At 46.0% G+C, this 144,179-nt stretch overlaps 1 protein-coding gene across 1 annotated transcript; it reads left to right on the top strand.

The window, feature by feature from the left end:
* The first annotated feature begins 1,426 nt into the window (after positions 1-1,426).
* MRPL39 (mitochondrial ribosomal protein L39) lies at positions 1,427-91,617 on the top strand. The gene is made up of 10 exons (XM_066599099.1): positions 1,427-1,560; positions 5,537-5,743; positions 26,584-26,723; positions 30,830-30,929; positions 45,433-45,500; positions 55,118-55,230; positions 78,896-78,961; positions 79,408-79,561; positions 83,808-83,855; positions 91,464-91,617. Exons 1-10 carry the CDS (start codon positions 1,521-1,523, stop codon positions 91,509-91,511), a joined length of 984 nt encoding a protein of 327 aa, XP_066455196.1. The 5' UTR covers positions 1,427-1,520; the 3' UTR covers positions 91,512-91,617.
* The last annotated feature ends 52,562 nt before the right edge of the window (positions 91,618-144,179 follow it).

Raw genomic sequence — 144,179 nt, forward strand, 5'->3', positions numbered from 1 at the left:
TGAGGCTGGTGCTGGTCGTGGTGACATTTTGTGAGGCTGGTGCGGGTTGTGGTGACATTTTGTGAGGCTGGCGCGGGTTGTGGTGACATTTTCGTGAGGCTAGCGCAGGTTGTGGTGACATGTGAGGCTGGTGCTGGTTGTGGTGACATTTTATAAGGCTGGCGCAGGTTGTGGTGACATTGTGTGAGGCTGGTGCTGGTCGTGGTGACATTTTGTGAGGATGGCGCAGGTCGTGGTGACATTTGTGAGGCTGGCACGGGTTGTGGTGACATTTGTGAGGCTGGCGCAGGTTGTGGTGACATTTTGTGAGGCTGGAGCAGGTTGTGGTGATATTTTGTGAGGCTGGAGCGGGTTGTGGTGACATTTGTGAGGCCCTATAGAGATGTCTGTGGTTGACGCCATGTGGTGGGGACATCTGCGGTCGCTCTATTGTTATGGGGATGGTTTGACTGTAGTGTTGTGAAGACATTTTGTGAGGGTGTCGTAGGTTGTGGAGACATTCGTGAGGCTGGCGCTGGTTGTTGTGACATTTGTGAGGCTGGCGCAGGTTGTGGTGACATTTTGTCAGGCTGGCGCGGATTGTGGTGACATTATGTGAGGCTGGCGCAGGTTGTGGTGACATTTTGTGAGGCTGGTGCTGGTTGTGGTGATATTTTGTGAGGGTGGCGCAGGTTGCGGTGACATCTTGTGAGGCTGGCGCAGGTTGCGGTGACATTATGTGAGGCTGGTGCTGGTTGTGGTGACATTATGTGAGGCTGGCGCAGGTTGTGGTGACATTTGTGAGGCTGGTGCTGGCTGTGGTGACATTATGTGAGGCTGACGCAGGTTGTGGTGACATTTGTGAGGCTGGCGCGAGTTGTGGTGACATTTGTGAGGCTGGCGTGGGTTGTGGTGACATTTGTGAGGCTGGTGCTGGCTGTGGTGACATTATGTGAGGCTGACGCAGGTTGTGGTGACATTTGTGAGGCTGACGCAGGTTGTGGTGACATTTGTGAGGCTGGCGCGAGTTGTGGTGACATTTGTGAGGCTGGCGTGGGTTGTGGTGACATTATGTGAGGATGGCGCAGGTCGTGGTGACATTGGTCAGGCTGGTGCGGGTTGGGATGACATTATGTAAGGCTGGTGCTGGTCATGGTGACATTTTGCCAGGCTGGCGCGGGTTGTGGTGACATTTGTGAGGCTGGCAATTATTCTGTGACTAGAATATCCTCAGCTGGCACTGCTTGGGTGACATATTTCGCAGATTACTCTGTCTGGAGGGTTTAGAGCCGCACAGGACGATATATCTGCCAGTGGGGGACAAACTGTTTAACTACAGGATAGCGGACTGTGAGCTGGAGCGCCGGACACACTTCCCGTAATGCGGGTGAGGTGCGCCACCTGGTGGCAGCACGACGAGCCCCAGAACCTTACACACCCTGTCGCCGTTTCCGGGAGGGCAGGATTCAGGTGCGGACCCGGGTACATGTGCTTCCTGTTACCGTCAGTGAATGTCACAGTGGCGGGGCTGAGCGGCGGAGATGGCGGGACGCTGCGGACTGCGGGCTCTACGGGGCAGGAGTAAGTGCGGGGTGTACTGGGGGACCCTGCTGTGGAACTACAGCTTCCAGCATCCTTGCTATGGGCTGCAGCCTAATTATATTAACCCCTTAATGACGTGAACCCCCCTTTTTTTCATTTTCATGTTTTTTTCTCCACGCTTAAAATAAAACAAATAAATAAATAAATAACTCCTCCCTCTTATCTTTCCGTTGACGCCGCGGTCTGCGGGTTGTGTTTTTTTTGCGAGGTGAGATGTGAACTGACCGGGTACGTTTATTATGAGGTCGGTGCGATTCCTGTGATACCGGATCTATGGAGTCTCCACTTCGCCGGGCCGGATAAAAACACGTGAATTTACCTTTTAAAGGGCCACTCAGGTGAAAACACGTTTTTCCGGTGCCTGCCCCCTCAGCTGGTTGACCGTCGGCTGCCATCCTGCGGCCCGGCTCACGCCATCCTGCTGCCCGCTCACGCCAGCGCAATTTATTAGCGGTTTACAATTATATGATATGCAGTGAATGGAGCCAACGGACGGGCAGTGATTGTCGTGGGTCCGCTCACATTTGCGTTGTGTATAATTCGCGCGTCGTGTTCTATGTTACTGCGTATTACGCACAGTGCGGCCCTGTTGTTATTGTTGGGTGCGTCTGAGAGCGCCGTCGATGCGTATTTACACTGCGTATGTGCGGCGGTATTACACTGCGTATGTGCGGCGGTATTACACTGCGTATGTGCGGCGGTATTACACTGCGTATGTGCGGCGGTATTACACTGCGTATGTGCGGCGGTATTACACTGCGTATGTGCGGCGGTATTACACTGCGTATGTGCGGCGGTATTACACTGCGTATGTGCGGCGGTATTACACTGCGTATGTGCGGCGGTATTACACTGCGTATGTGCGGCGGTATTACACTGCGTATGTGCGGCGGTATTACACTGCGTATGTGCGGCGGTATTACACTGCGTATGTGCGGCGGTATTACACTGCGTATGGGTGGCGGTATTACACTGCGTATGGGTGGCGGTATTACACTGCGAATGTGCGGCGGTATTACACTGCGAATGTGCGGCGGTATTACACAACGTTATAAAACCACAATAGTAGAGAAATGTAAAAAAAGCAAACAAAAGAAACCCCAGGAAGTCGTCGGCGGACGTGTGCGAGGGTCTGTCCTACACGGGCGATCACAGAAGCGGGGATACGGGGGTTCAGACGCCAGGAGGACGCTGCATTTTTTTAGGCCACGTATTTCTGTACGGTCGCCTGCGCTCGGCCTGACGGCTTTTTTTCTTTTACTTTTGTTTCACATCTATCCCATTTTAGTTTCATTATCATTAACTGCTATAATAATAAACGTTATTTGTATAGCGCCAACATATTCCGCAGCGCTTACATAGACAGATGGATACAGAGAGACAAAATACAAACATTACAGAACCACAGTTACATAGTAATCAGCTGATGGAAACAATAGGGGTGCGGGTCCTGCTCCAACGAGCTTACATACTACAGGTAATAGGGGGTACAGGAGGTAAAGGGCTGGAGATGTGCACGGTATGGCGGGGTGGAGATGTGCATGGTATGGCGAGGTGGAGAGTGAGAGGTGATATACACATAGACAATGGTCAGACATTTAGTCGTGTGACGGCAGAAACAGTATGACTGCAGGAGCGGTTTATGATGGCTAGCAGGGATTGCAGTCAGTAGGTCAGGGAGCATGTTATCAGGCGGAGTACAGAGGGGTTTGTTTAGGGAATGCGGTATGCCTCCCTGAAGAGGTGCGTTTTTAGAGCACGCCTGAAGTTCTGCGAGTCCTGGATTGCCCGGGTAGCCTTTGGTAGTGCGTTCCAGAGGACCGGTGCTGCTCTGGAGAAGTCTTGGAGGCTGGAATGAGAAGTTCGAATTAAAGGGGCGCTCAGTCTGGTTTCGTTAGCAGAGCGGAGAGCCCGGGCTGGGTGATGGATTGAGATGAGGGAGGCGATATAGGGGGGCGCTGCGCTGTGGAGGGCTTTGTGGATGAAGGTAGCGAGTTTAAATTGAATTCTGTATTTAACGGGCAGCCAGTGCAGTGACTGGCATAGGGCAGAGGCATCCGAGTAGCGGCTGGACAGGAAGATGAGCCTGGCTGCCGCATTCAGGATGGATTGGAGAGGGTAGAGTCTGGTGCAGGGGAGGCCGATCAGCAACGAGTTGCAATAATCGAGCCGGGAGTGGATGAGGGCAACAGTAAGCGTTTTTAACGTGTCCACAGTGAGAAAAGAGCGGATTCTTGTGATGTTCTTGAGGTGCAGCTGACATGTTCGGGCCAGAGATTGGATGTAGAGGGTAAATGAGAGATCAGAGTCAAATATGACCCCAAGGCAGCGGGCGTGTTGTCTAGGAGTTATGGTGGCGCCACACACTGAGATGGAGATGGCAGGAGGAGGGCGGTTAGTGGAGGGTGGAAATACCAGCAGGTCAGTTTTAGAGAGGTTTAGTTTTAGGTAGAGAGAGGACATGGTGTTAGAGACAGCGGACAGACAGTCGGTGATGTTTTGGAGTAAAGGTGCAGAGATGTCACGGGAAGAGGTGTATAGCTGGGTGTCATCAGCGTACAGGTGGTATTGGAGGCCAAATCTCCTGATGGTTTGTCCAATAGGGGCTGTGTAGATGGAGAAAAGGAGGGGGCCGAGGACAGAGCCCTGGGGGACCCCAACAGCAAGGGGAAGAGGAGGGGAGGTAGAGCCAGCAAAGGAGACGCTGAAAGAGCGGTCAGATAGGTAGGAAGAGAACCAGGAGAGGGCAGTGTCCTTTAGGCCAATGGAGTGAAGCATAGTGGGGAGGAATTTGTGGTCAACAGTGTCAAATGCTGTGGAGAGGTCGAGGAGGATCAGTAGGGAGTAATCGCCCCTCGATTTGGCTGTCAGTAGGTCATTGGATACCCTAGTAAGGGCAGTTTCTGTCGAGTGTTGAGGTCGGAAGCCAAACTGTAGGGGGTCTAGGAGAGAATGCTCTGATAAATAGCTTACAAGGTGGGAGTAAACCAGGCGTTCAAGTAGTTTGGAGATGAAGGGGAGGTTTGAGATGGGTCGGTAGTTGGCAGCATCAGTCGGGTCCAGAGTCGGCTTCTTTAGCAGTGGGGATATGATGGCGTGTTTGAAAGAAAAGGGAAAGATGCCAGAGGTCAGAGAGAGGTTGAATATAGTGGTGAGATGGGAGATGACCACTGGGGAGAAGGAACGGAGGAGGTGTGAGGGGAGGGGGTCGCTAGCGCAGGTGGTGGGGCGAGCAGAGAAGAGCAATTTGGAGACTTCTTCCTCTGTCGTTGGTCTGAGTACAGACAGTGAGCAGGAGCTAGATGCAGTGCTGACAAGACTAGGGTTAGGGCTAGTCTGGGGTTGGGAAGTTATTTCCTGACGAATGCTATAGTCTTCTGCATACACTAAAGCCCATAAGTATACAGTCAGGAGGGTGAGCTGTGATCTTCTCTACTATATCTGTGTGACTGTGACAGAAGTGTCTGCCTCCTCTTCTAAGCAATTTCTGTGGTAAGGCCCATGTAGTATCATCATACAAACCAAGAATCTGACTAGAAATTGACTACACAACCCCAAGTAGATCTGAGCCGGCGAGAATGGCGATCACATGACCATCTGGTGAGAATGAGGCCGCAAGTTTGACAGAAATTAAAAACTAAAAAACTAACCAAGATGACACGAGCTGACATATGTATACTGAGGGATAGCTACATAATGGGTGTATGGCCCTTTAAGGATCCCTCCCTTGTTATTGATGGGTTATCACAGTGTGTGTTTGGTGGACTGCTGGTGGCCCCTATGTGTCTCCAGCCCTCCGGTTATGGCTGCCGGGAGGGGAAGTGTGGGAACGTCCAGTTCTGGATTTCTAGATGGAGATTATTTTTGTGGACCTGTAATCGTGTGTTCCAGGCATGTGACATGATTGGGTGCGAGTTACATACGTGTTACATGCGCTCCGCTCTCTTTCCTCTAGGATTTTACTCTGTGGCCGCAGCAAATAAACTGTCCGTAGCTGAAGCCTCCCAGCGGCGATGTGAGCTGTACGACAAGGAGAAGGCCAGGCAGCTGGCCCTGCATCCGCGCACTGAGAAGATCGACGTGACGCATGTGGGGAAGAATGATGCGGGCGCCGTGTTTGTGATGAACAAAGGGCTGTCCACGCCATACAACTGCGCCATGCGTGAGTAACGCCCTGTCCTTCTATGTTAGATGTCAAGAGCGCCTGTACCCTTTTGTTACAGTCCTGGGTATAGATAGATGATGGGAGAGATCTCTGTACTGACTCCTGATATATTTATACATAGTTATTAGAGTGCCCCCTTGTTACAGTCCTGGGTATAATAAATGATGGGAGGGATCTCTGTACTGACCCCTGATATATCTATACATAGTTATTAGAGCGCCCCATTGTTACAGTCCTGGGTATAATAGATGATGGAAGAGATCTCTGTACTGACGTCTGATATATTATACATAGTTATTAGAGCGCCCCCTTGTTACAGTCCTGGGTATAATAGATGATGGGAGAGATCTCTGTACTGACCTCTGATATATCTATACATAGTTATTAGAGCGCCCTCTAGTTACAGTCCTGGGTATAATAGATGATGGGAGAGATCTCTGTACTGACCCCTGATATATTTATACATAGTTATTAGAGCACCCCCTTGTTACAGTCCTGGGTATAATAGATGATGGGAGAGATCTCTGTACTGACGTCTGATATATTATACATAGTTATTAGAGCGCCCCCTTGTTACAGTCCTGGGTATAATAGATGATGGGAGAGATCTCTGTACTGACCTCTGATATATCTATACATAGTTATTAGAGCGCCCTCTAGTTACAGTCCTGGGTATAATAGATGATGGGAGAGATCTCTGTACTGACGTCTGATATATTATACATAGTTATTAGTGCGCCCCCTTGTTACAGTCCTGGGTATAATAGATGATGGGAGAGATCTCTGTACTGACCTCTGATATATCTATACATAGTTATTAGAGCGCCCTCTAGTTACAGTCCTGGGTATAATAGATGATGGGAGAGATCTCTGTACTGACCCCTGATATATCTATACATAGTTATTAGAGCGCCCCCTTGTTACAGTTCTAGGTATAATAGATGATGGCATAGATCTCTGTACTGACCCCTGATATATTTATACATAGTTATTAGAGCGCCCTCTAGTTACAGTCCTGGGTATAATACATGATGGCAGAGATCTCTGTATTGTCCACTGATTTATCTATACATAGTTATTAGAGCGCCCCCTTGTTACAGTCCTGGGTATAATAGAGGATGGGAGAGATCTCTGTACTGACCCCTGATATATCTATACATAGTTATTAGAGCGCCCCCTTGTTACAGTCCTGGGTATAAATGATAATGGGAGAGATCTCTATACTGACCCCTGATATATCTATACATAGTTATTAGGTCGCCCCCTTGTTACAGTCCTGGGTATAATAGATGATGGGAGAGATCTCTGTACTGACCCCTGATATATCTATACATAGTTATTAGAGCGCCCCCTTGTTACAGTCCTGGGTATAATACATGATGGCAGAGATCTCTGTATTGTCCACTGATTTATCTATACATAGTTATTAGAGCGCCCCCTTGTTACAGTCCTGGGTATAATAGATGATGGGAGAGATCTCTGTACTGACCTCTGATATATCTATACATAGTTATTAGAGCGCCCTCTAGTTACAGTCCTGGGTATAATAGATAATGGGAGAGATCTCTATACTGACCCCTGATATATCTATACATAGTTATTAGAGCGCCCCCTTGTTACAGTTCTAGGTATAATAGATGATGGCATAGATCTCTGTACTGACCCCTGATATATTTATACATAGTTATTAGAGCGCCCTCTAGTTACAGTCCTGGGTATAATACATGATGGCAGAGATCTCTGTATTGTCCACTGATTTATCTATACATAGTTATTAGAGCGCCCCCTTGTTACAGTCCTGGGTATAATAGATGATGGCAGAGATCTCTGTACTGACCCCTGATATATCTATACATAGTTATTAGAGCGCCCCCTTGTTACAGTCCTAGGTATAATAGCTGATGGGAGAGATCTCTGTACTGACCCCTGATATATCTATACATAGTTATTAGAGCGCCCCCTTGTTACAGTCCTGGGTATAAATGATAATGGAAGAGATCTCTATACTGACCCCTGATATATCTATACATAGTTATTAGGTCGCCCCCTTGTTACAGCCCTGGGTATAATAGATGATGGGAGAGATCTCTGTACTGACCCCTGATATATCTATACATAGTTATTAGAGCGCCCCCTTGTTACAGTCCTGGGTATAATAGAGGATGGGAGAGATCTCTGTACTGACCCCTGATATATCTATACATAGTTATTAGAGCGACCCCTTGTTACAGTCCTGGGTATAATAGCTGATGGGAGAGATCTCTGTACTGATCCCTGATATGTATATACATAGTTATTAGAGCGCCCCCTTGTTACAGTCCTGGGTATAAATGATAATGGGAGAGATCTCTATACTGACCCCTGATATGTCTATACATAGTTATTAGAGCGCCCCCTTGTTACAGTCCTGGGTATAAGAGATGATTGGAGAGATCTCTGTACTGTACAGCCACCACACCTTGTAACTCTGGGGTTCTCGGTTCACATCTAAATATGGACAAAATCCGCATGGAGATTGTGTTTTCTCATTGTGTTTATTCTTCTCCAGTCCGGTGGCTCAGTTGTTGGCGCTGCTGCCTTGCGGTGCTGGAGTTGTAGGGTCAGATCTGACAAAGGGTGACGGCTCTATAGAGTTTTTAAAAGTTGATGAGATTTGAACCCAGGACCCCCACCCTGCAAGGCAACAGCGCTGACCACTGAGCCGCATTCATTAGAGAGCCGCCACCAAATGAAAACCGGATCCTCTTCACGTTCCGTCCGCCTCCGCCGAGTACAATGCAACACAATAGAATCTATCCGTATTCCGTTTCACAAACTGGAAACAGTTGAAAATAGTGAAAACGGGAATCGCTGCGTATTTACGCTTGGAAAGAAACGCCAGCTGGACCCATGGATTTTATACGCAAATACGCAGTGAATCCCCGTGTGTCGGCCGTATTCGTTGTGCGGTTGTACATTGCTAATACATAATACGCACAAATGTAGGACCGGCTGCGCAATGGAGCGTCGGGGGAGAACCTCGTCGGAATCCAATGCAAATCAATGGGGATTCAGGGCGGCATCTTATGAGGCATATTAGTGCAAATGTGTAATGTAGTTAAGACTGGTCAGCACGGCTCATGGGGGCGGCAGTGCTTAACCCCTTAAGGATGCGGCCCTTCGGAGGGATTGTTTTCGGAGAGGCGAGTTGTATTTTTTAATGCTATTATTATAATAAATGCAGATGAAGTAACGGCCATCTCTTGAGGCTGTGGTGAGTGCGTGGCGAGCATTCCAGGCTGAAAGGTGGGCGATCCGCAGACAAGTGGACCCCAATTTGTTACATATTTATAACATTTTTTAATTTCATTTATCTTCCGCCATTCACAGTTCAGGATTAATCCATTATTTTAATTGGCCTCCTGCACACGGGAGGATTTCATGCAGAATTTCCGCCCATGCCTGCTGCCATAGGATTGCTTCCATGCAATCCTATGCACACAGAAATGTCAGTAGAGACCCGCCGACTCCACTCTGCGCATGCGCTGGCACATCACAGAGCAGAGGAGACGCCGGGAGCGGGTGAGCAGCAGGTCTCTGCAGGCGTACGGCTCCGCAACCCGCTGCAAGAATTCTTGCAACGGGATCCGACCCGGCCGTCTGCAGGCGGCCTTAGATTGGACATTTACAGACTTGGCGCTGCCAAATATGTTTTTGTTTTAATTTTTTATTTTTTTTTTATTTTTTATGAATGCGGGAAAATAGTTTGTTTATTTTTTTTTAACTTTTTAACATCCTTTTATTTTTTTATGTTATTTCTAAGTACTTCTAGGGGGCTTGAAGTTGAACATTGTTTGATTATACCATACACTGCAATACTTTAGTATTTCTGCCAGCATTCTATTATAATGGGCCACAGGCCTGTCCTAATAGGCAGAAATACTCAGCAGCCCTGAGTGCCTTCAGAAGTTCATGGACAGCCATGACAGCCGGGCTGCACCTCGCAATCCGGGCACTTCAATGCCACTGCCCGAATCAAAGGGTCAGCAGGCTCGAACAACATTGGCGCTGATTGCAACTGTTGGCGGTGGGTGCCGTTACAGTCGTTTCTCAGGAAGGGTCTGCGTCCCTGAAACGCGTTGAATATTGCATGTTTTTATAAAACCTTTTCATAAAGAAGAATCGGGTAAGATGACCAACCTGATGACCAACCTGATGACCAACCTGATGACCAACCTGATGACCAACCTGATGACCAACCTGATGACCAACCTGATGACCAACCTGATGACCAGCTCATGAGTCGCACCTTCACATCCACAAATCGTCACGATTCCTTTCAATCTAATTGCTCGGCTCCATTACAAGCGGTTTGGCATTAGCGGACCGGCAGCACCTTTGTTTTGTTTCATTTATGTATTTGGGGAGCCCCGCCCGTCTCTTTAGATTTACTCCATAAGGGGTTAATAAACAGGTATGAGGCACATTAGGTTTTGCATTGTGAGCATGCTCGGAGTGCAGAAAACGGTCTCTAGCTGTTCATCATTGCTGGAGCACACCCCACAGAGCGTACCCGGATTGTGCCGGCTGCACTCCATCCAATAGCAGGGATGAAAGCAGAGCGGCAAGATGGCGGCGCCCAGCGTAAAAACTTTTATTCAGTGTATCCTGGAGGGGAAGTTGTGCAGCACAGAAATGGTTGGAGAAACCGAAGGATGAACCAGGGAGGTAAGCACCCAGCCAGTTCTCTGTGGGAATATTACTTCTGTACGGTGTTGACTTGGACGGAAATCCTCCCCCCTACTGGCCGTTGAGGATTACACCAGCGCTCCGCACTCTGGCAGATCACATGACTCTCTCTGTGATTAAAAAAAAAAAGATAAAATTGGTCCGCACTTCCCAACAGTGTGAAAATTAATACGCTTAATGAGCCTGAAGCCGGTTTCACACAGGTGTCAGCGCTACAAGTGGCACGTAGGAAGTCCTACTGTTTGTCCCTAAAATAAGCCCTAGCTGCATTAAAAGAAAATGTTACGTAACACCTGCCGTCCGCTTAAACCTTTAACCGCGCTGCTGTTGAGATTTCCTTATCGCTAATTAGTTTTGTACTCCGCGCCCCGCGACCGTTACAATCTGCTTATGAAGTTTTCCCAAACTGTATTAAAAGTCGAAGAGTCGAAGAGAGTCCGATTTTGTAGAAAATAGTCCCATCCCCTTCAAGTGGTTCAAACAAAATCTCGTGCGATCTTAACACTCGTGTGAAGCTGGCCTTGTTACTCCCACAGTCATCTAACCTCGGACGCAGTGGGAGTAACGATCCTCCTGGCGCATGCGCTGTATGCCGCTGAAGTTACAGCTAGTAATGGAGAGCGGGGGTGCGCAGGCACCAGCAGGGTTTACCATCTTCACGCTCGTATGAAGCCGGTCGTACTTGTTACTGTCACAGTCATCTAACCTCGGACGCAGTGGGAGTAACGATCCTCGTGGCGCATGCGCAGTACGCCGCTGAAGTTACAGCTAGCAATGGAGAGCTGGGATGCGCAGGCGCGGGCAGGGTTTACTATGGCGCCTGCGCAGGATTACAGCAGCGAGCAAAAACCACCAGCCATGCTAATCAAGGACAGAATGAGCCCAGCGTGGCGAGGAGGGGGAAATCTAACTCTTTTAAGAAAAAAAAAAAAATAAATAAATAAACAGATTTTTTTTTTCAGTTTGTTAGAATGCAGCGCGGGAAATCTTCAAAAGCCGATTGTAAAGGTAAAGCGGCGCGAATTACAGAACCAATAGTGATAAGGAACTCTCATTAGTACTATTAAAGGTTCATCATGGATTACTGTGTAAACACTTGATGATGGGTCCCTTTAATGGCCGTTTTACACAGGATGATTATTGATCACGCTGGAATGTGAACGATAATCATCCCACATAAACGCATGCATGCAGAATCTGCTTACTGGGAATGGAGGCGGCGGGGAGGAGAACGCTCCACCTCCATGCTGGCAGCACTGTGACTGATCCAGCAATACTCGCTCCCGTGTGACCTTACAGGAGTGAGTATACATTAGGACGAGTGCTGGCATCACTTATCTGACAGCTCGTCCATGTGACAGTACAGGAGTGAGTATACACTGGGACGAGTGCCGGCATCACTTACCTGACAGCTCGTCCATGTGACAGTACAGGAGTGAGTATACACTGGGACGAGTGCTGGCATCACTTATCTGACAGCTCGTCCATGTGACAGTACAGGAGTGAGTGTACACTGGGACGAGTGCCGGCATCACTTACCTGACAGCTTGTCCATGTGACAGTACAGAAGCGAGTATACACTGGGATGAGTGCCGGCATCACTTACCTGACAGTTTGTCCATGTGACAGTACAGGAGTGAGTGTACACTGGGACGAGTGCTGGCATCACTTACCTGACAGCTCGTCCATGTGACAGTACAGGAGTGAGTGTACACTGGGACGAGTGCCGGCATCACTTACCTGACAGCTCATCCATGTGACAGTACAGGAGTGAGTATACACTGGGATGAGTGCCGGCATTACTTACCTGACAGCTCGTCCATGTGACAGTACAGAAGCGAGTATACACTGGGACGAGTGCCGGCATCACTTACCTGACAGCTTGTCCATGTGACAGTACAGGAGTGAGTATACACTGGGACGAGTGCCAGCATCACTTACCTGACAGCTCGTCCATGTAAAAGGACCATAAGGCATTGAAACTATATCTACAAATAGCTAGTAAAGCAGTAGTACTCGAGGCTGCCACTAGAGGGAGCTCGCCCACCACAGTTGGGTAGAAGTGTACACTGGAGTCCGAGCGCTCCTATAGAGGATGTTGTCTAGAACATGAACCTCTCTGCACACCCAGTGTTTCATTCATCGCAAGCGCAACACAAACCGACATCCTCCGTGTGATTCTCGTTACCGCCTACAACTTACTCTTTGTGTATAAACATCAGTCGGCTTGCATGTGCCGAGCGTGGCGACCGATCACTGTATGGTAAGTGGTTTACTCCCCGCTCCGCAGGCGGAGTGCAGCGCTGATGTGGAGGATACATCTGACCAACTTATTGCACAATCTGCTGGAGGATCTTACTGTTTTTTTGCCATTAAAGGGGTTGTCCCGCGAAACAAAGTGGGGTATACACTTCTGTATGGCCATATTAATGCACTTTGTAATGTACATTGTGCATTAATTATGAGCCATACAGAAGTTATTCACTTACCTGTTCCGTTGCTGGCGTCCTCGTCTCCATGGTGCCGTCTAATCTTCAGCGTCTAATTGCCCGATTAGACGCGCTTGCGCAGTCCGGTCTTCTCCGTGTTGAATGGGGCTGCTCGTGCTGGAGAGCTGCTCCTCGTAGCTCCGCCCCGTCACGTGTGCCGATTCCAGCCAATCAGGAGGCTGGAATCGGCAATGGACCGCACAGAAGACCTGCGGTCCACCGAGGGTGAAGATCCCGGCGGCCATCTTCGCAAGGTAGGTAAGAAGTCACCGGAGCGCGGGGATTCGGGTAAGTACTATCGTTTTTTTTTTTTTTTTCAACACATGCATCGGGTTTGTCTCGCGCCGAACGGGGGGGCTATTGAAAAAAAAAAACCCCGTTTCGGCGCGGGACAACCCCTTTAAGAGCTAAGGCTCATCCACACAGGCATGTGCACCGGAGTTCGCTGTGTGTCATCTACTTGTCGTCCAGTTTTCAAATGTGCAAAGAAAAAAAACGGCTAGACGGCCCGTTGATGCACCTTGTTTTATTTTCACTGTCTCCAGGCAACATCCAGAAAAAATGCGCACGCACACGTAACATTCATGTTTGCAGGTTTTTTACACTCCCACAGACTTCTATGGCCAATTTTGGACCAAAAATGAAGCCCTACTTGCCTCTCTGGCTTCCCTGCTTGTCTTCTGACCCTGTCTTCCCCTGCTGCTCCTGTTCAGACTGTGTAGCAGGGAAGCAGGCTGCCCCTGCTACAATTAGTGCAAAGCATGCCTCATTAAAGTCATTGGCCACTAGAGGGAGCCCCCATACAGGCAGTGATTTATGATCAGTAGAACTAGAATCAATAGAAACTTCCAGAAGATGGCTCTGAGTAACTGCATAGGCAGGCTGAGCGGAGCCATGTTGGTTGCTGCCGGTGAAGAGTCCAGTAAGACGGTTCTGCTGTATTGATTCAAGTATTGCTGGAGCGGAGCACTGCTGTGCCAAGAACTTCTGGTTCAACAAACTATTCGATCACTCAGCTTCAGGATGAAGCCATTTGCTGCTGCAGACAGGGCCGCCCGGCGACTCTCCAGGAGGGTAGTCATCAGGTTGAGACTTTTTAGGATTTTCAAGCTCTCAAGGAAGACTCACTTGAGCTATCTGTCAACCCAGACACAGCTGAAAAGTATGTAAGAGCCCGTTCTCCAACTAGGTAGTGTGTGATTACTTGATGGACTCTACGGCTCACAAGGGCCTGACTACTCTGGACTGAGACCAGTTAGGGGAGTATCTCTTCATAAGGACTGTGGCTAACATACCGCTTGGATGGTGTCGTTTGGGACCACTAAGTTGTGGACTTCCTCGGCACTTTAAGAGTTATCACCGTAATATCTTTGATTTCTGTGATCACCTTTTCATGTGACGTTTGCGAATACAGCAGAACTCGGTATTAATGGGAAGGTATTGCTGAGTTCAGAGTTAGATGGAAATACCAGGAATCGGTAGGCAGTTATAATTACTCATACTATGTGGTTGTTCTGCTGGTGTGAACTGTTCCATCCTTTCTTGTTAGCCTTTTAGTCATTCACGACCCTACGTGCAAGACCCCTCCATGTTTTTCGGCTTTGCACTGCTACATTCAGTTGTGTGATATCCCATGTCAGTATCGGCTCTGACAGTATCAGCCATTGTGTCCTTTGGCTCCAGGTCTTCTTTTGCTGCTGATATGTCCAAGCATTATAGATTTTTCTAGCGATTCTGCTTGCATTACATAGCCAAAATATCTGCGCCCGAGGCGGGGCCGTCTGGTCCGCCGCGGGCCCGAGGCGGGGCCGTCTGGTCCGCCGCGGGCCCGAGGCGGGGCCGTCTGGTCCTCCGCTGATATATCGGGTCTTATACGATTCAGGACTTCTCTGTTTTGTTCCTCTCGCCGTCCAGGGTACACGCAGCAGCTTTCGCCAGCACCACAGCTGCAACACCTCAATCCTCCATCTATCAGCTTCCCTCGCAGTCCAGCTTTCACATCCATCCTATCTATCCTCAAGCAAATGCATTTGTGTTTCCACACCTCCTTATTCCACGTTGTATCCTAAACGCACCCCATTGCCTTCCCCTTGTGCTGTTGCATATGAACATGACAATGGGAGATGGGAGGGGGTGTTAGGTGAGTATGAGAAGGACATCCCTGAACTTGGTGCCTCAGCTCCCATAAGCCCATGACTTTAGCTGGCTACCTGCACTTTCATCTTGAGATCGTTTTTGCCCCTTTGGCCGTATATGGGGCCGTCTTGTGCTGCCGGAAGGAGCTGAAAATGGCCAATGGAGCAGAAGTGCTCCGAAGATGAAAGTGCAGCTACTCGTTAAGGGCTTCTTCAGATGGGTGTAGTTCTCGTTTTTCACACTCCTGTGATGTTGGAACCATTTCCACGCACTTGGCTGAAGGACATTTGGTTTCACGGCCCCCATTACATCTATGGCCTTTGACACCCACCATCGCCTCCGTTTGCAGTGATGTCATGAAAGATGAAGCTTGACGCTACGGAGGGGAACCGGGTTGTCTTCAGTGACAAATTCAGTATGGGTGCTGACTATGTCTGTGTTCGTGTTTGGAGACAGGGTGAGCGCCTCAATCCAGCCTTTGCCGTGGGGCGGCACACTGCCCCCTGCTGGTGTGATGGTCTGGGGGGCCATCACACACAAGAGTCTGTCAGGATTCCCAAGAAAGGAGAAGACGAAAACGCTTCGGTTTTTCTCTGCTCTCGATGGCAGTGAAATGGCTTGAAATAGAATATCTCTTGTCATGAAAGTGCCAGAAGTCGGACGCCATGCTGAATCGTCAGGAATCAGTTTGTGTGTAAAGGGACACTGTCGTCATGTTTGATCCCCCCCTTAAACTACATCATAGGGCTCAAAGGTGATGAAACAAGGGAGTCTGGGGGTGTTTCATACCCACCGGATGCCCCCTGCCAGCACGGTCTACTTGCTCCGGAAGCTTGACTCTTTCTGCGTGGGCATCTGCCATAGAGATGGATAGGAGATGCGCCCGCAGAAAGGGTCAAGCTGCTCACTCTTTGCTGCAACAGGATATCCGTAAGTAAGACACGGCGTTCCCCGGACTCCCACTTCCATCACCTTTTGATCCCCATAATCTAGTCTGTTGGACTCAAATATAATGACCATGTCCCTTCAAGTTTGGAGGGTTGAGGAGATGGATGGGAATCTGCTTGCGGCACTTTGTTCCCGGTCTGCTGCTCAGAAGATGATTTTTATTTTTGTCATCAGGTCTTATTGAAGGGGTCGTCCCATGAAAACTACTTATCACTCATTCAAAGGATAGATACGTGTCTGATCGTTGGGGTCTGACTGCTGGGACCTCTACTGGTCATGGGATCAAGGGGCTTGCGTGTCCCGTATGTATGGAGTGGTGGTCACGAGTGCGCCCTTCCACTTCATTCATCTCTGAGAATGCTGAGTGCTATTTCCAGCAGTCTCGTACAGATGATTGGGATTACTGCTAGGTGACTTCAACCCCTTTTTTCTCCTGATCGGTGGGGGTCCCAGCAGTTGGATCTCTACCAGTGACACGTTCATCATCTATACTGTGAATGGGTGAGAAGTTCTTTTAATGGGACAACCCCTTTTAAAGGGGCTGTACCAAAAACAACTTTTATCACCTATCCACCGCTGAAACATCCACCAATCCCAAGACTGGAGGTCCTGCTTACCGCCGGTTCACTGCACCCCCTTCCCCCGCATTGAGAAGAAGATTGGAGGGACAGTCAGTCATACTCAACCGCTGCTCCTTTCAATCCTCTGCTCACTGCAGGGGGTGCAGTGAACCTGCAGAGAAAGAGAGCGGGATACAGGACCTCTGTTTCTTGGAATCGGCAAGGTCTCAGCGGTGAGACCCCCTCCCCCCACTAATAAGATTTTTATCCCCTAAGCTATGGATAGATGAAAAGTTGTTTTTGGTACAACCCCTGCAATCTACTTACCCCAACAGCAACAGCTTTAATTTTGCATTTAAATGGACCTTCTAGTCCCTGGACAAACCAAGATGACTGCGATACTGTTGTATCTTCACGCCACCAGAAGCTAGCGGTTTGACAGTCGTGACGTGGAGCGATGCCCCTGTCACATCCCTAGCTGCCTATTTGCTTCCAAGATACTTTTGGCGGGGAACATAGGGGACTGTGAGGAAAGCGTAGGGAAGATCCTTCTGCGGGGGAACATAGAGGACCTGAGGAGTCTGCTCCTGCTGCTGCCGGCAGCGGCGAACCGTAGCTCCCCATTGGAAAGCCTGGCACCGCCGGAGACACTGTAGTCCCCCGTGATGTAGCGCCGGGATGCGGCCGCTTACGGCTACTCCACTCCCTTTCTGCCTCTGAGCAGTGGCGGCTGTGCCAGCTGCTGAAGGGAGAGCAGGCAGGGGAGCGGAGTAGCCGTCAGCGGCCACATTACTGCGCTGTCGGCTGCCAACCCTGTCACTCTGCTCCCCGCTCTCTTGTCGCACTAGCGGCTCTCCTCACCAGCCTGGCGGCCCTGAAGGCAATCAGCAGCCCGTGGCGCTCAACTGCGGTGAGTGTATCGGCGCCGATAGCAGCAAGTGCTGCGGCCTTCCTTCTCGGCGGCGATCAGTGAACTCCTCCATTGCCCAAGTCCACTGCTCCTCTGCTGAGCACAGTCAGCATCCCCGGCTGTCGCCTTCCCTGCCATAGACTGAGACAAAACCTGAGCGCAGACAGCCAATCACACACGGGGGGTGTCACCTACATGTCAAGGCAGCTGTATTATGTCTCCACCCCTAACTTCCGGGGGCGACACAATACAACAGTATCGATGACTGCAGCATTTCTTTGACTACCTGAAGCAGATAGCATTGCTAGTGCATCATTAGTCTAATCACGCTGCTCTGATTGGCCAGCACTGCCTACGTGATGCCGGTGATGGCCAATCAGAGTGTATAGAAACAAGCCCACGAGGAGGCCGGTGCAGGAAGAGCTGATGTCTATTATAGTAAGAGCAGAATGATTATAAAGTACAGATGGCTAAAAGATGATTATCAGGTAATTGCCCTAATTGTATTAACGCGAATGAGCCATACTAAAAAGGAAGCCTGGAGGGTGGCTTTAACGACTTGATACATTAATAATGGGATGCAGGTAGTTCAGGACCTGTTCTGTGCCGTACGCATTCAATACATGATTTGTAGGTAGTAATTCCAGCATTGGCAGATACGGAGCTCGGTAATGTGAACAGGAATGAGTTCCTGGCGCGGGTTCAGAGGGAGGCCGATCCACTAAAAGGCTTCGAATTCTGGTATCTCATTAGGCATCAATATGAGAATTCTGCTGGCTGCTTTGGAAATAGAAGATTGTCCGCTGGCAGACTTAAAGGGGTATTCTGGGCTTTAACTGTCGACCTATCCTATGAATAGTCCATCAGTAGGTGGTATACAGGGGTCCACCTCTCGGGAACCCCCGTCCATCAGTAGGTGGTATACAGCAGTCTACCTCTCGGGAACCCCCGTCCATCAGTAGGTGGTATACAGGGGTCTACCTCTCGGGAACCCCCGTCCATCAGAAGGTGGTATACAGAGGTCTATCTCTCGGGAACCCCCGTCCATCAGAAGGTGGTATACAGGGGTCTACCTCTCGGGAACCCCCGTCCATCAGAAGGTGGTATACAGGGGTCTATCTCTCGGGAACCCCCGTCCATCAGAAGGTGGTATACAGGGGTCTACCTCTCGGGAACCCCCGTCCATCAGAAGGTGGTATACAGGGGTCTACCTCTCGGGAACCCCCGTCCATCAGTAGGTGGTATACAGGGGTCTACCTCTCGGGAACCCCCGTCCATCAGAAGGTGGTATACAGGGGTCCACCTCTCGGGAACCCCCGTCCATCAGAAGGTGGTATACAGGGGTCCACCTCTCGGAACCCCTGTCCATCAGTAGGTGGTATACAGGGGTCCACCTCTCGGAACCCCCGTCCATCAGTAGGTGGTATACAGGGGTCCACCTCTCGGGACCCCCGTCCATCAGTAGGTGGTATACAGGGGTCCACCTCTCGGGACCCCCGTCCATCAGTAGGTGGTATACAGGGGTCCACCTCTCGGGAACCCCCGTCCATCAGTAGGTGGTATACAGGGGTCCACCTCTCGGGAACCCCCGTCCATCAGTAGGTGGTATACAGGGGTCCACATCTCGGGAACCCCCGTCCATCAGTAGGTGGTATTCAGGGGTCCACCTCTCGGGAACCCCCGTCCATCAGAAGGTGGTATACAGGGGTCCACCTCTCGGAACCCCCGTCCATCAGGTGGTATACAGGGGTCCACCTCTCGGGACCCCCGTCCATCAGCTGACCACCCGGCCTGTTGTCTAGTGTGGTGGACCGGATGCCTTTGTCATCACAGGAAGTTGGAGCAGCGGCCTGACTCCCATGGAAATGAATAAGAATGCCGAGCTGCTCTTATAACTCCTACCCAGGACAGGATGTGACGTCACGAGTAGGAAATCTGATGACGATATCCGGCCCGCTGCACTGGACAGCAAACCAGACAATCAGCTGACGGATGGGGGCCTTAAGTAGTGGACCCCTGTCTATCAACTACTGATGACTTATCCAGTGGATTGGTCATAAGTTGAGCCTGGAATACTCCTTTAAAGGGGATGTTTGGGGAGAAAAACATTCAGATATACTCCGTGCTGTATACAAACATGAAAAATTCATAATCTCACCCGAGATGTTATCGGTGGAGCTGTTCTAACCACTTAGGCTATGCTTGCATCAAGTTTAGCCACACGTTTGGCATATATATTGGGAATAGCGCATACATATACACTGGGTCCTAAGGTATGCATAAGCCTGTATTAAACCATTGAAGCCAAATATGTATGCCTGTAGCCTCTATTGGCCGGTATAGGTCTATATACTCATTTTGCTTTCCTGGCAATGAGGTGGATCATAGTAGATCAAAGTAGTCTCCAGAAAGAGGTGGAGAACAGCCCCTCCTCGAGAGACCAGTGACCGGAGAGCTGCATACAGAATTTCATCTGTGCATATCCTGTACATTGTTGCTATTCTGCCTTATCTCGGCCTCCAGCATTACGATGAAGCTGTAATTATCACTAGGGTATGCCAATGCTTGATGATCATTGGGGGTTAATGTGGCTTTGCTGCAGCTCCTTGGCATATTGTTGAGGGAAAAACAATGAAGAGCCTGCAGTGGTACATCAGTGCTGCAGCCTCTTCATCCCAGGATCGGTTGGGATCTCTGAGGTTACTGACCCTACTGATCGTAAAGTGATGACCTATTGTAGCGACATTCCATCACTTTATAAGATGGGAATGTATTTTTTAAAAATCAGCCATCGACTGATTATCAGATGACTCCGAATGACCTGTCCCAGTCTACACAGCAAAGCTGAAAAATGGCCTGAAAACGGGATAAAAGCCCCACGTATATTAATGTGTAGTTTCCATTATATGTATTATCTATCGGCACAAGTGGAACCCGCGTTAGACCATATCACTGTTAACAAGGCCAGGGATTCCCAACCATGAAACTTCCAGCTAGGAAATGACAACAGTAGGGATTTATGAGCAGCAGGCGAAGCAGTTAAAGGGGTTGTCCCGCGGCAGCAAGTGGGGTTCAGCACTTCTGTATGGCCATATTAATGCACTTTGTAATATACATCGTACATTAAATATGAGCCATACAGAAGTTATTCACTTACCTTCCCTGCGCTGGCATCTCCGTCTCCATGGTGCCGTCTAATTTCAGCGTCTAATCGCCCGATTAGACACGCTTGCGCAGAAGGGTCTTCTCCCTTCTGGTCGGTCCGGGCATGAGCGGCGTTCTAGCTCCGCCCCCTTCTATGCTTCATCACGTAGCTCCGCCCCGTCACGTGTGCCGATTCCAGCCATCCAGGAGGCTGGAATCGGCAATGGACCGCACAGAGCCCACGGTGCACCATGGGAGAAGACCCGCAGTGCATCGTGGGTGAAGATCCCAGCGGCCATCTTGGAGGAAAAGAAGGAAGAAGTTGCAGAGAGGGAATTCGGGTAAGTAAAATGCCAAAAAAAAAAAAAGTTTCGGCGTGGGACAACCCCTTTAAGTGTCCCCTGATGTTTTAAAAAAAAAAAAAAATTGCAGGGTTCCCTTGAGGGTAAAATGTTTTGCCTCTTTAGGCAAATTTGGAGAACTGACTTTATTTATTTTTTCCCTTTCTGTTTCTCACCCTGTTTATGTTGCGGACCCTATACCGTGGCTTCCTTGGAATTACCCTCCGCTATAATAACCACTCGGAGATTCTAGACTTTTCATCCGTTGTCTTTGACTGACTTTGGAGCGCTTAATAAAAAAAAAAAAAATAGAAGAATAAAAAAAAAGCTTTAAAACCCCTTTTTATTGCGCTCCAATTGAATAATGCTTTGGCTCAGTCTGGATCCGTAATATTGTTAGCATGTTAATACCGCCATCAGTGACCTCGCCGTCCACGGGAGCAGCCAAATATATCAGGAATGGCCATCACCTCCTGTTAAATTTTCATAGTTCAGTTAACTGGCCTTTTGTTAATAATTCCAAATTAATTAGGTAGCAACAGTTAATTAAATGAACATTACCAGAAAAATGCAATTAAATTTCTAATTTAATTTTTGTTAGCGGGTCGACCAAACCTGCTTTACCGGTTTTGAGTTTGCTTTCCTGCTAATTTTTATTATTTCGTATTTTACTTTTATTCTTTTTTTTCTGTTTTTTATATTTTTTGTGTTTCGATTGCAGTCACTTCAATCAATTGTGTTGGCTCAAATCTTCTGGCCCTTCGGGGAATTCTGTGGAGAGGATTTTATGGAAAGGCGTTAATAAATGCTTTTGCTCGGCAGGAAAGACTGTTACACACCGGCATTTACGACTCCTCTGCACAACTGTGATAGAAAAGCATTAAATCTCGGTAAATCGGAATATTAAACGTCCTGAGCGGAGAATCCGGGATTATATATACGGCCTGCAAATAGCTGAGGTCTTATTTTTGAGAACTACCCGATGTTTATGGGAGGGCACCCTGCCCATTTACTAGGAAGCGATGATATTGCGGTGCCTTAGAGCATTAGAAGTTAAAGGGGTTGTGTGCTTTCAAATTATAGAGTACCTGTACTTTCACCCTGCAGCACTCGTGCTCCATCGTCTGTTTTCGACTCCTTCCGGCATCTGAAGATGGCCCTGTATAGTGCTTAAATAGGGCCATATGGGGCCGGGTTCAGTTGCCAGGAAGAGACGAAAACAACCGACGAAATACTAGCGCTCCAACATGGAAGTGCTGCAGCGATCACCTGACTTACGGTGACAGGGAATGTGGCAGAGGAGCTGGTTAGAATTGCCATGGGGTCCAAAGACAGGCAAGTATGTGCGTTTTTTTTTTTTCCTTTTTTTTCTTTTAACCAATGCCCTGCCAGTAACAATAATATTAAATTTGAATCCACACAATCCCTTTTAAAGTTTTTTTTGCTTTTGAAAAACTTTTCCGCAAGGTTGGGAATGGCGGAAATGAAATGGCTATTACTCGCCCATCTACTGGGGTCGGGAGGGGTATTGTCTCTCCTTGAGGAGAACACATATAAGGTGAGTAAGAAGGCCATCCATGCTCCTCTGTGTAATATGCAAATAAAGGAAATGGAACTTTACCTCTTTAGCGCCACCTATTGGATGGCAGCATTACTGCAAATCATTGTCTGACCCTTTATACAGGTCTTATTCACCCATCTGTTATGCCTCGGGTCCAATGCCACCAACCTGGTCGCTGCTGATTGAGTGTCTGCTGCTAAAGGAAGTGATGACATCATATTCTTTGCTCACATGATCGCTTCAGCCAATTGCTGGTCTCCTGTGCCGTTCTTGCACACATGACTGCGGAGGCCAATCATTGAGTGCAGTTGTCATGTGACTGAAGAACATGACGTCATCGCTGCTTGTTTCAGCGGGGGCAGAGTTGGCAGTGCTGGATCGGAGGCGCAGTAGAAGGGTAAGTAGCGGCATATTTTGTCTTTATGCCATTGCCTACCTTGAGGCACATCAGGAAGTGTGAATGAAAGACAGACCTTTGTTAGAGCGCTCATTAACACCTTGGATGATCTGTGGTAAGCGCATGCGAGTCACCGCCAATAGACACAGTGACAGGCGCAACCTGGTAATTATCTGTAAACGCGTATAGTTACCGCCGCAGCTCATCCGCATCGCGTACCGGCGGTGGGATTAACAATTACAGCTCATTCTGTAGAAACCAAGAAAATCTGGACTTATCAAAAAACGTAAATTAAAAGCAAAAACCCCCCTGGGCCGGGTCTGTAAGTACCAAACGAGGTCCTTAAGGAAGTCCTGTCCTCCTGTCATGGCGGCTGGCTGCAGGGCTTTGCACAGGCGGGCCATTGACGTCTATAGTGGGGCTAATGCTGCATAGCTTCCGTCATAGGATGGATCCGGCATTCTATTTTCCCGCTCCCATTATGCAACAGGAAAACGAAGCCGAACCCTAGTATGAACAAAGTCCAATGTATGGGAAAATTGCTAATTTAAAACAAACCTCCAGTTTTGGGAAGCCCTTCTGTGGCGGGCGGAGAGGATCTATTACCGCTAGATGATTTTCCTGGTTTTCTCTCCGTCTCGCGGTTTCTGGTTTTTTTTTTCCGGCCATCATTAGACTAACCAATCTCACACAGTCCATTGGCAAGGTTGATGAATTGTACTTGTTTTTTGATTGGCTGCCTCTGCTCACATGATCAGCACTGGCCAATCACAGAACAGTGCATAGTGTAGTCAGGAAATGGCAATGGCCGTCTTAACCGCCTGAAAACGGGACCCAGGATGGGCGGAATAGAAGGGTTGACGCAATATTTTTTACAGGTAATCTACGCCCTCCTCTTTCCGGTCCCGGGATAGAAATAATCCCGTAACTGGGGCGCCGCTTTAAGGGCTCATTCCCACGGACGTGTATGCAGTTTGGGTCAATGAAAAACGCACCGTGTTTACTGCGAGCGTGTGCACATTTTTTTTTCAATCTGTATTGCATCCAAGTGTCGTTGGGTTTTCACTCATGCGCAAAAATGGAAGCAAGAATGTCCAAGGGATGTCCGTTTTGTTACAACCCACAGAAAACGGGATGTGCAAAAAAAAAAAAAGATGAATGTGGATGCAAACTCGTGTTCGCTGCGTTTTTTTTTTTACGCATCCATAGACGTTAACGGCTGATCTTGGTCTGTGAATACGGACCATAACAGGACAGGCTCCGTGTTTTGTTTTTTATACATGTAACTTCGTTCCATATTAACATCTGAATGCGCCAATTTAATTCAATGAATCCGCGTGCTAAAGAATACGGACAGACAATGTCTGTGCATGGGCTCTGCAGTCCAACAGCATGCACTATGTATCTCCCCGCCATCATTACTAGTCCATGGGGGCCGTTATCTATTTTGTGACTGAAGCAGTAATGATTTATGATGGTCTTTGGCTCGTTTAGACCACAGACTCCTCGCTCTCTCCACATCTAAACGCTGGGTTAATGATCCCTAAGGAGGTCGGCGCGCAGTTACTTAACTTCCACACGGGTGTCCGGTGGGGCCTATTGATGAGACCAATTAATCTTGTTTAGCCAGGTTTCCCTCCATAATTAAAATGGATTGTTTTGCTGTTAGCGCACAGATTTCCCAATATTCGATGGCTGTGAATTCTTTGTTCGGAGGTGCCGGCTCGCCGCCGCGGCTTATATTCACTTCAAACAGGCTGCAAAAATACCGAACGCACATAAAGAATATAATCTGAATTAAAAGCATAAATTAGCCGGAGAGCAAAGTATAGAGCATTCATAATGCATGTCTGCAGCGTACTAAGTGCCGGGCTGGAGGAAGAAGAAAGGCGCAAGACAAAGAGACTTCTAAGTGGAAAGGCTTCAGTCAAAGGAGGAATCACAAGTCCTTCATTCTCTTTCACCGGTGTCTTTAGGGTCTTTTTGGGTTGATATTCATGTTTATTTGGGAAGCATTAATTATACACATTTAGAGGAGTTTTCCAGGCATTTACTGTAGATGGCCTATTTTCAGGATAGGTCATCGATAGTTCATGTGCGGGGGTCCACCGCTCCGGATCCCCACCGATCAGGCGATCCTTGGGTCCGCTCTCACAGTAGTTGAGCCAATCCGCATTGGGTTTGGAGTCAGAAGTGAAATGGAAGGCTTCACTCCCATTGAAATCAATGAAGTCTTCTGTTACACTTTTGGCTCTGATCCTAATGCGAATGTCTGGCCTGGCTGTACGGACAGTGGGCCCAAGAATCGCCTGATCGGGGGAGATCCCGAGTGACGTACTCCCACCAATTGATGGCCTGTCCTGAGAATAGGTCATTAATAGTAAATTCCTGGAAAACCGCTAAGGATCCTTTTTACGTTTGCTCCGTTAGATGAGCGCGGGTCCGTGAGATGAACGCTCGTCTGCTGGGTCTGGATCCGTGAGATGAACGCTCGTCTGCTGGGTCTGGATCCGTGAGATGAGCGCTCGTCTGCTGGGTCTGGATCCGTGAGATGAACGCTTGTCTGCTGGGTCTGGATCCGTGAGATGAGCGCTCGTCTGCTGGGTCTGGATCCGTGAGATAAACGCTCATCTGCTGGGTCTGGATCCGTGAGATGAGCGCTCGTCTGCTGGGTCTTAAGACACGCGGATTCAGACTCATTCGAGGACAGAGTATTGGTAATACAGTCGCTTCTGCCCATAGAGCGGTCATTGGGGTTGGCTGTACATCTTCCTGGTTACACGGTGCGTACCGCTGACCAGCGAGCATTTTTATGTTCCCATAAGCCGGCTGATCAGATGAAAGCGAGTCTTTGCTCTTTCGTCCGCTGATAGTTTACACTTTTACACGGCTGGATGATCAGACAACAGAAAGTTGGAGCAAATATTCTTGTAATTAGTGTAATTGGTCCCTTTACTGTGAAGACTTAGGCATCTCCTTGTGCTTTAGGCTTCTCAAAAGATGGCGGGCCACTGACCTGGGATGGCGGAGGTGGGCTATTGCTGTGGGAGCCCTGGGGTGGTGGGTTCCTGCCCTGGGATGACAGTGGTGGACTGCTACCCTGCGGTGGTGGAGGCAGGTGGGCCAAGGCCCTGGGAGCCCTGTGCTGGTGGGTCGCTGCCCTGGGGTGGCGGAGGCGGTTTGTTGGCCTGGGAGCCCTGGGGTGGCGGAGGTGGGCAATTGCTGTGGGAGCCCTGGGGTGGTGAGTTGCTGCCCTGGGGTGGAGGAGGCGGGTTCCTGCCCTGGGATGACATTGGTGGACCACTACCCTGCAGTGGTGGAGGCGGGTGGGCCATTGCTGTGGGAGCTCTGTGCTGGTGGGTCGCTGCCCTGGGGTGGTGGAGGCGGTTCGTTGGCCTGGGAGCCCTGGGGTGGCAGCAGTTGTCCGGCGCTCGGGCATCCTCAAGTGATTATTCATTTCCAGTAGTAGCCCCGGAGTGCCAGCGGAGAGTCCCAGAGTGCTTGGTGTACCATCTAAATGACTTTATAGCTTACATGTGCTTTATTTCCCATGAAGCTTTTGGTGTGTGATATAGGCCGTATCTCACTGGTGTGTAATATGTCGTCATTCCTTGCGGTTACAGATCTCAGCGAGTGGTACTGTAGACGATCCGTGCTGGCCGTGGTGGATGGAGAGCTCTGGGATATGTACAAGCCTCTGACTAAGTCGTGTGCTATACAGTTTCTTACCTTCACGGATGAAGACCCAGAGGAGGCTAATAAGGTTGGTGCACTATATATATAATCCCCAGCTGGGTTTAAATGGGGCGTGGAGGATTAGTAAAACATGGCTGCTTTCTTTAAACAACCGTACCACACCTGTCTATAGGATGTGTGCGGTAGTACAGTCCGCCCCATTGAAGTGAATGGACAAAACCTGTGGATAGTCATAGCGTTAATTTTGGAAGACGGCAGCCATGTTTTTGTTATTTTTTTTTCTCATTCTGTGCTACAATTAAAGGGTTTTTTTTGGGTTGGGGGGACAGGAACTATTGCTTACCTATTCTCTGGATAAGTCGTGAATAGTTAATCGCCAGGGACCCGCCGCTCAGGATCCCTGGCGATGCTCCGACAACCTGGCATCATAGGGGCTGGGGGAGGAAGGGGCATGGCTGGCTTTACTTCCATTGAGAAGCCGCCCGGACTCTTCTGTGGCCATCCCAGTGCCGGAAGGGTCGTAGCTGCTTCAGCTCACCGTGATTTGAGTGAAACCGGCAGGTCAAGAATTATTGGAGAATCATTCAACACAGCGTGTCTATGGACGGACATCGCTGTGGTTTACGGCGGGTGTCTGACTGCGATTTGCGCAGTGATAGTTCGTCTGTGGGCTTTAGCCCTTTTATGCAGTAATCTTATCACTTAAACAAGAGTCATTAAAAGAGTCGTAGTCTGGGGAAATTGAGGCGTTGGAGTCGGAGGTTGGGCTTACGGATTCTGTTTCCCCGAAAATAAGACAGTGTCTTATATTAATTTTTGCTCAAAAAGATTTGACTTTTTTCCATGTATAGCCGCCTGGACACTATTTAAATTGACTTTTTTAATTCACTGCAAGCAGTGCTTAATTTTGGAGTAGGGCTTATATTTCAAGCATCCTCAAAAATCCTGAAAAATCATTTTGCATCCGCAAAAATCCTGAAAAATCATGCTAGGTCTTATTTTCAGTGTGTCTTACTTTTAGGGAAACAGGGTAGATCACTTCCTCCCCATCTCCTATGATACACATCCCGCCTGCAAATAACGCCCTTCGATATTCTTCAGTTGAGTGAGACGGGCAGTGAAGGTGTCATGGATGTGAAAAATGTGCATTCATGGGTGCGACAGTTCTAAAAAGGCCGAACATCGTGAGAGCAAACCGAAGGAGCCTCGGCCACGCACCTGCCAGTCTGACAACATGATTGTGTGAGTCGAGCAGGTGGTTATGAAGACCGCCGATTGCCTGCGAAGTTGGCATTTCCTTAGGATCTGTGCCCACCATCCTGCGTGAAGACCTGAAGATGCAGAAAGTTTCCTTCAGGCGGGGGCCATGAGTGTTGATTGGCGATCGCCATCCTGCTGCGCACGTAGCAATGTGCCAGGCACCCTCGACACGTGATGACGGCAGGAACGGTGCCTTCGTTCCATCAGTTGTCACAATGGATGAGACGTGGATGACGTCTTTCAGAAGGACGGTCTCCTTGGTTGCACATATTCCAGTTGTGCCGCTGTTGCTTCAGCGATTCTCCATACATAACGGGCCGCTAAGAAGCGTTCCAGCGACTATACAATCATGGCATCGGTGTGGCGAGACCCATGTACGTCACGGGGGAGATTATGTTGAGAAGTCACAATACTTTCCAGCTTTTTGCGGTAAGTAGTTTTTTAGAAAAAAAAAAATAGGAGACCTTAGAATTGTAGCTCGTACAATTAGTTTAACCCCTTAGTGACAGCCCTATAGTGTGTGACGCGCGCGGGTGGCAGAGCGGTGTGTGACGCGCGCAGGTGGCAGAGCGGTGTGTGACGCGCGCAGGTGGCAAAGCGGTGTGTGACGCGCGCAGGTGGCAGAGCGGTGTGTGTGACGCGCGCAGGTGGCAGAGCGGTGTGTGTGACGCGCGCAGGTGGCTGAGCGGTGTGTGTGACGCGCGCAGGTGGCTGAGCGGTGTGTGTGACGCGCGCAGGTGGCTGAGCGGTGTGTGTGACGCGCGCAGGTGGCTGAGCGGTGTGTGACGCGCGCAGGTGGCTGAGCGGTGTGTGACGCGCGCAGGTGGCTGAGCGGTGTGTGACGCGCGCAGGTGGCTGAGCGGTCTGGAAAGTGGAAACTAGAAACATTGCTGCTATAATTTCCTAATAATTACTAGTATATATAAATGACTTAGTATTACCTTGTGTCTGAAGCTCCCGATCTCTTTAGATTCAGATGGTCATGTCATCTCCGTTCTGACCCGCTCAGATCTACTTGGGGTTATATAGTCATTTTCTAGTAAGTTTTACAGTCTGCGTGATGCTGTTACATGTATCTACCACAGAAACTGCCTAGAGGGGGACACAGACACTCCTACTGATGATGATCTCACAGCTCCTGTCACACAGGAATAATAGTGGAGATCATAGCTCATCCTCCTGACTGTATAGCTCATTTAGGTGAAGAAAGAAGGTAATGACAATTAAACCTCCTCCTCCCCCTCCCCACCCTCCACAAGAAGCAGGTGGTATAGCCTCAGCTTATTCTGTGCTGATGCATCATGGGATAGATGTAAAAACGGAAAGTAAAGAATCTTTGCCTCAATATGATGCCTGATAAGCATCAGACAGGGGGCTGCAGTGCATGGAAGTGACTGCAGTACACAGAGGAGACCTCCAGAGTGTGACAGGTAATCCAGTAAGTAGGGCAGGGATGGAAACATGTGTTTTCTCCAGAGTGGCCCTTTAAGCCACCCAAAAAGAGTGGGAGAAGATGTTGCCAGTCATTTCTGCCTCTTGTCTCTTGTGTTCGGTTCACTCCGAGAACTCCGGGTCCGCTACTTGGTGATATTCTAAGCCTCGTGTACAAGGGGATTTAAGGAGTCAGGAGCCCTAAAGAGTTACATTCCGGCTCGAGGAACACATAATGTCTCGTCTGGAACACACAAAGGCTTCCGACAACGTCCGTAGGGCTGACCGGCCTCTGATCCGCGCCGGATGCGCGACCTTCTCACTATGATCAATGCGACAGGAAGATTGACAGCGATCCGTCTTTAAGCCTTCTGTGTAAATCTCCCCTCGTGCCGCCTGTCCCGCAGGAGCCCCCTGTCGTCTTTGTATCGGCGCTCCTGCGGTTGCAGGGATTGGATGCTCTTCTCTTTACCAATGGGGACAAGCCGCGTCTGCGGAAATAAACAATTATCAATGACCTCGCTGCGTCTGACTGCGAGCGCGGGGTTAATTATCGAGGTACGAAGCAGGCGAAATACTGCGTGCGGCCAGAAGCTTCTAGAGGTACGTAGGGATGAGGAGTGCGCTAATTACATCCTGTGCAGCGAGGGCCCCCAAACACGCACAGATTATACCGTAGCAGGTTGTTAACCCCTTAGTGACGCCGCCTGTTTTGGACCTGCGGATGCAATGATTTTTTTTTTTTTTTATTTTCATCTCCAGGTGTTCACTTTATTGTACCGGTTATTACAAATGCTGCAATACCAAACATGGGTTTATGTGTGTTTATTTTAACCTTTAAGGGGTTAACAGCGGGTATCTGTTCCTCACTGATCCCTGCTGTTGCAGTGGGATGCCAGGGTCGGTCACATAGGATGTAAGTGTACGCCCATTCACAGATACTGCTTCCAACCCAGGATGCATATACACCCCGGGGCTGGAAGGGGTTAAAGTTAGATAGCCCAGGAAAGCCAATGTAAAATGAAAATATTGTGATCTGAGGGATTATCCTGTGGATAGGGGATGAATGCCTGATCGCTGGGGCTCCAACCTCTGGGACTCTTAGCAGTTCCTAGAACAGCACCACCTTGTGGATGGAGCAGCAGCGCGGACGCTTGACCACCCCACCATTTATTTGTATGACCCATTGTTCCATAGAATTGAATGGAGTGTTGGTCACCGACACGCCATTCACATGGGATATTCTTGGGGCGTCGATTATTGGGGGTCCCAGCTGTTGGACCACCAATAGTCAGACATTTTTCCCCTGTCCTATAAATAGGAAATGTCTGTGTTGGAAGTCCTCCAGCTATCGCACCATGCGGCCATGTTTTATAGTATCATTGTCTCCTTTTTATCGGTGGGTCGCCTATTTATATGAAATCCCCAATGTCTCCTCCGTTAGTCCGAGCACTCGCACTAATAATGTGTTCTGGGTTTCAGGCTTACTGGCGTTCCTGTGCCGCCATGCTTGGACATGTGCTGGAGCAAGCCTTTAAAGACGACTACAGTGTGACCCTCGTCAGGGCTCCCGAAATACCAGGTCAGGCTCAGCTTAACCTTTACATCTCTTGTCTTGTAGCTATTTTACTCCAAGTCTTCCACACTGCACTGAAACATCACCTGCCAGTCATTTATACTGTGGATGCAAAGACTAGATCTGTAGGGTGGATTCAGACATAAGTCTGTGACAAGGGGATGAACCGCGGGGAGTAAAGAATTCCCTGTGACAGCTGTGGCAGAGGATTGCGATGTTTTCCCATTGCTTTCAATGGGACCGGCGTTTCTACAATCCCATTGAAAGCAATGGGCTGCCGGCAGGCCCTCAGGGAATGGCTTTTAAATATAAGCCCTTACCTGAAAATCATCCCTAGAATGTGTTAAAAATAAAAATATATATACTCACCTCTCCTCAGCTGCCGGGGCTCAGGCGCGTCCAGCCTGTCTTCTCCCTGCACTGCTCTGAAGCTCTTTCAGCAAGCGGGGATTTAAAATGATCTTTAATTCAAGTGAGCCCCTGGCCGGGCCGCCAGTACCCAGATTGTTTCACAGAGCAGTCCATTTCCAAAATTGTTAAGACTTAAGAGAGGAATTTGCTATAACTTGCTCTTCTGCTATGTCCTTTTCTCTCTCTTTCCCCCTAATCTGTATGACTGCGGGAAGCATTTGTTATGTACTAATGTAACTGAAATTTATTACAAAAGCTGCTTTCTCTGTTATTGTAATCTCATAAATCTTTAATAAAAAATTTAAAGTTTAAAAAAAAAATCCCCGCCTGCTGGAAGGGCTGTATCTGATTGGCTGAGCACTCAGCCAATCACAGGCAGCACTTGGCCATTCATTGAATTCCCAGCTGTGACAGGGGAATTCTTCAGCCTCACGGAGAGTCCCTTTGTCACTGAACACTCTGACAGTGTTCAGTGACAAGAGGACTTCCCGCGGAGACGAAGAAATCCTCTGCTACAGCTGTGGCAGGGGATTCTTTACTCCCCGCGGGGAAAAATATATACTGTATAATATAAAATATTGTTTTTTCACAAACGGGGATGATTTTCAGGGAAGGATTTCTATTTCAAGCCCTTTCCTGAAAATCACTGCAGGGGTTGCTGGCAGCAGCCGCGGCCCCATGGAAGGTATTGGCACGGACCTGCATTCACGCGTGTTTGTGCACGTACGTGGGTGCGTGGTCTTGTGCGCACCAATATGGGCACACGCTCGTGAGAATGCGCCCATGCACTCTTGTACAATATTTTGCATCAATTTGACGCTCTTATTCTATTCACACTAAACTTCCTCTCGCCTTTTTGTTTAATTTTGTGACATTTTTATCTGCACTTGTGAATAAACAGATATAGCATGAAAATCAGGATGCCAGAATGGTGGGTTTTGGTCAAATCGTCCCTTTTAAAAAATACAAATTGTAATAAAATTTGATCAGAAAGTTACATGTATCCTAAAATGGTATCGATAAAAACTCCAACTGGTCCTCCAACAAACAAGCCCCCCCAGAGCCCCGCTGAGGGGAGAGTAAAGTTATGGGGCTCCGAATGTGGCAAAACAAGGTAATTTTTTAAAAGTAGTAAAACATAACAAAAACTGTGTAAATTTACTATTAATCTACTGTGATTCCCCAAACTCCAAAAACATATTATGGCCCCCTGTCCACGGATGTAAATCGCCAACGAATCACACCGTCTGAAGCTTTCGCCGACCCCCATGTCCACGAGCAGAGAATCATTGCGATCCTCCGCTCACAGCCGGCAATTCGCAATATGCTGCGCATTGCCGCGATTCTCCGTGGTCAGATAGGCTGACCAGCAGAGATTCGTCTGCCAGCTCCTGCTCCAAGGCGGCAGCTCCCACGGCGGAGATCCACCGCGGGATACCGCAACGCCCGTGGACAGGGGGCCATAGGCTATATACATCCCAGATAAATATCTCATCGTACCCCCAAAATAAATAATATTTTAGCAACTCCTATATAACTAATTGCCCACAAAAACTACTTCAAAAAGCTATATTAATCTTTATTATGCAAACAATTCTAGAAGCCTTTTGTATATTGTCAATTCAGAGGTGAAAAAGATTGTCCAAAAACAGAACAAAAAGTAACACAGCGAGGAATGACATCAGTAGGAGAGGGTCTGACTGGTAACCATTCAAATGCAAAACCGACCTCTTCCACCTCCGCGTTGACAATAATACAAAGTCTTTTAACATTTGCATAGTTAAGATGAATATATATATTTTGCAGTAGTATGTGGGGCCACTTTTTTTCTTTAGTGGGTGAATAAATTTGATATTGGGCCTAGCACATTGTTCATTAAAATGGCCCCTCCCCTCTCCTTGTGCCCCACCCCCTCCAACCCTAAACTACACACAAACTCATACTTGCCTAACCCGGTCCCAACAGGCTGCAGAGTTTTCTGTGGTGTCTGCTCACCTCTGGTTCCAGCTCTCACCGGCTCATCTAAGCGTGTGACCGGTGTGGCCAGTCATCAGCGGGTACTGAGACCGGGGATTGGCGGTCACATGCTTCAACAGGCAGGTGACTGGACACCTGAGCGGAGGAGACACAATAGTTGAGAAAAGCTTTTTAGTAACTTCATCAGTATTTTTTAACTGTATTCGTGTCCAGAGGACGGCGATACCATTGAAATTAGTGCAACTGCTCCATTTGTCCTACGGTTAAAGCCGCACTGGCGTTCTCGACAGAAAAAAGAATGGAGTCTGGAGGGAATGATATTTCACATAGTAACATAGTATGTAAGGCTGAATGAAGACAATGTCCATCTAGTCCAGCCTGTCTATCCTCCTGTGTTGATCCAGAGGAAGGCAAAAAACCCCAAGAGCAGAAACCAATTAGCCCTTTTGGAGAAAAAATTCCTTCCCGACTCCCTAATGGCAATCGGACTGTTCCCTGGATCAACCCCTAATAGTTCCTACCTGCCTGTATACCCGGATTAACAATTAACCTAAGATTTAGGCCGCCTGCAGACGAGCGGGTCGGATCCGGCAGCGAGAATTCTCGCCGCGGGACCCGACCCGAGCGCCTGCAGGGACGAGCGCGTACTCACCCGCGCCTGGCGGCCCCGCCTCTTTCATGTTCCGGCTGCGGCGCAGCCGGCGCATGTGCAGACCGGAGCCGGCGGCCGGGTGAGTGCGTGCCCCACACAAAAATAGGACATGCCGCGGTTTGTTTGCCGCGCGAGATTTCGCACTGCCAAACCGCGGCCGTCTGCATAGGAGTGCGTATTGTAATGCACTCCTATGCAAACTTTCAGTGGCGGAAATCCCGCGGGAAATACCGCCGCGGGATTTCCGCCCGTGTGCAGGCGGCCTTATAATCTATAATATCCCTCCTCTTCAGAAAGACGTCTAGTCCCTCTTAAACTCCTCTATGGATTTTGCCATCACCACATCCTCAGGCAGGGAGTTCCACAGTTTCACTGCTCTTACAGTAAAGAACCTCCTTCTATGTTGGTGATGAAACCTGCTTTCTTCTAATCGTAGCGGATGTCCTCTTGTTACCGTCATGGTCCTGGGTATAAACAGATCACGGGAGAGATCCTTGTATTGTCCCCTCATGTACTTATACATGGTTATTTGATCACCTCTTAGCCATCTTTTTCCCGGGGTGAATAATCCCAGTTTTGGGGCCTCTCTGGGTATTCCAGTCCCTTCATTCCATGTATTAGTTTAGTCGCTCTTCTTTGTACCCCTCCAGCACTGTAACATCTTTCCTGAGCACCGGTGACCAGAACTGTGCGCAGTATTCCATGTGAGGCCTGACAAGTGCCTTGTATAGTGGGAGGATAATGTTCTCATCCTTCGCCCCTATACCTCTTTTAATGTATGTCAAGACTTTATTTGCCTTTGCAGCAGCTGACTGGCATTGGTTACTCCAGTTTAATCTACAATCCACTAATACCCCCAGGTCTTTTTCCATATCGCTTTTCTCTAGCAGTACCCCATTAAGTGTATATTGGTGACATCCGTTTCTCCTGCCCATGTGCATAACCTTACATTTATCAACATTGAACTTCATTTGCCATTCCCCCCCCCCCCCCCCCCCAGCTTATCTCGGTCCGTTTGTAGCCACACATTGTCCTCCGTTGTATTAATTATATTGTATAATTTTGTGTAATCTGTAAATATTGATATTTTGCTGTGCAGCCCCTCTATCAGGTCATTGATAAATATGTTGAACAGAATGGGGCCTAATACTGAGCCTTGTGGGACCCCGCTAGTGACTGTGGCCCAATCAGAGTACGAATCATTTATTACCACCCTTCTACAGTGGAGAGCACCGTAGAAGATGTAGGAAGTCTTAAAGCTCATGCACTGATCCCTGGAAAAAAACTATGCAAATGTGTGATGGAATGATGCCTCCACAGCGCCACCTATTGGAATGTAGCTACTCCATGAGTCAATATCTTGTCAACCTTGTATCAGGCCTTGCCGCATGATTAGGGATGTAGCCAAACTAACATTCACGTATATGCAGCTCTGTTGTTTTATGTATTTTGGAATTTATTAACTCTTTAGATGCCACGTTTAAACAGTCAGCCAGAGGGGGGACGCCCTATCCACACCTCATCTGCACCCCCTGCATTATGTTAAAGAAGTGCCGATGGGCTACTGAAGGCTCCCAGGGTTGCTATGCTTAGATGCCTATCAAGCCCTGACTATGGTAGGGCTTCAAAGGCAAAATCAAAAATCTCTATGTACTGCAATACCGGAGTATTACAGTATATAGTAAAAGTGATCAAATGATTGCAAGTTCAAGTCCCCTGTGGGGAATAAATAAAAGTGTACAAAAAGGAAAAAAAAAGAAAAAAGATTTAGTTCAGTTAAAAGAAACTTTAACCCCCATCCCCCGAATAATTGTTATAGCCAGGTACGTAAAAGTACTACTAAAATACCACAATATTTATTCTACACAGTGAAGGTTAGAAAAAAAAAGAATGCCAGGATTGCAATTTTGTTTTTCATATTGTGGCTCCCAAAAAATTTTAATACAAAGTGATCAAAAGGCTGTATGTTTCCAAAAGGAAGTAATATAAAAAACAAAACGCAGCTCACCCTGCCATAAACCACGCTGCTAACATGCAGGTATTCTGTGGTGAATGAGCTGCTCCGTGCTTATGTCCGTGCTGCAGGCAGAGTGCTGCCGTGGCTCCCATAGGAGCGTGTGGTCAGCACCATGGACAGCGCCTCAGCACGGAGCTGACAGGCGAGTCGGCACTCTGTCCTATCTGTTTGAGTGCTTTCATAGAAGTGTGGTTTACACATTGCTGTAGCAGCGTGTACGCCGCGCTCGTCTGAATGCACCACTTATAGAACAAAGTTCATGTTATTTTTACTGTACTGTGAATGCTGGATAAACTAAACTCACCAAAAATGGCTCAATTGACTTTTTTTTTTCATTTCTCCCCACTTAAAATTTTTTTAAAGTTTTTTTTTTTTCCCCATTACATTATATGATACCATTAAAAAAAAAAAATACAATGCGACCTGCAAAAATAAGCCCACATGTTAATGGAAAAATGTAAAAAGTTCTGGCTCTCGGAATGCGGGGATGGAAAAAAACGAAAATAAAGTAAAATCTGAAGTGGTTAACCAAACCGATTCCACAAGAACTTGCCGCGTTTTTACTTTTCTCGCTTTCAGCTCCGGGGACAAATGGGAGTGAATAAAATCTAGAGAAGCAGACAATGATGTGAAATAATATGCGAGGAGCCGGCGCTGTGTTAATTAGTACGGTTATTATGCACGTAAATGAAAACATGGAGTCTAATGAGGTGGTAATTAGAGGGGGTACTACAAGGTACTGTAAGGTGGGCAGTGCCAGGGAAGGGAAATTGCATATTGTGATTTCTCATTCGGCAGCATCTGTCATAATGAGACCTTCGGCTGGCGCACTTTATAATTAAACTTGCAGGATGTTTGTGGATTTGCCATGTTGTGATATTTCCCTCAGTAATTGTCACTTTTCATATTGTTGACATGATTGGGGTCACCGGCTCGTTGCTTTGTGGGTTTTTTTTTCTCTGGTTGGCGTAACGAGATTGTTCTCCCACATATTATTAAAGTCTCCTGACTCCGGCGCCCGCGCGGCATCGACTAGGCACAGCCGGAATATTTAATGTTTTACTTACTATGTTAATTACCAGATGACTGCGAGACGCGCTCCTTTATGCTGCTTATGGATGATATTGGGAGAACAAGACCGCTCCTGTTTGTATGGTGCGCTCCCTAATTATTTTGGACTCCGTTTTTATTTTGCTTATATTTTTTAACTACTTTTTTTTTTTTTTTTTTGCTGCCAACTCCAACAGTCATAATTAAAGTCTACGGAAACCTTTTGGGGAACACGTTTTTTTCTCACTTTAATGCATGTATTTTGGAGGCTGACGATCCTTCTTGGTTTAAATGAACAACTTTGTACAATCTGTTTTCTGCAGCTTCTATATATCACTGTATATGGATGCTGCAGACTAAAGGGACCTTTTACACGGGGTCAATTTGACCCAAATTCTTGCTGGAAATGGCAAATTCTGGTGATACGGTGTACACACGGCCACCGACAGGGCAATGGGCGAGAAATTCTTTTGGGTTTGCACAGATTAAATATTAGAAAAAAACTTTCTGACAGTGAGGGGGATCAATGAGTGGAACAGGTTACCACGGGAGGTGGTGAGTTCTCCTTCAATGGAAGTCTTCAGAGGCTGGACCGACATCTGTCTGGGATGATTTAGTGAATCCTGCACTGAGCAGGGGGTTGGACCCGATGACCCTGGAGGTCCCTTCCAACTCTAACATTCTATGATTCCCCACGATCCCCCCCCAATCAGATACTGATGACCTATCCTAGGGAAAAGTCAGCAATTTAGGAGTCCAGGTAAACCTCTTCAACCCATTATTTATGGGGCTATGTCCTGGTCTTCAATCCTAGCCGATAGTAAAAAATACAGTGGGGGGTTGGGGGGTTAAAGCCTCTGCTTCTGCACTTAGTCAGAAGCAGGTTGGGTTGTAACGGCTGAAAACCCGGAGGAGGAGGGAGAAGTGTTTTTTTTTTTAACCGTTTCTGCCTTCCTTCTTTAGTACACAGCGCTCAACGAGTGCTACGTACCAAAGAGTGAAAGTGGAAGTGTTTCTTTCACTACACAAGCTGGCAGTCATGTGACCGCCGGGATTCCCTGGCACAGCAGAGCTACAGGGTCATAGCAGACCCAGATCAGCTCTGCCTGTGACTGTCACTACTGGGGGATGCTTCCCCCTGTAACTGGGGCTCCTATGAACGCCTCAACTACAGTGAAAAAATGTCAAAAAAGAAACGACCATGTGAATGTCCCCCAGAGGTCTTATATGACGTCATGAGTGACCTGGATAGTAAGAAAAATAATTACATAAATCAGTAAAACAAAATTACAGAATAAAATATATACATAAGAGAAAAAATGACCCAAAGCCGACGCCAACCACAACCGTCCTGTAATCCCAAACCATACATGTTTATATATCAAAATGAGGAACCCGACCCTGGACTTTATTTTAGGATAGATATACGAAGTAAGAAAAAAATAACTATAAATGTTAATCCTTTTTACCGTTCTCATTTTTCCCCAATAAAACGGGGAAAAAGTCAGTGAAAAAGATTTTAAAAATTGCCGAATTGGTCACAGGAAAAAAGGCAGCAAAAATAATTTTGGTAGCTGAAGGAAAAAAAATCGGGCAGTTAAACCGCCACTTGGGTAAAATCCCTAAAAAGTGCCTGGTCCTTAAAGGGGTTGTCTCGCGGCAGCAAGTGGGTCTATACACTTCTGTATGGCCATATTAATGCACTTTGTAATATACATCGTGCATTAAATATGAGCCATACAGAAGTTATTCACTTACCTGCTCCGGTGCTGGCGTCCCCGTCTCCATGGCTCCGACTAAAGCTGCCTTCTGCCAGGATTAGACGCGCTCGCGCTGTCTGCCCTCTTCTGTCCGACTCCGGCGTGCTCGCGCTGCAGAGGTCTTCTGCGCATGCGCGCCGGAGTTATACACCGGAGGGGTAAGTGTATAACGTCTGTATGGCCAATATTTAATGCACGATGTATATTACAAAGTGCATTAATATGGCCATACAGAAGTGCTTAAAGGGGTTGTCTCGCAGCAAACATCAAAATTTTACTTTACCCCATTCCCCCTGTCACCCCCCCTGGCATAAAATAGCAATTTAAAGCGGTTTTTAAGCCGCTTGCTACTCACCGATGTGCTGAAATGTGGAGTTTTAAAATTCTTCTGCCTAAGATGGCCGCCGGTCCTTTCCCAGGGATGCACTGCGGTTTTCTCCCATGGTGCACCGCTGGTCTTCTCCCATGGTGCACCATGGGCTCTGTGCGTTCCATTGCCGATTCCAGCCTCCTGATTGGCTGGAATCGGCACACGTGACGGGGCGGAGCTACGATGACGACGCGGTGACCAGCTCTCCGGCACGAGCGGCCCCATTCACCAGGCAGAAGACAGCACAGCGCAAGCGCGTCTAAAAAAGCAAGAAGACATCGAAATTAGACGGCACCATGGAGACGGGGACGCCAGCAACAGAGCAGGTAAGTGAATAACTTCTGTATGGCTCATATTTAATGCACGATGTATATTACAAAGTGCATTAATATGGCCATACAGAAGTGTATAACCCCACTTGGTTTCACGAGACAACCCCTTTAAGGGGTTAAAGGGGTTGTGCCAAGATATACCGTTGATTGGGGTCTGACCACTAGGGGTACCAAGAGCATCCTCTTGAATGGAATGAATGCACTCCACTCTCTTAATATCACTGCGGGTACCAGACAATTGCTGAGTAGGATTGTTTGTTCATTCCAATGGGAGCGCCAGAGATAGCCAAAGCAGCCTCCACTCCATGTAGGGACCCCCAATCACTGGATCGGTGGGGGTCCCAGCAGTTAGACTCCCACCAATCCTAAAGTTATACCTATCAACTATATATCTCAGAACAACCCATTTGAAGAGGTTGCACAGTTGTAAACTATTGATGGCCTATCTGCAGGATAAGTCATCACTAGTAGATTAGCGGGGGTTCCTCTGCTCTGTACCTCCACCAATCAGCCGTTTACTGGTCTGGTGCCCTGAGCTGATTTCCACAGTAAGCAGACAGCTCTGTTTTCGCTGCAGTGGCCAGGCTTGGTATTGCAGGCATTGAAGTGAATGGGAACTGCGAAAACAGCGCTGTCTGCTTCCTGTGGGCACCTGCTAAATGCATGAGCACGGCGACCTACAGGCCGGGCAGCTACTCAGCATGAGTCCCAGGTGGTGAGCCCCTGCTAATCTACTATCAATAACGCTGTGCAACAAATTTGTAAAAAATATTCATAACAGAAAATAATGTGTTTCTGTAAAATTAAAACCTGCTGAGTACATTAATAAAACTGGAAAATGAGAAGTGCCGCTGCTAGTCAGTTATTTAACCCCTTATTGGACAAGCACTTTTTTAGCTTTAAAAAAACCGTAACTCCTTTATTTATCCATCGCCGCCGCTGTATGAGGGCTTGTTTTTGCGGGACGAGATGTATTTTTTCATGGTACTATTTAATGTACAGAAAAACCTTTAAAAAGTTCTAAGTGGAGTGAAATGGGAAAAAAAATGAAATTTCACCATCTTTCGGTGCGTCTTGCTTCTACGGCGCACAAACTGCAACAGAAATGACCTGATAACTTTATTCTATGTGTGAGTCAGGACGATTATTACTATTTTTTTTATTTGCTGTACTACTTTACTTTGATTTATTTTTTACAAAGACATTTAATTTTTTTAAATTATTTTCTGCCGCCGCCTTCTGCGCGCAAAAACTTTTTTAGTTGTTTAAAGGCTCATTTCTCGCACTGCGTCCTGTAGTTTACGTTGGTACCATTTTGGAATACTTAGGACTTTTTGATCGCTGTTTATTGCATTTTTACTTGGAGACAGAATGACCAAAAAAAGTGCGTTTCTGGTGGTGTTAATTTTTACCCGTGTGGGGTAAATAATGCGCTACTTTGATAGATCGAGACTTTTACAGACGCAGCAATACTAAACATGTTTTTTTTCTTTTATGATTCTGATTCTTTTATTTAGTCTATCCAATGAGCTGTAAAAACACAGTTCATTATTTACAGCTTACTGGTGGATGATCTGCTGTGTTTACGCCACGTGGAAACATACCCTATATGTTACATAAACCTACCCTTAGGGCTCATTCAGATGAGCGTGTTTATGTGCAGATGTATGTACCACATAACCACGCCTCTATTAGAACCAGTTTCCTATGGTGTGTTTACATGTCCGTGTCTTACAGGCGTGCAAACACATGTACCTGCAAAACATAGGACATGCGTGCACCGAAGGTCCGTGGTGCGCATCAATATTCCCCAGCGGGGAGTCCCCTTGTCACTGAACACTGTGACAGCTGTGGCAGAGGATCACAATGTTCTGCCATTGCTTTCAATGGGGCCGCCGCTGCTGAAAGTTATTCCCTAAAAGTTATTTCTAGCTTGTGTAAAAAATAAAGAAATATACCCACCTCTCCGCCGGGGCTCAGGTGCGTCTAGCTACTTGGGTCCCGGAACTGTAATGAAGTTCTTTCAGCAGGCGGGGATTTAAAATCCCCGGCTGCTGAAAGGGCTGCGTCTGATTGGCTGAATGCTCAGCCAATCACAGCAGCGCTCAGCCATTCATTGAATGACAGCTGAGCGCTGCCTGTGATTGGTCACCGTACTCAGCCAATCACAGGCAGTGCTCAGCAATTCATTAAATTCAGCGCTCTAAAGTTACTATAAGCCGCTTATCTGTTACAAAAATGGCGTTGCACAGTGTAATCTCTCCTAAGGATACACCATTGATAGTTTACACCTGGACAGCCCCAAGACCAATTGTGTACAATGCACATCGGAAACTTGCATTCGGGGGACCAGAGTGAAAAAATTATTGGCCTGGTATGTCACATGACCCTACTAGTTCCATGTTTACAATTTGTTAAAATTTGCCCGGAATTTCCCTTTAAATGCGTCATTCAGGTCCGCATATACATTACAGCGACGCCGGCTTCCTGGAAGGATAGTTTTGTCTAAACAAGAAAACTTTTAATCCTTGAAGTCTCATGCAGCGAGGCCGGTTTTGTTTCTGTGTAATGAAAACAATAAACAGCGTGCGATTAAGAATTGATGAAATCTCCGACGCCAATGCAGAATTATGGAGCGAAGCGCCATGCATTATTAATTAATGGCAGATTTACAGGCATGAAAAGAAAGTTGCGACAGCGCCAGCTCCTCCCGCCGTCTCCACGCTCGCACTTTGAAAAGGAGAATATTTTAATTTTTTTTTTCTTATTTTTTGTTGGGGGCGCCGTAGAAGTCGTCACTTCGCGTGCGAGAAATGATCAAGGTGTTTCAAATCATTTAACGCGTGCCGCCGTATTCCCTCTATACAAAAAGGGCCCCTTCTGTAAATACACTTCAAACTTCACAGGAGACGTGGAGATTAAAGCAGAAGTCCTCGGTAATTTAGGTTTGTGTGTTCGGATATTATGTTTGATATCTGCGGTGTTATTACACAAGAAAGGAGAAAGCCTTTCTCTTACGGATCTTACTCTTCCTGGTGGGAGGGGGGGGAGGGGTGTCACGCGATCGCACTACTTCTTCATCCTTTTCCTTTTTTCTGCTGTCGGAATGACTAAGTTTGCCGGAAGATTGTCAGAGAGAACGAAAAAAATGTATTATTGGACACTTTTTTTTGGGTTAGATGATCATTGAAGTCTATCGGTCTATTCTGAAAAACCTTCCCTTCCGCGATCTCATTAACCCCTTGAGTGGTGGGTTTCCTACCACCCTGTCAGACCCACCAGGGCACGTTTTTTAAAATGGTCTAATCATTGAATTTCAACTAATTTTGCAGTTGCGTCTCAAGAGCCATAACTTTTTCATTTTTCCATTGACATGACCATATAAGGGCTTGTTTTTTGCGGGACAAGTTGTAATTTTTTAAACAGGAGGGAGGAAAAAAAGAAATGGGGAAAAAAGAAAAAAAGGGGCCATGTCATTAAGGGGTTAAATAATGTATTAACTTCCTTCTCTGGGTCATTACGATGCATGGATACCACATGTGTGATTGTATTTTTGATTTTTGACAAAGTAAAGGGAGACAAGTGTTTTTATAATTTTTTTAAAATAATTTTTAAACTTTTTTTTTTAAACTTTTTTTTTCTTTTTTGTCCCTTTAGGGGACTTCCACAGGGACCCATCAGGACCCCCTGATCACATTCTGGGGGTCCGATGGTGACAGCCCTTTACATGCTGCAGTGACAGCCCTTTACATGCTGCAGTGACAGCCCTTTACATGCTGCAGTGACAGCCCTTTACATGCTGCAGTCAACACAGCAGAGATCGGAGGTTTTCTCTGATCTCTGCTGTAAGAGCTGGTACCTAGCTGTCCTCTGACAGCCAAGCACCAAGCTCTCCCTGTCACAGAGACCATCGGCTTGCTTCTGACAAGCCGATGGTCTCTATGGCAACCTGCAAACAAAGCAGGAGATTGCCGATATGCCGGCAATATCTTCTGCTGGTTTTTCAAAGCCCTTGCACTGCTCTGTGTGGGTCTGTGCAGGCAGAGCACACTGTCACAGCTTGTGGCATTGTGGTCTGCAGCTCCCATAGTGATACATAGCCCGGAAATCTTCCGGGCTATGTCACTATGAGCAGTTTAGCTCGTCCCGGAAAATATCCGGGCGTGCCACTCAAGGGGTTAAAGGGGATGTCCAGCAGCAGGAAATCCTTCATAATGGTATGAAAGAACGAAAGGAGTAACGCTCCCTTTATCTCTTAGTACCACCGTTTGTCAACTATCTAAAGTAGCCATAAGGTGACAGCAGTTCCGAGAGTTGGATTTACCAATCTCCGTCCACAGCGTATGCTGAGTATAGAGCGGGCGCGGGAGTTGAACCTACGTTTTACACGGCCGGTACTCTCTTGCCTCTGACAGCTGCCACCTGCTTGCCACAGCCGCGATCAGAGATGATTCATCTTCAGGGATAGTTCTGACAGCGGCATTTAAATGGTCCGATCGATGAGGCTATAAATGTCCCGAACAGATCCTATCATGGGGTGGGGGCATCTGGGTATCATGCAGACTGGCTACTTCTGAGGCCCCCCAGAGCTGTCATGCATTTCTGCCAATTAGGGCTCATTCAAAGGAGCGTATGTGTAAACGCTGCATGTATTACGCAGTGTTTTACCTCTACATAAGCCGGTGTATCGTTGCGTATGGCACCAAAAAAATTTTTTTTTTGGACTGCGCATGACCGCGTATTTTGTGCACGCTGTCCGGTGCAGTCTTTCTGTTTTTTGGGTTTCTTTTAAATTTCCTGCCCTGTTGCTTAGCGAAGGTGCGTATAAACGCCGCACATACGCAATGTAATTGCTTAATCGAAAAGATTTTTCAAAAATTAAATTATAAAAATATTAATACCTTTTTTTACAAGAATTCTCATTAAAAAAACTAAATATAAGAATTGGTTTCGCTACATTCATAAAGGTCCAATTTATTCAAACCGCTCCTTATTAATCCCACTTGGTTAACTGTCAGAAAAAAAAGCTACGGTGGAATTCTTTGGTAACTTTGTCCCCCAAGAAAAAAAATAAATAAAAAGCGGTCTTAAAAAAAAAAAGCCCTCACACAGTCCCATCGTCAAAAAAAAAACACAAAGCGTTATGCGCGTCAAAAGATGGCGAGAAAAGGCAATTTTTTTAAGGTTTTTTTTTTTTTTAAATCATTACTATATTAAAAAAGAAACTATATATAGCTGTAATCGTAAAATATCCCCTGCCCCCCTCCAAATGGTGCGATTACTTTTTTTTTTCACTCCACTTAGAAATATTTAAGTCTTCTAATACATCATTTGGTCCATTAACCCTTTCCAATCCACTGTCTGATGTCTTCCTACATTCTGATTGATGCTTGTACAGCTCCAATATCAGAGGACGTCCGAAAGGGTATTCTTACCATCTATTGCCAGCCACTCCGCTGTCGGAGCCTCTCCGGCGCACACACACCGGCTTTAGCCAGCAGATGGCACTGTTGTATAACAGCTGAAAGAGAAAGCCTTTTAAGAAACCCTGAATCCAAAATTGGATTGGAAAGGGTTAAATAGAAACACAACTTGTCCTGCAAAAAACAAAAAAAAGTTATGATCTTAAGTGGGAACACCAGAATTGTATCAGGCGTATCAATGAAAGGGTTAATGTATCAATGAAGCCTCTTCATTCCCATTGCCTTCCTTGCATTGGAGCCGTCGGTGTCTGATGGCAAATATTGTTACACACAAGACAAATATCTCCCAATCTGCCTAGAGCCCGGCGTCCAGCGAAGTCTGATGTTGGCAGGCTGTCGGCTGTCGACACGTATTTAGTAGATTGCGCACTCCTGCCAGCGCCTGCCTGCATGCCAGCACTTGGGTTAATCCGGATTTCCTGGTATCTAACGGCTGTATCTGCTGTGTTCTGTGCAGTGACCTCCGGGGCGTTCTGCTATGATGTGGTGCTGGACAGCCGCTTGGACGAATGGACCCCCACCAAGGTGAGCTTTCATTTCCTTTGCTTTCATGCCACGTACATTGTAGGGTTGTTCACGACCCGCGAGACGGCCGGTCTGTGATCACAGCTGCAGGACTGCGCGCCGGGGCCATCAGCACAACTCAATCTCCATCATCGTACATTGCTGGGACTCGGCTGCCGAGCTTGGCCTGATGTAGAAATGGTTAATTACTAAGGGAAGAGCTGCTTGTAAACCGGGATGGTGGTCAGTGATGGTCCTCTGAGGATGATCGGTCACTGGACTTACATAAACACAAGTTATCTCAAAGTGATAACTAGTAAAAGTGCAAACTGCGTTACTTACCTAAAATGATGTTTTTGCATAAAAATCCTCAAGTGCGGGCAAACTAAGTAACTCCTTTCCTTCCAGCTCGTGGCCCACTGTCTGTTGTCAAGTGTCTTTAGTAAAGACTGGTTTAGTCGCAACGATTATCGTTCAAAAGATGCCTTTTGAGCGACTTTTAAGCGATAATCGTTGTGTGCCTTTACAGTGCAAGGCGATCGCTCAAACGTTGAGCGATCACTTTGTGCTCCGAGCGGGGTATACAGAAGACAAACGGGGCTACTTGTCTTCTGCATCCAGCTGTTCTCTGCTCGGAGCACTAAGCTGTTATACACGGTGTGCTCCATGCAAGGTATGCAGAACACAGCTGGACCGCTGTGTTCTTCATACCCCGGCTGTTCATAGAGCGTTCAGCTGATGTACAGCTGTGCGCTCCGTGTGGAGTATGAAGAACACAGCTGGACCGCTCTATTCTTCATACCCCGCCTGTCTTCAGGGAGCGGGATACAGCTGAAACAATAGTATCAGCTGTATCCCGCTGTGAATTCCTGATGAGCCTGGTTAACGAAAACTGCACAATGTCAGTGCAGTTAGACACAACGATTATCGCTAAAAAGACGGCTTTTGAGCGATAATCGTTGTGTCTAAATGGGCCTTAACATAAATGCCAAGATGGGATACAGGAACTGGGAGGGTGCTGCCCATTGAAGTCTATGGAAAGGACAGGAGTGAGACTCGCACAGACATGGTGCTGCTAATAGGGATTTGCTGTGTGACAACTGAAATCACATATACACTGCTCAGTGCTGCAGTATAATGTCCTACCTGATGCTGGGATTTCTCTTTGTGCGCTATGGTTATGTTTACACTGGTCAGTAATTTGCTTGCCCTCACATTTAAGTGGTTGTGTTTACACTAGTCAAGTAACTGGGTCTATTGAACTCTAGAAGAAAATAAAATAATCCTATTCTGTTCCGCTATTCCACTCGCCTGTACACTGCTCTGTCTGTTTACACGGGGAGAATACAAGGCAAGCTCACAGTAGAGGGGAGCGTTTATGCAGTCTGCTCTCCCACTTAACTCTCCCCAGTGCTCTCCTGTTAGCTCCCCTAAGGACAAAGCCATCCCACCCCCACCACACCATTTTTGTTTTTTTTTATTCTATGGATCAGTCTGATTTACTATGATACCAAATCTATATAGTGTTGTTTTTTGCTGTACTACTTTTTTTCCCTAAGGATATATTTTGCTTCTCAAATTTATTTTCTGCTGCCATCATCGTGTTGGGCCATTCGGGACCCCCGAACATCGATTGGAGCATTTCAATGCGGCTGTCAGAATTGACAGTGGCATTTAAAGGGTTAACAGCTCTGGCTAGCAGCACAGCTGATTGGAGCTGTTGTTGGTGGGTATCAATTGTAAGAAACAGCCGGCATCTGCCTTGTATGGAGGGGAATCGAACCCCCAATCCTCCTCCTTACAAACCGCGAACCTCCAGGACGTAACTGTACCTCCGGTAGTGTTAAGGGGTTAAATAAAAATTCATCCTGTTTCAATCACAATGCAAAGGAAAAAAACTGTTTGTGTTTCTCTGGAGGTGTCTGTGTGTCTACTTAGACTCCTCCTCACTCCTTCAGTGCTGGTGCATGAGCAGCAGTTACAAGAAGCGGGCTGCTGTGTCTGGCAAGGAGACAAGCAAACGGGAAGATGAAATTATACATCTGCAGCGCCACCTATTGGAAGGCAGCATACCTGCAAAACAACTTTAGACTCTTTAAACAAGTCTTGTAACAATGATTGGGAATTGTAAGCCAAAGCCAGGAACCATACACAGACAGCTGTTTCGGGGTATTTGCCCATCATCAGTGTGCAGCAGGTTTCTGGCTTGGCTAGTGAGAGGCCTGGGATGGGGGTCAGGAGGGGGGTGTCTGTCATTGTTACAAGACTTGTTTAAAGAGCCTAACATTGCAGGAATGCTGCCATCCATTAGGTGGCGCTGCAGAGGTATTGCGCCATCTTCCCTATTTGCATATTTCCAAGAGGAGCATGAATGGCCTTATAAGGCCCCCTGTCCACGGGCGTTGCAGGAGCGCCGACTGTTCTCCGCAGGTCAGACTTATCTGATAGATAGGCTGACCGCGGAAAATCGGGGCTTGCGGAAAGTCGGGGCAATCGGGGCTTGCGGAAAGTCATCCGCAAGTGGAGAATCGCAATGATTCTCTGCTCGTGGACAGGGGGCCAGCGCTTTCCATAGCAATGCTTACCGCCGGTGAAATCACGCCTGTGGACAGCCACCCTAAGTCTCCTCACTCACCTTCTACACTGTGGTCGGTAGCACATGACAGCCCAACTGATTATGTATCTTCCGTAGTGAATGGCGGTTTTGGAAACTGCGTAGAGCAGCTAATTCATCAACAACCCCCCACCCACCCTACAGAATTGCGCCTTTTGACTGCCCCGTCTTCAGGATAAAACTTAATAAAAAGTGATCAGAAAGTCCTATATACCCTAAAAGTGTGGCAATAGAAACTACAGGTTGTCTTGCAAAAATAGAGCTCTGGCACAACTGCATTGAAGGAAAAGGTTATTATGGTGGTCAGAAGATGGCAATAAAGTTTTTTTTTTTTGTTTTGTTTTTTTTTAGAGCTTTTCCTTTTTATCGGTGGTAAGACTATATAACCCTGGTATTGTTGTAATCACATAATGCAGAGATGTCCTTTTTGCCAAATTATAGTCACCATAAAAAACAAGCCCCCGCCCCTCCAAAATGTCACGATGGCATTTATTTTCTATTTCTTCACACTTAAAAACTTCAAAAATATCTAGGTACGCTCTATGGAACATTTAATGGTACCGTTGAAAAATACAGCTTGTGCTGCAAATAACAAGACCTCAGACAGCTACAATGATAGGAAAATGAAAAGTTAGGATTTTTTTGAAAGTGGGGAAACAAGAGAAAACAAGAATGAAAGATGTCCGTGTCTTCAAGGGGTTAAGTTGTGTAATATTACAAATCTTCATTAAACTTATTTTTTAATCTCTTTTTGTTCCACCGAGAGGTTTGGACTTGAGTGGCTGAGCTTTTGTATAACTTTCTGCTATACTTCAGAATGTACATTTAATGTCCGCCTATTAAGCCCTGCCGTCACATTCGGTGTCTCCAGCGGGTGGCCCTGTTGCTCTTCCTATCTGAAAAGCCATAAAATATACTCCAGAAATAGAAGATACAAGTGCAGCTTCTCTACGTGATAACAAGCCTCGTTCTCTCCAAATACTGAATCGTAACTTCAAAAAAAAAATCCCTTTTTTTTTAACCCATTTAGGACCAGGCACTGGAAATATACGACGCCTGGTCCCTGGCTTTAACTCCAGCTGTAGGTAAAATTACGGTGGGGATTAAAGCCTCCTGCTTCTGCAATCAATCAGAGACAGGACAGGTTGTCAGCTGGTAGTCACAGCTCATAACCCGGAGGAGGCAGAAGGGGTTTTTAACTCTTTCTGCCTTTTCCTTCCCTGAGTACACAGCGCTCATTGAGAGCTGTGTGCTAAAAATTGAAAGTGGAAGTGTAACTTCCACTAGGGGAGACTGGGTGTCACGTGATCGCCGGGAATTCCTGCTATAGCAGAGCTGCAGGGTCCCAGCAGACCCTGCTCTGCCAGTGACTAATGTCACTACAGTGGATGTTTTCCCTGTAACTGGGGCTCCTATTGATATGGCTCCTACGGATGCCCCAGCTACAGTGGGAAAGTGTCAAATAAAAAAAAAGAAATGTGAATGTCCCCCAGAGGTCTTGCATGACGTCACGGGAGACATATAGATAGTAAAACGCATAATTATATAAGTAAAACAAAATTACAGAATAAAACAACAATATATACATAAGAAAGAAAATAAGCCAAAGCCAATGCCAACCTAAACCGTCGCCATATGCACCCCGTCAACCAAAACCATACATACTATATATCAAAACGTCTGAAGCAAAATGAGGAACCCGATCCCATAGTTTATTTTAGCGTAAATATACTAATTTAAAAAGAAAACTAGAAATGTTGAAAAAATGTTCTTTTCTTTTTAGCTTTTTACCCCCAATAAAACTAAAAAATGGAAAAAATGTCACTGAAAAAATATTTAAAAAACAACCCTACATGTTACAGAAAAAAAACACTGAAAAAATAATTTTGGTAGCTAAAGGAAAAAAAAAATACGGCAGTAAAACCACCACATGGGTAAAATCCCTAAATAGTCTGGTCCTTAAGGTACAAATCAGCCTGGTCCTTAAGGGGTTAAAATGAAATCTTCAGTTTAATTCATTTAATTTTAGACGACAATTCCGCGGCTTCAATAGCAAATCCCTATATTATAATTGCTAATTACTCTGAGTGGGTTAATGCCCCCCCTCACAGCGGAGGATTATTTTTGGCGGTCACGGTGGTATATTCAGCATTTTATATTGGCAGGGTGGATCCTGTGTATCCAAATTAACGAGTTTAAATAAAATATATTTTGATCATTTTGCTGCATTTTCAGATTGATGTAGAACAGCGGCTCGTAGAATCTAAGCGCCATTGTCAGCCGGACAAATTCAGGATCTCCGTGCAAATGCAAAGTAAAAGTCATGTCCCCTAAAGTGAGATCAAATGCAGAAATGTTAAAGGGCCACTCCCATGATTTTATTTTAATTCATTCCTTATGTAGCGATTTCCCTAATACATATTAGTAAGGTAGTGTCACCTTGGTTAATTATGCCTCTTTTTCCTCAGCTGGTCATGTGATCTCAATTCTGACCAGCTCAGATCTACTTGGGGTTATGTTGTCTGAAACTAGTCGATTTCTCAGTCTGCCTACAGAGAGATACAAACACTCCTATTACAGTTACTGATGATAATTACTCAGCTTCTGTTACACAGCTATAACAGAGGAGATCACAGCTCATCCTCCTGACTGTATACTCGTGGGCTGTAACTTATTTAGGTGAATATAGAAGGTAATGATAATTACACCATGGCCGCAGGACTGGAAAAGATCTGTCTTCCGTCTACTAAAGAAAGGCGACTCCCAGAATTGCTCCAACTACCGAACAATAGCCCTCATTCTGCATGCAAGCAAGATCCTTCTCAAAATTATACAGGAAAGACTGAGATCAGTATATGAAGCGGCGCTCCCTGATGCACAGGCAGGATTCTGGCGAAGACGCGCACCCGCAACCAAATTACAAACCTGCGATGGACTATGGAAAAACTAGAGAATGCCAAAAGAATATCTACATGTTCTTCATCGACTACATCAAGGCCTTTGACTACGTCGACCACCACAAGCTATGGTGGCCCCTACAAGAGCTGGGCTTATCGGCACATCTAATCAGACTGATAAAATCAAACTACTAACGACCACTTGTCTTTATGTATGTGTGTGAGTGGTTCTCATGCTCCGCCCCTGCTGATGTCATTGCTCCACCCCTGGTGACGCCATTGAAGGTCCTACAGCATATATAAAACAGAGTCTGACCGACAGAAGAACAACAGTTAGGGCTCCTGAAAGGGGAGGGTAAAAATAACACACTGAGAATACAACTAAGCCATTATTATCTCAGAAGACACAACTCAGCGGTCCTGACAGAAGACAACAACCTTCCACCACCACAGAGATCTGATGGGCTTAAGGACCCGTGGTGATGTCACTACTGTGGGAGGAGCCAAGCTGTGTGTGAAATGTGTGAGGTGTAGTAGAGCTGTGTGTGTGCATGTACCATGTAGCAGAGGTGTGTGGCGCATTGCACCACCAGAAGCACTGGGACTATAATGTCCTACACAACTCAGCAGTCCTGACAGAACACATTGACCTACCACAGAGATCCAGTGGGCTGAAGGGCCAGTGGTGATGTCACTGCTGTGGGTGGAGCCGAACTGTGTTTGTCTTTTGAGGTAATCAAGCTACTGTGTGTGTGATGTGCCACGAGAAACACTGGGACTATAGTGTCCTTATAATTACTAGTCACTCTATAGCAATCCGGAAGCCGGACCTAGATAAATTGGAAATCGGGGTGAAAATAGGTGGAAGAAGCATCAACAATCTCTGTTATGCGGATGACACAACTCTGCTTGCAGAAACAGAAGCTGGTCTGAAACAGCTGATATGGAAGACTAAAACTGAAAGTGAAACAATGGGCCTCTACCTGAATGTAAAGAAAACTAAAATTATGACCACTGCAAAAAATGGCCGAATTCAAATCAAAATCGACAACGAGGTCCTAGAATGTGTGCGAGACGTCAGCTTCCTTGCTTGGTCTTCATCTGACCAAGCTGGAGAATCTATGCCAGAGATAAAACGTAGGATAGCACTGGGGTCAAGGATGATGCTAAACATGGCCAAAATCTGGAAAAGTAGGGATATCGGTATAACAACTAAACTCAGGATAGTGCCAACCACTGTTTTCCCCAGAGCCATGTATGGATGTGAGGAGCGGGACTGCGAAAAACGCTGATATGAGGATTGATGCGTGGGAGCTGTGGTGCTGGCAAAAGCTGCTGCGTGTACCCTGGATGGCGAGAGGAACAAACAGAGAAGATGGCCCGACTCAGACTCACGAAGGGCAAGATCGCTGGGCTCAGACTCGGGTATTTGGCCATGTAATGTGAGCAGCGTCGCTAGAAAAATCTAAAATGCTTGGACAGATCAGCGGCAAAAGGAGATCCGGCCGCCAAAGGACACGATGGCTGATACTGTCAGAGCTGATACTGGCATGGAGATCACACAAATAAAAGAAGCAGTGCAAAACCGAAAAACATGGCGGGAGTTTGCCTTTAGGGTCACTGATGGTCACGAACGACTAAACGGTAAACAACAACAATGATAATTAAACTGTCCCCCCTCCACAGCAGGCTGAAATGGTAGAGCCTCTAGTGAATTCTGTGTTGATGCATTATGTGTTTGATTTCTATCTGAAAGTAAAAAATGTTGCCATCAAAATGGGGCCTGATAAGCATCAGACAGGAGGCTGCACTGCAGGGAAGTGGTTGCAATGCACCAAGGAGACAAGCAGTCAGGTGAGGGGAATATAAATGGAAAATGTGTTTTGTTTTTTTCCCCAGAGTGGCCCTTTTTAACCCTTTGCAATCCAATTTGGGATTCAGGGTTTCCTGCGGGGACTTTCTCTTTCTGCCATTTTACAATGGTGCCACCTGCTGGCTAGAGCCTGTACTGCAGTATGCGATATGCCAGAGAGGCCCCTGACAACAGAACAGCCAGTAGTATACAGTAAGAATACCCTGCTGGACGTCTGGCTTCAATCAGAATGTTGGAAGACATCAGACAGTGGATTGGAAAGGGTTAAAGGGGTTGTAAAGGTTTAAAAAGAAAACATTCTTGCTGTCTTCCAAAGCTCCTTTTTAAGATTATTGGAGTGCAGCAGCAATACCACACACAACCTGTGGACACATGGGGTGCTGTTTTCTGTAGATATTGACTTTTTCCTATTTAAAACTTTCTGCAACTCCTTTAGAAAGGAGTTTCCAAATATGTTGGAGTCCGTGGTGGAATCGGAAGAATGCCTCCTTTTCCAGTACGGCTCGCTTGGCTCTTAACATAAAGGTGTATTTCTGGGCCGTGTGTGTAAATGACAGACACGGACCCATTAAAGTCAATGGGGGCTATTCACATGCTTTTTTTTTATTTTACATGGAGCAGTGAGTGGTCCGTGTAAAAAAAAAAAAACAAAAAACAAAAAAAATGGCGTGTATGACACACACTATGCATGCGTGTTTCACACTGACCTACGCATGCATTAGGATCGGTCAGGTTTTCATGCTTTGATATTAGACATGCTCTTGTAAGTAAAGTGTAACTCCCATAGACTTCATTGGAGAGGACCGTAGAGTGCTTCTCCGTTCTGTCAAGTGGGGGCCCCCCTATATTGCATTGATTATGCTTTCATTAAACGACCCCTTGACGTGTTTAACCCCTTAAGGACGCGGCCTATTTTGGGCTTAAGGATGCAACGCTTTTTGGCGGATTTTCATCTCCATTTTTCAAAAGCCATAACTTTTTAACTTTTTCGTCGCCGCGGCCGTATAAGGGCTTGTTTTTTGCGTGGTGAACTGTAGTTTTTGATGGTGCTATTTTTGGGTACATAGACTATATTGTAAAACTTTTATTATTTTTTTTCTATGATGACGGAGAGAAAATGCATCAATTCTGCCATAGATTTATTTATTTTTATTTTTTTTACAGCGTTAATCATGCAGCATGAATGACACAACATATTGTCTGTGGGCCGGTATGGTTACAACGATACCAACATTTTTTTTTTTTTTTAGGTTTTTCCACTTTTCTGCAATAAAAACCCTTTTTTGGAAATATTATTTTTTCTAAATTGCTGCATTCAAAATCCTGTAACTTTTTAATTTTTTGATGTACAGAGCTCTATGAGGGACTATTTTTTTGCAAGACGAGCTGTAGTTTTTGTTGGTGCCATTTTGGGAAATATACGGCTTTTTTGATCACTTTTATTGCATTTTTTGGGAGGCAAAATGCTAAAAATTTGCATTTTGCCGCTGTTTTTTTGCGGGTTTTTTTTAACGCTTTTTGTCGTGCAGAATTAAAAGCGTATTCAACTTATTGTACACATCGTTACGGACGCGTCAATACCAAATATGTGCCATCTAAATTTTTTTAAACTTTTTTTTATGCTAATATTAGAAAAAGCACAAAGGTGTTTTTTTTACTTTTTTTTTAAATATTTTTTTACACTGTCTGTGTCCCTCTGAGGGACTTAAAGCACAGCACTGATGATCGCTGTGATAAGGCATAGCAGGACTTCTGTCCTGCCATGCAATATCGCTTATACAGCGATCCCAGGCACTGGCAACACAGGACGCCAGTATCTAGAGTCCTGTTGCCATGGCAACAGGCTGGGCTCTCTGCGATTATATCACGAGAGCCCGGCAACTTCACAGAGGGAGCGTGCTGTAATCTCACTGACCAGTAGAACAAAGTTAATTTTTACTGTGATTGCTGTGAAAACGAAGCCAACCTTCAAATGGCGCAATTGCTTTTTTTTTTTTTTTTTTTTAATTTCTCACCACTTAAAAAATTTTGATCCGTTCTTACGGACATTCTACTGCCCTTTATTTGATACCATTAGAAGAATACAACTCGTCTCACAAAAAGAACAAGCCCTCATATGGCTATGGAAAAAAAATAATAATACAAAGTTATGGATGTTGGAAAGTGGGGACGAAAAAAGGAAAAAAATCTCTGATCCTGAAGCGGTTAAGATGAATATGACCCAAATATATGTATTTTCTTTCCCATCTTGTAGGAGAATCTCCAGTCATTCACCAAGGATGCGATTAAACTCATAAGCAAAGCTTTGCCATTTGAGTGTTTGGAAGTGGAGGAAAAAGTTGCCCGAGAGATCTTCCAGTACAATCCGTGAGTTACTTAAACAAATTACTGCCATTTATAGAGACATAAGTGTTTTATAAATGTGGAACATGATGTGTGGAATAATGGCGCTTTCTTCTGAGTACTTAGCCTTTGTGCACGTGGAGAAATTTTATAATAGCCTTCCAGTTGGGAGATGTATTGTACTCTCCGGACAGTTTGTACCGAGAGCAAAGAAAGTTTCTGTCAGGATGTGAATGTTCTGCGCGGATTTTATTGTAAAATGTTCTAAGTGAAACCTTTCTTGGTTTTGAACATCAGACCAATTGTACGGACACAAATCACCGTTCACATGACAAGTTCAGCCTAACCTTCAGGGAACTTTTTCTAGAACTGCACATACAACAATATAATGTGCCTTTTTCTTGTCTGTATCATTGGGGGTCACAGCTGAAGACCATCGGGTATAGCTAATGCCAGTAGGAGATGGACCCTAAGCAGCAAAAAATGTTAGCTCCTCCTACCAGCTATACCTCTCCAGCAGGCATCAAGCTAATCCGTTTTAGCTTGGTGTTCATGGGAGGCAGACCTGTTTGACGCTGGTCTTCAAGAACCAAACCTGGACTCTGAGAATACAGTGCAGATCAGACTCTCCATGTTATCCCACCGAGGAGGAGAAACAGAATTAACTGTTCTGATGCCTGCCCTGAACTCCGAGGAAAAGACAGCACATCCAAGCTTTAATTTAGACTTGACCTGCTACGCATATTGTCCACCTTTACTGGAGCATTGCTTTACTCCTTAAAGGCAGGTGAGTACAGGGGCGTACCCCTTCTTAGCGAAAGGGTTAGTATCTCCAGCAACAAGGTGAGTTTTTTTTTTTTGCTCCCACTCATTCACCATAGGAAGACGCACCCTATACATAGTATCTCCCTCGCACATCGTGGCTTTGAGAACCACCTTCTCCCTTATCTCTCCCCTTCTCCCTACCACCACTGGCAAAACAAAAGTATCTCTTTGAAGGGGTGCAGGTTTAACCCATCAGCGGTGCTCCTTCTGGGCTGCTGCGGGTGGCAGAGCTAGTCAGCCCAGGAGGGAGGAGAGGGCGGGGGTATCTTTATCTGCTGGGGCTCCTTGCGCCGCCCAGCCGGTCCCTGGAGACTGCCCCTTCCCTCTCAGTTCATCATGCAGCTGTTTCTTAGGACCGGGGGTCCGCACAGCGTGTGGTGGTGGCCCGGTGTCGCGGAGCAGCTCCCTACTGCTGGTTGTTGTGTGCACGGTCCAGGGTCTGCCTGCGCTGAGGGTGTGCTTCTGCCCAGCATAGGTCTCTTTTCTCCTTGATAGGTTGGACTGTACAACCAGCCAACCTCTTCATAACGTATCTGATGTGGACGACTCCTTCATGGAGGGCTACTCACGTGGTAGACCACAAAAGAGAGCTAGGCCTTCTCCCTCAAGGCAAACATTCAGATCCCCTGCATAGTCTTCTCGTCCAGCCCTTTCTCCAGAGACAATAGTCGCTCAGATGGCGAACTGTCTGAGTTCCCCTCTGATTATGAGATGAAGAACAGGCTTCCAAACCCTCCATTATTGTGGATAGTCTCATAGTCGCCTTGAAGGGTACCCTCCAGGTATAAGATCAGACACCTACTATGTCAGTGGTGACTTTATCCTTCAGACATCCAAAATGTTCTCCTAAGGCTTTCCCTTCTCATGCAGAGTTTCACTAAACCTAAGCGTTTGGACCTCATGTATCGTTTTCCGGAGGAGTTAGTAAAGAAGTGGCCATCTTCACTAGCAGTGAACCCACCAGTGTCCCATTTGGCGAAATGTACCATCCTTCCTATGTCAGATGCTTCATTTTTGTTTTTGGTTTTTAATTGATGCATGACAGGAAAATGGTATCTCTAGCCAAAACCTCCTTTTGAGGCCACGAATTTGGCATTTAGGCCGGTTTTCACTTCTACCTGGGTCAGCAAGCTATTACTAAATGGGCCATGCAACTATGCTGATGTATTCTCTTCAACTCTCAACCAGAAGAATTGGCAGACATTGCGCATCAGATAACCTGGTGGGAAATTCATCTACGAAGCTTCCCTGGATGCAGCCAGACTGCTAGCTCATGCCTCGGTGGCTTCGATAGCCATACACTGCAACTTGTGGCTAAAATCCTGGGACGCAGATGACTCCCCTTAATTAGCCTTGTTTTTTGGCTCAAGACTTCTTGGTGCCAGACTGAATGAGATCTCTGAAGCCACTGGTGGGAAAAGCTCCTACCTAACACAGAACAGATACAGATAAGCAAGAGCTCCTGTGAGGAAAAGACCTTAATTTCGCTCCTTGCACTGCTCCAGCCACGGAGCTCAAATAGTTAGAAAACCTCACAGGAGCAAAAAGTGAAGGCCCTCATTTAAACAGAGACCCTCCTAGTACCTCTGACTACAGCCCTCAGGAAGGCCTCTTCTACCAATCCTTCTATAGAGGGTGGGAGACGAATTTCCCTATTTAGAAAGATTTGGCTCGCCCATGTCTCGGACATCTGGGTTTAAGAGGTTGTTTCTTTGGGTTATGCTATAGAACTTCCTACTTACCCTTCAGATCACTTCTTCAAGACGTCATTGTTCCTCTTCTTCCTCAACACTTTGCGGTTTTCTATTCCAAGCTCTTCGTGGTACCCAAGAAGGATGGAACGGTCAAGACTGTTTTAGACCTGAAGAAGTTATTCAGTATGTCAAAGTCTGTAATTTCCACATGAAATCTCTGAGATTTACCATTGCATCCATTTAGCCAGAGGAGTTTCTGACATCCATAGGCATCCTTGAGGCCTATCTTCATGTCCCCATCCGTCAAACACGTCAGCATTTGTTTTTCTTTTCAATTCAGTCTTTCCATTTGGGTTGGCCATGGGCCCCTGTATTTTCACAAAAGTTCTTGCTTCAGTGATGGCCCTTTTTCACTCCAAAAGAAATAGTGGCAATCCTCTATCTTGAGGACATCATGGTAAAAGCCAAGACCCGTCCGCCAACTTAAAGAGTCTCCACATTCTGGACACCCTATTCAGGTTCGGATGGATCGTCAACCACCCCAAGTCTTCCCCATTACCATCGCAACATCTGGACTTTTTAGGTCTTTTTCAACACAGCCCAGGCCTGTGTACTACTTCCGCTGCCAAAACTACTTCTCCTCAGCAGCAGGTACTCTCTTTGCGAACTCAGAATCCCCCACCCCTGCGACATTGAGCACGTGCGAGTGAAATAATGTGTACTGTCCCCAGCTTCATATGTGCAATAAGGAGCTGTAATTGTAATAGAAGGCCTAGCTCCTATTGACCGCAAATGTGGATGTTTGACCCTGCGGCACTAACAGTGGACCAGTGAATCTGCTGATCGGCAGGGATTCCAAGCGGCTGACCCCTGTCAATCCAGTTGATGACCTATCCTGCATTTTGACCATTTTTTTCAATCTGTAGACTCCATTTCGATTTCTCAGTCTTCCCTGAGCTGATAGATGTAGACTGTTGCTATGATGTCTCCATACACTGTGCACATAGCAAAGAAGGGATCCTGTTCTCCCATCTCTGTGTAGCACACCCTTAGGCTACATTCACAAGGGTAAGAATATTGCGCTGCAAGATGCAGAAAAGTTGAACAAATATGAACTCCATTCTTTTGAATAGTTATTCACATGAGCTTTTGTTTTTTTTCTCCTCTATGCGATGCTGCAAGGAAAAATATCACAGCATGTTCTTGCCCATTGTTTCAAGGGGACCTTTAACCCCTTAGTGACGAAGCCTGTTTGCGCCTTAGTGACGGAGCCAAATTTTGGAAATCTGACATGCGTCGTTCAACGTGGCATAACTCCGTAAAGGCTTTACATATCCCAGTGATTCTGACATTGTTTTTTTGCCACATGTTGTACTTCATTTAGATTGTAAAAAGAGACCGATATAATTTGTGTATATTTATTAAAAGTACCAATATTGGAAAAATTTTGAAAAAATTGTCATTTTTTCACATTTTCAACCGTAATATCTCAAATATGTCCAAACATACTGTACAAATTTTTGATAAGATATGTATTTCCATCTGTTTACTTTATTCTGAATGCACACTTGAAAAACTTTTGTGTTTTTTTTAACCATTTAGAGGACGTACAAATTTAACATTACTTTTCAGCATTTTGAGGAGCACTTTGTTTTCCTGCACCAAGCCAAGTTTGCAGAGGCTCATAAGTGTCAGAATAATAGATACACCCACAAATGACCCCATTTTAAAAACTACACCCCTTAGTGTATTCACTGAGGGGTGTCATGAGTATTTTGACCCCACCAGTTCTTTTCAGGAATTAGTTCAATTTAGGGGCCAAAAAATAAAATTTCATATTTTTGCAAATATGTCATTTTAAAGACATATTTTTTTCCTATAGAGCCCATGAAAATGAGGATTTACGCACCAAAATGGATACCCCCGTTTCTCCCGTGTTCAGAAACATACCGATTATGGCCCTAATCTTATGTCTGGATGCATAACGGGAGTCAAAATGAAAGGAGTAGTCGGTGTCTTTCAGAACATAAATTTTGCTTGAAGGCGTTTTAGGCCCCATAGCACTTTTGTAGAGCTCTTGAGTGGCCAAAACCAAAGAGAACCCCCACAAGTGACCCCATTTTGAAAACTAGACCCCTTAACGAATTTATCTAGGGGTGTACTGACCATTTTGACCCCACAGTTTTTGAATGAATTCAAGCCAAGCAAAAGGAAAAAATTGTGATTTTCATTTTTTTGTCAATTCTGTCATTTTAAAAACAGCTTTTTTTGTACAGCACACGCATGAATGAAGCCTTTCATCCCAAAATGGATACCCCTGTTTCTCCCGTGTTCAGAGACATACCCATTGTGGCCCTAATCTTATGTCTGGATGCACAATGGGGCCCAAAACGAAAGGAGTAGTCGGTGGCTTTAAGAACATAGATTTTCCTTGAAGGAGTTTTAGGCCCATAGCACTTTTGTAGAGCTCTTGAGCGGCCAAAATCAAAGAGAACCCTCACAAATGACCCCATTTTGAAAACTAGACCCCTTAATGAATTTATCTAGGGGTGTACTGCCCATTTTGAGCCCACAGTTTTTGAATGAATTGAAGCAAAGCAAAAGGAAAAAATTGTGATTTTCGTTTTTTTGGCAATTCTGTCGTTTTAAAAACTGCTTTTTTGGTACAGCACACACATGAATGAAGACTTGCACCCCAAAGTGGATACCCCTGTTTGTCCCGTGTTCAGAGACATACCCATTGTGGCCCTAATCTTTTGTCTGGATGCACAACGGGGCCCAAAATGAAAGGAGTAGTCGGTGGCTTTCAGAACAGAAATTTAGCATGAAGGTGATTTAGACCCCATTGCACACTTGTAGAGCCCTTGAGCGGCCAAAACGACAGAGAACCCCCACAAATGATCCCATTTTGAAAACTAGACCCCCTAACGAATTTACCTAGGGGTGTACTGTGTATTTTTACCCTACAATTTTTGAATAAATCTAAGCAAAGCAGTAGGAAAAAAATTACAATTTTCATTTTTTTGGCAGTTGTATCAATTTAAAAACTGTTTTTTTTGTACAGCACACATAGGGATGAAGACTTTCACCCCAAAATGGATACCCCTGTTTGTCCCGTGTTCAGAACCATACCCCTTGTGGCCCTAATCTACTTAAAGGACGCATGGCTAGGCCTATAATGGAAGGAGCACCCGTTGGATTTTAGGGTACAACGGAATAAATTCCAGGCCCTATTGCCCACTTATAGAGTCATTGAGCGTCCAAAACTATAAAGACCCCCACAAATATCCCCATTTTAAAAACTAGACCCCTTAACGAATTCATTTAGGGGTGTACTGCGTATTTTGACCACACAGTATTTGAATAAATTTCAGCAAAGCAGAAGAAAAAAATTACAATTTTCATTTTTTTGGCAATTTTGTCAATTTAAAAACTTTTTTTTTTGTACAGTTTACATAGGAATGAAGACGTTCACCCCAAAATGGATACCCCCGTTTGTCCCGTGTTCAAAAACATACCCATTGTGGCCCTAATCTACTTACAGGAAACATGGCAAGGCCTGTAATGGAGGGAACACCGGTTGGATTGCAGGGCATAACTGAATAAATTCCAGGCCCCATTGCTCATTTGTACGGAATAAAAATTGACTCCCTAAAATCCCCCCCCCCCCCTCCACGCCCTTTTCGGCGTTCCCCAAATCTTAGATAAAAGTAATAATGTGAACTGTGTAGTATTTCCAAAGACGGGTAATTATGGAGGCTGGTTGGGATGGGCACATGGGGCAATAAAACCGGGTATCCCCCCTCCTCTCATGCTTTTTGGGAGTCATTTTTTGACCTCAGTGGCGGGGATGGGGTGTAAAAAGTGGCGCTCTGTGAGCCTTTGTAAGCTTGATGAGGTGCGGCGGTCTCACACAGAAGACGCTCAACAAGCTGCTCCTGGAACTGCAGGAAGGCGAGCGTTCCCGGGGCTTCTTGTAAAATACGTATTACTGGTAGCGGTCTGAATAACGCCGGGCTCACACAGCCGTAGGTGGATCCCGGCTGTGAGCCCGGCTGTGACCCTGCGTACGGCCGCGTAATGTACTGCGCATAACTGCGTACTTACACGGGCGGTCATGTGCAGTACACTTTTTTTTTGTTGTTTGTATTTCCCGCACCGTCGCTTAGCGATGACGCGGGTACCCGCAGCCCGTATACAACGTAGTTGCGTATGGGCTGCGGGTATATCCGCGACCATGGAGCACAATGGGCTCTATGTTGCGGATATCCGCGGTAAAATAGAACCTGCTGCGTTCTCTTTTCTGCGAGTGGATTACGCAATTCCAACCCACTAATGTGAGCGGAATTGTGTAATCCAATGCGATTGATCTGCGTATTACCGCGGATCAGACGCATGCGGAATCCGTAATTCCTATCCGGTCATGTGAGACCGGCCAAAGGTAGATCGCTACCATTTTTTCACGTGACCGGGGACCGCTCAACGAGGCCACCCGTCACTGCTCCAGTCTCTCGGTGACCGTTGGTCGCCGAGAGCAAGGAGATATTAAGTTTCCTGGGCTCCCCGACTCCTGCACATGTGTCCGGTGTTTTGCCAGCGGTCGCATGCGCAGAATACGGGAAAGTTCACGGAAGAAGATTGCGTCGGGGTGCAAATATGGAGGCCTCCGGTAAAAAATTTTATCTCCTCTCACCGATCGCATCGGTGAGGGGAGATGAACCTTCCCCTTTTTTTAACTTTTACGTGATCGCCATTATTCTTTGGATAACGGCGAACACGTGATCAGGAACCGCTCACCGCGGCCCTCCGTGAAATCTCCAGGCTCTCGGCTAAGTTTTGTAGCCAGGAGCAGGGAGATTTTAAAAAACCACGGCTTTTGCGCATGCGCCTGCCACATTGGCGACGGGCGCGTGCGCAGAAGCTGGGGTGAGGTCCGCGGATAAATCCGCAGGCCTTAGGTACGTCATTTCATCCTCCCTCACGGATATGATCCGTGGGGGGAGATGAAACGCAAGCTTTTTTTAACTTTTTAAAACTTTTTTTTTACTTTTTGCACTTTTTTTTTTTTACCTTTTACCCCTTTTTTTATTTATTTTTTTTTTACTTTTTGCACTTTTTTTTTACTTTACATGATCACTGTCATCCATTGGATGACAGTGATCATGTCCCTGGTGACATCCCTCTGCTCTTGGCTACACATGGCAGCCAGGAGCAGAGCAATTTTGAATTTCCCGGGGCTCGAGCCCCTCTGTGCACGCGCCCGATGTCAATCATCGGGCGCGCATGCGCAGACGGGGATTTCGGGTCCCGGAACATCGGGACATCGCAGAGGACCGGGGGTGAGTATCTTCACCTCCCCTCATGGATCCGATCCATGAGGGGAGGTGAAACTTTACTTTTGTTTTACTTTTTAAACTTTTTCGCGATCACCGCTATCGCAATGGATAGCGGTGATCGCGGGCCCGGGGACCGCTCGCAGTGGTCCCCGGTAACACCTCCTGGTTCCCGGCTACCTTCAGGAGCCGGGAGCCAGGAGATTTTAAATTTGCCGGGGACACCCGGGCTTCTGCGCGTGCGCGTGACGTCATCGTCAGGCGCGCATGCGCAGAAGGCCGCCGGCGGGTCCGGGAGGACCAGATCTCCGGGGGACACCGCCGACAAGCCGTGTGAGTATTTTCAGCTGCCGTGATGGATCCGATCCATCATAGCAGCTGAATTACTACTTTTTTACACCGTTTTATTTACTTTTTTGCGATCGGCGCTATTCATTTTATAGCGCCGATCGCAATGCCGGGGGGGACTGCCCGCATCCTGGGATGACAGCTCCATGCTGTCGGCTACCTGCGGGCACCGAGAGCATGGAGCTGTCACGTCCTCAGGCCAGTGGGCATCAATCCAAAGAGGATGCATAAAACTACGTCCTCTAGGATTTAGGCCCACTTTCTGAGGACGTAGTTTCCCGATGGGGCGGTCGTTAAGGGGTTAAAGACATCGCATGGCACTCACAAGCCGTGTGATGTGCATGCAAGTGCAATGTGATGCTTCCTATTGAAATCAATAGGAAACTCTTGTGATGCTCTGACGCACGTGAAGCATGCGCCTGAGGTTCGCAATTTCACCTAAGCGATGCCAAGTATTTTTGAATGAAAAACACCTCGCATCGTCGTGAAAACTGCACGTTGGCAAGCGCGATATCAGTCCAAGAAACTCGGCCCAGTATTTCCCTCTCCTGTGTGAATCTGGCCTTATAAGTAACAGCATCACGGAGAACATTGTACAGCAGTGCTGAGAATTGACTGATGTGATTTCTGTAGCTGTTAGACAGTAAATCACTTACTATTAGTAGCAGCGTCTGTGAGTCTCCCTCCACTTCTGTGGACCGTTTGAGTTATCACCCTTCTCCACTGCTTATTTTCTCTGTTGCTAGAGATAGACTTTGCTTGACAACCGACCTGGACATCAAATTAGGATAAAAGGAGACCCCTAAGGGTGAGCATTTCAGCGAAATAGTTCACCAACATAATGTCATTTTAGTTAAATGGTGATTTGCACTTTTGCTGGTTATGCCATTGGCATCATGTAAGCATGGGTTGTCTCAAAGTGCAGTAACCATATCATAACTCATTAAAGGGGTTGTATCAATATTACAAGTTATTCCTTGCCCACAAGATAGGGAATTGCTGATCGGCGTGAGTCTTACTGCTGAGACCCCCACTGTTCCCAACCAAGTGTCAAGGGCTTGGAATTTTTCGCCAGCCCTATTGAAATGAATGGAGTGCTGACATTGCAATCTTGGCCAGAGCTCCATTCACTCCGGCTTCACTGCGGGGGGAAAAAGTGAAAGGCAGATGCTCACACTGGCCCCCCGTTCTCGAGAGTGGCAAGGGTCTCAATGGTGAGACCCCCATCTACCAGCATGTTGGTCCCTATCTTGTGGATAGACGATAACTTGTAATGTCGGTACAAGCACTTTTAATGTCGAGTTAATATTTGCTACGTCTCTATCTCACAAGCTCGGTACCCGTCCTGGAATACTCTAGCCCGTGGCCACAATTCTGATGTAGTTTAGTAGCCCTTTTAATGTGAGGTTTGTAGAGGGAAGAACGATTCCATTTCAGTCATAGAGAATGTAAGAATAATGAGGAATCTGTGTAAAGACTTCGGGCATTTAACTGAATGATCAAGACAAAGCTTGACCCAGCCGAAGCGATCGGGGTATATCTTACTTTTTCCATAAAATATTCATTTGCCTTTCCTTCTACGCTCGGCGCCGCTGTCCTGCTGCGTGCCACTCTTTGTTAGGATAAAACTCCAGCGATGCCAGTGCATGCCAACTCTCAGCTACGTGAATCCTGAACATATTGTATCTCCGATGCCTCAGAAAATAAACTGCTTGAGGGCGAACAACCTTGTGTCTTGTGTGGGATGTCAGCAGTCGTGAGTCATTGTGTAATCCTGCCTGAAATCTTGCTCTTATTTTTCTATATTGTTTTTTTTTCTTATGACAAAAAATGTCACATAGGAGAGCAGGATCTCTTCTCTATCTCTGAGCTGGTGGGTGTAGACTGCTGCTATGATGTCTCCATACACTGGACACATAGGAGAGCAACATCTCTTCTCTTTCTCTGAGCTGGTGGGTGTAGACTGCTGCTGTGATGTCTCCATACACTGCACACATAGGAGAGCAGGATCTCTTCTCTATCTATTAGCTGGTGGGTGTAGACTGCTGCTGTGATGTCTCCATACACTACACACACAGGAGAGCAGGATCTCTTCTCTATCTATTAGCTGGTGGGTGTAGACTGCTGCTGTGATGTCACCATACACTGCACACATAGGAGAGCAGGATCTCTTCTTCTCTATCTAGCTGGTGGGTGTAGACTGCTGCTGTGATGTCTCCATACACTGCACACATAGGAGAGCAGGATCTCTTCTCTATCTCTGAGCTGGTGGGTGCAGACTGCTGCTATGATGTCTCCATACACTGCACACATAGGAGAGCAGGATCTCTTTTCTTTCTGTGAGCTGGTAGTTGTAGACTGCTGCTATGATGTCTCCATACACTGTACACATAGGAGAGCAGGATCTTTTCTCTATCTCTGAGCTGGTGGGTGTAGACTACTGCTGTGATGTCTCCATACATTGCACACATAGGAGAGCAGAATCTCTTCTCTTTCTTTGAGCTGGTGGATGTAGACTACTACGGTGATGTCTCCATAGACTGCACACATACGACAGCAGGATCTCTTCTCTATCTATTAGCTGGTAGGTGTAGACTACTGCTGTGATGTCTCCATACATTGCACACGTAGGAGAGCAGGATCTCTTCTCTATCTCTGAGCTGGACGGGGTAGACTACTTTGGTGATGTCTCCATACACTGCACACACAGGAGAGCAGGATCTCTTATCTATCTGTTAGCTGGTTGGTGTAGACTACTGCTGTGATGTCTTCATACACTGCACACACAGGAGAGCAGGATCTCTTCTCTATCTCTGAGCTGGTGGGTGTAGACTACTGCTGTGATGTCTCCATACACTGCTCACATAGGAGAGCAGGATCTCTTATCTATCTGTTAGCTGGTTGGTGTAGACTGCTGCTGTGATGTCTCCATACACTGCACACATAGGAGAGCAGGATCTCTTCTTCTCTTTCTCTGAGCTAGTGGTTGTAGACTGCTGCTGTGATGTCTCCATACACTGCTCACATAGGAGGGCTGGATCTCTTCTCTTTCTCTGAGCTAGTGGTTGTAGACTGCTGCTGTGATGTCACCATACACTGTACACATAGGAGAGCAGGATCTCTTCTCTTTCCCTGAGCTAGTTAGTGGTTGTAGACTGCTGCTATGATGTCACCATACACTGCACACATAGAGAAGAGATCCTGCTCTCCTATCTATTAGCTGGTGGGTGTAGACTACTGCTGTGATGTCTCCATACACTGCACACACAGGAGAGATCCTGCTCTCCTATCTATTAGCTGGTGGGTGTAGACTACTGCTGTGATGTCTCCATAAATCAGGATAAAGGGAGACCCCTAGTGGCAAGCATTTTAGCAGGATGTTTCACCAAAAGAAATGTTATTTGGGGTAAATAAGTGATTTGCACTTTTACTGGTTATGCCATTGCCATTACATAAGTACAGGTTGTCTCAAAGTGCAGTAACCCTATCATAACTTATTAAAGGGTTGTACCAAAGCTACAAGTTATCCCTTCCCCACAGGAGAGGGGTTTACTTGCTCATCGGGGTAGTCTCGCTGTTGAGACCTCCACCAATCCCAAGAACTGGGTGCCGTGTCATGCGTCCCTCTCACTTTGTGCTTACTGCACCCCCCATGGTGAGGAGGAGACTAAATGAAGCGCTGGTTGTGAATGGGCACTGACGTTCCATTCATTTTCAGCGGGAGTGCTTGGGTATTTCTGTCAGCCCCATTGATATGGAGTGCTGACGGTGCAAGCTCGGCTAGAGCTTCATTCATTCTGACATCACTGGTCAGACAATCAGCTGATGGACGGGGATCCGAAGTGGTAGAGCCTCGTCCAACTACTGATGATCTAGGTCATCAGTTGACAAAAAAAGCATAAACCCCTTTATGTTAAATTACCACGAGGCAGAAATGAAAATTCTGTGGCACATTTCGCTGCATTTCCGCATCCAAAATGAAGTCAAGATCTGCAATATTGGTGGGGATTTTGACTTGAAATGGGCTGCATGTCCACAGCTGAGTGCTCCGCTCAGCCACCAATTCAGTCCAGCCTTTCACTCTGTACTTGGCGCCTCTAGTGAGCGCACTGCCGTTGGTCAGCTGAACCACTGACGTGACCATAGGGGATGCAGTTGCACCCGGGCACAGGAGCCTTAGTGGGCTCATAGGGCTTCACTTCTCCATATAGGAGGCCCAGTGCTATGAATAAGGCATTATAGTTGAAGGCCCTGTTACAGGTTTTGCATTGGGGTCCAGGAGCTTCAAGTTACGACTCTGCATTAAGGGGTTAAGAGAAGTTGGGAGGGCCCCAGGAAAAAGTTTTGCACTCGGGCCCATGAGCCTGTAGCTACACCCCTGAGCTGAACATCTGAGGTCTGCAGGAAGCCACCTGAGTGTCTCAGGAAAGGAATGGCTCATGTTTAATTTCAATCCCCGATCCTTTTTGTTTTGGCAGGAGATAAGCTGCCCCTAGAGATGTCTGACAGCAGTATCTATACAGAAGCTATAATTGTTCAGTGTAAACATGGCCACTAAAAGGGGGGCGAGCGGTAAGTTGTGAGCCGTTTTGTTTCAGCTTACCAAAAAAATAGTTGACATTTGATCAAAGGTCATCTGGCATAAATTCACATGGTGACTACCCGCCTCCAATAAAGTGACCCCAGATTTCGGGACAAAATTCCTCCCTCAGATAGGTGGGGTTGGGGTGTGTATTACTTGCAGTTGTTGTTTGCCACCGCCCCTCCAATTCGCTGTTTTTTAAGCTCTAGTTTGAACTGTACAAGATGGTTGCAGTAACTTTCTGACTCGCATATACACATTAATTGGTTGAAATCTCTAAGTTTGGTCAACTTTCCTTGTTGTACGGCTACCGCTTTATTTAATTGGTCACTAACACGAGCAAATGTGCAAATCACTTTTTTTTTAAATGTATGCGTTTGTCCTGAAAGCACTCTGCAGTGCTGGCCACTAGTGGTCTCCCTTCCATCTATGTGCTGTCTGTCGTCAAGTAAAAATCCATCTGTAGTAACAGATAAGAGGAAGTGGAGGTGGTGTTGTCTCATGCTACCCATAGAAGTCTATGAAGAGAGGCGTGGGGAGGAAGAAGCAGCTGCTGCAGGATGGAGAGAGATTTGCACAAAAGTTGCAGCAGCTAATGCTAATTATGGTTTAACAGCTGCTGGAATCACATCTACACTGCTCAGTACTGCTGTGTAATTTCCTCCATGTTAGTTACTTTTTAGAGTGTGCTACAGAGTGGCATACATTTCCTGCTCTGTGTACAGTGTTCTAAGACAACATAGCAGCTAGTCTACACCCACCAGATCACAGAGATGAAGAAGAAGAGATCCTGCCCTCCTATGTGTGCAGTGTATAGAGACATCATAACAGCAGTTTACACCCAACATCTCAATATAGAGAACGCATTCTGTTCTCCTATATATATGGAGACATCATATCAGCAGTCTACACCCACCAGCTCAGAGACAGGAGAGCAGGATCTCTTACCCTCTGTGTGTGAAGTGTATGGAAACACCAAAGCAGCGGTCTACACCCACCAGCTCAGAGACAGGAGAGCAGGATCTCTTACCCTCTGTGTGTGAAGTGTATGGAGACGAAATATCGGCAGTCTACACATACTAGTTAAGGGAAGACTAAAAATTAGAGATGGAGCCTGTAGAGGGGAAAACTGTTGATAAATGCCGGCTAGAGCTCATATAATGGGCTGATCTAGTCTGACTCCTCATATACACACAGCAGCTTGTACTGAAAAGTCACCTGAAAGTGTGGGTTCGCTTTAACTGATATAATGAAAATGGCGCATTCTAAATATCCCATACTTCTTTATGTTTGCGCATTATTACTTTAACTTAAAGGGGTTGTCCCGCGCCGAAACGGGGTTTTTTTTTTTTCAATAGCCCCCCCCGTTCGGCGCGAGACCAACCCGATGCATGTGTTGAAAAAAAAAACCGATAGTACTTACCCGAATCCCCGCGCTCCGGTGACTTCTTTCTTACCTTGCAAAGATGGCCGCCGGGATCTTCACCCTCGGTGGACAGCAGGTCTTCTGTGCGGTCCATTGCCGATTCCAGCCTCCTGATTGGCTGGAATCGGCACACGTGACGGGGCGGAGCTACGAGGAGCAGCTCTCCAGCACGAGCGGCCCCATTCAACACGGAGAAGACCGGACTGCGCAAGCGCGTCTAATCGGGCGATTAGACGCTGAAAATTAGACGGCACCATGGAGACGAGGACGCCAGCAACGGAACAGGTAAGTGAATAACTTCTGTATGGCTCATAATTAATGCACAATGTACATTACAAAGTGCATTAATATGGCCATACAGAAGTGTATACCCCCACTTGCTTTCGCGGGACAACCCCTTTAAATACCCCCTTTTAGCCCAGAATATCTGCGTGGCGCTCCGCTGTACTTGTGATTTTTCTACGGACACGCAGGCACACAAGTAAATATTCGGCTTCTGCGACCACCAGCATAGTGTTAATAATGACAGGGCCGTACGTGACGTTGGCAGCGCCGCATGGCGTGCAGAATAGAGGGAATTATAGGCGTCCTGCGGTGCGGCTAAACCTGTGATGCTCCTGCGAGACTAATGCAGGGAAATTGTTTTGTCATTCCTCTCCAGACCGGCAAATCTTCTAATACAGTAGATTTCTGTGCCGCATTCTGGACCTTTTGAGCTCGGAGAAGCTTTCCTGCGACGAATATATTCTCACACAGACTGATGTTCGCACTGCATCTGTAATCGTCTTCTGAATTAGTTTTCTGGTATTTCCAGTAGTTTTCCTACTTTTGCAGAATAAAATAATTTTTAACCCCTTTGTCACTGCCAACGTGCCTTTTTACTGACTTCACGATTGCGCTATAAACCTGGACATGCATCTTTTTAAGGCAATTACTTGGCTGGCTAATGACAGCCAGGCTCCTGCTGTAACTGCCTGGAACAGAGAAACCTCAGATCCTGGCAGTTTAACCCCTTACATACCACAATAGCAACTGCAGCTTGTAAGCAGATGGCATGGGGACGGGGGCACATCCTGTCGTCCTGTCGCCCATTGGCACTCCACAATGGGATTGCAAGGTACCGATGAATTCCCATAGCTGCCAGAAACTTGACATCGGCCTCCATGTCTCACCCTATTAGACCCCGCCTCCATCAGTCTAATATGTAGTGCATTCTTCCATGTCTGACAGCAGCCTAAGTAATGCAGTGTACTATTCTGGCGATCAAAGAATTCCATCTTCACATCCCCTTTGACCCATTGAGGGACTAAAAAATAGTGTCAAAAAAGTTTAATAAAATGTAATTTTCTAAAAATGCAGTTTAAAAAAAAAAAAAAAAGCGCATTATTCCTCACAAAAGCCCTTCTTAAATGAATAAAATTCCCCAAAATTTTGTAAATGCCGCACATAAAAAAAATATTACCACATTCATAGTGACCCGGACGGTGAAAATATTTTATTTATCTTGCATACCGCAAAAATAATCTAAACCAATAACCCCCCCCCCCCCCCCCCCCAAAAAAAAAGAAAAAAAAATAATCCAAAAAGTCACATGAACACCAAAATAGTACCAATAAAAACTGTAACTTTTCATGCAAAAAACCCCCCACAGGGCTCCGTTGATGGAAAAATAAAACTGTTGCGTGTCTTAGAATGCGATGATGCAGGTTTAATTGAATTTCAATGGCCGATCCGGATCTGCCTGTAGATAAGCTGCCGCTTGAGCTGGCTGGCTGTAACTTTCTCCGCTCTCCCCTTGGAAGACGCATCAACACTTGACCAAACTGAACATTCATTTGTATAGGGGAGCCCCTAAACCGTTAACCCCTTAACACTAAAGGCCGCACATGTAAGTCCTCTGGGCACGTGGTTTTTATGGAGTGAGTTCGGGAGCCGATCTGTCACCGTACACGGTGGGTGCCGGCATTTTTTGACAGCTGACCTGCAACTTCTGCTATCAGAGTGAATGCTGATCGTGACTATTAAGCCTTTAAATGCCGCTGTTATAGCAGCCTGGTACCGGCCTTGGGCTAGGGAAGATGGTGGGGGTAGAAGAATTACTCTATTACGGGTGCCTCTACCATCCTTTCCTGCGAAACCCAAAGTTTAGTTGGCCCAGCCGCACAGAGGACCCGTAAATGACTGCTGCGCAGAGAACCTTTTTGGTACCTAATTGTCTTCGTGACGCCAGTGCCCTTTTCAAGTGGTCAAAATAAATAACAGAGTCCACAGTCAAAGAAATAGATTTCAAACCGGAGTCACACGGTTTTCTCTTTACTTGAAAATTCAATTGTAAGGTTCCATTACACAGCATTTCACAGTCTTAGGCATTAGCATGCCAACACTCGTACTACTTCTTCTCCCCTCTATCCATTTTTGTAAGTTTGTATCCAAAAGACACTCTTCCCTTTTTGTGCATCCACAGTCTAAGTTATTTGTCGGATGTTTTCTGGGGTATTTCCGTTACTTACTAAGCTCATTCCACATATTCTTTTCTCTTCTCGCTCAATTCACACTCCATGAATCTAGTTACTCAGTCTCTTTCATGTGTACTTGTTACTGGGATAGATGAATGGAGGAACCATGTACTCACCCCCGCCTGCTCCAGGAAAACAGGATCTGCTCCCCACACTCTCCAGAGGAAAGGCACTCCATTACTGCAGGAGTGAGCCTGGGACGCAGAATGGGTAAGCTCCAGATCTCATTTCTCCTCACATGGTTTCCTTCCTCCATCAGATCTCCCCTCACATACTGGAGCAACTCACTGCTCTGTTCCTCTCCAACGGCTCACACGCACCTCTTCTCTCTCCCTCTTCCCAACTACCACTCACTCTTAAGTCCTCCCCCTAGCACCTGATTCATTCCACACACGTCACACCCACAGCGGGTTAGGAAGGACAAGACACACAACCAGACTAGACTAAAATAACACCAGACATTAACCCTTCTGTGACCTGTCTGAGCCAATATACATAACATCTCATAGTCTCCAACACTTAACAGTACAAAAAGACAAACCCATCTACACCACAGAAGGGAGCTATTAAAGTGCTGTGGGGGCCCCTAACTCTGGGCCACTACATTGTCAGTTTTCAGAGGTCCTGAGCGGCCCCCTTGTGATGAGATTGTAGGGAGCTGTTCAGTTGTCAAGGCAGACAAGGGCGTTTTGAAGGCAGCTGCTTCAGGAGGAGAGGGAGAAGAAGCCTTGCAGGGCTATGGGATTTCCCCATAGCAGGGAGAGAAAGCGGAGCAATGGGGGATTAACCCATAGCAGGGGGAGACAGAGCAAGGCTGTGGGCTAATCCCCCATAGCTCCACTTTTTCTCCCTGCTATGGGGGAATAATCCATAGTCTCATTCTCTCTCTCCCTGCTCTGGAGATCCCCAAGGAATATCCCCATAGCACAGAGCAAGGGTGCAGGTAATAGGGCTTCTAACAGAGATTCCCCATAAAAAATATAGAGGGACATTGCTAGAGGGCGGATCCCCCCACGCTCTCAGGGAAGTCTTGTAACCCCGCCCCCCTTCTCGCTACTAAAGGGAAATCCCTTGGGGAGAAAGGTGGAGGGAGTCCCCTAATGCCCCCTGGTGCTGGGGAATTGCCCAGCAGCGGGGCTGGAGAAATACCCTGCTGCTTACATCAGGGCATTTAAAACCTCGTGCTTAGAAGCACATTTTAAATGTCTCGCTGTAAATTCCTGTTAGTCCCTCCGGGGATTAAGGGAACTCTCGGGGAGTTCCTCATCCCCGCGGGGACTATCGAGAGTTTACAGCGGGATGTTTAAAATTTGCAGCAGGTTTTAAATGTCTTGCTGTAAGCAGCGGGGTATTTCCTGGGCTGGCAGAAATCTTCTGTTCCTGCACAGGGGTTTCCATAGACTCCAGCTCTCATAGGAGTCAATGGGAATTCCTGCGCAGCTGGTCAGGTCCTATCTTTGGTGCGCACCGCAGAGCTACATGAGACCTGCACTCGCATGTCTTATCTTTGTTAGGTACTTGCCGCTTCACGTGCCTAACATTTTCTCATGTAAACACTTCTATAGGGACCTATTGGTTCTTATTAGACGCGTGTTCTGTGCGCTGCTAGCAGTACAAAAAAACACTTGTCTGAACAAGGCTTAAAAAAAATACAAAAAAATTAAAGAAATACATTTAAAAAATCTTCCAAAAAATAAAAATGTCGCCATTTACTGACCACCGTAGCTTTTTTTTTTTTTAATCTGTCGATACTGCTGTGTGACGGCTCAGCCGTGGTTGCACTGCAAATGGATACCAGTAGAAGACTGCTTTTTAAAAAAAAATTTGTTGGAAAAAGTGACCAAAATTGCGCAATTCTAGCGTGAATTACACTTTTTTCCCCCTTTTTACTCCACTTAGAACTTTTTAAAAAGTTTTTCACAGTATTATACAGTGCATTTAATATTACTACTGAAAAATACAAGGTGTCGTGCAAAAAACAAGCCCGCAGCCCGCTAATGTCAAAGGCTTATGTCCACGGGTGATTCTTCACCGCGTATTATGTGGTGAATGGAGGCAATGGGCCTTTATTGTTCCATGCACACTGTGGACGCTGTATCCATACACTAGAGAAATAAATCGCAGCATGCTCCTACTTATCTGCTCCTGATATACAAGCTTTTCTATGGGCTGTGTATGATACGCTGTACACAATACATTGTATACAAGCAGCGGTTCCATACGTTGAATTAAAAAAAATATATAAAATTTCCCTTTGCCTGTCCATGACGTGTGATGCCGAGGCATCTGTAGTGGCGCACACAGCCCATACGCAGTCTCTGTCGGCAGAACGAAAACCGCCACAGGAGACCTGCTGCGTTTTACGCATACGGCCGTGGGCATGAGCCATTATGATTTTTTTTGAAAGTGGAGAGAAAAAAAAGACAAAAAGCAAAGAAAAAAACAACAAAAAAAGGGCTGCATCCTTAAGGGGTTAAAGGTGTATGGGCACCTTTATACAGTCCCCATGAAGGTATAGAGTACAGAGACCGGGGCCGGCAGCAGAGCTGCATGCAGAGTCTTATCTCTGCCTACAGTGTTCCCTACTATCTAATAGGACAGTGGAGCGCTCATCAGTCAGATCACTGCACACCAAGTACCGAAAAAGGGCACACACACAAAGGGTTAAAGATGAGAAAGTATTTTTGTAGTGTAAGGGAAAGTGAATTCAACCTAAATAAAGAAAGCTGTCAAGATGCTTCCCCGATCCATCCTTCACCCGTATGCGCATCCGCCTGTACGCGAGGCTCGTTTCGTCATGATTTAGTCTTGCATGTCAGTTCTTTGATCAACGTCTGTCAGGTGCAGAACAGCATGAATGGAAGCCTCGGAGCTTATGTGCCGAACATCCATATAAGCGAGAACAAAAAGTATTAAAATACAGAAAAAAATGGTATCATTGTAAAAGATGTGCACTGGATGGCCAATTAATTAGAAACAACCATCATATTGGACCTCCTTTGGCCTTTAGAACAGCAACACTTCATGGTGACATCCATCTACGTGTATCAGAGGACCCAGGATGTGCCAAGAAGACATGCGTGTAGCAAGCTTAACATTCTGCCAGTAGTTCACTGTCCTGACTCTCTTGGCCTTACTTCCTATGCTGCATTGCAAAGTCTCTGGTCCAAACAACAGAGAGGCAGTATCTGAATGCCTACCCCTCTGATTTTGCAGGATGAGCCGGCATTTAGAGACATTCTGGCCAAATGGTTCGTAACTCCACGTGTGTGTGTGTGTGTGTGTGTGTGTGTGTGTGTGTGTGTGTGTGTAATTTGTGCAATTTGTGCATACACTATAACAGCAGGAGAGGCAGAGACTGTGGAGACTGTTATCACAGTGTCTGTAGATCTGTCAGCCTGCAGCCTGTAAGTACAGGGGAGTTGCCAGTGAAGATAGTCCCTCCCGCTGTTGCTATAGAAAGTTAGTGAAAGTTAGACTGAGTGGATTGCAGAGAAGCTAGAAGGGAGACCCCTAGTGGCAGCCACTTAAAATGTGATTTATAGTGCTAAAGCAAGTACATTTTTAATGCTAGTATATTACAGAATTGGTGAGATTAACACAAGCCAGTAGATGAGCAGAAGTTGTCTGGAAAGGTACTGCCCCTTTAACCCCTTAACGCATCGGGACATAGATTTACGTCATGGAGGTTCTGGATTTGTATGGAGGAGGATTGGGGGTCGATCCTGCTCTATATAATCCAAGTGCCGGCTATTTCTTATAGCCGACAACCACCTGCAACAGCTGTGATCAGCACCACTGCTGATCACACCTGTTAACCCTTAAATGCCACAGTCCATTCTGACCGTTGCATTTAAATACCCCGATTGACGTTTGGTGGTCCCGTAAGGCCTTCCGCAATGGGATTGCAACATGCCTTCTGAAAGCTCCCAGTGCTGCCATTATAGATTACAAGGCGGGGTTTGATAGACCGCCTATCAGATTGCAGTATAATGTAATACTATGGTATCATACTGCTGGAGTGATCAAACCTTCACAAGTTCTTGCCCCCTATTTGGACAAAAAAAAACCCACTTAGTATTGCAACCAGAAGACTCTAAAAGTAAAGTTGAAAACTCGACGTTCATAAGGTCAGGAGACTTACACATTTAATTTAACTTCCCCAACTCAGGAGTCTTTGGAGGGCACCCGTACCTGGACTGCGAGGGCTGTAAGTTGAGCCGCTTGTCATGAGGAGTACTGCATGCAGAGAGGAAACCCGGTGCCCACAACAGCGTAGAATAAACTGTGCAGGTCCCGGTCCTCAGTAGGTTCTCTCTGTGCACCCGCCGCTCTCTATGTCCAGTGACAACGGGTGACTTGTATGTGACATCTCTCCATCCAACTAAGGAGGCCATCTGCTTATTTCCCCTTGCAGCTCTCAAGGCTTGGATATATCCACCACTATGTTGATCGCTAATCAACATACGGCGCAAGACTTGTGCACCGCATGATCACTGCATTAGGAACAGCTGCTACATCGCGTCTTGTTATCCGTAAGGCGGTATCACGCGATGGCCGTGTCACGATCTGCTATCTGCACTCGGATAATGTGTGGGCCTCTGCCAAATGTTGCCTTCTACTGCACAGAGGAGTCATGGGTAAATGTGGTGCTTGAATAACTTTGACTGTGGGCCGGTTGTTGGTGCCCGGAGGTGTGGTGCCAGTACTTCTTAAACACTCGCACTTGTTGGCCACGGTATCTAGTGTACCAAGACTGGTTAAACCATGGACAAACATCCAACAGAAGCTCACACAGCGTCAGGCCACGGGTTGTTGGTCCTAGAGGCGAGCATCGGGTTGCATGCCTGATTTCTCCCCATTGACCTGCCAAGTAGACCAACCGGGCCAGCAGTAGAACAGTGGGGAGGTTAGACAGACTTTCACAGTGACCATGTGGTGTACCTTGCTTCAACTAGGGTGTAACAGCTGAAGATGACAAGGGGGCCCCTGAAGACCCATGTCATCGCTAACAGTACCTCGCATGGGCCCAGGAAAGAAGTCAATGGACCTTGGACACATGGCAGGTCATCTGGAGTGGCCAGTCCGGTTTTCTGCTGAACTATATGGAATGTCGAGTCTGCATCTGGTGCAAATAGCATGAGGTTGTATCCCATTGATGCGCCTTTTGAGGTTCAGCAGCCTTGTGGTGGCAGTGTCCTGGTGTGCGGAGAGGTATCTTTGTACAACCTAGGACCATTGGATATCCTACCACAATCCTTGAATGGTGAACACTACAAGGACCTGTTAGCCGACCATCTGCACCCAGATCTACAGGACATTTTCCCCGAACACAGCGCCATCTTTCGACGAGACAGTGTTCTGTGTCATGGAGCTTGGCTCAACTAGGGAGTGGTTTGAGGAACATGACTGTAAATTCGCCACACTGCCTTGGCTCCCAGATTCTTCGGACTGTAACCCTATTGACCATGTTTCGGATAATCTTGGAAGGGCTGTGAGATCTGCTCCCACTTATCCGCAAATTGTGCACCAACGGGTGGAGCTGCTGCAGCGGGCATGATGCGAGTTGAGTATGGAGGATGTTGACCACCTTGTTGAATCTGCTGGCTGACGTCCGAAAGCCGTGATTGCCCAAAAAGACAGACCAGCTTGTTATTGGGTAGGTAGTGCAGTGATCGCTCCGTGTATAAACTACTTTACCGGAGGTGTGCGATACGAAGTATGTAAACCACCTTTCCAGATGTACAGCTCTTACTGCTGAAGAGCTGATGGGAGCGGTTTGGTAGAGAGGAGACCAGGCTGTAGGTCCCCTTTAAGCGTTCTCCATCCGCAAGTGAATTCTCGTTAAGATCCAAACAAACTTTCCAGCCTTCCAATAACATGCCCGTCGTAGATGAGCGCCGTACGATGTTCTGTGACACTTGCACTTACTAATGCACTTAAATTACACGCAGCTGTTATGGGATGGAGGGATTCATAATGACTATGGATGATGTAGCACCGCAGCATGCAGACAGCTGCACCCACCGCCGGGTACTTACAGGGAAATCATCACTTCTAATAATGTCGTTTTAACCCTTACATGAAAATGTAATCTCCTTTTATTGCTCTAAGTGCAGTTCTGCATTGTAGAAGCAAGGATGCCTGATACTAATATAGATTTACAGACCTCGGCCCTGGCAAAACCGCTGATGGGTGAAGCGAAGAACACTGATTCAATATACAATGGCGGCTGTAGGGGGAAGGGTTATTAGGCAGCAAGTGAACAGTTCGTAAGGCTTATGTGTTGGAAGCAGGAAAAATGGGCGACTGGGTTCACGCCGGGCGGAATTACCGTATGGACCTTCCGCATGGAAATTCCGCTGGCAATCTTAAGCTTGAGTCTAAGCAGAAAAGTGAATGAGATTTGCAAATATGTCGTCCACACACTGGGGGCAAGCCACGTGGAATTCAAAACCGCAGCATGTCAGTCTTATCGCCATTTCCACTGTGGGCTCTCACCGCTCTATGGGGAGAGATGGCCGCAGCAGAACACAGAACGGACTAGAGGAAAATTTCGATGGCTGGACGACTCGGTCAGAGCATCCCCAAATGTCCGGTCTTGTGGGGTGTTCCCGGTGCGCTGTAGTAAGTACTAGTGTTGAGGGAACTGAACCAGTCGAACCCTGTTTCTTGTCGAACTTTGTGAAGTTTAAGTCTGAGCGAACCCAATCCTCGGGGGATTCATCCTGGCAGGGGCAACGACACATAAAGCAATAGAGATCATGGTCCATTTAGGAAAGGAACATTTCTTCCCCCTACATTGGGGCCAGGGGTCCAAAACGCACAGGAAAATGCCACACTGGAGATTTCTACCCGTAACTGAGCTGCGTCCTTGCAGGCAGCGCTGTCCACTGTGGTTGGTTGCAAACTTCATGTCAAAGTTTATGTAACAATGTAACAATTCGAGCCTTTTGTTTTCCCAGGTACAAGTTGCTAATGCTGGAAGAAAAGGCAGCACAGCACCCTCAAGGAAAGGTGACCGTACACAGGTGGGTATCTGTCTAAACTTACATGAACATACAGCAGCACCCTCCAGTAGTTTGGAAACGCCCATTTAAGGGGTTCTGCAGTTGTAAATTGTTGATGGCTATCCTTGGGGATAAGTGACTAATAGTAGATCTACAGCAAGGTCAGTTTCCCAGGACCTCTTATTGATCAGCTGTTCATCAGACCAGTGTGCTTGTGCACTGAGATGATTTCTGCAGAAGGCAGACAGCTCCATTCTCACTGCAGTGGTTAGGCTTGGTATTACACACAAAATTCTCATTCACTTAATGGGAACTTTATGTGTAATACCAAGTCGGCCACTGCAGTGAGAACGGAGCTGTCTGGCGCCTGCAGATTATGATTCTATGATTCTGTACCATATTTTTTAGTACTTATTATAAGACTCTTCAGGCTTGCAGACTATTCTCATATTTCTGTTATCTTTCAGATTTGGAGAGTTTGTGGATCTCACTGAAGGTCCCCATATGCCCAGTACTGGTTTTTGTCTGCAGTATGAAGTGACTGCTCACCACCCCCTGTCCACTATATCCTCAGAATATGTTAGACGCTTCCAGGGTCTCTCCTTGCCCAGACACTTGCAGGTAAGACCTTGCTGTGTAGATCAGATCATGGTGCAGGAGTCCCACATGGAATTGTACATGTCAGCTCCTTTCAATAGATTGGTGTTGATTCAACAGTGGTTCTCTGAAGGCTAGAAAGTGTTGATGATCATCTGTGAGTCCTCGGGGGTGTGACCCGAGGCTCGGGGGTGTGACCCGAGGCTCGGGGGTGTGACCCGAGGCTCGGGGGTGTGACCCGAGGCTCGGGGGTGTGACCCGAGGCTCGGGGGTGTGACCCGAGGCTCGGGGGTGTGACCCGAGCCTCGGGGGTCGAGTATTAATAACCTTGATAACTGTATCACCTGGGAATTCTAAAAATATGCATGGGGAGTGGGGTCTTGGACTCTTTACAAACAAATTGATCCAGATTCATTTTTAAAGGTAATCTCTGGAAAAGCATACTTTTCCAAATCCACTCTACGGCCAGCAATGCCAGCACCCCCTCTTCTGGCTGGTTACGACATCAGGTCACATGATATCGTCTTCCAATCCCCTATTCCGAGGGTTAGTGATGTCATTGCGAGGGGCTTGGGTAATCATTTCAATAACTTAGCCAACCCTCTTCTGTTTCTACATCGGCCTTGACAGAGAAGGGGGTCTGGCTTATTTATTGAACTGAGTCAGCCAGTGCCCTGCCGTGACGTCACCAACCCCAGGAAGATGTGGGGAAGAGTTCTATTTCATTTGACCCAATGTCGGAATCGGGTCAGACATGAGGATCTTGACTGGATTCAGGTAAGTATGTTTTTCTGGCATCACCTCTGAGCCCCATAAACTATGTTATGGGGCTCAAAGATAATGGGACTTGAGATCCGGGGATCTGTTTTTTATACTCTCTGGGACCCTTAGAAACATGAGTTGTGGTTTTCTTTATTTTATACTTTTACCGGACCTTTTTTTTTTGTCTCAGTAAACTAATTTAAAAAGGGATTACCAAGCCTTCAAGTACTGACGGCCTGTCCTCTGGATAGACCAACGACATTAGATCGACTGAGGTTCACCACTCGGGAATCCCACCGACCAGCTGTTCGCCAGGCGGGTGTGCTTGTTGTCAACTAAGCCAATATCTGCAGGAAGCCAACAGCTCCTTTCCCACTGCAGTGGCCAGGTGTGGTATTACAGGCAAAGTTCTCATTAAAGTGAATGAAATTTCTAATACCAAGCCTGGCCACCACAGTGGGACCGGAGCTTTCTGCACATATCAGCTACGTGCGTGAGTGCTCCTGCCTGGTGAACAGCTGCTCAACTATGGACCCCCGCCAATCTACTAATGATGGCCTATCTTGCAGGTAGGCAGTCATTACTTTTAAGCTCTACAGCCCCTTTAATGAAATACTAACATTTTTCTTAACACCCCCCAAATCCATCCACTTGTCTATCGCCCTCTACACCTAAACACTCCTCCCTCCCATCCCCAGCCAAGTGCCTGCTCGGCGGGATCCTACAAAGGACGCAGGGCAGAATCGCCTCTGTATACGGTTTAATAATTCAGAGCCTCTTGTATCTTATTAACCAAATATAAAAAAAAACATAAAAAAGGGAAGGAAAACAAGAGGCTTATTATCGTTCCACATACAACTGCAGTTTTTATTTAACAATCAGCAAGAATGAAGGAGCAAAAGCCGGACCACTCGGGGTTATCTGAAGAGCTCGTAAATAAATGTCCCTTGTAATTATGCTAATGTAGAAGAAGGCCGATGTTCTCTGCCGCTCACACAATACAGGCTGATTGGTGCCGTAGTGAATGGCGAGAGCGCAAAACACGAATGAAAGGACGAGAGAGAAAAATACACTCCTTGTCAAAACAAAAATCAGGCACTGAGAAGGTGAGCGACCGTCCGTAGAGGTAAGTACTTACAGTATAAGAGCAAAAGATCACTTACTGTGGAAAACTGACCCTTGAAGGGAGGCTCTAGTACCTTGTTGTACCGCCTGTATGACATTATCCTGCTGCCTCTTAGAAGCCGCCAGCTAAGAACACATGTGGCTGCAGGATGTCCTGAACATATCGCTGAGCTGTCATTGTCCCTCATACCGCTACTAGGGGGGACCGACTGTTGTATGTGATGGCCACCCAGACCAGCAGGGGACAGTGTGCTGTTCCACAGCAAAGGCAGGATTAAGGCGCTCGCCTCCGAACATGGTCATCGTCAGTGCTCAAACTAAACCTGAAGTTGTCGCTGAAGACCACCTGGTCCCACTCTGTAGCGTCCAGTGTTTTGTTCACAACACCTCTGCAAACAGAGACGCCGAACACGTAATGGGCACCATAAGACCAAAGGTTCTTCAGCCAAGTGCCTGGAAATCGTTCTGACTGGAGGCACCATTGTTAGAAGCCCTTCTGCCTGTCTCTGGATGGCGGACAACGAAACAGTTGGAGCTGCTTGTGCTTGTCTAACGATCAGACGATCCTCTCTACTGGGGGTCTTTTTGGGGGGTCCTGAGCCTGGTCGCCTTGTGTGCCCTCACACATCCACTGGTCCCAACACCTCCTAACAGTCTGGTCAGATGCTCCTCTACTGGTGGTCTGCAGGGGGTCCTCAGCCCGGTCACCTTGTGTGCCCTCACACATCCACTGGTCCCAACACCTCATAACAGTCTGGTCAGATGCTCCTCTACTGGTGGTCTGCAGGGGGTCCTGAGCCCGGTCACCTTGTGTGTCCTCACACATCCAACACCTCCTAACAGTCTGGTCAGATGCTCCTCTACTGGTGGTCTGCAGGGGGTCCTGAGCCCGGTCACCTTGTGTGCCCTCACACATCCTCTGGTCCTAACACCTCCTAATGATCTGGTCAGAACGTATCATGTGGCGGGCAATTTGTCGATACGACCATCCAGCTTCTTACATACTGCGCTCACTCTGAAACATTGTTAACTGGGAGGCGTTTAGTGGCCAACAAGCTCTACAAGCGGAAGAAGAGGCCACTACACACAAGGAGCCTCCGAGAGCCTCTTATAGGCCAAGGGGGGAACCACTAGTAGGGTCGCCGGTGACAAGACTGTCCATCAAATTACCACAACTCTCATCATTTAAAAGTGGGGCCAAGCTTGCAGCAAAACGACAACTTCTTCTAGGAGCGGACTGTTTTAGGCAGCGTGCATACAACTGATATCAAATTACCAACCGGCACATTTTATGGGACGGAGTCAGTTTTTCCAGCTGAAACCTTCGTCCGCATCAACAACTTACATCTACCTACTGTAATGTATCGGGGTCTGCCCAGTGTGCTCAGAATGATCGACTGAATTTGGCTATTTTGGGTGACCATTATCTCACATATACGGGCATTTTAAGAGGATCCCCAGGGCGGTCCTTTAAGGGCCTTTTAAGATATTGCGTATCTTGATATTGGTAATGTGTGCCATTTAAAGGTTTGTCACAGCTCCCTTAAATGCCATAAGGTGAGAATACGTTGTTTCACAGAGGCCATATGGTGCCTCTGTGAGATGCTAATAACCTCTACAGAACAATAAAGGAGCTCTTAAAGGTGTTGTTCCGCTTTAAGATTAGTAAACTTTCCCCTGGTGCAGCACCGAGTCATGACCGACTCCTAAGGTGATGTCACATCGTGACATTTTCTTGGCAGACTGTTTTTGCAGGGTGGTTTGCCATTGCCTTTCCCCAGTCATCTTTTACCCCCCAGCAAGCTGGGTACTCATTTTACCGACCTCAGAATGATGGTAGGCTGAGTCAACCTTGAGCCGGCAACCTGACCCAAGCGGGGATTGAACCTGCAACCTTCAGGTCGTGAGCAAGAGCTTAGGACTGCATTTCTGCATCGTACACAGCATAGGTCATCAATTACTGGTCGCCGGTATCCTAATGTATGGATCAACTTTGTTGCCAAAAGCAGACCGCTCCATGCATTTTGCAGTGGCCCTGAGTGGTACTGCGGCTTGAGTCCTATTGAAGAGAATGCAAATTAGCCTGTAATACCACTTCAGGCCACTGTGCAATGTACAGTGCTGTCTGCTTCCATGAACAAAAGCAGATCCATACATTCAAACAAGTCTCTGACAATCAGCGTTGCACGCATTTGAACAGATCGCCAACGAAATCTGTTGATTACGTCTACTGAGGATGGGTCACCAGTCTTAGAAGTGGGACAACCCCCCTTTTAAGGGTTCGAACACAAAAATATAACAAATGAAAGTCACGTTGAAGTTTTTATATTGATGTCGTGTTTTGGCTCAGATGGATGACTAATCGTTGCATTTGTCGCTGCAGGCGCATCACACGGCGTGGAATAAATTGCGAGTGAGAGCCCAGAAGCCGGTAAGATGATGCAATGAAGCGCTGACATGTTTGTTGCGCCGGGATTATTGGAACACTCTAATGAAATAAACTACCGGAGAGAGAAATTAGACGTGGGGGAAAAAAAGAGCCGCCGTAAAGCGTCCGACCGGATTGCGTGGCTTTTTAGTGCGTTTTGTTATAGGCATTGCAGACTGCAGTAGAATAATTCCTCCCGTTTATTGCCCGTGGCATGTAAAACCAGACAGTTTGCAGTAAAATAACATCTAAAATCTCTTCTGCTACCAAAAATAACAGGAACTGAGATGTAGGAGAAGTTTATTCCCGGCAACAAAATCCTCTTTTAATTTTCTTCGCTTTGATATTGGAGACATTTGTATTGTTACCCATCGCCTACAAGTGTCGCCGCGCGGCATCACTCACATATATTGTGCCCCCGTGTATCGGGCTGCCACCGGCGGTATATGTCAAGAGTTCATTTTAAATGGAAGGTCACACTTTGAAGTTGATTTAAAGGAACTCTTTCATCAGATCTGCTGCTACCATTCTGTAGAGCACTTTACACACACGATTTTTGACTATTCACACCCTCTTCATTCCAACCGATATGCAAATGAGTTGAAAAGGGCTGTGGGGGGCATTCACAAGAACGCCAGGGTTTTCCATGCATAGTTCCGCTCAGCACCTTCCTCTCTTCACCGAGTGATGGCCCCACAATCAGAAGACCTTCATGATGTCCTCTGTCTCCACATGGAAATCTTGCGCATGCGCCGTTAACTCCAACACCAGTGCATGTGCGATACGGTTCCTTCAGTGGGACAGCCTGGTAACAGACATAGTGTGCATGTGCTGGGCTACGAATGAATGGTGCATGGAGGTAGATGATGGTCTGAGGATTGTGAGAAGGTAAGGAGAGGTGATGGTTGGGACTAGACAGCAAGAACAAGGGGAATTGGCATTAATACAGAACTCCCACTTGCCAGGTCATTTGCTTGCTTCTGTGGACAGCTTGCTCGTAGACGTACTCCTCATGCCCTTGCTTACCAATGAATGGTGCATGCACAAGATTTCGTGTAGAGGTAGAAGATGTTATAAAAGTCCAAGGTTTAAGAAGCTGAAACTCTGGAAATAGAATCCTAGAATGGCAGAGTTGGAAGGGACCTCCAGGATCATCTGGTCGAACCCCCTGCTCAGTGCAGGATTCACTAAATCATCCCAGACAGATATTTGTCCAGGCTCTTTTTGAACATTTCCATTAAAGGAGAACTCAAATAGGAGGCACTGGGTGGGACTATGCATCGAGAACTAGAACATGGCGCTATTGGGCAGCAACTAACAGAATGGTATTTAACAAGGAGAGATGCAAAGTCCTACATCTGAGCAAGAAAAATGAAAAAGGCACATACAGAATGGGAGGAATTGGGCTAAGCAGCAGCACATGTGAAAAAGACTTGGGTATACTAGTAGATCATACACTGAACATGAGTTAACAATGTGATGCAGCACCAAAAGAGGCAAACACAATTCTGGAATGTATTAAGAACAGCATAGAGTCTAGATCACGGGAGGTCATTATCCCCCTCTACTCTTCCTTAGTCAGACCTCATTTGGAATATTGCGTCCAGTTCTGGGCACCCCACTTTAAAAAAGACATAGACAAACTGGAGCAAGTTCAGAGAAGAGTTACCAAGATGGTGAGCGGTCTGCAAATCCTGTCCTATGAGGAACGGTTAAAGGATCTGGTAATGTTTAGCAGAAGAGAAGGGTGAGAGGAGACTTAATAGCTGTCTACAAATATCTGAAGGGCTGTCACAGTGCAGAGGGATCAGCCCTATTCTCATCTGCACAAGGAAAGACTAGAAGCAATGGGATGAAACTGAAAGGGAGGAGACACAGATTAGATATTAGACAGTGAGGGGGATCAATGAGTGGAACAGGTTACCACGGGAGGTGGTGAGTTCTCCTTAAATGGAAGTCTTCAAACAAAGGCTGGACAAATATCTGTCTGGGATGATTTAGTGAATCCTGCACTGAGCAGAGGGTTGGACCCGATGAACCTGGAGGTCCCCTCCAACTCTACCATTCTAGGATTCTCTATTAGGATAGTCCCCAGAAGCTCTTGTCAGCTCATTTGCATATCTGATTAACCTTTGTTACTATTCACACCCTCTTCATTCCCAAGACAATTAATATGAATCCTATTGAAGATGGACTGACAACAGCTCCTGGGGTGTCTCCAATAGCGCCAAGAACTCTAGCTTTTGTTGCATAATTTCTCCCTAATTTTTTTTTTTTTGGGGGGGGGGGGGGGGGTTCTGTATATTTATTTTGTACATTAAATGGTACCATTAAAAAATACAACTATTCGTCCTGCAAAAAAACAAGTCCTCGTCCGGCTGTGTCAATGAAAAAATAAAGTTCTATAGCCAAAATTAAAAAAAAAAAAAAAAAAAATCTCTGGTCCTGAAGGGGTTAATACTGGATGCAACTGATTTGTACTGTAACATATCAAACCTCACCCAACACTCCATTCCTCCCTTTCACATGTTAATAGGGTCAATGATTTCGTCTGGCACCTTTTAGCCTCTCCTGTCACCCAGCGCCATTGTTTTCCAGCGTTTCCCCATCCGCCGTTCTAGTACTGCATCGCCTGAGATTGAGTGACACTTAATATAATAGATTTCTATGACCTAGATAAGAATTCGCCAACTAAATATCGGCTCCCCTCCGTGCCGCGGCGGCGCTGTAATGATGCGGACTCTTTATAATCCGAGCATGACATGTATCGATGAAGGACAAAGGAGGATTCTCAGGCTCGGCTTTCTCGATGATCTGCTTGGATATTTTCTTGGGTTTGTTGAAGTTGCACTTAAGACTGAAGAGTCCGGGAACAATAGCTGGGAGGCAGAAATCCTATTGACATGGAGGAGTCTGTCTGCATCTGGCTGTGTCTGTAAACAACCATTGATTGAGCGAGCGCGACCTGTCAGGGGACGTCACTTGTACATTCACCGAGCAGAGCCCCAGCCTGCAAAGTGCACTTACTTCTCTGCATCTATTTGCTTTACTATTGCATTAGCTACGATTGTTACGTGATTACATAGATCTCTCTATGGCTGTGTGAAAAATGACATTAATGTGCCGATACCTACAGAAATCTGTCATTTACTGTCATTAGTATGACCGTGAAAATACAGCCTCCCGTTGCTGATTTACCCACAGAACAGCATTTTCTGACTGATATGGCTCAGTTGGCAGTGTGCTATGGCACTTCTATGTGGAAACATGCCATTACTTACATGGCTCCCAAATAACCTAAAATAGTGACAGAATGCCATTGTAGATGTGTGCTGCCTGTAACGGCGTGCTAAAATGCCCCATATTGTAGATACTTGTACTCAATTACTCCGGGACGGCTTCGGCAGTGCCCAGCCTGGGCAGTGGGTGGCTGGCTTTGGTGGAATGCGGCTATGGCGGCGCCTGGGAACAGTGAGCAGCTTTGGGGGAGCACGGCCTGGGCAGTCGGTGGCTGGCTTTGGTGGAGTGCGGCCCAAGCCGTGGGTGGCTGGCTTTGGCAGAGCATGGCCTGGGTAGTGAGTGGCTGGCTTTGGTAGAGCATGGACCAGGCAGTGAGTGGCTGGCTTTGTTGTAGCCCAGCCCGGCCCGGGGACGGCCACTCGGAATATCTTCTGAACAAAAAGTCACACAAGTAGAAAACTTTGTAGAACACGTAGTGCCAAAAGCTTCTCCCTACCCGTCTACATTGGTTCCGGTCAGCTGTCTTGCATTCAGACAAAGCAACGTCACATGAGGGGGCCAAGGCTGTCAATCAAACCATAGGGGCAGGAACTGATTAGGAAGTTCGGTTTGTTTGGGTGCCGCTCCTGTGTTTTGAGAATCCTTATAATGTCTCCTGGTGCTTTTCTATGGACTGTCCATGAAAACTGCTAGCAAAGCTGTGGACACCCGGGGATCAGAACCACTTTTTGGATGACCAGCTCTCGGTTTGTCCTGGGCATGAACAGATTCCCTTGACTTCTGAAACAGTGTCCTGGCCATTCCGGCGCTCCTCGTCGTCTTCCTGGGTGTTCTTGATTGAAAACCTTGGCCACCTCACGTCATCAAAACCACTTTTTGGATGACCAGCTCTCGGTTTGTCCTGGGCATGAACAGTTTCCCTTGACTTCTGAAACAGTGTCCTGGCCATTCCGGCGCTCCTCGTCGTCTTCCTGGGTGTTCTTGATTGAAAACCTTGGCCACCTCACGTCATCAAAACCACTTTTTGGAGGACCAGCTCTCGGTTTGTTTGGGTGCCGCTCCTGTGTTTTGAGAATCCTTATAATGTCTCCTGGTGCTTTTCTATGGACTGTCCATGAAAACTGCTAGCACAGCTGTGGACACCCAGGGATCAGAACTACTTCTTAAATGACCAGTTCTCGGTTTGTCCTGGGCACGAACAGTTTCCCTTGACTTCTTCAACAGTGTCCTGCCCGTTCCGGCGGTCTTCGTCGTCGTCTTCCTGGGTGTTCTTGATTGAAAACCTTGGCCACCTCACGTTAAGTTCTGTTACCGACCACCAGGATGTTCTCGGCTCTGTCCTAAATTGTTAAAAGCATCTTCTGATACCTGAAAAGACACATGATTAGTGCTTAGTGTTCTTCATATCACACGATTCAACATAATACTCAACATGACATCATCCGTATCTAGAAAACTGTTGAAAGTATTGAACAAAAATGACTGCGCTAATCTAATTCTGATTAATTTCTACCCTTTAAAGGGCACCAACCTTTCAGACAACTTCTGCTCACCTCCTGGCTTGTGTTAGTCTAACTATTTCTGTAATATACTTGCATAAAAAAAAATTTGCATTTTACCACTGTAAATCGGGGCTGCCATTAAGGGTCCGCAATCCACTCTCTGTCCTTAGGTACAGAACTTCCATAGTAACTAGGACACGGACATTTCCATAGCAATGGGTGGGAGTTATCTTCACAGCCAGCTCTCTGAGAGATCTGCAGACACTAGAGATGAGCGAGCGTACTCTCTAAGGCCTTAGTCAGACGGGCGTTTTTTTGCGCGATTTGCGGATCGCATGACGGATGCGCATCCGCAAATCGCGTGACCGGTGCGCGCAAGTCGCCCGCAAATCGCCTGAAAATCTGCTCCTAGCCGCGTTTCATTAGAAACGGGCCGGAGCTGTCCAGCGCATTGCATTCAATGGAGACGGCAATAGAGCCGGCTCCATTTAAAGCAATGCGCTGCGGGCGAGCCCGGGAGGAATTGTCGGGAAGGGGTTAAATATATAAGCCCTTACCTGCAATTCATCCTAAAATGTGTAAAAATAAAATAAAAAAATTGTATACTCACCTTCTGCCGGCAGCCGAAGCTCCGCGCGGCCGTCCTGCAGTGGGTGTGAAGGGGGTGTGAGTCAGACCTGCCCCCTGATTGGCTCAGCGCTGAGCCAATCAGAGGCATGCCTCACTCACACCCATTCATGAATTCATGAATGGATGTGAGTCAGACCTTCCCCTGATTGGCTCAGCGCTGAGAGGCAGCAGTCACTCACCCATTCATGAATTCATGAATGGGTGTGTGTGTGTTTTCAGCCTCTGATTGGTCAGGGCTGTGACCAATCAGAGGCAGATTATTCAGCAGGCGGGGATTTTGAAGCCCCGCCGGCTGAATAGTGCCAAGAAGCAGTTCAGGAGAACTGACAGCGGCCGCGGCTGGACTCCGGCTGCAGCGGAAAGGTGAGTATAGAATTTTTTTTTATTTTAACACATTTTAGGACGAATTGCAGGGAAGGGCTTATATATTTAACCCCTTCCCGACAATTCACCCCGCGCACGCCGGCAGCCCATTGCTTTCAATGCTGTAAATTGCTGTTACAGCTGTGGCAGAGAAGAATGATTTGTATTCTATATGTTCTCAATGGGGTCGGCGCTGCTGCCGCCGGCCCCATTGAGCGCATATAGAGAAGAGAACAGGAATCGCAGATTGCAGATAGGTGCGATCTGCGATTTTTTATTTTTTATTTTTTTTTTTTTTGTTCTATAATTTATCAGACGAGCGCATAAAAAGCGCTCATGTGTCCGATACCATGCAAAGCAATGGTTTTAAAAAATCGCCGGACGCATGCGCATGCGCAAATCGCGGCTAAAAACGCCCGTCTGACTAAGGCCTAAGGCAAACGACTCAAGCCTTATGCGAGTACCTGCCCGCTCGTCTCAAAAGATTCGGGTGCCGGTGGGGGAGAGCGGTGAGTTGCGGGAGTGAGCAGGGGGGAGTGGGGGGGGAGAGAGTTCTCTCCTCCTCCTCCCCCCTTACCCCTCTCCGGTTCCTCACCACTCTTCCCTGCCCCCCACCGGCACCCGAATCTTTTGAGACGAACGGGCAGGTACTCGCATAAGGCACTAGTCATTCAAGTAGTTGGCCTTCAGTGAGTACGCTCGCTCATCTCTAGCGGACACTTATAACCATCTGCACAGTATCTGCCTTGTGTGGGGGGGGGGGGGTCAGTGTGTACGCACATGACACACGCATTCTGGTGGCTTTACTAACCATTTGGCTAGAATGTCTCTAAATGCCTGATCATCCTGGGAATGCAATGGGGTGGGTATTCGAATACTGCCTTCCCACTGATTAGACCAGAGACAGTGCAATGCAGCATGGGAACTAAGGGCAAGGAAGTGCAGGACAGAGAACTACTGTCAGAATGCTAGGCTTGTTACACACACCCTCCCTGAAAGGGGATTGCAAATAGCAGAACAGAAAACTGAGGAAGACTACCCAAAAATCAGAAGTTACAGACATGAAACAGGGGGAACCTGGGGTAATATCGAAAACTTGGTGAAAGCTTAGGTACATTTTAAATCGTGCATCCCATGATCGCCTTTCCATTGAGGTTTCTTGGGCTGATGTGCCAATCAGGCACCACCAAAAAGGTTTTCCCCCACCTGTCTAAGTGTTCCATAAATTTACCTACTTGTATCTCTCTTCATTCAGAAGATAATCCGGGTGGCACTGACTTTAGAATCACGCTGTATCTCTACAGATTCCGCTTCAAGCGCCATTTACAGCAGCCGTAAGCTTATGTGCAATGGCGTCTAGCAGACCAGTAATCACAATATTTACGGATTCTGTATGCAAAATACAGTCTTCAAGCGTATTATACTAATTTAACCTAAATCAGCGACTGGGATGTGAGGAGAGGCAGCCTGACCCCCCGCGTGGCATCTCCAGGCAACCTTTTGGCAGTGCATCGCAGCCTATGATCTCATGCCAGTGGCGGCGGTATGGACTAAGTACAGTCCTTATCTGCTGAGATGTTTTGTGACACCCCGCACTGAAGTGCACATCAGTTACCGTGTAAAGGGGAAGCATCCGGCGCGCGGCTGCAGCATGAAGCTCTCTAATTGGGCCGCCGTGTTTAAAAGCACATTTCCATGTGTGCCAATTTCTGTTACATTTAACTGAATATCAGTCTCTGGAGCCTCCCCCCTCCGCTGCCCATACCAATTCCTTGGCAGGAGGCTCGATCATATAGTTCATGGTGTGAATGTATAATTACAACTTTATCATTTTACTCGCTAAAGTATGTTTACAATTATATTTTCTGTCCCACAGGTCACCGAGAAGCCGAATCAGGAGCCGGCGCCAGACGCTGCTGTATGAGGCAGATAACTCCTTGTGGTGTTTTTGGTTTTTTTTTTTTTCTTTTTTCGTTCCTTTTTTAATTTTTGTTAACCCCAAATAAACCACTTCCCCTTTTTAAGATTCATGTTTGGGTCCTAAATCTTGGTGATTCGACATTCGATATTATCAGTCAAGTGCCGTCATGGACCTACCGGAGAGGGAGACTGCACAACTGCTGGGAGACTCAATTAGGGGTTCTAGCGGTGAACAGTCATTGCATTACACTGCAGGTGGCACTAGGGGGAGCCTGCTGCATAAAGCTTACTCATTACACTGAATGGCGCCTTTACTAGAGCCTTCTTCTAGTAACACGTTGACTTCCTCTGACCTTCAGAGCTGCAGCAATTCATCAAAGTGTAGATTCCACTAGGTGATGAAATCATTATGTAGGAATACTGGCCCCTGCGGACAGGAAGCTTCTTGTAGTTGCTGCAGGTTAGATGGCGGTGCTGACATGTTCTGACCGGCTGACAGGAAGGGGTCATCATTCATGCTGCTTGTGCCAAATTCTGACCTCCTATCAGCACGGAGCAACAGAAATCTGGATCCATCTGACCAGGAGATTTTTTTCCGCTGCTCAGTGATACAAGTTTTGCGCTCTTTTGCCCGCTGGAGTCTCTCCTTTCTGTTCTATTAAACACAATGGCGCTGGAACTAGTTGTCTGCGAGAATCGCCCATCCGTGCGAAGGAACCGCGAGTTGTGCATTTGGATCCATTAGTTGAAGCTCCAGCGTTGTATTCAGCTGATTGTACAGCACCTGTTCATCAGAACGATTCCTGACATCCTCCTCTGACCCCTTTCGAGAAGTTGTTTCCTCCAGAGTATTGCCTTTCGTTGGATGTATTACCTCCATCACACCATTCATGGTATACTTTTCACACCACTACATAAGAGAGCCCCACGCGGTTGGCAGTGAGACACCGGATAGTCTAGCACCGATGACCAGGTCTCGATGGAACACCGATCGCTGGATTTTTGTAAATAGTTTGGACTCGCACTGAAACTGATCCGTGGAAAACTTGTCATGTAATTTTATGCTGCACTCCGGGGTCACGGAGAATCTCCATACAGGGAAGCGCCAATTGTGAGAGCGTCTGGGGTCTAATAAAGGGGCCATTCAGTGTATGTAGCGCACACACATTTTGCGGTGCTGTACAGAGATCTTCTCCCCATTGGAGTTTTATAATCTGTTCTCTGAGGGATCTTTCACACGGAACGGAATTCGGACGCAGGCAAATCCCCATCTGCAGATTTCCACACCAAAATCCACAGGCCTAACTGAGGATTTTGATGCGGAATTGCAGGCAGGTTTTAGTGAACCTACTGGGGTCCACCGCTCAGGATTCTAGCCAATCAACTGATCGGGTGCCACTACACACGGGGGTTCAGAACAGAAGTTGACACTCTGACTCCTGTGTAGTGGCCGGCGCTTCTAACTGCAAGTGCAGCTCCTATTGACTTTAATGAGACCCCAGCCTACAGTTATGAGTGCCGGCCACTACACTGGAGCACCAGCTTCTGCTCCGTACCCCTGTGTATTACGGCGCTGACAGCGGGCACCCAAACAGCTGATTGGCCAACCTTGGTCCCGAGTTGCACACCCCAGTCAATCAACTATTGATGACCTATCCGTATAGCGGTTCGGAACAATCAGGATATGTTGAGCACAGAATGAACCTAAAGCGGAATAAGTGTGAGAACCTTCCCTGTAGGACTGCATGCAGTGATCGCCGTCAATCACGGATTAGGACCGCCCACTGGACTCCTTAGCATAGAGCAGGATTTGAGTTAATGGGTTACAAGTTATACTAAATTTTTTTCCAAAAAACTATATATCAATCCGCTCAGCTCGCCCGGCTCTGTAACATGATGCCTGCAAATCTAATGGCAGCTTCAATGTGACAGGTTCCCTTTAAAAAAGAGAACATGTGATCGCTCTTTCCTGATGGTGTTACACCCCCCCCCCCCTCTGTATTTCTAGATCATTGCTGTCATACATTGTATAGAGAACACATAAAATGTAATAATCCCTGCGCTGTCATGTCTCGACTAATAGGTATTTTGTAACACTTTCACATTAGCAGCTGCCGCGCCTTATGGCTGCTATTTTGCCTATATCTAAATAACAGCGGCTGAAGCTACGGAGGGAATTCCGCTTTGTTTGCTGAGATCTGTAAATGGTAATGTTCTGGCCGTCCTCCAAATGTGAGCGCCAGACTGCGGTCTTGTGTGCCGTCTGCCCCTGGAGCATCTGCTTGGCTGACCTGAGCGCCGTGTACAGGTTGACCTCTCGTTTTAATCGGACAGTTTTCGCGAGTCACCTCAGGAGCACTCTGTGTAGTTCACGAGGTGGTAATAGCGATGGCGTGAGCTCGGGAAATAAAGACGCAATGTAACAGAGCGTTGCTGAATCTCGTGTCTACAGGAGTGTGAAGAATGCGTCGCAGCTGATAAATGGCGCCGCTTTTGTGGCGTGCTGCAAGACCGTGCATGTCTTACCACAAATTGCAGCGGTTTTGGCTGCGCTGATTAAATAAATTCTTTAAACTGTTTTTTAAATGGTCACTGAGCTTTCAGTTTTTAATTTGCTGTCCACTGCTTGTTGCCAAGTGAAATCCGTCTCTAGTGACAGCGATTGCAAGACGGAGAGCAAGAAGTAAAGGAGGGGGTAACTCGTGCTGCCCATACTAAAGGTCCGTTATCTAGTATTTGTAACGCTTCATGCGTCTTTATAACTCATCTGCTGAAAGTTGTTTGCATGAAGGCACCGCCCACATTAAGGCTGCCTGTCCATGGGTGTTGTGAAATCCCGCGCTAGATCGCCGCTGCCCAGGAGCAGGAGCCAGCAGACGGATCTCTGCGTTGAGCCTATCTGACAGATAGGCTCACCGCGGAGAATCACGGCATGCTGCGATTCTCCGCTCGCGGATGGGGGGCTGCACTTTCCATAGCAAAGCTATGGAAAGTGTGCACTGCGTTCCCCGCTGCCAGATTATCGCCGCGGGGAACGCAATACAAAAGCACCCGTGGACAGGCATTGCATGCGATGTGAGATCATGCAGCCAGATGAAACGTGCCATGATTCGTTTCCTGCATCACGGCGCCATGTGGAAAAACATCGCTCATGTGCATAACCCCATTCAAAAGAACGGGGTTCATATTTGTGCGTCTCAAAGCACACAATACTCACACGATTTCCTCGGCCGTGTGAAGTCGACCTACGAAGAATAAATCTGTCAGTAACCAGGCTTTGTGTACCTTTATTTAATGAGCAAAGCATCTGTGAAACCTAAACTTCCAATTTCATCTCCTTAACTGAAACTCCTTTGGCTAGTTAGCTCTTGGAGAACAAAGTTTTGCTTACTTTTTCGTCCTGCACTGTGGAAGCTTACTTAATGTTCTCAATAAAAGACGTTAACAGTACAACTGTTTTCTGTTACTAGGTTTCTCCAAAGTTGTGCCTTTGATAACAACTTTCAGACCACGTTTTAATAGTAATCAAGGCAGAAACCCAGGGATTCCAGAGGGTTCACTTACTTTTTCATGCAACAGAAGAGTGCAGGGAAGGCTTATAGCTGAGCACTATTCAAATTTGTTGTCCACTGGCCCTTGAAGAGATCAAGCAAAATTTGCATATGCCATAGCATTAGCTTATCAGATGCAGCAGGGATGGTGTGGAGAACAAGTTAGTGGCTCACATCATTATGGAGCTTAGAGTGAGGTATTATTTGGATACTTTATGGCGGTATTATTTGCGTGCTGAATGGCTCTATTAGTTGGCATTATAGGGAAATTGTGTATAAACATACCCTGAATGACCACCTTATTAGGGACCACGACCCTTTCATGATTGGAGTTACCATGTATGGAAATTCTCCCCTGCTTCCCGGAGTGCGGCATGAAATCACGTAACAAGTTTCCAATCAGTTTCGGTGCGAATCCACATTAGATGAGAAAATCCAGCGATCTGAACGACTGCCAGCGAGGCCGGGTCATCAGTGCTAGACTAGCCGGGATTTCTCATGTAACAGTGTGGAGAGTATACCGAGAATAGTGTGATTGAGGAAAACCATCCTGTGGATGGAAGCAACTTGTCATCAAAGGGGTCAATGGAGGATCTTGGGAATTGTTTTGATGAACAGGTGCTACACAGTCAGGAGCAGCCAAATACAATGCTAGTGCCCCAACTAACGTTCGTGAAGGCATGTCTTGCGGTTCCTTAGCATGGATGAGCTCTGACAGCCCATGACCAGTTCCAGCGCCATTGTGTCTAAGAGAAACAGAAAGATGAGAGCGCAAAAAGTGTGTCACTCAGCAGCGGAAAAACATCTCCTGGTCAGATGGATCCAGATTTCGGTTGCACCGTCTTGATGGGACATCAGCACTTGGCGCAGACAGCATGAATTGATGACTCCTTCCTGTCAGCTGGACAGAACATGTCAGCACCGCCATCGAAGGGTCCTTTTTATTGGAGCAATTAATCATTCGCACCAGTGAACAATGATGAGTCATTTACTTCCAAGCGGTGTCCACTACACATGCAGATATTCGTTTACATTTTTTGCAGTTTCTTTTTTTGTCGTAGCTCATTCAGTCCATCGTTTGTCAGGGAAGTCTGCTAATGCCTGGAAATGGTCTCTGAATGACAGAACTGTTGCCTTTTACATGAAACGACTGACAAATGATGAACAATGATGTTCAAGCCTGCATACAACAAACAATAAGCGAACAAATGAATGTTCATCATTTAGGCGTCGGCCATGTTTACGCTGAACGATTGTTTCATGTAAAAGGGCCCTAATTTGCAGGAGGTACAAGAAGCTTCCTGTCCGCATGGGCCAACATTCCTACTGAACGCTTATATTATTGAAGAATTGCTGCAGCTCTAAAGGCCAGAGGAGGTCCAGTGCGCTCCCAGATGGGGGATCTAATAAAGTATCCATTCACTACATGTAACCACAACACCATAATTATTAATTACATGACCTTCCTAAAATGCATTCAAGAAATCCACTGGATCCATTATAATCACTGCAGAATAAAGCAAAATGACTGAATGTGACTTTAAAGTGTTCCTGAGTTTTCAACAAGTTTCTAAAATACCCCAGGTTCTTCTTACCCTCATTTACTGTTGTTTGCACCCTGTTTCATGTCTGTAAGTTCTCTATCAGGCACTCTTCCCCATTTTTATGTTGCTGTGCTGCTTGCCATCCACTTTCAGGGAGGGGTCGTGTAGCAAGCCTAACATTCTACCAGTAGTTCACTGTCCTGACTTCCTTGCCCTGCCTTCCTGTGATGCATTGCTCTGTCTCTGGTGCAATCGGCCAGGCAGCAATATCTCTGATTTGCCAGGAGGATCAGGCATTCACAGACATTATGGGCAAAGGGTTAGTAAATCCATTATCATATGCGTGTGTGTGTGTGTAATGTGTAACAGCAGGAGAGACAGACTGCTGAAATCCTCATCTGTGTCTGCAGATCTGTCAGCTTGCAGCTGTCTGTAAATATAGCCCCTCCCCTTGTAGCTATGGAAACATCTGTGTCCTTGTTACTACAGAAGCTTTGTGCCTAACAACAGAGAGTGCATTGCAGAGGGGGCAGCCAATTCAAACCTGATTTGCAATGGTAAAGCAACCCCATGTATAATGCAAGTATATTACAGAAATGATGAGGCTCAACACAAGCCGGCAGATGAGCAGAAGTTGTCTGGAAAGTTACGGCCCCTTTCAAGTTGCTGAATTCTGTAGAATGTGATTTCTAGTATAAAGGCTAATAGTCTTGAGAGGTTAAAGTATCCAGCTGGCGTGAAAGTACAATGCGCGGAGAGATAATGTTGATCCAACACAAGAGCAGAGCTACAGGTTACCGCAGTCCGCCCTAGAACATCCATTTCTTTCCATGCGGGTACATTCAGCTCATAGAGAACGCCGTATGGTGCCCGGCGCTGAGTGCGGGCCTTGCCCTGGAATAACACTCGGCATGAGTTCATTATTCACCAGTTCCTCATTACAGCAAAATACATTCATTACCGTTCTTAACCGCCTTCTAATCCAAGTAATTTTTAATTCACTATGCAGCTAATTAGCGTTTCTTAGTAACGAGAGCCCTTGGTTTAAGTCTGCAATAAAATATTGATCCTTTAATCCTGGAAACTGCTGTGCTAGAAAAGATAAGCAAACCAGAGATGGGGGTCCGCCGTCCTTCAATATCTCCCCCAGCCCCCGAGCCTCGGCGTCTCGAATATGAGTTATATCCTTGTTATTGAATGTGGTTATTGGTGTTTGACTGCCTGCAATGTGTTTTATTCCGGGCTGTTAAATGAACAGCGAGCAGCTCATTAAATTTGTCACACATTTTATTTTGTAAGTACAATAATATATCACGGGCGTTCGCGCATGCTGGGCCGTGTTTTTATATGCCGCGGTTTGCAATCCATGCAGACGGTTTTACTCTATTACTCTTACGATTTTTTTGCGGAACGTCTGACTGACCAAATAATATATTACAACAGAGAAATGTTAAGAGGGATGTCTGAGGCCGGTTTCAGGAGCAAGACCCATCTCTGGACCTCGAAGGGAGAGCCACTGGGATAAAAATTCTGGTGGGCGAGAAGGGCGTAGCGTTATAGTGTATAAGGGCAGATGATGGTGCAAATTTTACCACAAATTCTCTGCATAGATTTTGTCTTTTATCTATAGGCACCGTGTTTATTAACCCATTAAGGACCAAGCAGTGTAAACTTTAGGCGCTTGGTCCTGGGCTTTAATCCCAGCCAATAGTAAAAAATACGGTGGGAGGATTAAAGACCCTGCTTCTGCAATCAATCAGAAGCAGGTCAGGTTGTCAGCTGTTAGTCACAGATGAGAACCTGAAGGAGAAGGCAGGAGTGATTTTTAACCCCTTCTGCCTTCTACGTTGTCTACGTGATACATATATACCCAGCTGTCTGATGAAGAGGTCTTCAAACCTCGAAACGTGTTACATTGCTGGCTAATTCGAAAAATAATCACCTTTAGATTCTTCACTACTTTTGCTCTATTGGCATCAAAACCTATGCTTGATTTATTATCTAAAGGGCATGTCAGATTCCTAGCTTTTCACTTCCTCACCATTCATAAAAACGCTAATCCGACCATTGGTCATTGGGCGTACTAGGATGGCAGCACCTTTCTCAATCCACTTTTGCACTTCTCCTACCCCGCCCACCTGTACTCCATTTTTATCTATTCTATGGGGACGCTCCACCAGATTTTTCTTCGTACATGATGTAACGAGAGCCGGAGGTTTTTGATGTAGTAGTTTTGGAGGGATTTCCATCTTCACTTTTTGAAACCATACCAATTTTCTTTTTCCGTCGACATAGCCATGCCTGCGTCCAGATGCCATGCCATCCCATTGGTGCTCCACGATTACATGATGTCAGGCCAATGACATCACAGACAAAGTATCCTCCCTAGATAAACCCTTTATATTCTATGTACAACATAAATCACAGAATGTAAGGGGGGAGAAAACCGATCCCAGCTGTCAGTCACAGGGGACCCAGGACGTACCCCCATCCATGGGGACCCAGGATAAACATTGTCATCCTGGGGCAGGAAGGTGTTAAAAGGGTAATCTAGGGAGAGAAAAACTTACCACATCCAGTCCAAGTCCAACAGTGCCGGAACCTCCACTTCCAGCCCCGTCCACCACTTGGCCATGTAGTATCAATTCTTGCTCCCACTTCTTCTTGTCTGTGATGTCATAGGGGGCTGACTAACTCATTTAAATAACTAAACACCCCGCCTCGCCCTGCTTCTCACTCCCAATGTCCTTTTTCTCGCCCCACAGAACCCATCTAAGCTAAACCATGTGATTACTAGGACTCTACTGACTACAATGAACCACCAAGGGATAAGAAAGAAAAGACTGAATTTATTGGGCAGCTTGGCATTCAGTACGATACATAATAACAGCAGGCCGCCGCGCCAATCCGCTATTGATTCGTGAAACACATTTATCTTCACACCGGCAGCATGTAATGTCCCATCTGAAAGTGGTAACGCTGTCACGTTGGGGTCCGTCATACATATTAACCCCAGTCATAAACAGCATTAACATTTTTCAGAGGCAATAGTCATTTTATCTTATAGGAAATCACACCGATGTCGATCAAACATAACGAGAACTTATTCCGCAGGGTATCGCCATATAACACCGAGGGCGAGTCTGTAGGATAGTAATTGGTTATCTTCCTCCGTCCCATAAAAGTGAAAGGAGTGGCGGTCACTCATGCGCACCAGCACGCCGGGGATGGCTGGAGGTCCCAGCGGTTGGTCCCCAGGGATCAGATGTTTATCACCGCTCAAGTGATAAATGTCTTTAGTGGGAAATCCCTTTAACACCAGGGATGGGCATACCGTATGTGCAACCTGCGCAGTGACCCGATGTCTACTTAACAGCGTCCTCGCTCTGTATGTTAGTTTCCTGGAAGCGCCTGAGCGAAATATTACATCGCTCAAAACGGCTGCTTGATTGTAAGGAAGTCTTCACATCCATGGCTGAAAAACTGCATTGCAACATTGTAGCATTTAGGCAAGTTGTGGCAAATATCTGGCCATTCTGCATGTGTGAAACATCCTTAGATACATAATGCAGCGGTCAATGATGAGCTATTGGACAGATAGCGGTCAGTATACTGTGGATGGATAGATCGATAGCTAATGAGATGGAACGTGCAATCCTCGAAGGGTAGCCTGCTACATCTGCAGTCCGGACTGCCGCCACCTTCAAGCTGTGCACTGCTATCTTTGAACATAGGTCAAGCTACACAAATTGTGTAACCGCACCGCGAGTCGTGCTGAGCTGCAATCTCTTACCTGCTAACAGGAGATGTATAAGCAGTGTTACATCGTAGATAGATAGTAAGATGGTTCAGATAGAAAGATCGAGGTCAGATGGATGGGAGATAGATGGATGGATGGAAGATAGATAGATGGATGGATGGGAGATAGATTAGATAGTTTGGATATATTTTAAGATATACGAGATATAAGAGAGAAATATCCGATAAATGGGTATGAGATGGATTGCAGGTTCGAATAATAGACTGAATAGAGTTCGGATAGAAATATCAGATGGATGGATAGATAGGTGTGATAATTGGATGGATATGAAATGGATAGATAAAATATTAGATTTCAGATTGGATTAGGTAGTTTAGATAAATTGGAAGGATGGATAGATAGGAGATGGATGGATATGAGAGATAGATAGAAAGATATGAGATAGATAGATAGTAGATAGAAAGATATGAGATAGATAGATAGAAAGATATGAGATAGATAGATGGATAGATAGATAGAAAGATATGAGATAGATAGATAGTAGATAGAAAGATATGAGATAGATAGATAGATATGAGATAGATAGATAGATAGTAGATAGAAAGATATGAGATAGATAGATAGAAAGATATGAGATAAATAGATGGATAGATAGATTTTAGATGGATGGATAGATATGAGATAGGAAATATAGATAGATATTATATCATATTATATAGATGGATGGATATGGACAGATAGATATGAGATGGATAGATAAATGGATATGGATAAATAAATATTAGATAGATGGAGAGAGATATATATATATGAGATAGGATATATATATATATATATATATATTATATAGATGGATGGATATGGACAGATAGATATGAGAGATAGATAGGAGATGGATAAATGGATATGGCTAAATAAATATTAGATGGATGGATATGAGATAGATCTGGGATATATAATAGCGGCCACATTCGTTATTCGTCATCTTTCCCAGAAACAGATTTAGCTGAACAGAATTTTTGAGAATGTAAAAGTAGAAGCCGGTGATTTGTTTGCCCTTTAGGTTGAATATTTTCATTGTGCTTCTCTTTTTATCCAGAGGTAACCGTATAGACGATCCTTGTCTGTATGTAGAATAACGTCTCTTCACCTCCATTACTGTATAGCACATGACATGTCATTGGGGGTACGGATGATGTGATCTGCACACTCCACTATTTCCCGCTCTCATGGTCGGCCTTCTTTCCAGAACAGGTGAGTCACTCGGGTCATCTGTACTTCTGGTAATAGGAGGTGCACAGTCTTAATGCTAACATGTAGGAGTCAGTCACAATGTAAAACCCCTATCACAATTAGCATTAAGGCCGTACAGCCCACAGCTCACCTCCAGACCGGCGACCACAAGCCTCTTGCTTCCTGTGAAGAGAAAACAAGTGGATATGTTAACCATAAAACATACAAGAGTCGATATTCCCATCCAGATGTTGCATCTATTCACTTTATTATCATGTTGTATAAGGAAGACGGAAAATACAGCTGTTCTATGAGAATGGAAGCGACGGCCCGGAGCGCCGAACATTCCAGGAATTTATAGCTCCGATACCGAGCACCATGTTGTGTCCTTCATCAATATATATATGCAAATCATCCAAGTTACGCGACACCAAAGAGAATCAAACTAAACTTTAAGGAACAAGAAGTTGTTCTTGTTTTATCAGATGAAAAGGATCTAAGCAGCGGGAATCGTATTTTTATAGGGCCATGGTGGATATAGCACAGCGGATATGGACTGACTGTATCTGTAACTTATTTGACTACTTTTAAGGGCAGAGGTCTCTGGTCTTCACCCCTTTAACCCCTTTTTAGGGATCTGGTCTTTGCTACAGGGATCCTCCTGGAAAAGTCTAAGTATAGTGACACCTGACTCGAGCAGGTCAAAAGCCACCAGAGTGTACTGTAGTACTGATGGATCAGGGTGGAGTCAGATAGGCTATGGTCAGGACAGGTAGAGTTTGTGCAATGCAGTAAACAGGCAGGAGGTCAGGGCAGAAGGTCAGGCAAAATGTAGTCAGTAAACAGGTGAAGTTAGGACAGGCAAAGGTCAAGTCCAGGAAGCAAGCGGGGTATAGAAACACCTCCATGGGATCACTAGGAACCTTAGCACTTAGGCACCTTCCATGGGGAAGATGCTGTACATAATTGGGCTGGGATAGGCTGGAGACAAGAGAGCTGGATACCCATTTAAAATGGAAAATGAAAGGCAGGAGGATGGCGACACCACTTGCATTGGGAATGGGGGGGGAGGGGAGGAACCGCTGATTGTGGCTGGTGGCCATAATAGTGGAGACCACAAAATGCCATGTTGTATTCAAGCTCTCAACCCTCACACATTTTTACATATGGTGGTTTAAAGGTTAGTGATAGTATTCCTAGTAATATACCTTGTGGTCTAGAGGGGTTTAAGGGTTAATACCTAATTTAACTGGTGACCTAGGGTGGTAAAGGAGAGCAGCAAACATGGATATCTGTTGTACCCTAGGGCATTTATGGCTTAATGCCTAATATCCTTGGTAATCAAGGGTGGCAAAATTGGTAATGTCTAATATCTAGAGATGAGTGAGCATACTCACTAAGACAAACTACTAGAGCGAGTAGTGCCTTATTCGAGTACCTGCCCACTCGTCTCTAAAGATTCGGGTGCCAGCAGGGTGCGGGGAGCGGCGGGGGAGAGCGGGGAGAAACGGAGGGGAGATGTCTCTCTCCCTCTCTCCCCCCCCCCCCGCTCACTGCCGCAACTCACCTGTCACCCGCGCCGGCAGCCGAATCTTCAGAGACGAGCGGGCAGGTACTCGAATAAGGCACTACTCGCTCGAGTAGTTTGCCTTATCGAGTATGCTCACTCATCTCTACTAATATCCATTAAAGGTTTAGGTATGTGACAGGGTTAACGACTTATACTCTTGGAGGTTTAGGATATGGTAGCGGTTTACATGTAGCATGCCTGGAAGTTTAGGATAGTAAAGGGGTTCGAGGTGCAATACCGGGCACCGCCACCATACAATGTACAGCTCTGTGCCTGGTATATGGAATATAGATGCTGTGGTACTCATCTGATGCCATGACCTTTTCAAACAGCTGACTCATGGCTGTCTACCTATCTATCTCACATCTGTCTGTCTATGTATTTCATGTTTGCCTGTCTGTCTATCTCATGTTTGCCTGTCTGTCTGTCTCATGTTTGTCATGTGTTGTTTTTTTTAACGTTTGTCTGTTTCATGTCTGTCTATCTTATATCTATCTCATGTCTGTCTGTCAATTGCATGTCTGTATCTATCTATCTCATATCTCTATCTGTCTGTCTATCCATCTAATCTTAGATTTTCTGGGCATAGAAGGGAAATATTTCCTAGTATCATTGTGTCCTCTCCGCTGCTTCAATCTGAGGTCCAACTGCAACCCCTTCACCCCATGAACCTATCGGTTCCTCCCGACAAAACAATGGCCGGACCAGCAATATTTCGCTATTATCAACTTCCATGTTTCCATAATAGAGAAGACTTTTCCCACTTTCCGTCTCCTGCTTACAAATCCCCACTGATGCCTCTAACCCTGCTCCACATAGGTCTAGATAAGAAGCCTCCTGTGCTGGGACCCCGAAGGCCGCCCGCGGTAATGAGGGCGGTATATTTAATAACCGGCATAAATAAGAAGTAAGAACTTTTAAACCTATGCTGCTACTTTGTGGCCGGTGTGCAGCGCTACAGTAATCACACATTGATATGATTTGTGACGCCCTTGTGTAAAGCAATGCAATCAACTCTCTTTTGCCGCGTCGTCCCGGGGCTTTATCGCCCAGCGGCGCAGTTTCTTAAGGAAGGTAAATATCCTGCAGTCTCGGTGGAGCGGAGTCATTTCGCTGGGATGAGTTAGTGCCATGTGGTTGTATCTTAACCATCCGGCGAGTGCTATATTTTTCTTCCGTATTTATTTTTCGTGATGCACCTGAATCACTATGATTTATTTCAATGGGCTCATTTGGAATTGTTATTGTTATTACACCGCAGCGCAATACTCTAAAAAGACACTTTAAAAAGTGCCTATAGCGAATGAAACAGCCATCGCCGAGCCGCACCAGGGCAAAAAGTTAATTGGAGTCTTAAAAGGAAATGTAGCATGATAAAAATAAGTCATAAGTATCGTCATGGTAAACGGGTCCCGTAAATCATAAAGGATGGGGGGGGGGGGGGGGGGGGGGATAGCGCAGAATTCACCGGCAGTGTTTACTCAGGGCTACACAATTGCTTTTTCTCCAATTTCAATGCAAACACATTGAGAACGACCCTTGAGAAATGATTTTTTTTTTTTGCCCAAGTTCCTTCATCGGCTGCTATCATCGGGGTGGTAACGGTTTTGTAAACGGCATCGCTTTCCACATCGTGTTATACACTCCAAACTAATTGGTTTTTGCTTTTGCAGCACGAGGAACGGAGGGGAGAAGCACATTTCTTTTGTTCGGATGTGTAAATATATAAGACATCATCATGGGAGGCGATGGAGCGGAAATCAGAAGGCGCTGCTCATATGCCTCGCGCTTTGTTTTAGTTGTTAGTTATTATGCAACAGCAGGTTGGATTTTGTTTCGTCATTTTCTTCTTTTTCGCTTTCTGCGTTCCTTTTGAGAGAGGAGGAGGAGGAGGAGGAGGAGGAGGTCGGCTGAATGTACGATGAGCAGGAAAGTCAGATTTATTGTACGTCTTTAATTCTTGCTGCTTATATAGCGCCAACATATTCCGTAGCTGCGCTACCGTTCTCATCAGTCCTTCTCCCGAGTTGGCTCATATTCCTATTTCTCTACCTTATGTGCCAAAAAGCCATAGAAGCTGTTTTTGGAGTGTGAGAGAAACCGAAGGAGCCGATGGAAACCCACAAAAACATGCAGAGAACATACAAGCCCCCAGGCAGATGGTCAAATTTAAAGGGAACTTTGGCTCAAATGTGCGGGAACTGGGAGCACGGGGAGATGTGTTTGATATCAAGTCCTACGTTTGAGCGCTGAGTCCTCGTGAATTTACTGGTTGTATGGCAGAACGCGTGCACAACCGGCTGAAAAGAGTCACAATATGTGTGCCGAGTAAATTGGTGGGGATACAGCACTGGAACGTTGACCCTGATGAGTATCAAACAGCTCCTCAGGCTCCAAGTTCCATCACGTTTGATCCCCATAACATAGTTTATGGCGTCAAGCATGATGACAGGTTCCCTTTAAACCTCGGACCCCCCCCAGTGCTGCAAGGTAACAGTACTAACCACTGAGCCAGTATGAAAACCTTCTAACACAGTGGCTCAGTGTTCCTCCTTCTTCTTCCAGACGTACTGCTGGTCCAGAGGCCCAAAAAGTTCCAGTTTTGTTTTATCACTCCACAGAACAGAATCCCCAAACTTCTGTGGGTTTTTTATATGGCTTAGAGCTTATTGGAGGCGACTTTTCTTGTGTTTTTTCGGTCAGTAGAAGGAATATCTTGGAGTTTGGGCGTGAAGACCTTCAGCGTTTAGTATTTGTCTTACTGTGCAAATGGAAACCTCAGTGCCCGCTGCCATCACATCAAGCTGCAGGTCTTTGCAGTCACGGGAGGGTTTTTGTTCACCTGTTTTCTTAGGAATCTGGTGGCAGCCGGTGATAGCGTCCTCTGTCTGCCACATCCAGGTAGCGCAGCCAGTGCTCGTGTACCATTAAACTTGTGAACTGCTTTATACAAACAAGAAAAGGGATACAAAAAGTTAGCAAATATGCAGAATTTTCCTAGAGATACAGCTGGAAGTAGTTCACAAGTTCAGAGCAATAGGAACACTCACTAGACTGCCTGTAGGTGGTGGAGAGGAAGTTGTCACCGGCTGCCACCGAACTCCTGAGAATGCTTGTGGACAAAACCCCCTAAGTGACTGCTGAAGATCAATACTTGGCAGCACTGAGGTTTCCGTTTGCACAGTAAGGTTGATACTAAATGCTGAATGTCTTCACGCCCGAACTCCAAGATATCACCTCTACTGGCCCAGTATGCTCAGAACCATATAAATAAGTTCGTGGATTCTGTTCTGTGGAGCGATAAAAGAAACTGGAACTTTTTGGACCTCTGGATCAGCAGTATGTCTGGAGAAGGAAGAATGAAGTATATGCTATGGTGACCAGATTTTCCTAGAGTCAAAGTGGGACCGAGGGGTGTGGTCAGGGGCGGGGCTTAACACAACGTATAATTTTACCTCCATCACTCTAAAATACAGGGCCATTTCAAGAAAGACAGGAAGCAAATTCTGCAGCATTTCTGCATCCAAAAACAGTTAAAATCCGTATAATTGGTGCAGATTTTGACTGGATATCAGCCTCGTATCTGCAGGTGATTTCATACTATATGGTGCTCCTCTAACCTCCTCCAAAGGCTTCCCGCTGTCAGCGCTCCCCGGCTTCCGCTTCCCAGCGAGCTGCAGTGGCCTCACCTGACCAGCGGCGCTGAGAACTGGAAGTCAGGGAGCGCTGACCGTGGGAAGTTTCTGCTTCCAACATTCCGCAGCGTTTCACCTATGTGTAAACATACATTAGTCAGCTAGAGGTATGCTGCCACGTGCAGAGTGGCTCCAGTAGTAATGGTGTCCCCTATATCGACCCCAGTAGTAATAGTGACCCCCACACTGGCCCCAGTAGTAATAGTGTACCCTATATCGGCCTCAGTAGTAATAGTGACCCCCACAGTGGCCCCAGTAGTAATATTATTACTACTAAGGGCTGATATAGGGGACACTATTACTAATAGTGTCCCCTATGTAGGCCCCAGTATTAGTAGTGACCCCCACAGTAACCCCTCTGAGACTGATTTACTTACCTCCTCCTCATCTTCTCAGAGTTGCTGCTGGCGGAAGTGTATGCTTCCACAGCAGCGCCTTTCCCCCTCGCATCTCATCCTGCAGAACCAATGAGGAGAGGTCAGGGGAGGAAGATCCTGGATACACACACTGCGGTCAGTGTGTATCCAGCCCCAGCGCCATTGAGTGATTACCAGCCAGGAAGCTATGGCGCCCCGGCTGGTAATCACTTCAATGGTAAACCCGCATCCCGAAAGCGGAGCAAATGACTTTCCCGCCTGGGATTCTGGGGAAATCAGGACACAGGGTCCCAAAGCGAGACTGTCCCGCCTAAATCGGGACATCTGGCTATAAGGAATGGGGTAAGACTCCTCAGACTGCTGTCAGAAGCCGCTGTCTAGATATATATCACGTCTGCAGCCGATAATATCTACTAAGTACTAAAGACGCTCGTCATGAAGGAGGAATAATTCTGAGTAAAAGTGGCATTTTGCGGTGGATTTGGAGAAGCCGCTCGTTATATCAGTCGTGTTGAGCGATTTAAATTGTTCTCGTTTAATTGATTGTATTTTGTAACAGCTGAAAGTTTGTAACTTTAGCAAATCGATGGGATTTATATTGCAGGCTTGAATGATTTTGATTGCAGCTGTTTGTTCCTCCTCATTCTGCTGATGGATACAATGTTGCACAGTGCAGCACCTGAGCCGTCACTGCTGTATCCGCTCTCACTGCAGATAACATGTACCCGGCTGCCGGGACACGGCGGATCCTCGCTCTGTGATCCAGTGTCTTTTATTCAAAGTGAATTGTCTGCCTTAGGAGCTCTTGGCATTAATCTGCGGCTCCGGCACAGCTCAGAATTACTTGCAGAATATAAAGCAGCCTCCCTGCTAGACGAGCAAAAAATGAGAACCCAATTGTTTAGTATAAGGGAGGGGGCAGAAAACACGCTTCTTAGAAGAGGCCGAGCTTCGCCGCCAGAATAATCACAGCCGCTCGTAGTGCCGGTCTGCCTGCATTATAAGAAAGAGTATTTCCTTCCACAGATATTAAGACAAATTTAAAAATGTCACCAGGGGGGGCGAATGTCAGCGGATTCACCGCCCCTAGTTAGGGATACGGCTTTGTGTGTTCTGCTGCGTGATTACTGTGCTGAGCGCTGATGGAGGGGCGCCTGGGTGCAGCGCTGACAATATGACAGCCATGAATTATACAACAATTACAGCATCGCTGACTTCCGCCCGTCCTCCTGTGTCGGCGGCTGCTGTTATATAGCAGCCGGGTAACATGCAAAGCCATCAGCATCAGCCTCCTGGTAACACAAACTCATCAGAAGCCAGAGATTAAATGGTCACTTACAGCTCAAATCGCAATGAAATGTTGAGTAAATTTGCAAAGACTTTGCTTATGAATCTTCGAATAGTGCTGCTTTACTGTTAGCGCTCAGGCTGCAGGCGATCCGCTCTTACTGCCCCCTGCGGGTTTCCCATGTTCTGTTATGGTGCTTCTTCTTGTGGAGATCAACAGGTAGGCCAGGCAATGCTCCTCTGGGAAATTTGGTATGCAAATGAAAGATGGTACAATGGCTCTACAACGCCACCTATTGGAAAGCAGCTTAAGGTCGAAGTCAGACGAGCAATTTTTTTTTGTGTGCGCCAATGTGCATATTAAAAATATTGGTTCCCTATGATGTCTGTTTTTTACAGGCGCAAAATACTCGCACCTGCAAAAGATAGGACATGCGTGCGCCGGGAAGGTCCGTACTGCGTGTAACATCGTGTGATGTTACAGGGAGTCCCTCATCACTGAACACTGTGACAGCGCTGCCACACTGTTCAGTGATGAGTGGACTGCAGCGGGGAGTAAAGAATCCCCTGCCACAGCTGTCACAGTTGTGGCAGAGGATCGTGATGTTCACCCATTGCTTTCAATGGGGCTGGCGCTGCTGCCGCCCCTTTAACAACAGTGGAATGTAGGCAACCCCCGCCAGAATCTTTGGGGAAGGGCTTGAAATATAAGCCCTTCCTTGAGAATAAGCTCTAGCTGCTGTAAAAAATAAAAAATATGTATACATCACCTAGCAGCACCGTCGGGGCTCCAGCGCGTCTTCTCCCTGGCTCCCCGACACTCTTCTGTAGCATTTCTTCTGGCCAGGGATTTAAAAAACCCCACCCCTTGAAAATGCTGTGTCTGAATGGCTGGGCACTGCCTCTGATTGGTCACAGTGCTCAGCCAATCCGAGGCAGCGCTCAGCCATTCATTGAATTTAATGAATGGCTAAGCACTGCCTCTGATTGGTCATGGCGTTCAGCCAATCAGAGGCAGCATTTTCAAGGGGCAGGGATTTTTAAATCCGCGGCCAAACGAAATGCTACAGAAGAGTGCCGGGGAGCCAGGGGGAAGACATGTCGGAGCCCCGACAGCGCTGCTAGGTGATGTATGTATTTTTTAAATTTTTTTTACAGCAGCTATGGCTTATTTTCAGGAAAGGGCTTATACTTCAAGCCCTTCCCCAAAAATTTGTGCGGGGGTTGCCTGCATCCCATTGCTATCAATAGGGCGGCAGCAGCACCGGCCCCATTGAAAGCAATAGGAGAACATTGTGGTCCTCTGCCACTGCACGGACCTTCAGTAACGTGCATCTGGCAAAGTCATGGAGCGCATTTTCTTTTCCGCACATAGACACACACAAAAAAATCGCTCGTCTGACTGAGCCCTAAAGGGGTTTACCGCAATTACAAGTTATCCCCTATCCACAGGCAAAAGGATAACTTGCTAATTGGTGTGAGCCTCACCACTGAGACCACTAGCAATCTCGAGATCGGGGGTCCCATGTTCCTTATCCTTCTCACTGTGGGGTTACTGCACCCCCTACAGTGAGGAGGAGACTGAATGAAGCAATGGTCGCACAAGCGAACTAGCACTCCATTCACTTTCAATGGGACTCTAGAGATACATGAATGGCACCTGCATGGGTATCTGTCAGCCCCATTGACATGAATGGTGTGCTAACCAACGCTCGACCGACACTCCAAAGCGACCGTCAGAGTGACAGACACAGCAGGACATGGGAGTCCTGTTCTACAGATTGGCAGGTGTCTCTGCAATGAGACCCCATTGATCAGCCAGTTATCCCCAATCCTATGGATACTGTAGGAGATAACTTGTAATTTTGATCCAATCCTTTAATATCTAATCTTCCAACAGACCTTGCAACATGACTAAGGATACAAATAGTGATGAGCAAGCATACTCGCTAAGGGCAATTGCTTGAGTGAGCATTGCCCTTAGTGAGTACCTGCCCGCTCAAGCAAAAAGGTTCGGCTGCTGGCGGCGGGCAGGGAGCTGCGGGGGAGAGCGGGGAGGAATGGAGGGGAGATCTCTCTCTCCCCCCCCCCCCCCCACTCCCCCAGCTCAATGCTGCAACTCGCCTGTCACCCGCGCCGGCACCCGAACCTTTTCTCTCGAGCGGGCAGGTACTCACTAAGGGCAATGCTCGCTCATCACTAAATATAAACCAAACCATAAAGAATTCTCTATTCTGCAAAGCCATTGTGCCAACTTCTATTTGCATATCGAATTTCCCAGAGGAGCATTGCGTGGCCTATAAGTGTCCTCATGCCTACTTGGTGCTCTCTCCACCCGCGTCACAGGCCCCTCACTCAGCCAACCAGAACCCACTTGGTATACTGGTGAGCCGCTAAAGCCCTGGAACAGCTGTCTGCAGAGGCGTGGCGTTTCCTTGAGCCTGTTTCCCGCGGCTTTGTAGCGATGCAACATGTATGTGAAGCTGATGGTTTCCAATGGGTTCTTTCACATGAGATTTTTGGTGCCTGAAAGAACCCATTGATAACCATCAGCTTCACATACATGTTGCATCGCTGCAAAGCCGCGTGATTTACCGCATTGCAGTACTTTTTAGTACTTTTTATAAGGCGTTAAATGTCAAGTTCACATTGGCTACATCTGTAGATAATGCAGAGCGACAGGACAGCGTATCATGAGAAATAACAAACTCAGCTCTGCTACATCTGTGTGATACATAATGAATCCGAAGCGTGTTAATAGACAGCAGTGAGTGTGAATGTCAGCGGGTGGAAGTGGTTGCTGTGACATCCACTTCCTCTGCGTCTCTCATCCTTATAGTTGCCATTACTTTGTCGCTTCGCTCACTTCCATTACGTCAGGGCGGCTGTTGGGAAGCAGAAAAGGCCATCTGTATCATCAGGTAAGGGGGACAGCGCTCCGCACTCCCACACTGCACCAGGCTGCCTATGCAAATACAGGGGATTTCAGGCAACTTCTCACACAGAGACTTCTGGCCCCGAGATTATTACACCATTTATAGGAATGATAAGCATCCCTCGCACGGATGACACTTGGGAAACCCCGCGGCGACCACAGGGGTTGTACGTATAAGATCACTACTAGCTACTTGTAAGTGTGTGATTTATCAGCTATACTGAAACTACAAGTCCCAGCATGTCCATATTGCTCCACATTATACTGTATAATGCTCTGGACTCCAGCAGAGTCTAAGTCATTGCTTCACCCTATTATACTATTGTGTCCTCTATGTCATATCTATCTATCTATCTATCTATCTATCTATCTATCTATCTATCTCATATCTATCTATCTATCTCATATCTATCTATCTATCTATCTATCTATCTATCTATCTATCTATCTCATATCTATCTATCTATCTATCTCATATCTATCTATCTATCTATCTATCTCATATCTATCTATCTATCTATCTATCTCATATCTATCTATCTATCTATCTATCTATCTATCTCATATCTATCTATCTATCTATCTCATATCTATCTATCTATCTATCTATCTATCTCATATCTATCTCATATCTATCTCATATCTATCTATATCATATCTATCTATCTATCTATCTCATATCTATCTATCTATCTATCTATCTCATATCTATCTATCTATCTATCTCATATCTATCTATCTATCTCATATCTATCTATATCATATCTATCTATCTATCTATCTCATATCTATCTATCTATCTATCTCTCTATCTCTCTATCTATCTCATATTTATTTATCTATCATCTATCTATCTATCTATCTATCTATCTCATATCTATATAATATCTATCTATCTCATATCTATCTATCTATCTATCTCCTATCTATCTATCTATCTATCTATCTATCTATCTATCTATCTATCTATCTATCTATCTATCTCCTATCTATCTATCTATCTATCTATATACTATCTATCTATCTCCTATCTATCTATCTATCTATCTCCTATCTATCTATCTATCTATCTATCTATCTATCTATCTATCTATCTATCTATCTATCTATCTCCTATCTATCTATCTATCTATCTATCTATCTATCTATCTCCTATCTATCTATCTATCTATCTATCTATCTCCTATCTATCTATCTATCTATCTATCTATCTCATATCTATCTATCTATCTATCTATCTATCTATCTATCTCCTATCTATCTCATATCTATCTATCTATCTCATAGCTATCTATCTATCTCATATCTATCTATCTGTGACTAAGGTGAATATACCCCATAAAGGCATGTTGTCCCACTTCTAGCTGTTTTGCTGCAGGAAGCAGACAGCTCCGTACATTTTGCAGTGGCCTAGAACTGTACTGCAGGCTGATTCCTTCTGTAGTAAATTGGACTCAGCCTGCAGTACCAACCCAGCCCACTGCACAATGTATGGAGCTGTCTGCTGCCTGCATTGAACAGCTAGAAGTGGTGGGACAACCCTTTTAAACCATAAGGGAATCTTGTGCACTGTAGCAGTGTGGTCAATGTGAACCTTGCTCTACGATTCCTTTCTCTGCAGCCACGTTGTGAAGGGGAAACAGTCCGGGGTCAATGCAGTGTACATGATGAGGAAGCGGAACAAGCTCTAGGCATGCCTATCCTGGGAAGGAGGGTGTAATGGCACAAACCAACACCATCTGTGGCCACAGGTTGATCACTTTGCTTCACTGATGACCATTCCGAACATTTATCTTTACAGCCTACAATTTCTCTTAAAACCTATCATATTACACAAAAACTATATCTAAAATCACAACCAGAAGGAACAGAAGAGTCATCAGCTTCACCGGAGGTCTTCACTGAAGACCCCTGAGATATCCATATAGTGTGACCCTAATAATAATGATATTACATGAGAAGTATGGCTGCTGTTTACCCAGTGTTAGATGCCTGGAACTCCGGTGAAAAGGTAATTGACGCTCCAGAAATCTAGCTACAAGCTCGGGTCAAAGAATGGTGGTGGTCATTTAAAGCAACCCATCAGTCTCAGGACAAAATTCTGTCCCGGCACAGGAGGGAGCTAGGGGGGGGGGGGTATATTATCTGTAGATGTTCTTCTCTGCTACCCCTCCAATCCGCCAGTTCCAGATCTCATTTTCAGCTATCCAAGATGGCTGCAACGATTGTCTAAGTGGCTAATGCATACTGTGCACTGAGATCTGATTGGCCAGTGCTGATCACATATTCAGCTCTGACCAATCAGAGAGCAGGTATATTGTATTGGTAGTCTAACACTAACAACACTAAGTAGTTCAAAAATTGGCCAAAAATGGGACCCAGAACTGATGGATTGGACGGACGGTAGAGAAGAAAAACTTCAGGTTATATACCCTCCCTCCTCCTTTGGTGTTGGGACAATATTTTGTTCTGAAACCGGAAGATCACTTTAAGACGTCATTCTGGAGCTACAATCTCTAGATGGAGAAACAGATCACAAACAATCTTCAGTTTCTGAACTCTGTTGCACACTAATATCTGTGGCTCTAGAACCATATTACATTGACGCCTGGCACTCCAGTACTTCCATATGATGGCTCTTTAAATCTTAGGTTACCAGAACCAATGCTCCAGGTGAACGGGGTCCAGAAGTGACAGCAGGAGAAGGCAACGGCCTCCAACCAAGATTGAGTTTCAGGGGCTCAGCTTGCTCTGCTCGTTTCCGAGAGCAGCTCTAGCTATGGGTTGGGAACTTCGACATGGACAAGGCTGGGTGAGTTGCCCAGGAAGAGAGCTCTCAAGTGGCGCCAGAACCAGAGCATGCCAAGATTTGTTGCTCTAAAACCATGGTTCATATGTATCTGAGATCCTAGAATAATGTTAACTTTAAAGGGGCATTCAAGCCTAAAGCATTTACCACCTATCTACTGGATAGGTATTAAATGTTAGAAGGGTGGGGGTCTGATCATGCGGCTGCTTCCTTCAGTGCCATAGTCTATGAGTGCATGCCCGACCACCTCTCCATTCAAACTCTTCCATGCCATGGGGTTGGGGAAGAAGGTGGTTGATGACCAAGGCTCAATATTCTAGCAATCCGTTTAGCGACACAATGACTGGACAGCCATGAATCTTGTACTGGATGGGTGATGACAAATATTTTACCACTTTAAAGAGGATTTCCAACCAGATTTACAATTTTTGGCCAATTTTAAATTTTGATCAGAAATCTGGTATCAATTTGGGGCTCCATCTCATATTAGCACTTGAGGTTATAGGACTGTGGTGATGTCTCTAATAAGGAGACAGAACTGTATTGCATATACTGTAGACCCCAAGAACTATGGCCTGTCGGATAGTTTTCAATGACCATCAACATTTCTTAAGGCACATAATAAGTAGACCAATGCAAAAGTTAAGGGGGTTGTACCAGTTTTTGTCACCTATCCATGATTTAGGTGATAAAAGTCTGATCACTTGAGGTCTCACCGCTGGGACCCCACTGATCACAATAACAGGGGTCCTGTGTCTCCAACTCCTCCCCACTGCACCTTCTACAGTGAAGAGAAGAATGAATAGAGCAGCGGTCACACATGCACGGTACCACTCCATTCATTTCAATAGGCCTGACGGAATTAGCCGAGTGTTTGTCCTTGGCTACCTCTGGCAGTGCCATTGAAAATGAATGGACTGGCATCATGCTTGCATAACCGCTGCTCCATTCCATCTCCTCCTTTGTGCTGGGCATGCAGTGATCCCGCAGTCAGGAGGAGAGGGGACACAGGCCCCCAGCTCCCAGTGGTGAGACCCCCACAGATCAGACTTTTATCACCTCTCCTATCGATAGGTGGTAAAAGTTGATTCTGGTCAAACCCCTTATATCTGATATGTAAAATGTGGTACGGTCTATGGGTTTCCAAAAACTTATATCAGCACTTAAAATAATTTCTCAGCCTTAACAGAAATAAGGCTCTAAATGCCGCGTGATACACAACCCGTCTACATAGTAAAGTGGGTTCCCTTCATTATTAAGCACAGTCTGCCTCTTTCCAGATAACAGACCTCACTTCCTGAACCATTTAGTTCCTCATTGATAAAAAAGGCAAAACTTACCAAGTCAGGTCGTTGAATACAGTAGAGTTAGTAGATGTAGACCACATACTTCCTTTACTCGCTCCCGCCTGGCATTGATACACCATGCCTTTGTGGTTAGTTTGCTTCTTGTAGGCTTTCAATTTACATCCTGCCAGTCGGTTTGTAAGAAGTGATAAAAAAGTCAGCCCCAAAGAGCCAGAAGACCCTTTTATAGATGAGTAAAAGTGAGTCATATAAAAAAAAAATCTTCCCCGCCCATTCTTCTCGGAAAGCAGTCAGAAAAAAGTATTAAGAGCCTTTACATAGATAATCTATACAAACGCATGGACTTTCCTTGTGCACGGCATTTATAAGAAAAGAAGTGAAATAGTAAAGAAAAGTACCTGCCGGGGACGAAGTGAATGAATGACTGAGGGCTGTGATTTCCCAATGAATTCCACATCGCTTTGGTAAAATCCTCGTATGACGAATTACATTTTTAAATTCAGAATTTATTAATTAAATCCATAAAAATCAAAATGAAAATAAAATGCGTAAATATAAGAAGAGTAAAAAAGTTACGAAAGAAGGCAACAAGTTTCTTTAAAGTTGTGTTGAATTGTTACATAATCTGCGTAATATCGCTCTAGTTTTGTGAGATCCTGAATGGCCTCAAGGTGGCGCAGTGGTGGATGTTGCTGCCGAGTAGGACGGACCCAGATATGTAAGACCCTGCACAGGAGCGGGAGTGGCGCATACATAAAGCCTCCCTGATAGGGGCAACCTTTTTCAGGTTCAAGTATTGATTAATCATGGGGAAGACTGCTAGGGTCAGCAGTTCCTCTAGATTTCTCCAGACCACTACCAGAAACTGCTGGGCAAAAGCACATTCACAAGGCTGCCTGGGAAACTGGCGAAGGGGATTCATCTCAGGCCGGGAGAACCAGAAAATTCAGTCTCTTGCTGAACAAAACACCTCATCTGGATCGGACATAATTTAGTGTGCTAAAAGGACAGATATACACACAATATACTGACGTGGAGAACACAAAATATTTATAATGAAGCCAAAAAGTGGGGGAATGGGAAATTTCACCCTAACTATTAATGTTAAGGAGACCCCATCTACAAGTGGAGCACTCGTCCTGATAAGGGCAACCACACCTCAGCAAGAACCTGGGGCAACCTTAACTCTCCCTAGTTGGAAACAGGGGTAGTGTTTGTTGCAATGAATCTCAATATATGCGGCACAGATGTAAAAGAATCCCGCAAGGAACCAGATCAAATACCAATTTAGAAGTAGCAATAAGTCAGGAGAAATATGTTATAACACCCCAAATACCCTTAACACTAAATAAACTTATCTGACACTGAAAAAAGACAGAAGCCGTCAACTACACCAGAAACATCTTCAGATAAGAAGTATAAACAGAGTCCTCCATAAGGAGGAGGAGTCGGAATAAATGTGTACAGTCAGGTGCTGATTGGCCGTCCAGGACACACGCCTCCCAATTGACCAATCTATTCACACACCAGCTCAGGTCAAGTGCTTATGTCAGTGTCCAATACCGAAATGACACTATGTACTGGTGTGTGGACCGCATGGGCCAGGACTGATGCCATGACTCAAAACCACACCCCGCCACCTCAAAAGTTGGGCAATGTAAGCAACAACTAGAGATAAGTGCAGATCCTAGAAGTGGGACCCGCACCTACCTGACTTTCATGGCATGTGCTCTGGATATACCAGATGACAATACAACTTTAAAGGTCATGTCTGCCTTCCGAAAAATAGTTTTTATTGTTCCAATGCAACCAAAATGAAGCAAATTTGTGAAAATCTCCTATTGTTTTTTGTACACAGCGCCTATGCAGTTCTATGTATGTTCATAGTAACAGACTACAAAAAAAATCCTGTGTAGTCTGATCCGGTCCTCAAACTCTCTTCTAACTTAGAGACCTTTTACACCGAACGATAATTGTTCAGATTCTCCCTGAATCGCCGGAATCGGAATAATATTTGCAGCAGGAACGGAATGCCGAACGATAATTTGTTCGCTTATCGTTCAGTTTCTGCAGGTAAAGAAATCAAACGATGATCGGTCTCTATGAGCAGGCAGTCATTCACCTAGGAATGATGACCTGTTTACTGTGAATGAAGGCGGGCCAGAATGATCCCCAACCCACTCCGCCTCGATTCACTCAGTGATGATCCTGTGTGAGACTATACGTGCGATCATCGCTGGGACGACTGTCGAATGCTGAAGCGTCTGATAAGTCATTTCATGTAAAAGGACCTGAACATATATTGGTGGGGTAGGAAAAAGTTGGGCAGATAACTGAGAATATGGCTTCAGGATTCCACTGCACGAGGTTTGTTTGTTGATTGTTACCATGGAAACACATAGTTCTCCATAGGAGCTGTACACACAAACTGATACAAGATTTTCAATTAAAAGGGTATTGCCATCAAAGGGACCTTTCACACGAGGCGCAATTACGCTTCAGGAAGCAACCAAATCCACAGCTGCGGAATTCTACATCAAGATCCCCAGGTCTAACTGCAGATTTTATTGCGAAATTGCAGGCAGTTTTCAAGCCATTTTCAATTCCACATCAAAATCCACAGGTAGCCTGCAGATTTGGGAATTTACCATGGTTTGCATTGCGCCGTGCTAAAATCTTAGTTTCTTAGATTCTATTGCAGATCCACAGGATAAGTCATCAAAATTCTGATAGACGCGGGACCCACAGCTAGCTCTAGTTTTGGCCCTCACAGCCCTCGGCTAAATGCATTGTTGGAGTTATCGAAAAAGCTGGGCAAACTACGCTGCGCCGTGTCTTTAATTTCCGTAGAATGACCGAAAGTTACAGAAACAGCACAGCGGTCACTTTTTGGCCAGGAGGCCAATGGAGATGGAATTTCTAATTGCTAAAGAGTTAAAATTGTAAACTTTTGTACAGTGTGGGCTTTTATTGGATTTATACTTCAGGGTGACTTTATTAGCGCCCTGTTGGACCTAAGTTACCCTTCACAACCGCTGCAAATTGTCATGGCGGAGCTTCCACCAGGTGATATAATCGTCCTACAGGAATATTGGCCCCTGCTGACAGGAAGCTTCTTGTAGTTTCTGCAGATTAGGTGAAGGTGCTGACATGTTCTGACCAGCTGACAGGAAGGGGTCAGCGATTCATGCTGCTTGTACTAAATTCTGTCCTCCCATCAGCGCAGTGCAACAGAGATCTGGATTCATCTGGTTAGTCAACAGGCAAAGAAAAGCAACTTCTAGCATGAAAGACTATAGAAGGGTGAATAACTGCAATGAATTTAGAGCTGTGACCCCGCAGTGCGGCATAAAATCACATGGCAAGTTTTCTGCTGATCAGTTTCAGTGTGAATCTACATTAAATGGGAAAATCCAGTGATCTCAGAGACTTCCATCGAGGCCGGGTCATCGGTGCTAGCTGGGGCTGGGATTTTACTGCCAATTGTGTGGGGTTTTCTCATAAAGTGGTGTGCAGAGCAGGGGTGTGGCTGGGGTGGTGGTGGGAATAAGTGGGGCTTATGCCCCGGGTGCAACAAAGAGAGAAGACTGGTTGGTTGCTGGCTACCACTGCCCATTGATATATTACCAGGTACCTCCACGCCATTGCTGCGTGTTCTCTGACCTGTCCTGCAGTGCAGCATGACCCTGACGTGTGTGCTGCCCCCAACATCGCTCCTACACTACACAGTTGAATATTAGCTGTGTTGTGGCTTCGAGTACACGTCTCCACAAGGGTAGAGCAGGGCCAATTGGTCTTTAAGTACTCACTCGACCTGGCCACTTCCACGGTCCTATGTAGAGGGAAGAAGGAAAAGACCACAGAAAGGTAAACTGCCGGCAAAGTCTGCATTTCTTCCTCCTCCTAGACTTCTTCTTCATCTGGAGACCGCCATTGCCGAGCTCACCCACACTGTCCTGTGTAGTGACAGAAGTGGAAAGACCACAGGAAGGCAAAGTCTCAGCCAAGCCCACCCTGCAGCTCTTCCTCCTATTGCAGAGCTCAACTTTAGAAGGGAGGTAATTATATCTTCTGAAGCCAGGAAAATATATATATAAAAAATATTTATTAGGAATATATATATAAAGAGAGAGTTTGTGCCGGGTGCCGGAAAACCTAGTTGCATCTCTGGTGGAAAGAATACCAAGAATGGCATGATTGAGGCAAAAATCCAGTGAAAGGTGATTCTGTGGAGAGAAACAGCTCATTGCCGAAAGGAGTCAGAGGTCAGGAATCATTCTAATGAACAAGCGCTTCACAGTCAGGAATAGCCAAATACAACACTGGTGCTCCATCTTACGAGAGCCTGCCATTCCTTAGCATAGATGGACTATAATAGCAGATGACCATCTCCATTGCCATTGTGTCTAAGATGATCTGAAAGGTGAGACTCCAGAGGACAAAAGAGTGCAAAAATTGTATCACTGAGCAGTGGAAAAATAATGTGGTCAGATGAATCCAAATTTCAGTTTACGTGCTGATGGGAAGTCAGAATTTGGCTCAAGCAGTATGAATCAATGACTCCTTCCTGCCAGGCTGGTGAGGGTGGAGTAATGCTGGGCAGAATGTTTTCTTGGCACACCCTGGGTCCTCTGATACTTGTGGATGGACACCACGATAAATTCCTACAGTTCTGAAGGCCAAAAGAGGTCAAATGTGTTAATAAATGGGCGCCTCTAAAAAAAAGTCACCATTCAGTCTGTACTATACATGAAGCAGTATATTCCTATGTATGTAAAATATATAATGTACATATAATCAACCCACAGCAATGCTATAATACGAAAATTCTTTAATTTTACTAGTTCCAGGGACTTTTTCTTAAACAGGGAATCCCTGCATTTATGTCATTGGGATTTTCTTATTCTCATGACTAGAGTAAGTCAAGTCATAGTTGCCCAACCACCCATGAGAGTTCTTCTCTAAAATTCCTCCAAGGAAAACTGGATTTTATGGCAGCATCAGCTGGTTATTACAAGAAAATAGAAACTATTGTAAACAGTAATATCCATAAAGGATTAAAGGGTTTTTCTGGGCAAAAACTACTGATGACCCATCTTCAAGATAGGCCGCCCCTGGTGTCGGAAGTAGAAGTGACAGAAGTGTAATAGCAGCTTCAGCTCCCATTGATTTTAATGGGAGTGAAGCGAGCTAGGGCGCTTCCTTCCCTCTCCTCTATGACACACTTCCAGCCCACTGGATTGACAGCGGATGGAGCAATCGAAGCACTGCCAGGCATTCCACAGGATGATGACAAGGGCAACATGCTTCCAACGCACCTCATAGCAAATTGCCCACCCCCTTGGAAGCCAGTGAAAGACCTGGTAACAACAATTTATAGAGCTGAGAAGAAGGGCTGAGAGGCACAGGCAGGGACAAAAAAAATAACTGGGTGGGTGGGTGTTGTTGTGCTTCCTGTGCTGCCCACATAGGTAAGAGGAATCCTGGAGCACCAAGGCGGAATCTACAAGGGGGTGCTGTCAAGTCCTTGGCTTTGCAATCAATATTTGTTTTCACATCAATAAAAGTTTTATCATTTGGTAACTCAATCTTCTCAATACTTTGTGAGCAGATTTTGGACTGATCTCACACCCTATTATTGTGTTATGGAGGTTTGAAGACAACAAGGTGGAGCCTGCAGCAGATTTCACTGCAAAGAAGAGCAGATCAATGATGAAGATCTTGTTTCTGAAAGTGATATCAGCCAAAGACATTCACCGTGACATGATGCAAACATCAGGTGACAAATGCCCTTAATACTCCACAGTGAAAAATTGGGTTGCTAAATTTAAAATCTGCACTGATGAGAAAGACCCTTCCTGGAGACCTCCAGTGGTGACCATTCCAGAAACCATAGACACCATCCATGGCATGATTTTGAAGACTGGTGAACTTCTGCTAAGATGACAGTCAAGGCTCTAAACACTTCCAGAGAAAGAGTTGAGTGCATAATTCAGGATCATCTGGACATGAGGAAGGTCTTTGCCAAGTGGATCCCAAGATATTTTATAGCAGATCAAAAGTATGCCCGAATGCAAACCTCCAGGAAGATTCTGCAGCATTTTCAGCAGGATGCTGATGCTCTAATGTCTCAACTGGTGACACTGGTTGAGATATGGATTCTTATGTATGATAGTGAGCCAAAAAGCAGTCAAAAAATGGAGAAACAATGGTTTCCTGCATGCAAAAAAGCTCAGAGTGCAGAAGTCGTCATGCAAGATAATGCCGTCTGTCTTGTGGTATAAAGATAGGATACTGCTCATGGACGACAATCCAAAGGGGTCTACTATCATAGCAGCATATTGCACAACACATCTGGATAAATTAAAGGAGGCACTGAAGTCACGGAAAGTTGACCCAAGGTGCCGTTTTCTTGAATGACAATGGCTTGTCCCACACAGCGGTCATCACCTAGAGCAAATTAGCTTTGAGGTGCTGGATCATCTTTTATATTTGTCTGATCTGGCACCCTTGGATTATCGTTTGTTTTCTGATTTGAAGACACACCTCAAGGGAACCAAATTTGCCTCCATTTCTGATGTAATTGCAGCAGATGATGACTGATTTGCTGCTCAACCAAAGGAGTTCTATCTGGATGGGTTAAAAAAGTTGCAACACTGCAGTCAGAAGTGTATTAATATCTGAGGGGGCTATGCAGAATAACTGGAATTTTACTGCTCTATGTAAATTTTTTGTGGTCAAAGCCATGGACTAAACAGCTCTCCCAGTGACAAACCCCAAACACCATCCCAGTCCACCCACCCCTATTATCAATGGGCACTATCCCCTCCATGCTAGCTCAGTCATGGAAGTCTGTGCCAGGGCCGTTTGGCCTCTTCTGGAATGTGAGGAGAAAGAGATTTCAGAGATATCCCTTCTTTTGTGGGAATAGCAATTAAATGTTCATGTAATAAGGTCTGGGAATAGGCCAATACCAGAAGAGTAGAGGCTTGGACATGAGACCACTTGAGGTCTTTCCTACATTCTTGAAACATCGGATGTTTCCTCAGAAAGTCCTCAGGTTGCAGATGTGAGGGGCATTTAGAGGAGAAGTTATCAGCTATGACCATAAGGCTCTGTAAATTTAGCTCCAAACACATCTTTAATGAAGATTGCAAAACAGCGTTATCACTAGGCTTAAATCAGGAGTAGCAACTCTCATTAAAGGGGTTGTCCCGCGGCAGCAAGTGGGTCTATACACTTCTGTATGGCCATATTAATGCACTTTGTAATGTACATTGTGCATTAATTATGAGCCATACAGAAGTTATCAGAAGTTATTCACTTACCTGCTCCGTTGCTGGCGTCCTCGTCTCCATGGTGCCGTCTAATTTTCAGCGTCTAATCGCCAGATTAGAAGCGCTTGCGCAGTCCGGTCTTCTTCTTTTCTGAATGGGGCCGCTCGTGCCGGAGAGCGGCTCCTTGTAGCTCCGCCCCGTCACGTGCCGATTCCAGCCAATCAGGAGGCTGGAATCGGCAATGGACCGCACAGAAGAGCTGCGGTCCACCGAGGGAGAAGATCCCGGCGGCCATCTTCAACCGGTAAGTAAGAAGTCACCAGGGGGCGGGGGGATTCAGGTAAGCACTGTGCGGTTTTCTTGTTTAACCCCTGCATCGGGGTTGTCTCGCGCCGAACGGGGGGGGGGTTGAAAAAAAAAAAAACCCCGTTTCGGCGCGGGACAACCCCTTTAAGATTGGACGGCAGTGGTGCAAAACTGATGGAATGCGTCCTCTCACACACAAGAAGGGCAGTGTCCACCTCCTGATCAGTGTAGCTGGGAAATCGAGGTTAAAAGGCTCTCCAACCACAACAGGGTTGTGTACTCCAACCCGCACGGTGTCCACAGGAATGTCTCTCTCCTGAACCCAATCAGCCAATGGAGCAAAGTGTCTGCACAGCCCTTTTTATTGGCTACCCCTGCTCCTGTGAGAGGATGCATCATATGCTCCACTACACCTTCAGCCAAAACCATTAAAAAGTGACAATATCTTTTCTTGTTAAACAATAAAGTATCATTAAGCCACATGTTAATACCAGGGAGGTGGTGGGACCCCGTTACATTCAGACAGACAAAATGGCTATTGAAGACTTAAAACTGGCAGTTTTTTTTAATCAGCAAACTTTTGAAAACAGTTAACAAGTTTCTTAGAGATTCAGTAATGGACTCCTGACTCCTAGGGATCTGATTCTATTAGTGTTGGGTGAACCAAACCAACTAAACTCTGGTTCGGGTCAAAACTTGCTAAAGTTTTGGTTCACAAGAAACCTCAGGCGGATAGTTTGTGGTGGTAGTGGTTCTCTTGTGGCTCAGTAGTTAGCACTGTTGCCTTGTAGGTTTGGAGTGTCGGAGGAAACCACCACAAGGAGAACATACAAGTTCCATGCAGAGGTTGTTCTTGACCAGATTTGAAGGCAGGGTCCCAGTGCTAACTGTTGAGCCACAGAACCATCACCAGTACTGGTGAAGATTCAGTTTGAACTCATTGAGATTGGGTCAAACCACCACGGTTTTCGGGGTACCAGTGAAGTTTCAGTTTGAGCTAATTTGGATCAAACCAAACATTTTTTTCCTAAACTTGGCAAACCTGCCAAACCAAACTTTTCATAAGTTTGCTCATGCCTAATTACTATCCTATTGCACATACATAACCTCATTTACTGAACCAAGGTATTTCCCACCACGCCGGAGTCATTTTCATTTTTATAGTAGACATATAATAAAATGAGCATTTCTGACCACGGTCTTAGATCAGGGGAAACTCATAAAGAGCTGTCTGACGATACGACTTTGGGGTTTGACATTTCGGTTTCTTCCTGAATTAATGTACTGTATTTGTTTTAATCATACATTCACTATGGGATGCAAAGAGGAGTTGACGAGTATCGGTGATGAAGGGAAGTTCCCATTCATCTGAGGCTTGTGCAGAAAACAGAAACCACATCTTTCACATATTACACATCTAGACTCTGTGCCGCGTGACGATGCCCACAGCATAAAATCTAAACTTTAACTCTAAAATCCATAAATTCTTGTAGCGGACAAGGTAGTAATTACTGCACACTTATATTTATGTGGAATTACTTACATTTTGGTGATTTATGAGCAGTGGGATCCACGTTCGCCTTTTGCTGCTCCAACTGAGACATTTACACTTAGAAATCCAAACATTTGTATCTTGAAAAAGCGTTTATCAAAGTAACCATGGCAACTGAGCGTTACTGCAAGGTGGACGTAAAACCTGGTTTCTGTTTCATTGCTTTTTCGTTTCTCTTACATTATTGTAGATATGTGTTGTCAAGGAAACTGAAGATGGAGCCCAACACAACGTGTGGTGCAGTACAGTGATACAGAGAAGCTCAATGATCAGTTGCTACACGGATAAGGAAGCGCAACGCTCACCTGAAACTGAGGTTATTGGAGAATATAGTGATTGTCTGTGGTAGCGCATTCCAAAGAAGTGGTGCAGCTTGGGGAAAGTCTTGGAGACGGGAGTGGGAGGTTTGGGTTATGGAGGAACTAAGTCATTAGTAGAGTGGAAAGCACGAATAGGATGGTCAGCAGAGTTGAAGGAGGAGATACAGGGTGGTGCAGCACTCTGGAGAGCTTTATAGATGAAAGTCATGAGCATAAATTGTATTCTATAATAGAAAGGCAACAAGTGTAGTAAGTGGCAAAGGGCGGAGGCATCAGTGTAGTGACTGGCACAGAGTGAAGGTATTGGTGTAGTGACTGGCATTGGGTGGAGGCATCAGTTTAATGACTGACACATGAGGGTGGCATTAGTGCAGTGACTGACACAGGGTAGAGGCATTAACGTAGTGACTGGCACAGGGTGGAGGCATCAGTGTAATGACTGGCACAGGGCAGAGGCATTGGTGTAGTGACTTGTAGAGGTGGAGGCATTGTGTAGTGACTTGTAGAGGGGGAGGCATCGGTGTAATGACTGGCACAGAGTGAAGGTATTGGTGTAGTGACTGGGATTGGGTGGAGGCATCAGTTTAATGACTGACCAATGAGGGTGGCATTAGTGCAGTGACTGACACAGGGTAGAAGCATCAACGTAGTGACTGGCACAGGGCAGAGGCATTGGTGTAGTGACTTGTAGAGGTGGAGGCATCGGTGTAATGACTGGTACAGGGTGGAGGCATCAGTATAGTCACTAGTACAGGTTAATGGCATCAGTGTAGTGATTGGCACAGGGTGGAGGCATTGGTGTAGGACAGAATGATGAGCCTGGCTGGGTCATGCAGGATGGATTGGAGAGGGAAGAGTTTAGTGAGAAGATTGATCAGTAGCGAGTTACAGGAGTCATGATGAGAATGATTCAGGGCAACAGTAAGAGTTTTTCCTGTTCCCACCACAAGAAAAGGGCAGAGCCTGGTGGTGTTTTTGAAGTATAGATGACAGTATAGGTAGCAAAGGAAAGATCAGAGTCACATGTGACCCCAAGACAGCGGATGGTCTGCATAGGAGTTGGGGTGGTACAATGAGATGAAAACAATAGGATTAGGTTGGGTAGTAGATGACGGAAACACAGGAAGTAACTTTTTGAAAGATTCAGTGTCAGATAAGGAGAAGATGTGATGTCAGAGACAGCGGACAGTCAGCAACTGTAGGGATGATGTCTCGGGGAAGCTCTATAAAGGGCTGTCATCAGTGTAGAGATGGCACTGAAAGCCACATCTGCTGATAGTTTATCCATCTGTGATGTCTATCCAGCTGACAGTCAGGGGCTTTGTAGATGAAAAAGGACCGAGCCCTGAGGAACGCCAACAGCAAAAGGGGAAGTAGAGCCAAAAAATGAACCACTCAACGACCATAAACTAATTACAAAACTACTGTACATAATGTGCTCCGACCAGTCTTCCAGTCTGACTTCTGACCAGGACTGATGATGTCACATGCTCCTGATGTAAGTCCGGCTGGGAAAGAGTCACAGTGCATGACGTCTACAGAAGTACTGCAGTACACTATCAGAGATCATAGGTTCACAGGTTCAAGTCCTCTACAGGAAATAAAAAATAGTAAAAAATAGCATAACCCCCTGTGAGGTACTGAGGGGCGTGGTAGTGGATGGTCACTACATCGCCCCTAGGTTCCGTTATTATGCCTAGTGGGGCTGGAGGAAGTTTATGTCTCAAACAGCGGGACGTGAAAGTCCAGGAGTGCAGGGTAATCTCCAGCAAGTAGTTGCTGGAGGGCTTTTCTTTAAAAGTCGTTGGGCCTGTATTTTTGGAATGGATGTCAGGTTGGTAGTGGGACCATCCATTCCACTTCCTCCACTCCAGGTTATGGGCGAGGTCAATCAGCACAGGTGCTGAGGCTGAGCCAGGATAGGTGTGCATATAAATAGCAGTGTGCACTGACACAAGGAGGGAAAAAGATGGCTGCTGGACCCTGGCAGCCTGTGACACCTGCTAGAGGTAAAAGCCCTGCTGCGTGGTGCACCTGCTGAGCGTGACCTGTACGGGCAGGGACGGCCTGTTATCCGATTACTGGACTGTTATTTTCTTGCCTGAACTAAGGCTGAAGTTATGTTGATTGTTCTGGACTGAAATAAACGCAGGTCACGCCTGCACTTGGACTTTACCCACTTGTTTCCATCTTTGACTGCCGCAAAACCGGCGCCCTACCGAGCTGTCCTCCCACACACCCCACCCCCATTTTTTGCACACAACCTCCGTTTGTATTAAAAACAACAACAAATATTTGGTATGATTCTATCTGGGATAACCAGTACAATCGATTGAACACGCTATTTATCCTTTATGACAAAAACACAATAAAAGTAATCAAAAAAGCTATATATACCCCAATATGGTATATATACCAACAAAAACTACAGCTTGTCCCACAAAAAACAAGCCCTCGCAGAGCTCTGTCCATATAATCATAGAAGCCATTCAGATATTTGTAGACCGCTATTAAGTCTCCTCTCAGCCTTCTCTTCTGCTAAACATTCCCAGATCCTTTAACCGTTCCTCATAGGACATGATTTGCAGACCACTCACCATCTTGGTAACTCTTCTCTGAACATGCTCCAGTTTGTCTATGTCTTTTTTTTAAAGTGGGGAGCCCAGAACTGGACACAGTATTCCAGATGAGGTCTGACTTAGGAAGAGTAGAGGGGGATAATTACCTCACGTGATCTAGACTCTATGTTTCTCTTAATACATCCCAGAATTGTGTTTGCCTTTTTGGCTGCTGCATCACATTGTTGACTCATGTTCAGTCTATGAACTATTAGTATACCCAAGTCTTTTTCACATGTGCTGCTGCTTAGCCCAATTCCTCCCATTCTGTATGTATTTTTTTCATTTTTCTTGCCCAGATGTAGGACTTTGCATTTTTCCTTCTTAAATACGATTCTATTTTTCTAGATATTTTTGAATACTCTCTCTCTCTTCCCTAGTGTTAGCTATCCCACCTATATTTGTGTCATCTGCAAACCGGATCAGTTTCCCATCAATTTTCTGCTCCAGATCATGTATAAAAATGTTGAACAACACTGGGCCTAGGGCAGAGCCTTGTGGTACCCCACTTGATACATTCTTCCACTTGGATGTGCAGCCATTTATGACTACTCTTTGAGAACAGCCACTCAGCCAGTTGTGAATCCACCTAACAGTTGCCTTGTCAATCCCATATTTATGTCATTTTTTCAATAAGTATGGTATGAGATACTTTGTCAAATGCTTTACTAAAGTCAAGATATACTATATCCACCGCATTTCCCTGATCAACCCAATCGGTGATTCTGTCATAGAAGGAAATTAGATTAGTCTGGCATGACTTATTTGTTACAAATCCATGCTGGCTTTGGTTAATTACTCCATTTTCATCCATGTACTTGCATACATGCTGTTTAATGATTTGTTCAAAGATCTTTCCCGGTATAGAAGTCAGGCTCACAGGTCTGTAGCTTCCTGGATCCACCTTCTTCCTTTTTTTGAAGATAGGGACAACATTTGCCCTTTTCCAATCTTCTGGGATTTCTCCTGTTCTCCAGAAATTTTCAAAGATTATGGTGAGTGGTTCGGCAATTACCTCCGCTGCTTCCTTTAGTATCCTAGGATGTAATTCATCTGGACCTTGAGACTTGAATTCATTTAAGTTAGCTATGTGTTCCCTCACCATCACTCTGCCTGCATTCTTTTATTCCCCCAATAGCACAGGGAAGATCAGTTGATGTTCAATCTACTATCTGAGAGAAAATAGATACAATATAGGAATTTAATAGTTCGGTCTTCTCAGCATCATTCTTAACCAATTCACCATTTTCATCTTGTAAGCATCCAATAGCATCTTTGACCCCCAAAATCCCTCTCCCCCCCCCCCCCGCTCCCCCTGCTCACTGCCGCAACTCACCTGTCACCTGCGCCGGCAGCCGAACCTTTTCTCTCGAGCGGGCAGGTACTCGCTAAGGGCAATGCTCGCTCATCGTTAATTGTTAACGATTGTGCTTTGAGAATCTCATTTCACAATATTTCCCAACCTTCTTGGACATTTCTGTCCTTAAGAACATCCAGCCATTGGATTCTTCCTACACTATTTCTGAGTTCATTAAAATCTGCCTTTCTGAAATCCAACCTTGAGGTCTGAGTTTTCTCAGGTCTTCCTCCCCTTTTTATCCAAAATTCAAGGATAGCATGATCACTGCCTCCTAAGGTCCCAGCCACCCTTTCCTCAACCATTTTCTCCCTGTCCATGGCAAAATTAAAAAAGTTGTGGGACTTTTAATGCAGCAATCCAAATTCATTTTTTCCTAAAAACAAGGGTTTTTATTATATGCAAAAGTAGAGAAACCTAATCGTACCAGAAAATATTTATACCTAAAGTGCAGACTTTGACAGGTTTTTCATTGCAGTTATGGTGCAGAATGTCTGTTGCGAAGAGTATACCAAGAATGCTGTGATGGAGGAAAAACATTCAGCAAAAGTGGGTCCTGTGAACAGAAACAATTCAAAAGGGGTCATAGGAGGGTGTCAGGAATCATTATGATGAACAGGCGCTGCTCAGTCAAGAGCAGCCAAATGCAACACTGGTGGTACTAAAAATGTATCTGATTGCAGAACTCACCGTTCTTTAGCATGGATTGGCTATAACAGCAGACAACCAGTTCAGCGGCGTTGTGTCTAAGAGTAAAAGAACCAAAAAATTGTATCACTGAGCAGCAGAAAACCATCTCCTAGTCAGATGGATTCAGATTTCTGTTGCCCCATGATGGGAGGTCAGAATTTGGCACAAGCAGCATGAATCGATGACCCCTTCCTGTCAGCTGAGCAGAACATGTCAGCACCGCCATCTAATCTGCAGCAACTACAAGAAGCTTCCTGTCCGCAGGGGCCGATATTCCTGCAGAACTATTTAATCACCGAGTGGGATCTACACCACAATGAACTGCTGCGGATCTGAAGGTCAGAGGAGTCCAACGCTACGAGATGGGGGTCTCTAATAAAGTGGCCGTATAGCGTGCGCACCATAATAACCGGTTCAATAAATAATTCTTCTTTTTAGAAGTTGGTTTAAGATTTGCAGTTTGTATGGAAATGAGTGAGAAATGTCACATCCACCCTTGTGTGTTTTATTTTGCATCCAGTCTTTGAACTTTCTGCAGGTTTTATTTGATCACATAAAGCAGATTTATAACGGCGCCGCTCTTTTCAATATTATTTCTATAGAAAGCGACTATTTTCCTGTATTGTTTCAGTGCAAATTTCACGTTTCCTGCACAGACAAAATGAACAAATACGATAAGGGAGAAGACAAACACTGGAGGGGCCGTCCGGCATTTTTATCCATCATCCCAGGAGAATTGTGTGTTTGCGGTAACATATTCCAGTGTAGTGCAAAATCACCTCCTACAACAACATCCAGTCTTTTAAATGGAAATACTGATAAGTCGCCACGAAATTCAGTCTCGGAGTAAAAAGAGAGGAAGTTCACACAGCAGGAACAAAAAACATATTAAAGGGCCACTGCTGATTATTTTTAATCATTCATAATGTACCTATCCCCCCAGTATATATAAATCGGCTAGTGTCACCTTGGTTAGTTATTTCTTTCTGTCTGAACCTCCCTTTCCTCAGATGGTCATGTGATCTCAGTTCTGACCCGCTCAGATCTACTTGGGGTTATGTGTTCATTTTCTAGTCAGATTCTCAGTCTGTGTAATGCTGTTACATGATCCTTACCATAGAAACTGCCTACAGGGGGCAGAGACACTCCTATCACAGTTACTGATGATGATCAGAAGCTCCTGTCACGCAGCTATAACAGAGGAGATCACAGCTCATCCTCCTGACTGTATGCTTATGGGTTGTAGCTTATATAGGTGGATATAGAATGTAATGATAATTAAACTGTCCCCCTAGTAGGCAGAATTGATAAAGCCTCTAGCACATGGCTGTATTGAGGCTTCATGGGATAGATGTGAAACTGAAAGTATAAAATTCTCACCATCAAGATGGTGCCTGATAGGCATCAGAAAGGGGGCTGCACACAAATACAAAAATGAGATGTCCAAAGTGTGACAGGCAAGCAGTTAAGGGGGGCAGAGCTGGAAAAATGTGTTTTTGCCAGAGTGGCCCTTTATACCTACTGCATCATGCATCACACATTCAGCTCTGCTACAGAAGTACCTCTGCCTTTCTCCCTTCAGCCATAAGCATTCTAAAACACAATTGTTCCCATTTAGGCTACGTTCACATGCAGTATAAATGCTGCCGAATGTTTTACAAATCCCATCCAAATAATACGGTAAAACATCCACAGCGCAACTGACATAGGCTGCAAATGATAAATTTGTCCACATTTCAGTTATTTGCCGTGGATTTCACTCTTTGCAATGCACCAAAATCCACAGCAACTTAGAGGTCCCTTATAACACAAACTTCCCAAATGAATGTTCAACGCCCCAACCTGCTGACCACACTGCGCCCCATTACACTTGCACCGATGACCGGACCTTCTTGGAAGTCGTTCAGATCGCTGGATTTTCCCATCTAATGTGGATTCATACTGAAACTGATCCACAGAAAACTTGTCACGCGATTTTATGCTCCGGGGTCACGGGGAGAATTACCATCCAGGGAAGCGCCAATTGTAAAATCCTGGGGCTCTAAGGGTTGATGATGATGACACTAATAAAGGGCTGAGGGCTCTAATAAAGGGCTGGGGACTCTAATAAAGGAACGGAGACACTAATAAAGGGCTGAGGGCTCTAATAAAGGGCTGGGGACTCTAATGAAGGACTGGGGGCTCTAATAAAGGACTGGAGGCTCTAAAAAAAGATCCTGGTGCTTTAATATATGGCCGGGGGTACTAATAATGGACTGGGGACTCTAATAAAGGACTGGGGGCTCTAATAAAAGGGCCAGTGTATAATAAACTATTGCACAACTTTTTAAGCATCATTAGTTTACAGTTGCAGATTTTTTGCATCCACGTCTGCAGATATATGAAAAAGATGGAAAACAATTTATTTCAGTGTATTGTGAAAAAAAACAACTTTGAAATGTGTGACAATCTTAAGTAATTCTCTCCAGAATGTCACCTACCCAGATACCATCAGTGAAAGTGCTAAGAACAGGCCTGAGGCTATGTGCTAGAAATACATCGCACAACCGGTCACACAATATACTGTACAGAAGACTCTCTTACTTCTTGACAGCGAGAACACTTCACTCCGCAGTGCCAGCTTATGCCATTGTTGCGGTAGGAGCAGGCGGCACAGATTTGGGGTACGGTGCGGGCACCAGACTCAAAGAAAGATAGATTTTCTTATTTTAATAAATAAACTTGGAGATGAAGTTGCCGCAGAAGCTTCTGTTAGTAGATAAGTAAGATTCAGACAACCTAACCGACTCGGACTTCGGACGGTCTCACATGGCAGATTTGAGTAGCGGGATCTGCGGCCAGTGTTAATGTCAATGGAGGCGGTCCGACCCGCGTCATCGCCTAGCAAGGACGCGGTAAAAAGAAATATTTAAAAAAAAATCTCTACAGAAAAAGAAGGTACACGGGGTCGTCGGTTGGGGTCACAGCTGGCTTCCCCTGTGGGAACCCACATGCGGAATCCAGATCGCTTGCATGAGCCCGGCCTTAGCGGGGTTTCACCTCTGCAGCAGGGATTTCATTTCCTGCTCTGTTCAGTTTCCTCTCAGCTACCGGCATTTCACTGGAAAGAAAGTGCTGCATGGAGCGCTATGTATTCCGGTATTTTGTGCCGGATCTGGATGGAACCTCTGACTGAAGGCTCCAGCGCAGATGTGACGCAGCCTAAGGGCTCATGCCCATGGCGGTATGCCGGCAGAGCATGTATATGACTACCTATGGCACTACGAATGCCCTTGAATTACACGCTGACGCAATGCATCATACGCAGCCCATACAAGTACGCAAAGAAATAGAGCATGCTGGGATTTATTTATCTTGCATATCGATACGCAGTGTCCACACGCTGGTGTGCATGGTTCAATGAAAGGCCATTGATTTTAGTTGACTCCGTTCACCGCGTATCACGCATCCATGCAACACGTGTGATGCACCGTGAAAACACAGTCATGGGCATGAGCCCTAAGAGTGTGCTTAACTCTAACCTGAGTGGGGGATGGTAACAATCTGTTATAAATCACAGAGATCAGCAATATACTTCACTGTAGAACACGTGGTAGTACCACCAAACATTTCACCCCAGCAATAGCAGTTGCCCACGCAGAGTCTGAAAGTAATGCAAGTGTTGTACAATAACTTGTCTGCAACTGGCAGATAAATATGTCTTCCTCTCGTGTTCGCTCAAGCTCATGGATCTTAACTGGCAGGCCTCCTTTTAACTCACTACCCATATGCACACATCAGATTTTTTCCCGAGGGCCTACCTCACTTACATATCTCCAACATGATGAGTACTGTAATGCAGGTGACGCATATTTGCACATCTGTTGGGGGTTTTTCAATTCTCAGAGCTACAGGACAATGTGAATGCTTTGTAGCAGTCTCTCTAGCTGTAGTCCCTGCAGCTTGTTCTCCCAGCGACATTGGCTCTGGCGTGTCATGGAACTGTGCTTCTCAAACACCAGCTGTCTTCTTTTTTGTCTCTCTCTGACAAGCACAGATTCTCCAGGACACGTCTCACATGGCTCCCCAACTCGACTCCTCACTCCTTTGGCAGCTGTCTCCCAGCAAATATCTCTTAAGAATTGCTCTCCAGTTTGCAGCTCTCTATGATCTCAAGCCCCCCAGATTTCCCACCTGACTTTTGCAGCCAATGGGAAGTCGCATACAACACTGCATAGAGAAATACACAACCTGCAGTAATGTATGATGGTCAGTAGAAGTTGCCCTTAAACCATCCAAATTACATAACTATAGGAACCGTAACAGAGCTCATTACAGCACAAACTTGAACCTGGGCTCCCTCCTTACACCATAAAAAATATGCAAACCCAATGGAAATTTAACAAAGCCATTAGGGTTCTTACAGTCATGGCAGAAGATTCCGCTGCAGACAAATTTGCACCAAGAACTGCATGTTTTATATGTGGATTTGTTAGGGATGAAATCCACAGCGAATCTGCATTTTAACCAATATATAACACATGCGGATCTTGGTACAAATTGGTCTGTGGTGGAATTTTACACCATATGTGAAAGCCCCTTAATAAGTCAATAAGATCCATCAGGATTGGTTGGGATGCAATTCAAAATGGATTCATCAAACTGTCATGCCTCCGGTAGGTAGAGACTGCCTGACACCAAGTGCAATAGCCACCAAATAGTACAGTGGCCCAATTTAGTAGTGGAACTCTCTCCAAATCATTATAATGAGAAAAAGCTGCAATACCAAACCAGGCCACTACATTACGGAGAGTGTTTTGACAGTTCTGGCTGTCTGTAGCAGCTTCTCATCCGCTGATCGGCTGGATCTCCTATCGATAGGTCACATATACAGTATTTTTTACTCCCTGTTCAGGTGAAGCCCCATTTCACTACTCCCTGTTGCCACAGAGTTGATCAGAGTACTGTGTATCTTCAACCGTGCTCCATCTCTAATTCAACTTGCTTTTTTCCACCTACAATCAGGCTTCCATTCCCATTACCCCACTGGAGTGGCCTTACAACTAGGGCCTCATTACTCCTTTTATACCTCTTTCACTTTTGACATAGTTGATTACAAATCCTCTTGTCCCTTAGCACCAGAGGCTTGGCTGTTCCCTGGATCTCCCACTCTTGCTGTCCTTCAAGGCTCTGTCCTGGGACCCATCAATCATAGATTTTCTGCCTTGGGACAACTTTAAATTCTGCCAGGTTCTTTAGTTCACACATTCATGTCTTTAACAACTTCCACTACCTCCAGCTTCATAACATTTCTCAAATCTACTTTTTTGTCAACCTTGAGTCAACCAAAATGCTTGCACATGACCTCATCATATCCCACCTAGACTACTGCAACATTCTTCTCGGTGACTCTCTTAGTTAACCTCCCTGGTGACTCTCCTATAACACTTTGCCAAATCCATCCTCAACTGCATTGCCAGCTCATCCACCTCTCCCCTTTGCCAATCCCTTCACTGGCTAACTTTTGCCCATGAAATACATTTCACAATACTGGCAATGATATACAAATCTGTCCTTAAACTTTGCCCTCTCCTCAATTAAAGAGAACCTGTCGTTTCATGTCAGCGGGACCATCTGCATAGCTGACTACAATGATGGCTTTTTTTTGTTCATACTTGCCTCCATTCTCCTGTACAGGCTCTTCTTAAATTTGGCACCTGAAACTGTGAATGTGTCAAATGGGCGGTCCCCACTGCTCTCTGTCCATGGATGATGTCAGATTGGATTAACAGTAAGCGATGGGGACCACCTGTTTGACACATTCACAACATGCAAAAAAAAAAAAAAAGATATTAAATTTAAAAAAACAACATTTCCAGTATTTATAATAAAAATAAACATATTTGGTATTGCCGTATCCATAAAAGTCTGATGTATCAAAATAATACATTATTTATTCCACATAGTGGTTGTCGTGAAACAGAAAAAAATCCCAATACCTGAATTGCACTTTTTGATCATATAAAGCGATCAAAAAGACTTATGTACTCCAAAATGGGACCAATAGAAACTACAGGAAGCCCCGCAAAAAATGAGTCCTCACACAACCCCAACAACATAAAGATAAAAAAGTTATGGCTGTTAGAAGACGGCAACAGAGATTTTTTGAAAATATATTTTTAAAAGAATTTATTTTTAAAAAGTAGAAAAACAAAAAAAAACTAAATAAATTTGGTATTGTCAGAATTATACTGACCCACAGAATAAAGTTATGTCGTTTTTGTCGCAGTGTGTACACTAAAAACAAGACCCCCCCCAAAAAGAGCAGAATGTTTTTTGTTTTTTTTTGTTTTTTTTTTTAACTCCACTCAGGACATTATTATTATTATTGTTTTTCGGTACATTATATGGCATGTTAAATCGTATCATTGAAAAATACAACTCACCCTGCAAAATACAGGCCTAATGACGGCTACATAGTCGGAAAAATTAGAATTATGATTCTTTTAAATTGTGTAGGCAAAAACAAAAATAGCTGGCCTGAGAACAAGTCATTGCGCAAGCGTCCGATCCCTTAGTGCGGCGTAGGTGGAACGCATTATGCCTCCAACGGAAAGAGGGTCACTTGGCAAAAACGAGGGCGGTTTTTAGCAGAAATGGCTAGAAAGGAGCTGGTCCGCTGGCCGAAGCCCAACATAACAGTTTATTGGGTTACTAGGTCAAATTTAGGTGACAGACGACCTTTATGGGGTTAATAACCATCTCCAAGTTTGCATTGTATAATTAGTATTGTAAGACAATTAGCATAAAGTCTTTATTCGACTCGAGGGTTTTTTATAGCGGGGACTAAATTGATCAGGATTCCAAAAAGTTTGTTATTAGGAACTCTTCGCCGACCCCCTTCCAGACACTTAAGAGACGAGATTTCCTCCTGCAGGCAAATTAGTAATTGGAAAATGATGTTAGGGAATTATTAGCGGCTATAGGGAGAGACACAAACCTTTTATTTAGATTAAATAATGAGCTGTGAGAGAAAGAGGCGCAACTTAATAAGATCTTCATCAACTCATTCGGAAATCTGTTCCAATAAAGACCTCAAAAGCAATACAAGCGAGATGACATTGTGTATGATGAGCGCGGTAGGCACGTCCCCGAGTGCTACATTTACATCCATTACACAAGGCGAATATTACTGCAGAACCGAGACCGCTGCTGCTTTGTTGTAAGACTCGGCTTTGATGTTATCATTAGAGATACATTTGTGTGATGTTTAGAATATTCCGGATTAGACGCCATCGCTGATAGGCTTTCAGAAATACTAGGATTCAATTTGGTTCACATTGCAAAGGATTGTATCTCATGTACACAACTGAGCCTTTGTAACAATGCTGGACGGACACAAAATGGCAAAACTCGGCTTCACCTTTAACAGTTGCCTTTCCAGGGCACTCAGTGCTCAGATACTTGCCTCCCAACTATCCCAGTTTCTGCAGGACTGTCCCCCCAACTATCCCAGTTTCTGCAGGACTGTCCCCCAAACTAGCACAGTTTCTGCAGGACTGTCCCCCCCAACTATCCCAGTTTCTGCAGGACTGTCCCCCCAACTATCCCAGTTTCTGCAGGGCTATCCTCCCACCTGTTCCAGTTTCTGAAGGACTGTCCCCCCAACTATCCCAGTTTCTGCAGGACTGTCCCCCCAACTATCCCATTTTCCCCAGGACTTCCCCCCCAACTATCCCAGTTTCTGCAGGACTGTCCCCAGAACTATCCCAGTTTCTGCAGGACTGCCCCCCCCCAACTATCACAGTTGTTGCAGGACTGTCCCCCTAACTATCCCAGTTCCTGCAGGACTCTCCCAGATTTGGGACGCTGTCCGTTTGGCAGGAGACATGTCCCACACACTCCCCCACCACCCAATGGTGGATTATAATCGGAGCAGTGTGTGTGGGGGGGGGGGGGGGGGGGGGCAAACTGCCCTTGCAATTTAAAAAAAACCCAAAATGGCTATACTCGCCTGCATCGCTGCTCCCGCTCCTGGCCTCTGCAATCCACGCTGCTGGTCCCTAGCATGCTTCTGGGTGGAGAGATCATGTGACAAACACTTTGTCATGTGATCACTACAGCTGGTCCATGGGCTTAGCGTTAGTGACTGCAGGGAGTAGTATAACCATTTTTAAATTTTCTTGTCTACAAAATGGCATTTTTTTAAATTACACAGGGTAATTTTGTATTATTCAGGGCCAAGTGGGGCATTATGATCAAATGGGGGCATTTTATTTAATGGGGCATTATGATTACTCAAGGTCATGAGGGGCATTATTGTTAAACAGGACCATGAAGGGCATTATTACTAAATGGAAAATGAGGGATATTATTAAAGGAGTTGTCCAGCTGTAAACTATTGATTGCTTATCCTCAGGATACGTTATAAACAGTAGATAGGCCACCTGGGACCCCTGTTGATCAGGTGTTTGCTGGACTGTTGTTCTCATGCACTGAGCTGATTTCTGTAGGAAGGAGACAGCTCCGTTCTCAGTGAAATGGTCAGTTCCCATTGATATGAATTAAAACCTGGCCTGCAATGCCAAACCTGGCCACCGCAGTGGGGACAGAGCTGTCAGCTTCCTGCAGAAATAAGCTCAGTGCATGAGCACAAGAATCCAGTGAACAGCTGAATAATGGGGGTCCCAGGTAGAAAACTCCCACTAATCTACTACTGATAGACTGTTCTAAGCATAGGCTATCAATACTTTTCAAGTGGACAATTCCTTTAATAAACGGAGTCATGAAGGGGCATTAAAGGGCACTACTATGGGATGCAGAGGATGTGGCTTTGGGTAAAAGGAGCATAGCCTGTCATAAAAATTTCCTGGCACGACTGTTAACCCTTTTTTTTATTGTTCAAAAGTTGGGTGGTATGCAGTAGAGCCGAATATGGGACTTACAATATCCAAGACAATACAGGACTTACAGTAGAGCTGAATAGCGCAACAACTGGACATTGCGATACAATGTACCATGTTATTATGGCTCCTCCTGTTGTGGCCAGTGCCGCGTCTCCTGTCAATTTCCAGTCCCTTTGCCTAGAGGACCTGCGTATGCAAACAGCTGGTCCATCCTGGACAAGTCTCCAGCTATTTAAAGGAGATGTCCCGAGGCAGCAAGTGGGTCTATACACTTCTGTATGGCCATAATAATGCACTTTGTAATATACATTGTGCATTAATTATGAGCCATACAGAAGTTATAAAAAGTTTTTTACTTACCTGCTCCGTTGCTAGCGTCCTCGTTCCCATGGAGCCGACTAATTTTTGGCCTCCGATGGCCAAATTAGCCGCGCTTGCGCAGTCCGGGTCTTCAGCAGTCTTCTATGGAGCCGCTCGTGCCAGAGAGCGGCTCCGTGTAGCTCCGCCCCGTCACGTGCCGATTCCAGCCAATCAGGAGGCTGGAATCGGCAGTGGACCGCACAGAAGAGCTGCGGTCCACGGAGGCAGAGGATCCCGGCGGCCATCTTCAGAAGGTGAGTATGAAGACGCCGGACCGCCGGGATTCAGGTAAGCGCTGTGCGGGTGGTTTTTTTAACCCCTGCATCGGGGTTGTCTCGCGCCGAACGGGGGGGGGGGTTTAAAAAAAAAAAAACCCGTTTCGGCGCGGGACATCTCCTTTAAGGTACCCTCGCCCGCTAGCAGGTGCCTATGTAAAGGGGTGAGTATGAGGTGGAAGTCTTAATTTACTGTTATAATGTTTTAACTGTTCCTTTAAAGGAGATGTCCCGCGCCGAAACGGGTTTTTTTTTTTTTTAAACCCCCCCCCCCCCGTTCGGCGCGAGACAACCCCGATGCAGGGGTTAAAAAACCCACCCGCACAGCGCTTACCTGAATCCCGGCGGTCCGGCGTCTTCATACTCACCTGCTGAAGATGGCCGCCGGGATCCTCTGTCTTCATGGACCGCAGGGCTTCTGTGCGGTCCATTGCCGATTCCAGCCTCCTGATTGGCTGGAATCGGCACGTGACGGGGCGGAGCTACACGGAGCTACACGGAGCCCCATAGAGAAGAGGAGAAGACCCGGACTGCGCAAGCGCGGCTAATTTGGCCATCGGAGGGCGAAAATTAGTCGGCACCATGGAGACGAGGACGCCAGCAACGGAGCAGGTAAGTATAAAACTTTTTATAACTTCTGTATGGCTCATAATTAATGCACAATGTACATTACAAAGTGCATTATTATGGCCATACAGAAGTGTATAGACCCACTTGCTGCCTCGGGACAACCCCTTTAAGGCCCAATGTTCATGATATGCATTGAGTGCAGAATCTGCCTGTTCCCGCGGCCTTGGGACATTTTCTTACCTCTCCGGATCCAGCGCGGGTCTCCGTAGCGGCCAGATATTCGTTTTTCTGCACAACAGATGCCTCTGGACATTGGGCCTAAGAAAGAAACCCTCGGAGGGGTTGCGTGAGAGCAGTAGTATAGGAGGAAGTGAAGCCGTCAGGTAATGGAGAATGTTAGAGAGGAGCACTACTACGGAGCAGAAGGAGGTGGTGCAGATTCTATCTGCAGAGGAAAAAGGAAATCGGTTGAGAAGGACCCTAATTAGTATGATAGTGAACCACATTGGAGAATTGTTACTGGAGAACAGAAACATTTTGGAACCGGACTCAGTCTGGGTATTCTGCTCTCCACTCTCCCATGGCCAGCGAGAAACCTGCGATTCAGCGGCAAAGTCTGTCAGACTAAACCAGTGTTTCCCAACTCCGGTCCTCAAGGACCCCCAACATGTCCTGTTTTTAGGATTTCCTCAGAATTGAGATGGAATTGTTGTCAGTTGTCCCAGAAATGGGTTCAGGTGTTCCCTCAATAGGATATCCCAAAACCATGACCTGTTGGGGGTCCTCGAGGACTGGAGTTGGGAAACACTGGTCTAAATGCTCTGCCAAGGCGCTAACGACCTTAGCGGTGATGTTAGCGCTCGTGCAGTCGTTTAGCCGACTGTCGTCCCGCGCAAAAGGGCCAGAAGATCGTGAGATTAAAAATGTAAAATAGAATCATAAATTTTTTTTTATACATGATGTTTAAATTAAAAACTTGATTTATACAATACGGCATTTTCTGATGACACACCCCCTTTAAGTTTAGGGAGCAAATAAGTTTTCACATCCACAGTGTTATACCTACTGCAGGGCAATACATGACGTCTGCCCTTATTGTTCTTTGAGTGATGCACAACTCCAACTCTAGGTATAACTGAGTCCATCATTTTCCCGTTGCATGTTCCTTTAAATCCTCCAAATAAAAAAAAACACAATACTTCTGTGCGGCCAAGTAGATTCTGTTCTGTCTTTGCAAATAGCCATAATTACTTTAAGTACTGCAATGAGAATACAGTACTTGTTTTTGCTGTAGCACCACTGCTGGGAACATTACAAGACCCCCATTGGGATAGGTGTGGCTTATAGATTAAAAAGACAGATCAATTCAAAGTATAGTGATGCCTTATAACTGCTGAGATAGAATAGATTAGGACTAATCATCCTTACTACACTTAATTCTGGGCTACTGTAAGGACCAGCAAAAATTCTCCTGCTGCCTTATCATCTCCTCCCTTGTTGGGGCAATTGCTATGTCAATTTTCCTGCAGCTGATTCATTGGGGTGGTTCAGCTGATCTCACTCATCAGCTATCCTTGTTTAATGAGAAGTTTGCATTGACTAGTCTCCTTTTAAGTATCCTTGGCTTCTGCAGTGTGGTTGCTGGTGATAGCAATAACAAGCTGTGTTTAATCCAGTATTCCTAGTTTCCGTTCTGGTATATTGTTCTAGTCTACTCTGTTTTCGTCAGTTTGGCCTTGTTTCTGTGCTCTAGTCCAGTCTTGTTTCCTAGCCTCTTGTTTCTATCTGCTTGTATCTGTCTGGCCTTGGTTCATTATTCAGCTTGTTTGACCTCTAGTCTGGATCCTTGTGCTTTCTTGTTCTCAGAGACTGTATTTCAGACAAGGTTTCCAGTAGGTTAACTGAGGGCTACTTAGGGACAGCAGTGTCTGCTGTTAGGGTCAGTGTCAAGTCAATATTAGGGAAAAATGTAGGTAGAGCTACAGATACAGTTTCTCTGCCTGTATTTTTCTGATTCCCACCATTAGCTCCAGTGTTCGCTGTCAGTTTGTTCATCATCTTCAATCATCATCATCTTCTTCATTCTATTCGTCCTGTTACCATCGCTTTCTGCCTCTGTCAATTAATGGTGACTCCCAAAGTTTTGTATTAGTGTTTTCTGTTGTGTTGCTACATGCCTCATATCTATTATTTTTGCAATGTCCGATTATTGCAATATTTGACTCTACCATAAGTCCTGGAGGTATCGAAGTACTGAAAAACATAGTTAGTACCCAGGAAGGCGAAGTCAAAGTTTGCCATTCAGTGTCCGTCAGCTTTGTTACAGCTACTATATATAAGCACTAACAATTCTAGTCCATCGGTTGAATGGAAGCCATTTGCTTGGCCCACCACAGCATACAAATGGCATGATAATATATTTCTGAGTGACAAGTGCCTTTTAAATGTCAGCCTCCGGAGAGATATGTTTAGACTAAGCATTAGCTTTTGCTCCGGCGGCGGTATACCTGCTATTCTCCAGGTACCTATCAATACATTTTTTTTGCACAAAGTCTAACATTAAAGCGAGACTTCCAGAAAACTTCAGTAGTAGAATCCCAGCGAGACGTCAATACGGAAGCGGAGCCGGTACATTGCAGCAGTGCCACAGGATACGAGATGAGCCTTGGTGGGTGCTACGGGGTCTCATGAACAAAAGATAAGATTCATCTCACTGTTTTTGCTTTGATTTCCAACTAACCCATTCCGTGTTAGATCTCGCCGAGACACAATGTATATAAACCATTGTTTAAGTAGCACATTATAATAACAAAGTAGCAAATCAGATGTATTTGATTTTCTTTTGGTCTTTTTTCTTGGAAAGACTATTAACATGTTTCATTACTTTTCTTTGCCATAGGGATACGTTCTCTTCTCACTCGGCAAAGCAGCGTTCGGTAAATTTCACTAATACCTCTTATCTTCTACTTCAATGATGCTAGCCCGAGGCCTTTTCCTTTGCTCGACTGTAACTGACACAAAGGAATTATTCCCGTTTACTTCTGATAACTCCCCGGTCTTGAATTTTAAGGGAAGAAATGAGATGCATATGGCTGGCGATGTTATACAGACTTGATTTTAAAGTGACAGACGTGAGAACGGTCCCTCGAGGGGCCGCTGATTATAAAGGGATCATGATATGGTGATTAGTAGACTTGGGGCCATGTAAATTCTCTTATTAGGATTTATTTATCGGTATTGCAGAATTGTCTTCCCTGGAAGGCGACTTTCCTGAGAAATAACCCAATGGGGTTCACATGGATCATCATTAGTGACGGGAGAACTTTTATATACCTACTTTATCAGTGATTAGTCAAATTAGGCTGTGAAGAATCATCTGGTAGGTTGTTAGATGTGAATTACTTATTTAGACTTAGGTCCTCACTCGCCTTTCGGCTCATCAGGCGACGAGGGGATGCAATTGTTGGAGATCAAAGGCAGCAGTTTTGGCATCATCCCATGAAAAGTTGACAGTTACCCAAGTCTTTTGCCTTCTCTGACGATGCTTCACATCTTATGGATTCCATGAGGTAGCGATTCTTGCCAGTCTTGTCCCAAGAAGGGGTAGAATGTGTTCCTCCAAAAAGGAACGGCGTTCGATGACTTGGGAGTGGAGTGGAATGGCCGCGTACCGGAGTGGCTGTAAATTTATTAATTCCTAACCTGATCATAGTAATTGATCTTGAGCAGGTGATGAAGGCATCTTTGTTGCAAAACATCAAGTTGCTGGTTAATATATACGTGATAGCTTTCCATTTCTGAACTTTCCGTTCAGAAGTCATTTCTTCAATTGTGATGGAAGTGTGGCAGTAGCCCATATAGGGTGTAGGCATTGGAAAGTTGTCCACACCTTCCCAATACAATGCTGGACATAATGTTCAACATCCCCATTATTGGTGATTGAATTTTCCTAAAGGGTACTTTACATGGGACGATTATCGCCCAAATTCTTGTTGGAAGCAGCGAGTCCGGGTGATAATTGTCCTGCGCACATGCGGCTGCCGACAGGGCACTGAGCGGGAAATCGTTCACCTGTTAGAGTCGCTTGACTCTGTGGGCCCATGTAAACAGGAGCTACTCAATGTTTGAGCAACATTCGTTTACCAGAACGATCCCGGCCCACTCCGTCTCCATTCACTTGAACGACTATCACTCTTCACAGTCATTCCATGTAAACGGGCCTTTAGTAGACATACTGGTCAACATCTTGCAACTATGGTTGTTGGTTGACAGCGATTGACGCATTTGCAGTTGTGGTGTATCCGACTCGCATAATCTGTGTCTTCTCATGGTTAAGGTACCCTTACACCGGCCGATAGTCACCTGAATAACCGCTCAAATAAGTGAGCTGAAGT

Source organism: Eleutherodactylus coqui, chromosome 4 (assembly GCF_035609145.1).
Source record: "Eleutherodactylus coqui strain aEleCoq1 chromosome 4, aEleCoq1.hap1, whole genome shotgun sequence".
NCBI lineage: Eukaryota > Metazoa > Chordata > Amphibia > Anura > Eleutherodactylidae > Eleutherodactylus > Eleutherodactylus coqui.

Bases quoted from the DNA above. Each gene is read 5' to 3' on its own strand.
- MRPL39 (XM_066599099.1), top strand. From the start codon at position 1,521: ATGGCGGGACGCTGCGGACTGCGGGCTCTACGGGGCAGGA. The intron at 26,724-30,829 runs GTTGGTGCACTA...TCTGGGTTTCAG, and splicing joins ACCCAGAGGAGGCTAATAAG to GCTTACTGGCGTTCCTGTGC. The intron at 30,930-45,432 runs GTCAGGCTCAGC...TGTTCTGTGCAG, and splicing joins CAGGGCTCCCGAAATACCAG to TGACCTCCGGGGCGTTCTGC.